General features: G+C 40.3%; 1 protein-coding gene across 3 annotated transcripts; it reads right to left on the bottom strand.

The window, feature by feature from the left end:
• Positions 1–7,127: 7,127 nt before the first annotated feature.
• On the bottom strand, positions 7,128–103,123 carry Filip1 (filamin A interacting protein 1). Of its 3 annotated transcripts, none has more exons than XM_051173188.1 (6): positions 102,847–103,123; positions 58,980–59,153; positions 50,968–51,146; positions 23,364–26,169; positions 20,381–20,604; positions 7,128–7,553 (listed from the first exon to the last, which is right to left on the bottom strand). In XM_051173188.1, exons 1-5 carry the CDS (start codon positions 103,117–103,119, stop codon positions 20,398–20,400), a joined length of 3,639 nt encoding a protein of 1,212 aa, XP_051029145.1. In that variant the 5' UTR covers positions 103,120–103,123; the 3' UTR covers positions 7,128–7,553; positions 20,381–20,397. The 3 variants fall into 3 exon arrangements, with proteins under 3 accessions (XP_051029145.1, XP_051029152.1, XP_051029137.1); XM_051173195.1 differs by having other exon boundaries at positions 20,547–20,604; XM_051173180.1 differs by lacking the exon at positions 7,128–7,553 and having other exon boundaries at positions 19,750–20,604.
• Between the last annotated feature and the right edge of the window lie 22,217 nt (positions 103,124–125,340).

Raw genomic sequence — 125,340 nt, 5'->3', positions numbered from 1 at the left:
GAGCTCTTTGTTCTGTGAGTCTACAAGGGGTTGTAGGAGGTTCCTTTATGATGTCAAATACTAAGCTGTAGGGAAGGAAGACCTCATTCAAGAGAAAATAGAATAATAACTAAAGGAGCCTCATGCTATATGCTTTGTTAATACTCTGTATTACCCTGGGTGATGGAGTTGTTCTCAAGCAAGGGTTTATATCATCGTGGAAACAGATGTCTCTAGTCTCTGAGTGAGAATGACTCCCATGGGCTCATATGTTTGACTGCCTGGTCACGAGGAAATGAACTGCTGGGAAGGATTAGGAGGTGTGGCCTTTCTGAGTAACTGGTTTGAAGGAGAAGGTATTTTACTGAGAGTGGTGGGCTTTTAAAATCCCATAGCAGGCCCAGTGTCTCTGTGGATCAGGATGAAGCTCTTGGCTACTTCTCCAGCACCATGCCTGCCTGTGTGCTGCCATGTAAATGCCTTCATTTTTTGTATCAGTATCTCTTCATAGCAATAGAACAATAAGATGTTAACAATTCATTTGTCCCACTCTTTGCTGGAACCAGTGTTCCTGCCTCTTTGATGTGAAAATGAACGAGCACATTTCCTTTGTCAAAGCATCCAAGACTGTCTGGTAGCCTTTGTGGACCCCTGGTCCTTAAAGGCAGCACATCCTCCTTTGGAGTCAGTGAATCTGGATCTAAAACTTTCTGAGGGCACAAAGGTCTCTGAGAAGGAATTACTGGTGACCAGTTCTTCAGTGAAAAAGACACAGGACATGTGAAAGTACTGACCCTCAAAGCATATCATTGGGTGCCATACAATATGGAACTTGAATTAACATATGGCTTCCTGAAGCAGATGTGAAAACTATGCATGAAGAGCAAAAAGGGGGGTGGGTGGGGGTGGGATGGGGTAAAGGGAACAGAAAAAGAGCAGGAAGAGAGAGGAAAGAGAGTGAATGTGGTTGTGATCAGGGTTCTCAAGAAGACTAGGAACTTGAGGGATGGGTAGGCAAGGCCTCATTCTAGTAGGGATTGCCATTTTAAAACATTTGTCCAAAGAGTTGGGTGTAGCTCAGTGGTAGAGCACATATTAAACATGTAAGAGACCCAGGTTCAATCTCTAACACATTTAAAAAAAAATGTATCCAGTGTTATGTTATAACTAATCAGACACTAGTCAATTGGGCTGCTGGAGCTCTGTCCAGTTTCTTGAATTCACTGTGGGGAATATGCAAGGCATAGATTTGTTCAATACCAGTTGCTATAGCTTCAATCTGTAATGTTTCCCAAAGTACAGTTTACTGAAGACTTGATCCCAGTTTATGGTGTCACTAGGACAGAGGTAGTAAGATTAAAAGGTGGAGTCTGGGGAGCAAATTGTAGCAATGAGGGTATCTTAGGAGTGTCATTGCCATGAGGAAACACTATGACCAAGGCAACTTAGAAAAGGAAGCACCTAGTTGGGGGCTTGCTTACAGTTTCAGAGGGTAAGTCCATGATCGTCAGGCAGGCAGGCATGGCTCTGAAACAGTACCTGAGAGCCCACATCAGAACTGCAAGCTGCAGGCAGAGCACAAGATTGGGACCAGTGTGCTCTTTTGCAACCTCAAAGCCTCAAAACCAGTGGCATACCTCCTCCAAGACCACACCTCTTAATCCTTAACAGTCCCCTGGGAACCAAGCATTCAAATGAGCCTATGGGGACCATTCTTATTCAAACCACAACAGGGGGCATGCAGTTGAAGGGGGATACAGAGATTCTGTTCCCTTCTGGGTGTTTCTGTTTGCTACCAGGCTATTGTGAAGTGACTAGGTCTCTTCTACTACAGACTCTCACCATGCTGCCCTGTATGCAACAGAGGCATGCATCATGAACTGACCTTTGAGACTGAGTCAATGTAAACTCTGACCTTATCAGTTGACTGTGGGCATTTTATTGCAGAAGCAAGGAACTGACACACCATTCAATATTAGGAAGATTTTAAAAAATAGGGTCCTGAAGAGAAGAAAACAGTTTTTTTTTTTTTTCCTCCTTAGAGATTAAGACTCTAAAAGAAATACCATGACTGCCAGAAAAATCAAGGGAAAAGTGACTGACTTTAAAGAGAAGGGATCCAGGGTTGGAGAGCTGGCTCAGTGGTTAAGAGCACTGACTGCTCTTTTGGAGGATCTGGGCTCAATTCCCAGCACCCACATGGCAGCTCATGCCTGGGGACCTGAAACCCATGGCATAACACAAATGCACATTAAAAAAGAGAGAGAGAGAGAAGAGGGGAGAACAAACCATCTGTGAAATGCAGTTTTTAGATTTCCGTTCTTTCCCAGTGGATTTGGTCACTATACCTGGAACTAGAAGTTGCCTTGGCTAAGTTTTCAGGTCCAAAGTAGACAATGTACCCTGTTGCCAAAGAACCCTGGGATGAAGGGGCTGTTCTGTTTTCCATCCACATGGTCACTAGCCTGGAGCTCTGAGGTTAACAAATTTATTTAAATGTGGTTTAGACCCTGGGACATTTTCTCTTGTAAAATCCAAATTAATAATGAGTTTTCAGCCAGTGTTCTGAAACCACAGTGCACGCAGGTCTTCTTCATTTTCTTGATCGCCCAAGATCACCCCTGGTAGTAGTACAGACTAGCATCTGCAACTTGTGTGCAAGAAGCATTTTAGCTTAAATATCCTTCCTGTCTGCGTTTTGGTTTTTTTTTTTTTTAAGGTTCTTTTTTACATTTGTGTGTGTGTGTGTGTGTGTGTGTGTGTGTGTGTATGTGTATGGGGACACCTGTCCCACAGTGTACATTTTAAGATCAGAAAACAAATTCAACTGTGTGTGGGGTTCCAGAGATTGAACTCAGGCTGTCAAGTTTGGCAGCAATATCCTTTCAGGTCTTGCTGGCCCTTTGCTACTTTGATGGGTATATCTCTAACTAATAAACAAGAAAAACTCATTTGTTTATTCAAGCAAGGGCAAAGGTAAGTAAGGACTGCCTTTAGTTTTAGGCCACCATTTCTGGCACCAAGCCAATAAGAAGTTAAGCAATAACCCACTTCACCTCTTTTTACAGGAATCATTCCCCAAACTGCCATTACCCCAGCAGGCCTGTCAGCAGGCCCTTGGATGTATTTGTTCTACTGAGGATTCTGCCTTTAGAATAGCAGTAGAAAGCAGTAGAATAGTGCATGGACACTGATGACACTGCCTTTATTGATAGTAAAGGAGCAAGAGGACCTTCTTAGCCAGTTCCCTGTCTTAGAAACCTTACATTTTTATTTTACTAAAGAATCCAAACTACAGTGTAACTGGAAAGAGCATCTTGCATTCTGAAGCCCTGCTCTACTACATCTACACAGCCATAGTGAACTATACTAAGAAAGTATGAAATGTGGAGCTAAGATAACTATATTAAAGCAAATGATTTTGAATAAAAGGGACTTCTAGAGGAAAAATGGCTCAGTGGTTAGGAGCACTTGATGCTCTTGCAGAGAACCCAGGTTTGGTACCCAGAACCCATGTCAGGTTGTTCAAGACTATCAGTAACTCCAGTCCCATTCAGAGGACCCAATGCCCTCTTCTGGCCTCCTTGGTTACTGCATGTACATGATGCATATATACACACTTGGGCACATACACATAAAATAAGTAAATTGTTAAAAAGTAGTACATTTATTTCAAATTGTTTTGATTTTATGAATATTCTTATGTAAAAAGAATATTGCATAGTACTGTCATATTTCATTGTCATCTTTTCATACTCTGGTGAGATTTCCATAAATATATTTGATTTAAAAAGTAACACAGAGAATGTCTTAATTGTAATTTCAGTCACTTATGAAGAGCTGAAAATGGCATTGCTTTCATATAAAAGACAGGTACATAAAATCCTATGGCTTCAGTGTAAAATAATAAATTTATGTACTAAAAGAATGATAGGAAAATAGAATGTATTTCTAAAAGTCTTCCAAAACATACTCTTGCTTTTGAAAACTCTGTTAAAACTTGAAGAATTATAAGACTGACTGATAACATTATACATTTATTATATTGGAGAAACAAATACCTTATATTTTAAAAAATTAGATGAGAAATTCAAATTTGCACTGGTAAAGTAACAAAATATATTGGATGATAAGGTGAAATTCCCACAAATAATGTGAAACAAAAACAAAAGCAGAAAATGCCTGACAACCATAAACATACCTGTCCAAAATTTGTGAAACTATTATATTTTCCATAAATCACAGTTATTATGTACTTGTGAAATAAATATTAAAAATTTAAGGAACAAGTACTGATGGTCAGAAAACTCCTAATTTTTGTGAGTTTATTACAGTTATTTTCATTTATTTTCCTCTTTTCCTTCTAGTTGATCTTTTTAGCATCGATTTAGCAGCAGAGGTAAGCGGGTGTGAGTCTCAGGTATCAAATATGATTTTAAGTTTCATTTTATACTTCTATTATTTTTAGATGTATTGCTCAAACTATTCACAAACATCCTCAGTTTCCACTATGTTTTTTTTTCTATATTTCCAGAAAAGTTCAGCCATGGCATTGGCTAAAAATATCACACACCTAATACAGCTTTTACTCTTGCTTTGCTTCTGACTTTTATAAGCTCTACATTCTTTCAGTAGTGTCTGTGTTGCTGTTAGTGCTTAAATCCTACATCATGATTTCTTGTGGTTGTTTTTAGACTCAACAAATTCATATTTTATATAGGCACCAGCATCCTGTATGTATAATCTATCCTCTCTATCTTCACCAAGCTGAACACTATGTGAATGCTTGAAAAACTGCAGAAGTATAATGAAAACCAAATCAAAATCAAATACACACAAATAATTATCAAGAGGAAAAGCATAGCCCAGCATTGTGACTTATCCTTGTAATCCTAACACTCAGGTGACTGAGGCAGGAGGATCACAAGTTCAAACCTAACTTTAGCTACATAGTGTGTTTTCAGACAGCCTGGGCTAAATAGTGAAACCCTGTCTCAAAAAGCAAATATAAAGGCTGGGCATTGTATTGCACACCTTTATTCCCATCACTCAGGAAACAGAGAGGCAGGATTTCTGTGAGGTCTACATAACAAGTTCCAGGCCAACAGGGCCTGTCTACAAAACAAAACAAAAACAGCAAATCAAGCATCAAACAAATTTGTGAGTTCAGTTGTGCCTTGAACTAGACATACTAGTTGCACTTAGGGAAACATCCAAATTATCCCAACAAAACTTAGTCTCATTCAAATTGATAAAGACATATTTACAGTACAAGAAATTGAAGTTTTGTGACGTAATAAGGTTAGTACCAGGATTGCTCATGAAGGCAACTTTTACAACTAGACAAGGTTGCTAAGATGTGATTGTGACCTTGTTAATACTCTCTTGTTTATTTTTTCAAGTTTAATGTATTCATTCTATTTATCTGTTACTCCTGTTTAGCCAAAGACGTTCATGATAAGATAGACAGAAAAGTCTCAGCATCTATCCAGATGACTGGTTGCAACACAATCTTCACTATCTTTGCCAATACCAAAATTCATTACAACTCTGGTGGAAAGAAACCCATCAGATCCAAATACATCTTAGAATGTTTTAATTCAAAGCAAATAATTAAGCTTCAGGCAACTGTGGCGCCTAAAAATTTACCTCCCTGCCAACATAAAAATACTAAATAAACTGTGCAGTGGTGACATGCACCTTTAATCCCAGCACTCAGGAAGCAAAGGCAGGTGGATCTCTGAGTTTGGCCAGCCTGGTCTACAGAGTGAATTCCAGGATAGCCAGAGGTACATAGAGAAACCCTATCTCAAAAACCAAAAAAAAAAAAAAAAAAAACAAACAAAAAATAAAATGTTTTTTTTTATAATTGAAAATGTCATTTCATCTTACCATTTTAAGAAAACAAAACTGAACACTTTTAGTAACCTTCACACACACATACTCCAGGCTTCTGTGTTAGTAATTAAAACCACAGAAGTCTATGTGAAACCTCCACAGTCATTCAAGCTTGGGTAAGCCTAACATAACATTTATTTTTTTAAAAAGCAAGAATAATTTTTAGAAGATATAGTTATTTAATTTACAGTATATATTGCCTATGATTTGTCAGCTCCGCAGATTACATTAAAGCCTTCAAGGTTATACGAGGGAGGAAATTTAGCTCTGTGTTTCCCATTCCAGAGACACTGTGGCTGGCATGGGCATAGCTTGTGGACTGTAGTGGTGAGCCTACAGTACTTAACTTGAGTGACTTTGCTTACCTCTAACATTCAGAAAAAGCGTTGGCTCTTCGTTCACACTAAACCAGCATGACAAATGATTTCTGCATTTAGGAACTCAAATGTCAGCTCTTAACTTATCTTTAAAGTTATTTTAAAGGTTTTATTGGAAATATTCCCACCCCATCAACAGTATTTTTTTAAACTAGAGTTTCAAGTAGACTTCACACTTTCACATAAGCCTAAATTCAACAGCAGCTCTGACATTGAGACTTGAGTAATACAGTTTGGGCTTTTAATTCTTTAAAATTATATTCTTAGTTGGGTATGATGGCATATGTCTTTAGTCCCAGCACTTGTGAGAGGCACAGACAGGTAGAGCCCTTGAGTTCAAGACCAGCCTGATCTACACAGCCAGTTTTAGGAAGCCAGGGATTCATAGCAAAAACCTGTACCAAAAAGAAGAATAGCAGGAGTAGGAGTTGTTTCCCGACCTACACAGAGTTATGAAAGGCAGTCAAAATCAAAGGGAAACAATTATCGACATTTGGGTCTCCCTATTAAAAAAAAAAAAGTTGACATTTTCTAAACAAGTTTTTATTTGCAAGCTTACACGGAGTAGAGTAATATGTGGGAAACTCCCAGACATCACAGTCACCATTAAGTTGTCTACACATAAATATTGCAGATAGAAATAAAACTGAACTGCCAAAGCTGTTTGTTTCCCATACAGAACACCAGCAGGAGACAAGTTGGTTTTAAGTACTTAAACTCCTAAGTCAGCACACTGATTTCAGTGTTGAACCACTATAAGAACCATAGCATCATATGAGTAATTAAACCTCAGGAATCTACCCGTTTTAGGTTTTTACCTCTTAAAGTTGCCCAAGGAAATAGTGTTGTTTTCCTTAAAAAGAACACGTTAATAAAAAAAGAAAATGATATGTTAACCTTTTGAATATCAATACTTTGAAGAACTGACAGTGTAATCTACAGATATATGTGCCACTGACTATGAGAAAAGAAACAATTTAGGGAAAGAAATCACATTATAAAATATATTATAAAAATAAATTATATAGCATGTGCCCACAGACCTGAAAGCTTTGCAAAGAGAAGAAAACTTTCTTTGGCACAAAGATGCAATAGCCTTTGCTACATATGTTTGTATCATCCACAATATGGTTTTTAACTGTTAAGTTGTATCCTCAAAAAAAAAAAAAAAAAAGGCACTGGAAGTCATAAGGTGTTTCCAGTCAACATCAGTAGCATGGAGGACCTTAGTGATGACTGAGGGCTGTGCTTGGCAATCTCATCGGGAGCTCATTCGCAACTGGTGAATGATGATGCTTTCTATAAAGAGAAGAAAGATACGGCATTTTCAATTAAACTCAAGTCAGGAGTTGATGTGAAAACCAGTACCACACCATCTCAACAAAAGACTGTAAATGTTAAACAACAAAACAAAAACACATACATGAGGTCAGTACCAACAGCTCTGTAGACTTTGCTATTTGGGATAACTTCTTTATATTTATATTTACATGCATCTGTTGCTTCCAACATAATTAAAGCCTTTTAGAAACCATGTATAATAGTCTAATAATAGTAGGTTGACCTTACTCAATGAAAAAAACTAAACATATAGTAATTACTATATACAAGTCACAAAATGGGAAAATACTTTTCCTGCAACTGTTTTCACAGCCGAACACTACCTATCATGAACAGTGCCCACACACCTTTAACTTTTTTTTTTACAATGCATGTGTTCATTTTTTTTCAATGGACTGGATTGTTAATGAGGACATAATCCTTCATGTTCCCAAGAAGTCAAGGAAAAAAAATTGTTCTCTGACTACTGCTTTTGCATAACTGGCTAATGGATTTTTTTTATATCTAAATGTATTCTTTTTAGCTAATTGCATTACTTATTTGAGTAAGTGTGTGTTGTGCAAGTGTGTGTGCCCTGAAACACACTTGTGAAGTTCACAACTTTTGGTACTTGGCTACCTCCCTTCACTGTATGGGTTCCAGGATCTAAACCCAGGTTGTCAGGTTTGCCAGCAAACCTCCCTCCTCACTGAGCCACCTCACTGGCCCCAAAAACTCATTCATGTTTTTTAAAACACATTTTTATATGTATTTATTTTGTGTATGTAGGTGGAGGTCAGCTGATGACTTGTGGGCATTGATTCTGTCCTTAACACTGTGGATCCCAGGGATGGAACTCAAAATTTTCAACATGTGCCTTTACAAACTGAGCCAACCCTAATTGAGTCTTAAAATAAATTTCAAAGATGACTCGGTATTTTGCAAAACCCAATATCACATTGTTTGATTGGTCTTCCTTTTATGTTAGCCTCTATGCCCTCACAAACTTGTAGCATCACATTTTTTCAGTCATTTTTGAAACTATGCAGTGAGGTGGTACATGGTAGTGTGCATGGAGCTAGCTAGCTTGGTGAGAAGACATGGTTCTGTAATCTGTGGAGTTTAGGCAAAACATAAGAAAGAAAAGCAAGAAAATTTTGCGACCTCAAACCTTCACCTCTCTGTCAACCTATGGCTATGACATAAGTGCAGAAACTTACATCAGGATTTTCCAGTAACATTAACAGCAGCTGTGGTGTTGCTTAACTGTAGCATGTTTGCCTAGCACACATGAAAGACTCTGAGTTCCTTTCTCAACAACATATCCCCCCACCCAAAGAAAAAAATAGCATTTCCACCTATTGTTTCACTTCAATTATAAATGTACACTATTATAACTTTATTTTACTTGGGTAGTTAATATTTAAGTAAACATTAAGTAAATCGAATTCCATCATAAACCTATAGGTTCACAATAACTGCTTGGTGGATGATCCTCTCTCTAGAACATGCTTTTGAATTTTGGTTTCATTAACTACCCCCATGGAGGCCACTAGGTGGGGATATTTCCACTCCCTTTCCCAGCCTTTTGGCTTGCATTTGGGTTTAAACAAAACAAAGTTTAGATGAAGAACATACATATATAATATGCATATATAATATATATGAAAACACTTTTGAAAACTCTAAAATTGGATACATCTTCAAAACAGAAAAGTAAAAGCACTTATTAAGATATTATGTAGAAATTATCATCTAAGATTAAAATACTGTTTCCTACTCAATACTTTTTTTTAAAAAAATCATATAGTATGCATTAAGAAATCTTCAAGAGACCTACATCACAAATCCCCCTCCCAGAATGTAAGCATCTTCCCACATCCTTCCTTAAGGGAACACAGAAACATGTAAGAAAGGAAACCAGAATCAGTCTTAGTGTGGATGATGCAACTCAGTCCTTGTTCTCATCCAGAATAAACAATAAAGGTTCAAGAAATCCCCTTAAGGTCTCCTGCAGGGCTAACATTTTCAGCTTTGACACCTTTCTGAGTGTGCAAGCCTCTTCATTCCTTCTCTTAATTCTATCATTGTACAATCCACACAACAAAGACTTAGAATTCATATTTGGTGAAGGATTGGCCAAGGTTTTACACAGGAGATACAATATCATGGTCTCACTATTTGGCTTCATTAGTACATTTAAATTAGCAAGCTGACAACCAATATGTAAATATGTATATTTATTATAGACTGTCAGAATATTAGATATTCCCAACTATAAGTGTTGCCTTCATAATAAAAGATCACTAACATCTGTAATTGCTTATGATATGTTTTCCCTAAATCTGAAATGAACTTAAATAAGAATCACTCATCTGACACCTGAACTTGTGAGAAATGTTGTACAGCATAAGGTTTTGAAATTGATCATTAGTTTAAAAAAAATATTGAGAGGCCAGAAAGATTTCTCAGTGAGATGATTCATGTTAAATAACTTGAATTTGATCCTCAGGACCCACATGGGATAGAGAATGGACTCTTGAAGTTCTCCTCTGACCAAGTTATATGTTCTGTCACACACACACACACACACACACACACACACACACACAGAGAGAGAGAGAGAGAGAGAGAGAGAGAGAGAGAGAGAGAGAGAGAGAGAGAGGGAGGTAGGGGGGGAGTGTTGAGGAGAGTAATAAATCCATAAATCTTGTTTAAATTTTTGTTGTTGATGATGGACACATATTTGGCAAATATTTTTTGGCACCTCTTAAAAAGCTTTTTATTGTGTCCCCTGGGTTTCTAAGGAGAGGTTATTTTGATCAGGAGCACTTGTGTAACAATTTCCTCTTCCTGTAACTACACGTTTGTGACACTTGTAATTTGTAAAGTATTTAATAAATAGCAAAGACCAATAATCTTAGTTAATTACCACTTCTTGGCAAGCTCAAAATAACAAAAATACTTGGACTTGGGAATTTCTCATATCCAGCCACTTATCAACATAATTCATAATTTTCTTTTTTTCTAATTAAAAAAATCTTGAAGTTGTGACTAACATATATATGGAGGACACTGGATTTTTATAATCTTTGGATAACAATTTAGCAAAATCTAAGCATTTTTTCATTTCTTTCACTTATTATCATGCTGGTTTCTCTTAAATTTTGGGCAAGATAGCAAACACATTATTTGTTATTTTGACATTGTTGTGAGAAGGTACTAATCCATTATCTTGTTATACTAGCTGTGAGATAAGTTCCATGCAAAGCAAATTAAATGTCATCAATTCCTAATTTTGCTCGATTTCTGACCTTACTAAGCACCTATCTATCCTCTTGTGAGTGGTATCACAGAACTTTTAGCCAAACAGATGACTTGGATTCCAAAGCCACACGAATGGGGTGGGATTTGGGGGAGAATTTCAGGGAGCATTCCCTTGAGTGCCAGAGTGGGACATAACAGCAAGTTGGAATTCTTTTTCTCAGGAGAGTTCTTTGGCTACAAAGTGGAAAAGATGTCCTCCTTCACAAGGCATGCAATGTGTGTATTTTTACACTGCCAAAATATCTACAAAGAACTCTTGAGCTCTGCAAATATAACCCTCTAGTAAATTCAACCAAACTAGTCTCATAGCTAAACTCTTAAATTCACACAGTGAAGATAAAGCATGGTGGCACCTCTCCTTGTGGCAGGGCTTTGCTTCTAGGGAGGAGGATAGCTTTGATCATAGACAATTCTACATCAACTTAAAGAGAACATTTCATCATGACTGTTGCCCATCTGGCTGCCCTAGAGCTGCCTCCCTGTACCACATCCCCCTCCCTAGCAGGGACTCTGTGGAGGACCCTCACCAGCTTACTTAATCTTCCCCTTTGCAAGCTTCCATACTTCAGCTTTGAGCTTTCTGCTTTCCATGTAACTTATCCACCTGTATCCCATAAGCCATCTGGAAGGGAGAATACCTAAGCATTGTTTTTGTACATTTCCAAGTCCCGTAAACTACATTGGGATACAATCCTATTATCTATCACATTCAGAAATCCTGATAAAACATCTGTTTTAAATGGGAAGTTCAATAAACTTCCTCTGTTGGCTTAGGCTTGTACTCCTTTTGGATTGAGCTCAGCTAATTAAATATACTTCCAATAATCGGTTCTGTCATTTGTTCCAGAAAACTTTTGAACCAGATGATATAATCTCTCTCGGGGTTTCATAATCATCGAACCCTGTATTCCAAAACCAGCTCTCCCTCCACCATTAGCCCAAATAAGCCCACCATCTCTCAACATTCTAGGAGTCACCAAGAATTACCACTAATAATGTGTTTTTCAGGCAAGCCAATTCTTAACTTCTAGCATAGAACATTATTCCCAGAACAAGAAAATTTGAACTACTTCCCTCAAATGCAACATTATCTATAAATAAAAGCTAAATTATGTGAAAATATGTAAATTTTGAACCCATGATGCTCAGGTTCTACTTATTCAGGCACATAGGCTAAATGTTTGAATCTATCTTTAAATTTAAAACTGTTAGGGTAGGGATGCTGGAGAGATAGCTCATCAGTTAAGAGTGCTTACAGCCCTTGTAGAAGACCTGGATTTAATTCCCAGCATCCACATGGTGGCTCTTAACTACCTGTTACTCTATCTAGTCTTAAGGAAACTGACGCCCTCTTCCAATACTGAAGTAATCATATTATGACTGCAGAATGATTCCAGAATCGTCTACCAAATGCTAAACCACAAGCTGTGGTGATTTGCCAAAGGACACAGCATTTTGGTGACAGAAAAAGGGTGCTACTCCAATCTTCTGGTTTTTAGCCTCCTCAGTATCTTGTCCACTGTTCATCAATGCCCTCTTTCTAGAGTCTTATTACTATTTATCCTAAATCTAAACCCTGCTTGAGGGTGGTGGCTTTGGGTTTATAAAATGAGAACTGTCCTTCATGAACTGGAAGAGCATGCCTGCCCTCTGAGGCATCTGTCCTTTGGGGAAGTCCTTTGGGCAAATGGGAAAAAAGTATTCATAAATCTGAAAACATCTTTTTGCTTCCCATAAAGACACCTTGATTTCCTCCAAGTCCACCAACATTCCCCCACCACCATGTTCTCACTTGTGACTTGTTAATTCCTCCAATGACATTTTCATGGGTCTGTAACATGAACAAAGGAAAGAAAGGAGAACACCTTTATTAGGCCCACTTCTTGCCATTTCATGGGTTTGCTTCATTTCTCTACTATCAGTGCCAAGTCTTTACAGTGATTGGCAAGCCTTTGAAATCCTAAGATAGACTCTAAGATTATAGTTCATCTTTCTAGAGACAGTGTTTGTATAAAAGACTTAGAACAGGGAAGGAAACAACTGCCAGAAAACAGAAGTGAGGCCAGCACAGGAAGGAGAAAACAAGTTGAGCAATTCCTTGAGCCCAGAGTGTAGCATGACTCTGAACAAGGGAAAGGTGCTCAGGTCTGAGAGCTACAGAGTCCAGTCATGGAAATGCCACTGTGTCCTGTTTGTGATGAGAAGTCTTTGGAAGCTAAACTAGAGGAAGATGATGATCAAAGTGCACACTGGAAAGCACAACAACAAACTGATCAGGGTTTTGAGAGATGATGACAGCAGGGGGATATGAAAGCTGAGAACATTACAAATGAGAAACAATAACAGGCTCAATTTAGACACTGATGATGTAAATGGAATGGTGTGGTTGTATGCTATAGAAATGAGGGGGTTAGAAGAAACAGAACTTGCTGGAGAAGCCTACTTGGACATAGAGCAGGATCCTACACAGGTGACTGAGCTCCTAGCTCTGGTGACTGGAGGATCAGTTTATCACTGCTGAGCTAGATAGTCATAGAAATGCCTTGGAGGAAAGATGGGGAGATGCTGAGAAGTAGACTTGGTAGAGACACAGTACAAAGCTGGATACACAGTTGGGATAGAGGTTGGGGAGTCATCAGCCAAGGAAGTCTGTAAGAACAAGAGCAGGCTTGGGGGAGTGGCAACCAAGCTCTTGACAGATGAGTGAGAAACGGTGATTTAACAAGTATGAATCTAAAATAGGAAGGCACAGAACCTGATGTTTTGATCATGGGAAAAGAGCCTAAAACAATTGTCACCAAAGACCAGAGATTTATTTTCGGGGTGGGGGGGGGCTGATTTAAGAAGTCTTGGCCAATTCTTAGGCATACACCTAAAAGATGCACATTCATACAACAAGGACGTCCATTCAACTATGTTCACAGCAGCATTATTTGTAATAGCCAGAACCTGGGAGCAACTTAGATGTCCCTCAACTGAAGAATGGATGGAGAAAATGTGGCACATTAACACAATGAAGTACTACTCAGAGGAAATAAACAATGGAATCTTGAAATTCACAGGCAAATGGATGGAACTGGAAAAATCATCCTGAGTGAGGTAACCCAGTCACAAAAAGAAGAACATGGTATGTACTCACTCATATATGAATATATTAATTTTAGAGCAAAGGATCACAAGACTACAATTCACACTGCCAGAAAAGCTAGGAAGCAAGGAGGACTGTAATAGAGACATGCCTGGTCCCCCACAGAAGGATAAAGGGACAAGATCTCCTGAGCAGATTGGGAGCATGCGGGAGGGAGGAGGGAGTTGGGAGAAAGAGAAGGGAAGAAGAGGAGGGGAGAGGAGGACTTGAGGGAACAGGAAGATTGAGTCAGGGGAAGAATAGAGGAGAGCAAGAAAAGAGATGAAATACCATAATAGAGGAAGCCATTATAGCTTTAAAGAGAAATCTGGCACTAGGGAAATATCCAGAAATCTACAAGGATGATCCCAACGAACAATCTAAGTGATAGTGGAGAGGCTACCCTAAATGCCCTTCTCCTATAATGAGATTGATGACTACCTTATATGCCAGCCTAGATCCTTCATCCAGTAGCTGATGGAAGCAGAAGCAGACACCCACAGCTAAACACTGGGCCAAACTCCTGGAATCTAGTTGCAGAGAAGGAGGAGTGTTGAGCAAAGGGGGTCAAGGCCAGGCTAGAGAAACCCACAGAAACAGCTGACCTGAACAAGGGTGAGTTCATGGACCCCAGTCTGATAGCTGGGAAACCAGCTTAGGCCCGATCCAGATTCCCTTAACATGGGTGTCAGTTAGGAGGATTGGGCAGTATATGGGGCCTCTGATGGATCAGTATTTATCCCTAGTATACAAATGGACTTTGGGAGCCCATTCCACATAGATGGAATGTGTCTTTCAGCCTAGACATATGGGGGAGGGCCTAGGCTCTGCTCCAATTGATATGACAGATTTTGAAGATCCCCAATGGAAGACCTTACCCTCCCTGGGGAGCAGAAAGGGGATGGGATAGGGGTTGGGTGAGGACAGGGGAGGAGGGGAGGGTGAGGGAACTGAGATTGACATGTAAAACAAGCTTGTCTTAAATTTAAATAAAAAATATTATCATTAAAAAAAGAACTTTAGAAAAAAAGAAGTCTTGGCTATAGGTACAAAAATGAACAGCACAGTCTGAATGAGGTTATGGAAAGCTGACACATGAGAACAGTGACACATCCCACCTCCTCTGACCTAGTTCTAGAATCATGGGACCTACTTCAGAGAGATTAGTACAGGTGTTATTTCTATAGAAACTGCAGGAAAAAATGCAGTTTTGAAACAGAACATGGGTGTTTAGACATGAAAGACAGGAATAGAAGAAAACAGGGTCCAAGGCTTGGAAGATAAAAGCAAGTTAAAGCACTTGGTTTACAAGCCTGGCACCAGAGTTAGGTCCCTGGAACCTGCCATAGAAAGAGAACCAACTCCTGGAAATTGTGCTCTGACCTCTTCATGTGGGGTAAGAGAGGAAGGGAGGGGAGGGCAGAGGAGGGGAAGGGAGAAGAGCCTGGATTCAGTTCATGCAACAGGACAACAGCTGAGCGGCAGTCTTGGAGGAAAACAAGTGGGGCTTGAGGAGAGCAGAGGCTGCACTAGGAAGGCCTGTTGGGGGAAATAGAAAACTGCTGTGTTTAAGTGTTGGAAAAATTACTGATCAGTGTTTGGCAGGCAAAATGGAGTGTTTGGGAAAACTAAAATAGACACAGAGGAAACCAAACAGTTGAAAGAGTAAAGTAATTCTTCCTTGGAAGAAGTGTCCAGAGGAAGAGAGCACACTCCTAATATACAATTTGGCTCATCAGGGAGCCATATTCAAATTTCCACTGTGCATATTTTATAAACATATAATTGCTATATCAAAAATATGTGGCACGAAACAGGAGGTGGTGTGACACACACCTTTAATCCCAGCATGTGAGAGGCAGAGACAGGTGGATCTTGGTGAGTTCAAAGCCAGCCTGGTCTATAGAACTAGTTCCAGGATAGCCAGAGCTTCACAGAAACCTTGTCTTAAAAAATAAAATAAATGTGACATGATCATGTTGAGATGACAGGTAAAAGAGAAAAGTTACAAGCTTAAATGTTCACCACCAAAACAACAATACGAAGGAGATGCCCCCAAGGAAAACCTTGGGTCAAATGGAAAAAGTAAAGAGTGGCTATTTTTATTATCTTCTGCCATGGGCTGATAACTTAAGATGTGCATGGATTATTTCTTTAAAAGAAATTGTTGGGGCTAGCTTAGTGGTTAAGAGTGTGCACCGCTCTTGCAAAGGGCTGAAAGTCAATATACAGCTGGTAGCTCACAACTGCTGGTAACTGAGATGCAGCGTCTCTGGCCTATGAAGAGCACCTGCACTTCCATGCATTTACCCATATGTATGCACATGATTAAAAACATCTTAGCCAGGCAGTTGTGGTACACGCCTTTAATTCCAGCACTCAGGAGTCAGAGACAGGTGGATCTCTGTGAGTTCAAGGCCAGCCTGGGTCTACAAAGCTACACAGAGAAACCTTGTCTCAAAAAACAAACAAAATAATAATAATAATAGTAATAATAATAATAACATCTTAAAAATATAAAAATAAAATATTAAGGATAAATTCTCAGTGTGAAAGTGTAGGCAGGACATGTTAACTGTCCTGTCAATAGCTTGGGTGGGCATGGATGGAGACGGGAGCTGGAGATGCCTACAAAGATGAGGGGAAAGGTTTGCTACACTGGAAGATACGGAGGGGGGAGGGTGTTTTATAGACTGTATAGAAATGACAGATAAAAACAAAAATCTAAGGGTAGGAAGGTAGCACAGTGGTAGAGCACTTATGGAGAGGGGGAGTGGAAGGGAGAATCTCTCTCTCTCTCTCTTGCTCTCTCATCCCCTCTCTGTTATGAGTAGGTCCCCTGCCCCCAACCGCTGCTGGTCCCAGTGCAGTGCCAGCCCCAAATAACATACTGAGACTTTGAACTCTATTGTCAACTCCGTTATGCCTTCACCCTAGGACTAGATATGTAGGTCGTTTTGTTCTCAATTTTCCTTTTCTTAGAACACACTTGTTATTCACTGTTTTGTATATAGTTTTGTATCAAGCCTAAATCTTTTCTTTAGACTAAAAGGGGAATTGTAGTGGGATATTCACTTTGTCTCCTTCTGTGGCACCGACCATGCCCATTGGGGTGGAGCCAGGGGAGGAAGTAACCTGTGGAACTAGGTCTGAGGAGGAGCCAGGGAAAGCTCTCTTGCTGGCAGCTGGGTCGAGGAGAGGAGAGCATCTGGTGGAACTTGCTGGTGTTCGTCTGTCTAGGCTGTAAGTTATTTCTCCCTGAATAAACATCTATTCGGCCTATTTATTTATCCTGATCCTTATTAAACCGCAATACCTCTCCCTCTGTTCTTCAGCCTCTGACACATGAATCCCCCTTCTTTTATTGCTTCAGATAAAAACTGGGATGTTACAATGTTAGACAACTGCCCAACACAGAACATCTCAGCAGCCCCCATGCACTCCTCTCCTGTGTTCCTATGCTTTGCTCAGCACAGTACTCTGAATTTATGAGAAACCCAAGTCCTCTTTACATTTTGCACTCATGGATATGTTTTGTCACTGAAATTATGCTTTCCTTAGGCTACACCTTGATGCTGGGTCTTCATTTCATTCTTGAAAACAGCCAAATAAGGGGTCAGCTGACATTCTTGATGAATAGACTAACAACTCAAGAGAGACCTAACTGCTATCCATCAACCTATCCTCCTGAAAATATGATAGGAAGCTAGTGGTCCTGTTTAAGAAAATGACTTAGATATGAAGCACACAGCATTGATGTGACAGATACCCTGTAGCAATAGTCCATATCAGAGCATTCCTGGGACCACGTGTGGCAGTTAGACACCATCATGGTGTCCTCAATGTGTTCAGTGGATTCACAGGTGTGGAAAACCAGGGTCTCCTCTTTAGCTGTGTGGATTGTACCAGCACATCCTAGAAAGCATTATCACAGTGAAACTGTGGAAATGAGATGTGTCCTACCTCTTAGACTTTCTCACCACCAGATCCGAACAGTAGTTATACATGTCAGTCATTGTGAGACTGTTTTTATTTTAGCATACAGTAGGATTCACAACAGAGAAAAGACTAAACATTTAGTCCATTCACTCCTACAAAAGCACATTAAGTAGCATCTTAGAAATATTTTCCAGTGAGAGATAGAGATGGCTGTAATTATTCCTCCACTTCCTATCCCCTGACTATTCCACTTCTAATGTGTGCTTTAAAACAAAGCTATCCAATAAATGTACAGTTGGTTCTAAATTTCCAAGGAGCAACTTCCCGGCAGTTACTTTTGTCATTTCTGAATGACTATGGTATTGTTCTGCCAAGTTTTCTTAGTAGTTGTGCTTTGTACATGGCTCTAGGCCAGATCTGCATATACAAACATCCTGTACATTCATTGTTAAGCCTTTCTGAGCATGTCCCCAGGGGTGATGTGACCAGGGCAGGTAAAAGCTGGATGATCAGCAAGTGACACTGAGATAGGAAGCCAATTAAAGAAGGTCAGGCAGAGTCAGAAGGAGCACAACAGTGACACTGTCATTGCTCAGGCGAACGATGTCATGGAACAGTATCGCCTCATACCTCACAAACACAAAGCAGGCGCTAGTCAAACAAAGAATGTCCTTGTCTTCGAAAGGGTTGGATGACCATTGATTAGAGACAGAAAACCCCTTATGAAACATGTCAGTATTCTAACTGGTAAAGTATCTTGTTTAAACTTGTCTAAAGATCATATATCTTAGCTAATCTCTATTTCTCCTTAACCTTCCTGACCCAATATTCTGGATTGTTATGGTTGCTAAATATATTTTCATATATTCACTGAGAACCAATGAGTAGCTGTTGACAGATCTGCCTAAAATGTGTGTAGATAACCGGAGGTAGCCACAACTCCCCATCATATATCTGATTCAATCCCTGGTATAAGGTGTTTTGTTCAGAAAGGAATGCGAGGAGGTGCTTCACCATGAAACAGCTCACAAAAGCACACTATTTTTCCTCATTACCTTTCTCTAATAACAAAAGTGTGTGCTATCCTGTGTAATTTCAGGATTTTGAGAATTCAGAAATTTAAGAAAATATACAAATCTATATGTCTGTAGTTATTGTATTTTATAAATTCACCTCAGACATTCTGGCAAAGACATGGCCTGCATGAGATGACTGTATGCTAAGCTGTAGTTTACCAGTCTGGAGCTCATTTGTGGTTATAGGACCATGAAACACAAAATCTACTTTTTCAAGGTTAATCTTACAGACACATGGCATTCTGCATTTACACTCTGTCCCATGCTTATTAGAGCATGCTCCAAAATTAAAGACAATTATTCAAACATGAATAAAACTGACAGTAATAATAAATTATGTCACCACAGCACACATACCAACAGACACACACACGAACACGCCCCAAATCATGATCTGTTCTACATCTGCAAATAGAGTCCACACTTAACTAAAGAAAAATATTGAATTCAATTAAGCTATGGATGATGTCACTTTTTCCTTGGCATTAATGTGTCTGAATTTGCTTTCTGCTGTTTTCTATTCATCTCTATTTCTGTGGAGCTTTTAAAGGGACATTTGGCAGCTCTATTCTACTGCTCTGAAATTGCAACCAACTGCACATTTGAATAGAGCATAACTCTGAGCCTAATGGTTCAAAGTTATTGTCTATGAAATGCTTGGAGTAATCTGAGATGGCCATAACTTCTAGAATACACACAAACACACACAAATAAATCAAACTCTCTTTTTCAGATTCCACAGTTCATCTCCATTTTATTTCATGTTCAAATTGTTTCCTGATGTCATATTAGGAACTTATGTTTTTCCAAATTTTAAAGGCCCTGTGATAGCTTTGAAATTTGTTTCCTTAATCATATATCAAACTCAAGATCTGATAATGACAATTGTTCAACTCTGTCTTATTCCAAAATAGTTTTTTTGGGGAGAAAAAAAAAATGTAGAACTGTCTCTTCAACTTGGCCTACAATTAGAAAATCTGGGAGCCAGCCATCAGGAGCATGTAACGTGGCTCCCAAATCTCACTGGTGAAGACACTGATGGCTTTCTAACTAGTGGTCTAAATTTGATGGGACCACATGCTAGAAGTAAAACTAAACTCAGGCCAGACCCTGTCTCAGGACCAGCATCTTCAACAAAACATTCAGCAAACAGCAATTTTGGTAATCAGTTCAGTTTCCCTGTGTTGAAACAAATGCACAAAATAGGAAAACCACATGACTATTAGATGGTTATTTTATAAACAAGATACTTAAAACTTAAATTAGTAGTACATGTGAAAGGTTGGCACAAACAGAAGGTCTGTTTCCACGACAACAGTAGCATCCTTGCAACATACCCCCTTAGCCACTGCCCTCAGCCCTTCCCCCCTCCAAGAGAGGTAGTGCTGCTGGCTGCAGATTTCTTCAGCTCTATTTTCATAGACTGAGTCTCAGCTCGAGGCTGGAATTTGGTCAGATTTCCTGCTCCTGGGGCTGCCACTACTGGCTTTCCAGCTTTCATACCTTTTGACATAGGAATGCGGGTGGGTGTAGGCCGCTGAGATGACCCATCTTGTCCTGACTGTAAGAGAAAAACACAGACAAAAGGATAGGTTGGCAAGTTTTTACAGTTATGTCCTAGACCTGTGCATTAGTTAATTAGCATAATTCCTGCCACAAAGGAGCTTCTGTCCCAGGGAAAAGGACTAAGAAAGCTGAAGTTGACATCTAATTTACTCTGAATCCTTCCTGTTTTTCTTTCTTGAAGCATCTATGCTGAATTTCCCTCTCAAACCTTATCTCACCTTCTCTACCCCTACACAAGATGACCTCAACACCTAGTTCTGAGAGGTATACCACTGTCTGTCCTTTCTGCAATTTCAGAGGAAGGTGGCTCTTTTCACCCATTTATGACCTCAGACTTTTTACATTGGTGCTCTGACCACACCCACCTTCTCACAATGTTCCTCACAGTACTTTGCTTTGGTGTCTGTATGTGAGTCAACAAAGCTTCCAAGCTCTGATGACTCCTTTCTTCTCTTGATGGCTCATTCGACCCTCCTAGTCTCAGTCCTTTTATTAAGGGTTCCACTTTTACCTTGAGAATCCCCTTGCTTGTAATTCCATGCATCTAAGCCCTAGAACCCTCTAGCCTCCAGTCCCTTCTGAAGTGCAGATCTAGTTTCCAACTACTCACTGCCCATGAACAGTATCATGCATGCATCTCAGAAAGTATCACACATCCCCAGCAACTCTCCTTATATTTCTCACCCTACTTCCACAGCAAAGACAGGAACCCCTGAGCCACCCTCTGCATGTACTGTGTTGTGAAATCTTAAATTCTTGTTCTTTCTCTTCTTTTTGAGACAGGTTCTTCCTATGCAGTCCAGGATGGTCTAAACCTGCAGCCTTCTTACCCATTTCCTGAGTGCTAGAATTACTAGCTTGTACCACCATACCTGGTTCTCACTTCTATTTTCAGTAAGTCCCTATTTACATTGTCACTACCACCATTTAGTCCTCTACTATCTCTAGCCTAGAGAATTGGAATGGTACTTGTCTTTAACCTGTGTTCTCTCCTATTTGTCCCTTCAGATGTTTGATAGAAGTATCTTTCATCCATGTACCAGAATGGCCAAGTGGTTAAGGTGTTAGACTTAAGTATCTTTCATAAATAATGTAAAAATATTTTCAGGATCATTTATTAACTTTTCAGTGATTTCCTTTATCAATTCAGAGAAACTAAATGTAAGTTTAATAAGCCAGTGCCTAATCCCTGAGTGTGTTTGCATATTCTGTACCCCCCTCCACACACACACACACACTACACCCTAACTCACCAGGTCCCTTCATGTGACTATGCCTTCATACATTCTGCTTGTCTGTACACTCCTTCCCATGCCTTCTGACCTGTGACACCTCTGCTGGTAGTTCCTTTGTGCACACCTTTATCACTGACTAGGGAACATCTACAGATCTCTATACACAGCACCCAACAACAGGGTGGAAGTGTGGCTGAGGCTCAATAAAAAGTAAATAAACTAGCTTCACTGATTACATTCTAAACCTTTTTGTTGCTCTAAATTTTATTTTGTTGACTTTACTAAAATAAATGGACTGTGATCATTAGGCTGAGAAATCATACATAATTGTTTGTAAATCTTGTTTGTATAGGGCTTAAGTGGTAGTCAGAGGGTAAGACTTTCAATCTGAACTTCCAAATGGGGAGAAGATGAAACTGCAGAAAAGTCTACTCTAAAATACAGTGATTGACCCCTCCACTGTCTGTTTACAGAGACACAAGAGCTTGCCCAGTGGAGCTATGCTTTGTCCTGCTGAGAAGCAGTTCAGCATCATTTGAGAGGGCTAGCAATGCTGAATGCTGTTGGACACCAGGGAACCAATAACTCAAAGCTTTACTGCCAAAGCAATGAGCATTCACACCTAAAAGTCTGCCTTGTATCTGTGTGCAGAGAACTGATGTAAATGATACTAAGGATGCGGGAAGACAGGCCATAGCTCATGCATTTAAATGAGTTTGCTCTTAAGAGATTCCAGCATAAACTGCAGAATGTGTTCTGTAGAATCACAATTTCTAACCTCTTATTTTGAATTAATATTTAAGAGGTATGTGCTACTGTATAAGAAATTTTTCTCCCCAACTTACAGATCCCAAACTGTAGAATCTCCATGATAGCAGAAGCCAGAGGGCTGACCAATGGCTCTTACTTACAGTGAACACTTGTAAGTAAAGATGAATGGACTAAAGGGTAGACACTACAGCTTCCATGACAAGATTTTCGTTCTCTCTCTCTCTCTCTCTCTCTCTCTCTCTCTCTCTCTCTCTCTCTCATTCATTTGGTTTGCTGGTTTGGGTCTCATGTTATTCTTTCAGATTTGGTTTTGTTTTTTGGGGGGGAGGTTGCAAGGGCAGAGGCAGAAGTGAGAGGACAGAGAAATAGTGGGATCAGAATGCATGATGTGAAATGCACAAAAGATCAATAAAAGTTAAAAAAACAAAAACAAATAAACAAACAAAAAATCTCTTACATTACATTCTAAGAAATGAGAACTTTTGTTGGACCTTACAGCCAGAGTTAATAATCCACCTTAAGGTCACTTAGTCTACTGTGTAGTCAGCCTGTGTGTTTAATGCACTTTCAAGAGAACAATGTAACAATCAATTTTACTTGCTTCAGATTTCCTATGCACTCAATATTTACCACCTAAACTAATGCACAGCTGTAATCTTAAATTATGTACTCTTCCTCCCCTACACACACACACACACACACACACACACCAGCCCCAAGCCCCCCCACCTCCCCCTGGTGTGCTCACCACTGACTGGGTTCCTCGGGTGGATGATGTTGTTACTGGGGTTATGGTTATAGTGCTGGTCACTTTGCTAGCACCAGGTCGTGAAGAGAGGTGGTTCCTGGGAGAGCGAAGGACTGTGCCTGTAGAGACCTCCTTCTCAGCTGTCACATTGACGGGCCTGACAGTGATGACTGGACTCACGCCTTCAGTGGCAGGCCCAGGGGATCGCTTAAACTGAGAACCCAGGTGAATGTGAATTTTATTGTCTTCCGTGGTGATGATATTGGCATTGGAGTTGTACTTCCGCACTGGGGTGGGAACAGTTTGTTTTTCCGGGGTGACTTTGAGGATAGTCCTACCCATTGGTACTTCCTGGGGTTCAGGAGAGACAGTGATTTCAGGGGGAGCTGCAGAGGTTGATACTGTCATAATCTGGATGGGAGACGCGGGCCTGTCTGCAAACACGCCCCTTCCACTGTCCGGGCTCTTCTCTCTGGAAATAGTAGTAATCGTGACAGGGGACATGGCTCGTTCTGGGCCAAGAGTAGGATCTGCACTTTTGGGCTTTTGCGACATGACATTGGGTGATGGAATAATGGTTATCCTTGGTTTCTGATTGCCTAAGGTAGGAATGACAGTGGTACTAGAGAAAAACTCTTCAGACGTGGGGCTTGTGATCTCCAAGGTTGCAGTGCTGTTCTCGTGGTCTGGTGTCACACGGATGTGCAGGGGCTGGCCCTGCTTTGGTGCTAGGACCAGCTCCCCAGGATGTCCTGCATCTGGGTTCGGTCGAGGCCCTCTCTCCAGTGGGGTAGAGGAGCCATTTTCTCTTTTTCTCATCCAAGGAATCCAAGACTTCCTCATGGTGAGCTCGTTTGCTGCTGGGGGATACCTGTCGAGAACCGAGGACCGTTCCATGGGTTTCTTCAGGCCCACCTGTCGAAGATTACTCATGATATGATTTTCTTCCTGGAAGGATTTGCGAATGAACACAGCCGGGGTCTCCTCTTCTGCAGCATCCCCACACACTGCCTCAGTCTGCACTCCGGTGGAGGCCACTGGCACGTCCATCATCCTTCTGCCGTTGCCGCTAGGCCTGAGAGCGCGGCTGTAGCGCTTGGAGAGCTCCAGCTCTTTGGTCAGATTGAGAACCTCCCGCCCCATGTTCTTGTTCTTATTTTCTTCTTCCATAAATCTTTGCTGAAGGACCGAATAGTCGACTTGGAGCTGAGACAGCTGGTCTTCCTTGTTCATGAGTTCGTGGATCTTCTCCTTGAGAGCCTGCACCTCAGCCTGTAAATCACGACTTTTAGCCTCCTCCAGCCGAAACCTGTGTCGCAGCTCGGCTTCCTGGCTCACAGCCTCTCCTTTCTCTATGGCTTTGTTCCTGGCCATTTGGTGCTTGATTTCCTCTAGCTGCTGGGAGAGGAAGTTTGCCTTATCCTGCTCGGTTCTGAACTTCTGCTCCAACTGGTCATACTCGTCTTCGGTCTTCATCAAGTCCCCTTCTACCACCTCCAACTGCTGGAGACGTTTCTTCAGGCTCTCGATTTCAAGCGTCAGTTCTCTGATCTTATTGTCCTCTGGACAGGTGAACTCGGGCACCTTGCCTGACCTACCTCTGTGCATTTCCCTTTCCACTTCCTCTATGCCATCAAGTCTCTTCTTCAGCAAGTCGACACTAGAACTTAATTCACAGGACCGTTCTTCCTCATTTCGCAGTTTGCTTATCAATTCGTCTCTCTCCTTTGTCAAACTATACACTTTTTCCTCCATTTCCGACTTGAGCTTCAAAAGCTTCTTGCTTTCCTCAATTAGTTTTTCAGTGACATCCATAACCTTTCCCTGTTCTACCTTAAAGTTTTTATTCAATCCATCCACTTTTCTCTCTTCTTGCTTTATTTTCTCCATCATGTTTTTCCTTTCATCCACCAGCATCACAGTGAAGGACTTCAGCTTCGTGAGGTCATCTTTGAGGCTTAATTCAGCCTTCTCCAGTCTGCTTTCAGAGCACTCGAGTTCTTTAACGCGACTCTTGACCACCTCCAGCTCGTTCAGCAGGTCTTTGGTAAGGTTCTTCTCTTTCTCTAGGTTCAAATGGAGCTGGGTACATTCCGACTTACTCCTGCTGAAGGCTTCCTCCAGATTCTCCAGTTCAGACATCCTCTTCTGGAGCTTCTCCACTTCTAGTCGGAGCTCCTTGCTGTGATGCTCCTCCTCTTGGAGCTTCTTTTTCAACTCCCTGCACTGGGCCTCAGTCTTCGTGATTTCCTCGTCCTTGCCCTCCATCTCCAGCACACGCTTACGCAGATTTTCCACTTCTGCCATGAGGCTGGAGTTCCCACATTCCCCTTTGGCAATTTTATCCCTCAGCTCCTGAAGTTCTTCCTCTGCCTTCTGAAGATTTTTATTGGTCTCTTCCAATTCTTCAATCCTTTGAGATAAACCAACCAGCTTGAGTCGAAGCTGCCTGTTGTGAGACTCTTGGTTAGCCAGTTTGGCATTCATCTCTTCATGCTCCTGAGAAAACCTTGAGGCCTTGTGTTCAAAATCCACTTCTAACTTGAGCAGTTTCTGGCGGTCTTCTTTGGATTTGTAGGTGATGGCTTTGAGCTTCTCTTCCTCGTCCCTCAATTTCTGAGTGAGGTCCTGAACTTTCTGGCTCTGCAGGCCCAACTGTTCAATGTGCATTTGCCTCTCATCCACCAGCATGAGTGCGAAGGACTTGAGTTTCACAAGCTCATCTCGAAGTTTATTGAGCCGCTTAGCATTTTCTTTTTCCTTGCGAGCCTGGTAAGCCTTTTCTTGCTCCAGGAGCTTTTTCAACCTAGAAACCAAAAACATAAGCTCTGGTTAAGATAGTCATTGGCAAATAGATAAATTCTTAGATAAAAAAAAAAAAACAACAACAAAATGGTGCATCATGGTCGCCTATTATTTCAGACTACCAATGGCACTCAGTACAACTTATGAGGCCAGGATAGTGGTTCCCATAGAGAGGGGCAGTGACTACTAGGAGACATGAGAAGGGCTCAGAGGGCAGTAATTTCCATTTTATGATTTACTTGCTGGATTGTTTAATTTATGACATTTCATAAGCTGCACACACATAATGTGAGTACCTTAGGTTGGGCAACAATAATGACTTTATATAGTACTTTCTGTATTTCAGGAACTAGAGTGTGCTTTATCCTAACAGGAACCCTACAAGAAAAGTACTGCTACTTCACCTTAGTGTGGTGAGTGGTGAGTGGCCCATGAGAGCACAAGTAGTCTGCCACATAGATACAAAGTGAGTGGCAATGCTGGAATTCAACTCAGCCACGAGGCCTCCTTCCTTACCTCTTCTACACTATCTAACTTCAATGGAGAAATCTACTTTAAAAAGAGATCAGAAAGAACTTACAGGTCTTTTGATTTTAACCTTTGAATAAAACTACACAAGCCAGGCATGGTGGCACAAGTCTTTAATCCCAGCACTCAGGAGGCAGAGGCCGGCTGATCTCTGAGTTCAAGGCTAGCCTGGACAGAGTTCCAGGATAGCCAAGACTACACAGAGAGACCCTGTCTCAAGAAACAAAATGCAACACAACAAAACAATCCCTCCAAAAGACTACATAATTATCATCTTACAGGGAGAATGCAAAGTATGCTTTCTGATACAAAAGCCACTCTACTCAAGCATTTCCATTGACTCTAGAATTGGCAAAGATTTAATCAGTTTTGTGATTTAAATATGTTTTAAAAAATTTGATGATTAAGTAGAGAAGAAATCTAAATGATGGCCAAAGCAAAAATGTGGCAGTCACAGAGATTACATTTTGTAGGTATAAAATATGCTTTCTCCATGTTGCTTATGGAAGAGATATTTTTCATTCTTGGGTTGGTCAGTTGACATAGTCTTAAAATTTTGTGTGTCCATATGAGTGTGTGTGTATGTGTAAACACATGTACAGAGACATCAGCCTCCTTGGAGCTGTAGTTATAGAAAGGTATTTGTTGGGCACCCAGCTTGTTGTGCTGGTGCTAGGATCTGTACCCCAATCTTCATGGCTGCACAAAAAAAGCTCGAAATTGCTGAACCATTTCTCTAGGCCTTAACATACTGTTAACACTTATCATTAAATTCCCATATGTTTTTAACTTTGTTTTGAGTTAAAATTAAATTCACTAGCCATAAGTCAATGTATGAATACTCTTCAATAATTATTATGTTTATAATAGATCCAAATTATAAACTACTAGCACTTATTTAGGTATTCTTTCAATGTATTTTGTAGTTTTATAATGGTTTATTTCATGCTTATGGCGAGGTCAGCTGTTAGCCAAGTACATAAAAATAATGTCTCACATTGCCTTGCACAATAAATGTTTGGGCATATTATAAAACTACTTAAAATCAGTTGGTGCATTATTACTATAGAAATTATTATGGTACTCTCTAAGAGATTTTTATGGAATTTTTAGAGCATTTTGTTCTATTAAAAACAAACAGAAACGTTTACATTTAAATCCCACAGATTACTATGAGTGACACCATAGCAGCTTCACTGAGTGTCTCTTGGCATGAGTAAAAGGGCATTTTGTTGGCCATTTACTCTTACTACTTAGGGAAACAGAGCCACTTAACTTTGATCAAAAACATACTCTTGTTAACCTAAGGCATATGTGGGTGAACACAGAATGGAGAAAGATGAAGAGAGGGGAACTGACTTTTCTGGGTGTTGGGGAGTAGTGCTGGCAAGAAAACTTCTAGGTGAGTAAGGTTTGAGGTCCTAGGGAATTGCTAAGTCTTCACACATTTCAAGAGGTTCACGAATGGCACTGCAATCTTTACCTTTCAATAGTTATCTCAATATGGAAAGGAGGATGGATGGATGATAGATGATAGATGGGTGGATGGGTAGATAGATAGATAGATAAGATAGATAGATGATTGATAGATAGATAGATAGATAGATAGATAGATAGATAGATAGATAGATATGGATGGGTGAATGGATCTGATAAAAGTGCTTACTGCTTACCCTGATGATCTCAGTTCAATTCCCAGAATTTTCAAGGTAGAAGAAAACAAAAGTTTTCTTGAAAATTGCCATTTGGCTTGTACATACATGCTGAGGTACACAAGATGTGCAAGTGCACATACATAAAGAATATAATAAAATATGTAAAAGGTAGATGACATAATTAAATATATGATAGGGTGTGGATAGACAGCATAGAAAGAGGTTTCTTATGCAATGTGTTGAATTATTTCATTTAGTTTTCATTTTGAACATAACCATATTTTTTTAATAAATAAGAGACATTGTTGGGCTTAATCAAAACTACATAATGAGGAAAGTCAGATGGAGATCTGAACTAGATCTGTTGGAGCAAACATCATATTTTAATAACAATACTAAAGAGACACTGCCTGGACAGATCACATTGACAAGACATTGTGTGGGTTAACTTTACCCTGAATGGTTCAATCTATCCTGTAATTGTCCAGAGTCCTTTTGGATTGTTTTCTTCACCCCAATCATTAACAGAAAATCAAGTCAATGCACAAGGTCTGCCAAATGCTCTCACTATCTTCCTCCTGCTGTCATCAATCCATTCATTAGCATGTACACTGTCATTCAATTAGCTATTGTATCCACTGGAGTGTTCATTCTTTGTCTCCTGAGTTCACAGTCTTCCCCTAGGAATACTTCTCATGTCAGTCTTTCCAGATGTTTGGAACCAAAGTTTAAAGGCAGTTTTTATTCTTCTCTTTCTCTTATGTCCCCTCGTTCATTTTCTCAGCAAGTCTTATCATCTCCATCTTTAAAACAGGTCCTGAATCCAATTACTTTCCATATCTGCTATTCCTTTCTCCCTCAATCAAGCCACTCTTAGCTGGATTGTCATAAAGTCCTCTAATCTGACTCTGAGTTCTCATTCTTACCCACCTTTGATCTCTATTGTTTTCAGAAGCCTGGGTGATTTCTAAGGGCTGGAGAGAGAGAGAGAGAGAGAGAGAGAGAGAGAGAGAGAGAGAGAGAGAGAGAGAGAGAGAGAGAGAGACAGACAGACAGAGAGACAGAGAGACAGAGACAGAGAGAGAAAAAACCAGATTGTACCACTCTGCTTGGGAAAATAAGGAAAAAAAGAAGTGGAAACATGCAACGAGATCAGCTTTTTAATGTTTTATATAGATATAAATATAAATGTATATATATATGTGTGTGTGTGTGTGAGAGAGAGAGAGAGAGTATTCTCACTTAACAGTGTCCTTTTATTTATTTAAAGCTTTATGTTTTCCTTCATAGCAATAGTCAAGTTGATAAAAGAATTAATGATAGCATAATATTCCTAATAAATAATTATATGTCACATATCTGCAATCCTGTTGAAATAATGGATGCAGGTAACACTTAACAACATCTCTCAGAAAGGAAACTTACAGATATGGTATAAATATATGCATATAAAATATGAAATATTCTTACTGAAAAAGTAGACTCCTATAATTAACTAGTAGGTTACCAGAAATATTAGAACAAGAAACTGATAAATAACAACATGATGATGAATCTTAAACATGGGCAATTTATGGAATAAGGAACCTAGTTTCTTCAATAAATTTCAATATAAAAATCACATGAGGGTCATCTACAGATTAAAATAAAATTAAAATCATTTCAATCAATGATTATCTATAGATTCAAATAAATTTAGAAGATATACTAATATAATCTTTCAGATTCATATTTAAACTTCATTTTGAACAAGACAATGGAAAAATTTATGTTGTTGAGGAACTAGCAAATTTGAGATTTTATTGTAGATTTAAATAATATCTTTCAAAACCTTTATCTTTTGGAAATATTTATGAATGAAGACATAAATGAATGGGACATTTGTATCAAAACATTGTAAAAGTGGAGAAAGGGATAGAAGCAAGCTGGGGGTGAATTCATTAATGAAGCTAAACAGTGGGTACACAAGGGTTCATTACACTAGCCACTTTATCTCTGAAAATGTTTGAAACTGTCCATATGGAAATTTTTAATTATCTTTGAATTTTTGACTTCTCCCTATTTCCCCAAGTCTCAGTTCCATTCATCTCTGATGTTTTGACCTCCCTTATAGCATCATGGTACTCTGTGGTTATGATTCTTCCATTCTTCCCCACATTTACAAAATTAAATTTGTTTAATATTAAAAAAATTATTTGATAGTCTAACTTGTGCTTTAAAATAGAAGTATTCTTTCTATTTTGATCCATGTGTTTGTAAATTTATCTTTCTTTTTACAGTCTAAGTATATACTCTTTTATTTATTTTTTTATTTTACATATCAATCCCAGTTCCCTCTTCTTCCCTCCTTTCCTCCCTCTTTCTCCCACCCTCTCATGCCCCCACCACCACCCTCCCTTCCCATGCTCCCCCACATGTAGGGTGATGCCTTCCAGAAGGGGTCATCTAAATCTGTCAAGTCATTTGGAGTAGGGACTAGGCCCTCCCTCCTCCCTCTAGGTTAAGGGAGTATCCCTCCATGGGAAATGTGCTCCCAAAGCTCTTATAAGGATTAATAGAAGGGTGAGACCAACTCTGTGATCGAGTCTTTTAATCAACACCAGTTTTGAAGCAGTTACTAGTCTGTGTTTCTTCCCATGCAGGGGCCTATATATACCCTCACTTTTCCCTGGAAATAAGTGATGTAAGATTTCATGGATTTTTTCCCCCTCTACTTCCTTGATACTTCTCCTTTTCAACCATTTTCCCTAATACTATCGGTATGAGTCCCAAGCAGCAACTGTCTCCTTGCATCCTTAAGAAGGTGTCTTTGGACAGCATCCCTATTGTGTTGCTGTTGCTGTCACTAAAATCATGCTGGGCTCAGCCATATCATTCATGCTTATTCCCACTCTGTTCAGCATACTGTTTTTGCTCCTCCCCAACCCCAACTCTTTTGTTATCTCTCTCTCTTCAAGAGAGAAGGCAGGTTCAAACTAGCAAGGGCAATGATAGTGATTAAAGATAAATGAACCCCAGAAGAGTCAAGCTTGCATGCAATTTGAAGTCTTTAATCACAATGCATATTTTTCCCAACTAGGTAATAGTCCAAAGCTAAGCAGCTTGCTCACATGATGGGGCATGGCTTTATGAAATGACTGAGGAACAAGAGCCTCTTTTTAATAAACCACCCTGGCTCTTCAAGTCAGTGACTACTATAATTATCCAGAAATAATCTAATATCTTCAATGTGCTACATGGTGGTGGGACGAGGGAGAGGTGGGCTGAGGCAGGGTTATGCAGCTTCAGAGTTAAGATTCCACCTTCATTTGCAATGTCAACATTTTCTTCATGGATTTGTGTTACTAAAATATAGTATATTTTGATTAATGATATTCTGGCAACTTCTAAAATTTTTATACTAATGTGAGAATCTCATTTGCCTCACCCTAGACCTAGGTCTGATAACTTGAAACTGGAGAGCCATTTTGTATATATAAATAAATGGTAGATCCTTCATAATAGGACACAGCTTTTGACCTTTCTGAGTATATTGAACTTTCATCTTTTGATTTATTGTATATGTATGTGCGTGGGAAACAAGAGTATGTGTGTAGTATGTAAATGGAGGTCAGAGGACAATGTGGGGGTTGGTTCTCTCTTGCCACTTGTAGGTCATAGGTATTGAACTCAAGTCATCAGGCATGGTAACAAGTAACTTTACCAGCTACGTTTGCTTTGTCTTTCTTAGTAGTGAGAATGTATTTATAACACTATTATACACCTTTCATCTTCCCTTGTTGTGAAGACCACCACAACTATAAACCATCTTCTCTAAACCTTTGACCCTAGTCAACTGTAAAGAGACAAAGAATTTAGTGATGCAAATACAAGAGAGGAAAATTTTAAAGTCAACTTGTTGCTTTTCTGAGTTGCTCTCACTTCACTATGGGCAGCCCTGTAGTCACAGTCATCATTTTATATTGTTACACTACAGCTTCTGAACTTGAGAATAATGAGCAGTTATTACATATACTTTGGTATTACAATCCAAATAATTTAAATAACATACTACTCATAGGCAGAGCACCATGAAGTTCGACTCAATATGATTTCAAAGAGTTATGTGTAATTCTGCTCTAGAATAGACATAAATAATGTGTCTTAAGGCTTAGCTAATGGAAATAATAAAAGAAGGATAGTTGTCAACTTGACTACATCTGAAATTAACTAAAACACAAAAATGGAGGGCATTTTTGTGACGGACTTCTGCTTAATTTGAAGTAGAAAGATCCAAGGCTAATCCAGACAGATCTTGAGCAGGAAGGCACACTTTGATACAGATCATTTGATCTGGGAAAACCCACCTCTAATCTGGGTCACACCTTCTATTGCTAGCCTTTATAAGGATATGGGAGAAGGAAGCTTTTGGTCTTTGCCTGCTTGTTCTCACCTTTCTAGCAAGTCCATTCTATCACTGATATTAAAGCCTACTTTTTTTGGGATTCCATCATATATGGAAGACCAGCTGAAACATCCAGCCTCATGGACTGAGCAATTACTGGATTCTTGGACTTTCTGTTCACAACAAGCCAATTTTGGATTAGCTGGACCATAGCCTATTAAGTCATTCTAAAAAAAAAAAAAACAAAAAAAACCCAACTCCATTCTGTAGATAGATAGATGATAGATTCATTGATAGATGATAGATTCATTGATATATATATATATCATTGATATATATATCATTGATATATATATATATATATATATATATATATATATATGAGAGAGAGAGAGAGATTCATTCTATAAGTTCTGTTACTCTGGAGAATCTTGATTAGTACAAAGGATATGCTAACAACAAACTAAACTGATTAGGAATTAAAGCCCATCATAATTTCTCTTTAAAATTTACAGATGGCAGCAACTTAAACATACACACACCCCTACACAGATAATAACAAATTATCCTTCATGAAGATTATAGGATTTTTTACTTGCCACTAAGCATATGGTCTGTATTTATACATCAGTGTAAAACATCAATTTATTAATTTATTCTAAATCTAGTAACATTTTAATTCACAATGATAAATCTTATAGTTTTTAAAATAATTTAGTATATTAGTAGTAAATAATTGTCATAGCAAAATTAAGCTCTAGGTAATTGCTAGTCATTTGTGTATAGAACCCTTGGCATTTTCTGACAGTTTGCTGACTACTAAGAGGCCTATATTTGAAAGTCATCAAGAGGGAAATTTTGATCACATATACTAGTATGAAGTTCCTTAGTGTGTATGTTAATATTACCACCATGACTCATTACCTCACTGACCAATTTAATAGAGATAGGCTGAATGTTCTCTACCTAACATCAGACAGTGAACTATATATTACTAATAATTTTTCAAGTCATTATAAGGCAATAAGAAAAGTGCCATTTACACTTTAAATATAGGCTACTAAGCCAAGGATGGTAAAATGGAGGCCTTATCTTTTATGGTCAATTACTCTGGCAAACTAAAACCTATAAAAATGAAATGGATTACTCCTTTGTAGTCTTGGAAACCCTAATGTCTGATTCACTGGTTTTTAGGAGGTGATTAGGTCATGATGTCAGCTCTTAAGAATGAGATTAATGTTCTTGGAAAGAGGACCCCAGAGAAGTCTTTCTTGCTATCTTTCCGCAATGAGAAGTATACAAAAAATGCTTGTAGTCTCAAGCCACGAAGAGGGCTTACACCAAAATTTAGCCATGCATCACCGTAGCCCACCACAAGGGAATATTTCTGTTGTCTTGTTACAACATCCTGAATGAAGTAGACACAAGTACACAATACTCCTATAGAGTCTCCTTTCTCAGCTCTCAGGCTCCAGTTCACATGTCTTCTCCCAGGAAAAGTGTTTTCATGTGTTTCTCATTTCCTAACTGGTTCAATGGACTTTGCAGCCACTCTGGGACTGGTAAAATGAAGAAATGGATGGGATAAAGAAAGCAGCACTCATCTCTGTTTTTGAGGAGTTTTTCTAAAGAACTTAGGGAATAGATTTATTTAACAGTTTTCACAAGAAACAGAAAAGGCCATGAACCATAACACATTTGCCACCCAAATCCATCACCTTGGGCTCCCTCCCTCCCACAGAGACGGTTTCCACATTCCACCCCCCAAAATGTGTTGCCCAAGTTCATCACACCTAATTATGAGATGCTCCATCTAGGGTACATGTGTGTCACAGTCACAGTACACTCTCCCTCTGAATGTAAGTTCTATAAGAGCTTTACTTAGGGATGCCAGCACCAAGACAGACTACACAGAGGCACTGTCTAGCTTCTGATATCACAGCAGAGGGCATCTTTTCACATGTTAATGTAGGCCTTTTCTCTGTGATGTTTGCTTATGGTCACACAGAACGTGAGGGAGATTCCCTAGAAATATTCAGGTAAATGAAGGCAATTCTCAAAGGTGTCTATTGTCTCATTTTACTGGGCACATTCATGCAAAACAGTTTTTAAACATATTCATCTGGGGTATTCCCAAAATAAAAAAAAAAATACCCTATTGTAAAACTTTTCTTTTTCTTCTTTTTTTTTTTAAGATTTATTTATTTATTATGTATATACAGTGTTCTGTCTGCATATATGCCAGCCTGCCAGAAGAGGGCACCAGATCTCATTACAGATGATTGTGAGCTACCATGTGGTTGCTGGGAATTGAACTCAAGACCTTTGGAAGAATAGCCAGTGCTCTTAACCTCTGAGCCATCTCTCCAGCCTCCTGTGAAACTTTTCATTAAGGTATGTTAATCAAAAATTTTGTGGGTAAATTCATTTTCACAAGACTTGTTTAAAATAAAACAGACATAAATTACGTAGCAAATTCAGTTAAGTGAATAAAATCATTCATAGTAGTGCATGGTTGTGCATTTATTATCTCAGAAGAGCAACCTCCCCCCACTCTTCAGAATGTGTTGCCATTGTTAAATATATGCTAATATGTAGGTTTATTAAATATATTCATAATTAAGTTAAGATTTATCTAATTATTATTTTAACCAATCTTGGGACAACTTTAAGGCTAATGGGGAGGGGTGGAAATCAAAAGTCAAAATGACAAAACTCTAAAACATCATCCTTAACTTTACATTGATTTTTGACTATTCTTAATCCAGACAAGAAAGACGGCTGAACCCATTTCATCTTTCAGAAAGGGTAGTCAGTTTCACAAGTTAAGGGGCAAGATCCAGGCAAGCAGGTCAGTGGTGAGTCTAGCCTTTCCAACACTGTTGAACTCAGGATTTTTGATACTTTCAGCACAGAGGCAAAATGTTACTAACAATGGGGCTAAACAGATGAACTCTGACAGCAGAGAACATGCCATTCCCCTTACATTCAAACTTCTTCAAAACAAGTCATGTGAATCTGAAACAACACTGTGAAAAACTAGATTCCTTTTTGAAACACAGCAACCTCCAGCCCCACTGAGCATTAACTATAAACTGTTTGTTTTTATATGCCATGCTGAAATCAATGTTCCTCAACATTCTGAAAAACCACTAAAGCTGAACTTTTTTCACCATTGTTTAATACAAACTGAACTTTACTCCCATGCTGTCTCTGAAATCAAACCTGTTAGTTACCACTGCAGCTTTGTTTCAGGACACCACTTTCTTTAGAGCCCTGCTTTCTAATCATTGCCAACTTTGAGAAGACTCAACACTGCAGAGGTAAAAGACCAGCAGCACATGCACAGAACCAGAACAACAAAAATACTGAAAGCAGCAGTTAACCTTAAATTAGCATCATTTGTTTAGCTTTGTTTTTGCTCATCAAGAATTATAAATCAGAAACTACACTCTCAGCAAGACTTCTTGTTCAAAACGTTCAGAACATATCAGTTGAACTGATGGTTAGAGATAAGGGATTTTTCAGTTCTGACACAAATTCCCCATTGTTCCTGCAGAATGAGATGTCCCCTCCATCAGAAAAATCAGTGTTCATCATACCACAACAAGAGGTATCCTAGCCAGTTTCAAAAGTTCTGAAGCATCAGGAAAAGTCATAATAAATGTGAATTTCGAGGGTTATCACCATCCACATTTAGTACAACCTGTAGCACAAGCTTAAAGCCTGTTGTCCCTACAGCTCTTGTCAGTTAGTCAAGTAAGGGTGAAGAAAAGTTCACTGCCAAGGAAGCCTCTCAGCAAGTGGACTGAAGTGCCAGCGGTGCTTGAATCACAGCAGAACTTGACTTCCTTACATTCTTACTAGAAAGCATGTAGCTTTTGGGTTTTTTTTGTTATTGTTGTTTTGTTGTTTGTTTGTTTTTGTTTTGTTTTTTGCTTATTTGTTTGTTTTTAATATAAGGAGGCACTGAAGTTTGTTCAGCAAATTCCCTTACTGCACAGGGAATTAAACATCACATTCCAGCCCTGTCATCAGAACAAAGCAAGGTGGACCACTAAGCTATGATGCCATTCTTCCCTTATGTGGTTTATTATTGTGCAGATTTACTTTGGGGCTGTGAGAAAAAGGGGTGGAGCTGCCCTGGGTTGAAAAGACTGGCCTCCTTTAAGCAGGAATTGTGCTCAAGCCAGAGAAAAAATGCACTAGGGAGAAAGCTGAAGTTGAAGAGGAAGAATGTGAGATAGAGAAGAGATATGTATGAAATGCCTCATTTTTTTCTCAACTGCTAAACCAGGCTGGAATTAAAATGGGTTCCCAGCAGTGTCCCATCTTTGCAATAGGAGAGAACTCATCCAAACTGCTGGATAGTTAAAGTACAACACCTTAGTAGCATGAGCTACAGAGTGACAAGTAGTCTTTAGTTTAAGGATGATTTCTGTCTTCAGAAAAAAAAAAATGTGTGTACTTAAAGTGGCTTCCTTAATTGTTCTCCAACTGATATATTGAGGGTCTTTAACTGAATATGGAGCTCAACCCCTAGGCTAGACTATCTTACTGTGGTCTTACTGTGGGATTGATCACCTGTAAAGTCACATCCTGTGCACAGTCTGGCTACCATACCCACCTGTTTTATTGTTTTGTTTTGTTTTCCTGTGGATTCTGAGGATTCCAACTCTGGTCCATGTTTGGTCTCAAACCTGTGACAAAAGGCTAACTCAGGAGCCTATTAAGGTATCAAAGCAGACTCCGGCCATCAGTTTCTCCTAGCATCCCTCAGTCCCCACCCATTAGGGCTCCTCCAGGGTGGTATACCCTGCCCACTACCTTGAACTCTCCTTGGGCTGGCCTTCCTGACCTGCCTTTCCTATGTAACTTAGCCAGCTTGGCTACAGTGGTCCCTTCTGCCCATTTTGGCCTCTAGCCTTCCTGGCCTTTTGGCCCTTGTTTCTCCCTTCTCCCGCTCCCAACATGGCCTGGTTCAGTCTGCCAGTATTGTCCATTCTAGACTCCCGGATTCTCTGCCTCTACTTATATGTTTGCCCTTATATTTATAATAAAAACCTCAACCTCTTATGAGCAGTCATGTCCTTTTATTTCTGTTTTTCACTTAGTCCTCAGAGTTGCTGTGCAAACATTTTACTTGCTGAGCCATCTCCCTAGCTTTGTCTCCAGTTTTTTTTGTTTGTTTCGTTTTTTTTACCTGATATTTTTCTTCCTTAAAAGTAATTTTAAGTGAAACAAAAGATTTGGTTTGGTTTGGTTTGGTTTTTTTAAGACAGGGTTTTTCTGTGTAGCCTTGGCTGTCCTGGAACTCACTCTGTAGACCAGGCTAGCCTCAAACTCACAGAGGCCTGCCTGCTTCTGCCTCCTGAGTACTGAGATTACAGGTGTGTACCCACGCCCACGATCTATGTCTAATTTCTTGGTAGTACAGACTGAGTATAATTCTTAGTGCATGTTTTAAGGTTACAGTACTAAATAAATAAATGTGTTCGGATTATAGAGTTACTTTTGTAAAAGTTACACAAAGCAACATTCATTGCTAAAGTAAAATAACAGACATTAATTTACCAAATTTACCAATGTTAATATGAATGGGAAACTGAAATTAAAGAAGAAAATCTAAAGCTAACACTGAGCATGGTACACACTTGTCACCCCAGCACTTTCACAGAGATGTGTCTCAGGAGAACTGTGACGCTGGGCAGCCATTAGTATATGGGACCCTACTGTACAGAGAGGGGAAAGTGCAGGCAAGGACATAAAGAGAAATACCAATGTCAAAACTGGAGTCTTTGGAGACAGGCAAGGCCAACTCTGGTGTTCCAGTTACAGAGGCAGGATGAATAGGAAAGAGTCTGGGGTCATTTTTGCCTATTGAGTTCAAGGCCAGTTTGAGCTACACAGGACCCTGTCTCACAAATCAGAAAAATAGTAGTTGGGCATGGTGGAGTATGCTTGCAATCGTAGCACTTGGGAGGGAGAAGCAAGGGAATCATCAGAATTTCAAGGCCGTCCTCAGCTATATAACAACTTTAAGACCAGGCTGGGCTATGTGAGATCTTGTCTCAAAACAACCAATCAAGTAAACAATAAAACAAAACAAAAAACCAATCTTTTAGTAAACTCTTACTCTTCAGGAGCTATATAGAAATATGATGTAAATCCTTATGGCACAGTATTTCTGAACTTGGGAGGAACCAGGAAAGACTAAGTTGACTTCTTGTTTGGTTGCAGCTAGAGCTAAAACACACCCTCTGAATATTATTTAACTAGTTTCCTGGCTAAGAGTGCACATCCAAGAACTAAACATGTTGTGCATTGAGCATGAAAGACCCAACCTTTGAATAATCTTTCCTGTTCAAACTTTTCACCACCACGAAGCACTTTCCAAACACAAGTATTCCTGGAAAAAAAGACTCCACACTTGGTTAAGGAGCCAGAGAGGAGCAAACTACAAATACTTGAAATACCTGCTGTCCAAGTTCCAGCTCCAATGCTGATCTGAGGACCTTCTCCCTCCTTGAACAACAAGCAGAAACCAAAACCTGATGCAGTCACTTGCTGTAATGCTAACACACAGCAGTTTTTCCAGTACTTTCCTTAATTCTTTCTTGGTGTCTGTAAAAACACTGACCTGATGTTTCAATGGTAACAGTTACCTGTCAATTCAGAGCAGCACTCCAGAGTTTGAGGTTCAACAGAGTGATGCAACTTACCACGTTCTGCTATCTGAGTTTATCCACAGTGCTGAAAGACAGCATCCACCCAAAATGATGTCTGTGGTCAGAGGCTGCAATTGCTCGCCTTTAAATCAGTTGTTTTTGCCTTTTGAGTCTGTAGTGAGGTATCCACCCTGCCCGCAAGTCCTTTTTTTCTGTATAGAACTTAGACATCTTGCCAACACTTCAGTTAATTTTTTAAAAAATGTGTATTGAACACTGGTTTTACATGCTCTGACATAAAACTTATCAGTCAGACAGACTATTACATCCAACTTTACAACTGCCTGTAGTATAGACAATAGCATCAATGTATCTCAGTAGATCAGAGCATCAAAACACAAGTAGGTAGGGAGTGGTATTGGAGGTTGGCATTTCCTGCTGATCTCCTTTTTAAAATTTTTATTTATTTATTTATTTATTTAATGTATATGAATGCTCTGTTTCCATGTATGCTTTTATTCCAGAAGGGGGCAGCAGATCCCACTATAGATGGTTGTGAGCCACCACGTGGGTGCTCAGGACTTTGGAAGAGCAGTCAGTGCTTTTAACCACTGAGCCATCTCTCTAGTCCTCCTGGTGGCTTTCACTGAATGACTGTAAAACCTCATTTGCTCCAGCTCCCAAGGCCTCTATGGTTAACTAGAAAATAGACTTATGTTTTTATATGCATATTTTTACTGTAATATTGAAATCAACTTTTGAAGCTAGACATTATAAAGTGAGCCCATACCAGACTTTGTAAGTAAGTAAATTTGTATCTGGATTCCAGAAAGTCATACACAAATCTGTGGAAAATATGCACATTATTGATACAGCTCCTAATATCAGGTTTTCTTTTTTTCACATTTTTTCACCATTTAAAGCAGCTTGTTTTCATGCAGCTGTTGGGAAAATAATTTACTCTCTACATTATTGTAATAGTCAAGCCAAGTGTGTTTATCTGTAAGTCTTTTCAAGATTTAAAGTATCTCCTTACCATTTCTTTTTGATGTATTAATTCTTTTATGTATAAGAAATTAGAGAAATATAATGAAAATTTACAAAATTTATAGCCTCAGCAACATTATTGTAGCAGTTTTTCTTCCAACTGATAAAGTTACCACATATTTTACTTTTCATAAAACTTTGTGGCTAAAAATCAAAATGCATCCTTCTTTTGCTCTCCAGCTATATATTTTACAATTATGTTTTATTCCTCTAATATAATCTTTTTATTACATAGGATTTATCTGACTTTTGGAAAGTTACAAAGTAAATGCTACATTTTCCATGGACATTAACTAAAACTGTGCTGTGGTGATTTTCTTATAAGAAGAAAAGGCAGGCTAGTCCCGAGGGAAATAACACTGACTACAACATGGTCAGCTGTTCCCTGCGTTCATAATGGAACAGTTTATACAACACACATAAAAGGGCTGGGGCAACAGCCATTAATCCCTAAGGGACTCAACTTTGTCAACTAATTATGAACAACATGTTTTAAAAACACAGATTTCCATGACTTTTCTAATATTTTGCATTACCTTCAAAGTATCTAAGTTTGATAAAATGTAATTTGTGGCTTCTGCAACTGTTGGTAGTAAGTTTTCCATTTTCTTGAGTCCATCTATGATTAAATTCAAAACATCCCATTCAAACAAGAGTTTATTTTCTAAAAAACTTAAAATTAGATTTAGGTCTTTTGTTTTATGTGCAAATGGTCTGCTTACATCTAATGTATGTCTATGTATCATATTCATGCTTGGTGCCAAAGGAGGTAAGAAGAAGGCATTGTATCCCCCGGAGCCACCTTGCTGGTGCTAGGAATCAAACCTGGGTGGTTGGCAAAGTAACAAGTGCTCTTTACCACCGAGCCATCGCTACAGCCCAAGACTTCACTCTTTCTTTCTTTTCTTTTTCTTTTTTTTTTTTCTTTTTTGGTAATCAGCATTGTCTTCAAAATTTCTAAGTATCAAGAAACTTACATAGTTTTCCTCCAAGCGTTTACCATACAAGGGGGGTAGAAGAAATGGTGACTTGAGGATGTTTTTCAACCACTTGATAGAGCACACAGCATGTTATCCCATCTCCCCACCCTTGGAGGGAAAACCACATGCCATCATGTCCTCTTTATATTGAATTGTGGAATTCAGTCTTTTTCCTCCTTCTGAATTTATGTCAGTGCTCTAATCCCTGATGTGACTGTTTTTAGAGATACACATTTCTCTTCCCCTTCTTTCCCCATCTTTCTCATTCAACTGAAGATTCTAAGTCTCTCTTAGCCAGGTTAAGTCCTATAATCTAGAAAACATCTTCATCACTCTTCTTGATAATAAAACACAACCACAACTGAAATTTAGACTTAGTTATAATCTTAACAGACAGTGGTTGTAAGGTTTATCTAGACATGAATATTGAAAGATTCTGAATTATTAAACAGATTAACTGGATTTTGTGACTTTTTTTTTAATTGAAGAAAAGGGTAATGCATTTGAGAAAATCTCCCTCTAGTACTAAACTAATTTATAATCTAACCCTTGGATAATCAGAAAATTTTGTTGATCATGACTAGGCTTTTCCAGGCTTCTCTGTTGTAATCTTAGATCCCAGTATTCAGGCTATCAACCACGATAACTAGAGTATTACAAAGAGAAAACATAATATTCATGAGTACTTCCCTTGACAAGTAGTATCATAGTTCAATACATTTTGCTAAACATTGAATATTAAACATTATGTAATACAATGTAAGTGGACTGAACAGAAGTGAATACAATTGTGTATTCTTCAGATTTCTAAGGGTCTAAGAATACACCATTAACAATATAAGGAAAAATGTTTGGACTTCTTTTTAAAACTAAACTCCTCCTGTTTGTTCTTTTACCAAAGGGTCTTAGAGTTGGAAAGGCAATGATGCTATCACCCAAGAAGTTTCTGGCACAATGATTTTAGTATCTGCTGGCTATATAATGGTGAATATCACTGCAGTTTCAGCCAGGTGAATCAGAAGGCAGCTGTTAGAGGTGAGATTTGATCTGATAACTGACTGGGAAGTTTTAGCTTCTTATGAGACATTGTTTTGTGAAGGGACATTTTTCTCAGGACTACTCAATCAAACCCCCATGACTGAAAAATGTATTTCCATTCCTTCAATATCTGAAACTGCTTCCTTTTGGTTAGTGTTACTATCCCCCACTCCACCCACCTATGCCAACACCAGCCAGAGTAGGCAAACACATTATTTCACTGGGTCAACAACACATCTTGAAATCTTTCTCATTTGTTTCATGGCTTATGTCAATTAAACCATGCAATACATGACACCAAGTGCCTTTGACTCTGATGTAACTGCCACCAGGAATTTTTGAAAACAGTGTCTTATGTACACATTTACTTTTCTGTTTTCACTCTGAGGACCAGCATTCTCCAGTGGCATTCTTTGTCTTATAAGGTCCTTTTATCCCTGCTCTCAGACACAACTTTGCTGGAAGACATGGGAGCCCCCAATCTTTCAAAATGACATTCAGAAGAAACTGCTGAAAAAGACTTAAGGAGGGTCTCAGCTCTGAAAAATTCCTGCAGCAAACATTTTGTTGTTGTTGTTGAGGCCCTTCTGTATTTCCACAGCCACTGCCTGGGGTTTTCTTCCTGCTCAAGCCCTCCTTCGTAGCATTTCTAGTCTTCTAGCTGCAGTCCTCACATTACCATCCTTTCCTTTTTTAAAAACTGCTCTTCCTAAGCCAAGAATGTGGCCCAATCCATTAATCCCAGCACACAGGAGCCAGAGGCAGGCATTTGGCTATGAGTTCAAAGCCAGCCTACTCTACATTGTGACTTCCAAACTAGCCTTCTAGGTGACAATGAAACTCTGTCTCAAAAACAAACAAGCAACAACAACAACACACATACTACCACCACCACCAAACCAAATCAAACAAAAATCCTACCCTAAAACTGTATTCCCAGCAATTTCTTGGTCAGGACACTAATAGTAAGTGGCGAGTCTCCTGATCAAGATTAAACTCTACAAAGTCAATGTCTTGACCAACTTTCCAAGTCACCTCTTTCTCCTTCCTCCATATATTTGGAGGAATAAAGTGTTCTTTTATTCAGAAGGTAAGAAATTGGAAGCAGAAAAAAATTATTTTTCAAACCTGACTCTGGCAGTTAATCTGCTGAAAAAGGAACTTAGTGTCGGGAAGTTACTTGAGTTCTCCATTTGTCACTGGAGACAAGAATCAATAGCACAGTTTTGCAAGATGTAAACAAGGTGGTCTATGTGTCTATCTTATTAGGAAGGTTGATAACACTAGTCTGTAGTCAAGTGCTAAACTAAGGGAAGAGGGCTCTGATAGTTTCTAATTTAAAACATTGCCAGTGATTCCAGCCCGCTAGAGCAAGTTCTCAGAAACAGTAGGTCTTGGTTATGGCTGGAGAGATGGCTCATCAGTTTAGGGTCCTTGTTGCTCTTGCACAGGATCCTGGTTAGATTCACAGCACCCTCATGGGGGCTTTTGATCACCTGTATCTCCAATTTCATGGAATCAGATGCCCTCTTCTGGCCTCTGTGGGCATTATATGCATGTAATGTACACACACACACACACACACACACACACACACAGAGGCAAACATACATTCATACACATAAAATAAAATAAATCTTTTTTAAGTAGTAAAGAAACAATAGGTTTTGGGAGGTCATTTCCTACTTGAGCAACTAGAATAGCACAAACTACCCCACAGATCAGCAGGGAAGTGTCCACCCTCACGCTGATTTAAAGGGGATTCTCCTCCACTCAAGGTATCTACTCTGGACACTTTACTGTGCAGGTTAAAGAGTTTGTCTTGAGATGCTGACTTGTATAGTTCTTCAAAACAATGAACACGAACTTGGAAGCCTTGCTGCAATACTATAAGATGATGTCATTATTTATGTTGTTTCCAGCTGAGCCTGTAAAATCCAAAAGTTTTACAACCTGTATTTACAATGGTAGATTTAGACAGAACACACACTTTCTTTCTGATGTAACTGTATTCTAGTCTTCTATTTGTGGAGCAGCCCCAGTGAACCTTAGGATTACAATCCCAAGACACGCAGCTCAGAGAGAAGATAAAGGGCAAACTCTGGAGGTGATCTCATCTGTTCAGAGTTATGCCTTCAAAGATCAAGGCCAATAGAAACATGGGCCAACTGAATATAGTATACTATTTAAGCAAGGAGGCCTTCTTTATCTACAATTAATGCAACAAGATACTTTCATCTTCATTACTAAAATTCCAAATTAAGCTAATACCTTTTTCATGCTGTTTTCTCTTTCCAACTTGGGAGTCTATGTATAGAGGTAAATATGCAGTATATGGTTGTAGTGAGATATCCACCCCGCCCACACCTGTTGCACTGACCACGCCCATTGGGACAGGTACAGGCATGACCTGGGGGGACTAGGTCGGAGTCCTGGACCCCAGCTCGATCTCTTACTTCCCGGTCAGAGACAGAGAGCATCTGGAGGCATCCTTGGGAGGGGAACCTGTGGCGGTCATCTGTTTCTGGTGTAAGTGATTTCTCCCCAAATAAACATCGATCAGTCTATTGTTTCCCAGAATCTTCCACCTCTCCTAGTCCCACCTATCTTGCTAAAGGCCAACAGTGTTTTATTCATTAACCAAAAAGAAAAATGTATTACAGAATGACATCTCCCATCAAATGATGGTAATAAATTATGATCAATATGTTAACATAATAAAGACAGCACAGAACATGTCCCTTTGTGGTACGTAATTTATAGGACTATTATACCATATGACTAGAACAATCCTTGAAAAGTGAAAAATTTCTGCATATGTTGTCTTTATACTTGTCCCTTTGTAGTAATTAATTTATAGGACTATTGTACCATATGACTTCAACAATCCTTGAAAGATAAAAAATAATTTCTGCATATATTGTATGCAGGATAATAGCAAGGGGATGGTTTAGGGAACTTTATTTAGCTCTCCATAAACATCATCAGCTTCACTACATAGTTCCGCTCCAGCAAAAGGCACCCTAAGTAAAACTGTATATGCGGTTCCAAATCAGTTTCAAAACTACTTCTGGGGCTAGGCCAGCAGTAGACAGCTCCAGAGAAGGTGCTGCCTTGACAGTCCTAAGATACCACTGATAATATCTCTCTCGATATTTTCTTAATCCTCAATTCTGCCTTTTAAGATTCTTCAATAGAATTCAAACACAAGAACATGAAGGGCAAGTGAAACTCCCTTCCTCAAGAGACGAAGGCATTTTTAATGTACTGATTTACAAGAATCCAGCCTAGGACCATTAGGTGCTGATCTTGGAAACTGCTGGCAGTCCCCAAAGCCTATGGTTTCTGTCTTCACTAAATGTTTGGATGTGGACTGTTATTACCTGCTACTGACCCCATGTTCCTGGTTCCCTTTTTATTAACTTAAACTACCTTCCAGAAAAAGGGTGGAGAAAGACAAGTATAGAGAGTGGAATTTAAATGATGCGGGTGGCAGGAGAGTCCCTGCTTCTGTGTGTGTGTGTGTGTGTGTGTGTGTGTGTGTGTGTGTGTGTGTGTCTCGCAGGGGGGGAGCTGGCACCTTACCCTTCTGTAGCCTTCAAAGTCCTACACCCAGTGGAACAAGCTAAGTGAACTGGGACCTGAAGTACCTCTTTCCTCCTTGCATGTGCTCAGCGTAGGCATAGGGAGGCACCAGAAGGATGCCTCTCTTGGCTGATTGTTTATTCCCAACAAAAAGGCTTCGGGGGAGGAAAAGAAGGAAAAGCAAGCAAAGATGCAAACACAAGACTTGGCATGATCCATTAGGACTCCAGTTTATGGTCAGAAATGTGGCTTTCCAGGAAGGAGAGAGAGACAAGGGTACCATGAGAGGGGAGAGGAAGAATGAGGAGAGGGAGGCTGGTGAGCCAGGGAGTCAGGAGCAGGGGGATGAAATTTCATAGAGAAGGGCTGATGAACAAGGAGAGGGCCACTGATGGGAGAGAAAGGCTGGGGAGCCAGAGAGGCCAGAGAGTCCAGAGAGGCAGAGCTACAGCATGGGCAACCCAATGCCCTGCCAGCTCCCAGAAGATCAAAACACAGATGGTCACTTCAAAAGGACTGACCCGGAGCATTTTAGCCATGTGGTTTCCAAACATCCTCAAGTCTCCATTGCCAGAGAGCCACCACACTTCAAATGTGAGAGGAATTCAGAGTGCCAGTCTAAGTTAGCAGGAACCTACTGGGGTGTTTAATAAGGTACAAGTGTTCTGTGGCTTAGTCAGTAAAGAATATAGACAAAAGCAAACTAAAATCCCCAGCGAATTCTTCCCTACCATGTGAAAGCCGGGTGACATGCCCCAGTGCTGTCAGCTGACGACAGTGTGGAAGGCTAGTTATGATTCTAAAGTTACCTGATTCCCTCACAGTACCTTGTTCAGGACAGCCGGCCCCTCACTAAACATCCCAGAAAGACGGGGAGGATAGAACTGTCCTTCTGGGGCTGACCAACTTGAAGGTGTTGAGTGAACAAATCAGATGCTGCAGACTGAACATGAAAGGGCTTCCATCACATGTTAGTTTCCCAGTTACTCTGACAGCAGAGAAGAAACAGCAGAGGCATTCCTTCCATCCACATGGCCAGCTCAAAGCAACTCTAAATGAATGGGTGCCACGTCAGGCAGTCAGCTTTAGCGGAGAAATCACAGGAAGGACAGACAGACAGTTGGTTCTCAACAATGTACAAAGTGTTCAAAAATAATTCTTATCAGTGCTTTAAAATTATTTGAACTGCTTCATTTCAGATATTTTATGCTGTAAGTATTTCTGTAGTTTTGTATTTTGTTAGGTCAGTGTTCTCCCCCAGAGCCCCCACCCACCTACTACTCCTACCATTATGTCACATGCACACCCCATCAATTTCAGCTATTTTAAAAAGTTAGCAGCGAACAAGTTGTTCTTTATTTTCCTGACTACTTCCATAGGATATATCTAACCTGATGACTGCAATAGGTACATGGATTTATATTGTGCTCAGAACCTGGTTTGTGATACCCTGTTTGTTCTGGTTTGGATTGGGGGGGAATTTATTTGCTTATTCTGTATAGTGTTCTGTCTGCATGTATGCCTGAAAGCCAGAAGAGGGCACCAGATCACATTACAGATGGTTGTGGATCACTATATGGTTGCTGGGAATTGAACTCAGGACCTCTGAAAGAGCCAGTGCTCTTAACTGCTGAGCCATCTCCTCCAGCCCCTGGTTTGGATTTTTGAACCATGTATATGAGTGTTTTGTTTGTGTGTATATATGTGCACCTGTGGAGTACATACTGTGTTCAGTGCCTTCAGAGGCTAGAAGACAGCATAGAAAGCCTGGGGAATGGAGTTTCAGACGGTTCTGAGCCACCATGTGGGTGCTGGGAACCGAACTAGGGTCCCTTGCAAAAGTAGTAAGTGCTTCTAACCTTTAAGCCATCTTTCCCACCACTGGGTAGTATCTCAGGTAGCCCAGGGTGTCCTCTAATTCACTAAGTAGCCAAGGCCACTTTGCATTCCTGATCCTCCTGCCTCTGCCTTCCAAATGCTGGAAGGCCAGGGAGCTGGGAGACAGAGGCCTGATTGCCCTAGTAGGGCTTCCCATCTGTCATGCTCTGGACATACAGGATTTTATTCACTGTATCTATAGTGTAAGACTGGATAGTTCTCAGAGACCAGAAATGCCAAACCAGCTCATCTGTTCAAACATGAAGCCAGTCAGCCTTGGCTTGCTACAGTTTAAAAGAAATACAAAGACATCATAAATGAGGAATGTAGGACACAAAACGGCATTGTTTTCTTTCATTTCTCCCTCCCCAAGGAAGGAGTACATTCAGTAAGAGGTAACATTACCAATTACATATTTTAAAAATCTTTATGAATGCAACCTATTCTGTATCATTTATTTGTTTCATTTGTTTTTTGAGGCAAGGTTTCATGTAGCACAGCCTGATCTTGACTTGTTGTATTGCTGAGACTGGCACTGATTCATCTGCCTCTACAGCCCAAAGGCTAAGGTTGTGGGCAGTTCAATGTCAGTAGTTTCAAATACTGTGGATGGCAAAGAAGTAACCATTTGGATGAAGGACAGGAGAAGAATAATTTAAAAGAGGGAGTCCAACAGCTAAATAGCCTCAGAAACTGGAGGGAGCGGTCCTCTGCTTCCTGTTTGGCAGTCTATGGTTTGAGGAAACAGTGCTATAAGAATGGATGCATAGAATAGTGGAGAGACTACTTTAAATGTCCATCCCTGATAATGAGATTGATGACCTTATATGCCATCCTAGAACCTTCATCCAGTAGCTGATGGAAACAGAAGTAGTCGCCCACAGCTAAACATTGAGCCAAATTCCAGGAATCCAGTTGTAGAAAAGGAGGAGTGATGAGCTGGAGAAACCCACAGAAACAGCTGACCTGAACAAGGGGGAGCTCATGGACCCCAGACTGAAAGATGGGAAACCATCATAGGACCTACCAACCCAGATCTCCTGAACATGGGTGTCAGTTAGAAGGCCTGAGCACCATGGGGCCTCTGGTAGTGGATCAGTATTTATTCCAAGTATACAAATGGACTCTGAGAGCGCATTCCACATAGAGGAATACTTTTAGCCTAGACACATGGGAGAGAGCCTGGGCCCTGATCCAAATGATATGACAGACTTTGAAGACTCCCCATAGAAGGCCTCACCCTCCCTGGGGAACAGAAAGAGGATGGGATAGGGGCTTGTGGGGACAGGGATGGTGCACAAAATGGGATTGGCATGTAAAACAAGCTTGTTCCAAATTTAAATAAAAAATACTATCATTAAAAAAAATGGCTTCATAGAGTGATCACTGGTAGGCAGAGGAAGCCATGAGTTAGTGGAGTCTGCAGGGAAGATGCATTGTTGACATGAGGAGAGCCATTATTGAGGACTCCAATGTCTCAGCCCCAAAGAAGTGTTAAAACCTTCCCCAGGTGGAGTTCAGAGGGGTGACTCCCGGGCAGTGTGGACCATTGACCAGTTTATGCAAAAACTGGCAAGTGCAGCTTCCTCCTCCTGAATGTTTACGCTGTGAAACTGGCTGCCCACAGAGAAGTCCTACAGAGCCTAGCTGACCCTACCCTGTGCTGTACATAATGAACATGCTAAGGTTCCAGGTTGTGACAGTAATAGGTACTAGGCCATCAGAGTGTGCATACCCCACCTAATCAGGTTTTCTATACATGTGTCCTTCCTTCAGTACCTCTCTTCCCCTAATCAGGGCCCCAGGATGCAAGTCTGGTGGATCACAATAGGACACACTTAGTTTTTGTTTGGTTTCTTGAAGTTATGAAGTACGCAACCTAGGGTTGGAGAGATGGCTCAACAGCTAAGAGAATGAGGGTTTGGTTTCCAGAACCCACATGGCAGCTCACAATCCTCTGCAACTCCAGGTCCAAGGGATCTGAGGCCCTCTTCTGACTTCCTGGGGCTCCAGGCATGCATGTGCTTCACATATATACATGTAGGTAAAACACACATACACCCACAGTAAAAAACAAAGAAAAAAAACAAACAACAACAACAAAAAAACATGCACCCATTTTAAGAGTTAAAACAGTAGTAACTTATATGCATCCAATATTAAGATTTTCTACACTGGCACTTATAATTAATGGTAAGAATTTACCTTTCTGAAAAATTGGATTTCAACCCCAAAGAAAAAACTTATAGTATTTCAATAATGTAAATTGTTTCAATTTACATAATGGTCAATGTGTAAGGAGCTTCACTGATCATATGCAAACCCTTAGGGTTCCTTCCAGCTTCATGGTTTCCAGGCTCTGAACATCCTGGTGAGAATATTGTACCATATTTATGCACGCCCCAAACACACCCATGTAATAATCTCAGATGTCTCCCCTACCTCTCTATCTCCCTTCCCCCACAGCAAAACTTATGTCATGTGATCATCTCAATAAATATAGACAAAATCCAACATGTCTGCATGATAAAAGTCCTAGAGCACTGGTTCTCAGCCTTCTAATGATGTGAACCCTTTAATGTGGTGGCCTCCAACCATGAAAGTGTTTTATTGCTACTTTATCACTGTGATTTTGCTACTGTTATGAGTTGTAGTGTAAATATCTGAGATGCAGGATATCTGATGCATGACCTCTGTGGGGCTGTGATCCACAGGTTGAGAACTGCTATCCTAGAGAATGGCAAGCTAAAGTGAACATACCTCAACACAATAAAAGCTGTTTATGAGAAACCCACAGCCAACATCATCATAAATGGAGAAATTCTTGAAGCAATCCCTCTGAAGTCAGTAATGAGACAGGGCTTTCCACTTTGCCCTCATTTTCTATATTGTGATGAATTCTTTTCCTATGTGGATCCCTTTAATTCCCTTCTCTAGTCTTAATGCTCCAGCTACTGCTTTGAGCCTGGCCTCCCCTGTGGGCCAGTCCGGAAATGGCAGGGGCCCAGATGTGGCCAGTGTCTGTGTGCAAGTTACCTCTCCCGCTCCTGCTCCAGCAGGTTGGTGAAGTCATCACTCTTGTTCATGTAGTCAGTGTGCTTGTGTTTCTCATTCTCCAACTCGTACACGGTACGCCGGTGACACTTCTCTGCCAGGAGCAGCTGTTCCAACATGCGGCGGTATGTTTCCCTCTGCTTTTCCTCCAGTCTGTCCAGCTGAGTGAGCAAAGCCAGGAAAAAATTCAATGCCTGACTTCATCTGTAGTGACTTTAAATTGTGACACTGTCCTAGGGGCCTATCACCTGAAGCAGAACGTTGAAAGAGAAACAGTGTGCCACCACCTTTCTCAAAGCCAATGGACTCTATTAACTAGCCATAATGACCTTAATGCTTTTGGTTTGCTGTTTGAGACTCAGTCTTGTTATGCAGCCCAGGCTGGCCTCAAACTCACAATCCCCCTGCCTCAGCCTCTTTTGTGCTGGAATTACAGGCTTGTGCTGTCATACCCAGTTCACAGTGCTACAATTCACCTGCTGTCCTTCTGGGGTGTGCTCCTTAAATTTTAGGAGATTACATTATTTCACAGAAAGTGGATAATATCTTCCTGACCTCAGGAAAGTTAAGATCCCATCACGTCCATGTACCAGATTTCTCTTCTGGGCAATAATTATCACTGACATAATATAGGGCTTGTAACTACCTGAATATCTAGGGAAAATATAGGAAGGACCCACAATCCCAATTTTTTCAAGACATGGTAAATGTAGGGAGGCTTTTTAAAGAACATTTGAAGGGTACGTTTCTCTAAACGAGGTCTTACAAATTACACAGGGCTACTGTGGCCAGAGTATCCAATCTTCATGAAACCATGGCTTCATCAGCTCTTAGTTCAAACTATGTAGTATACAGTTGGCACAAGGTATGCATTTACTAAATGCCTATTCAAGGGGACTGGATCTTACAATATCACCACTTCCTCTCCTACTCACTACTCTTTCTCTCCATCTCCACCACCTCCAGGACTGCTGAAGTAAGATGGCTCACTGTGGGGCTGTGTGTGGCATTGGTCAGCAGAAGTTCTGCCACTCATGGTCCTGTGCAGTAAGGGATGTCAGCAGCATCCTTCTGACCATATGCCAAGAGCACCATATCCATCTGTGATGAACAAATGATTTGACAATGTGCCATGCTTTCTAGAAAAAGAAATGCTCTACTTCTCCCCCATCTCATCTGAACCCAGTGTTCCATGTGGAACAGATGCATTAAAATCCATTCTCAATGCCACTAACAACTCCCTAACCCTGCAAGGGAGCAGGGATGAACACAGTATCAGCATTGGAACTGCTCTCTGAAGACTACAATTCTCTTTGCAAATATATGATGCATTCATTATAAATGGACCATTTCTGTCTCCTCTTTGCTTTGGAGCATGTGTCAGATAAACTGGTAACCCATAGCACTTAGATCTTTGCAGTTTGGCAGTTAAACTCTTGGGCCTTTTGACACATCTAGAGGAATATTTGAAGAACAGCTCTGCCTGTGTCTTCCTCTTCCTCAGCTAAGGAAAGGGCAGTGACTCATTTGTAAGCTCTCTTTAGAATGAAGAGCCAAGTATGTATGGGTCAGGCTTTTAATTTATTTTGTATCCTGCATACAATAGCATAAAGCACTGTGCTTTAAGGGCCCAGTCTCCCCTAAGATCTCAGTCTAGCCAAGAAATTGTACATGGGAATATAATGGTATTATTAATTAGATGGAGAGATTCTGAATATCTGGAGAGAAAAGTAGCACATGGAAACATCAAATATTTTGGTGCAGCCTTGGCACAGAACAAGGTTGTAGCCTTGACCAAGTAGGTTTTTAAGGCAACAATAGTCTTGGGCTGGGTCACTGGAGTAAGTTACTGGAATTGCTGTGGATAACATTCACCTCATACATCTCATATAGTTTGCTGTAATCATGGTTATATTATGAAGAAGATAGTCTTCCGGCCTCCATGTACAAGTTGTTGAGGCATTCTTGCATAGTGTTTCTGAGGTACTAAGTTCTGCTTGAAAGTGTTAAGTGTGGGGTCTAGCTTCCAATCCTAAATTCTACGTGTAAAAACATACATGGGTAGCAACAAACCAGCTCTGTCAGATGTTATTTCTTGTTTCTTGTTTGTTTGTTTGATGACATCATGCTCCTAACAGAAAAGTGAAGTGTCTGTCTTCTCGGCTCCATGTAACTTGTACTATGTCTGAAGATTAACTCCCTAAGCAGCATCCCTAAGATTCACTGGGTACTGACTTTGGGCTTTTGAATTTTAAGAGGTGGTTTACCACAGAAGAATGGCTGTTAAAGAACAGTACAACTGTAATGTGCATCTGTTATTTTGAACACACAACTCCCATTTGAATAGGAAGAAAAATGGAAAGGCCAAGAATTTGTTAGAAAGAAAAAAAATGCACCTAGACATCTTTTTGCTCAGTTTTTTTCTATCTTCCTTCCTTCCTCCCTCCCTCCCCCCACCTCTTTCTTTCTTTGTCATTTTGTTTTTCAAGATAGTTTCTCTGCATAACCCTGGCTGGCCTGGAACTCAAGAAATCCACTTACCTCTGTCTCCTGAGTGCTGGGATTAAAGGTGAGGGCCACCAAGGTCAGCTTCCTAGAAGTCTTTTAAATTATAGAAACCCACAGAGACAGCTGACCTGAACAAGAAGGAGCTAATGGACCCCCAGACTGATAGCTGGGAAACCAACTTTGGACCAACTCAGACCCCCTGAACATGAGTCTCAGTAAGAAGGCCTGGGCCCATCTAAGGGACCTCTGACAGTGGAACCAGGAATATCTTTGGTGCACAAAAGGACTTTGGGAGCACATTCCCCATGGAGGGATACTCCCTTAGCTTAGAGGCAGGAGGGAGGGCCTAGTCCCTACTCCAAATGACTTGATAGATTTTGATGATCCCTCCTGGAAGGCTTCACCCTCCCTGTGGAGTGTTTGTAGAGGAATGGGATGAGAGGGGTATCAGGGGCATGGGAGGGAGAGAGTGAGAGGGAACTAGGGTTGATATGTAAACTAATAAAAAATTTATATATATATATATATACATATATACATATATATACATATATATAACATTTTCAATCAATTCTCTCTCTCTCTCTCTCTCTCGCTCTCTCTCTCTCTCTCTCTGTGTGTGTGTGTGTGTGTGCATGCATATGAGGCTCCCTATCATAAGGCACTATTGTAGAAGTCAGAAGACAACTTGTACACATCAGTCTTCTCCTTTCACCCTGTGGGTTCAGGGATTGGACTCAACTTGTCTATCTTGGTAGCAAGCACCTTTAACTGCTGAGCCACCTTGCAGGGCCCCAGAAGTGGACAAACCTGAGAAAGGGAATTTCATCATGTTTTATGTTAAAGGACCATAGCAGGAAGACAGTTCTAGCTCTGTTGTTTGCAGAGGTATAACTCCAAAGCATGAAGAAATGGAGGAAAAGAGAAATCAACTGAAGGGAACATACGAGGTTTTAGCAAACAAATTGCCTTACACAGAGGGAGCATGGGTTTGAGGGCACTTAAGATAAAGCTATTTTTAGTCATTGCTGAATCATAGTGCAGAACAGTGGAGACAGGAGGGCCCCAGAGTGGGGAAGTGTGATGCTTACACAGTGGGTATTAAGACCCAGGACACAACTGAAGAATGTGTTATAACTCTTCAAGTGGTTTCATGAGATTACACATAGCCCTTCCCTTGAAGATGCAACAGATTTTCAAGAAGATTTAATAATGTCCGTAGAAATGAGAGAATTGGATTTGGGGAGAGCAATAAGATATCAGAAGCACCATTTGGTGACAGACTGAATTGCTAAACATGTCACACACTTTGTGACATTGGGCTTACATCAAAAGAAAAAGGAAGCAAACTAAAGGAGATTCAGCTCAGCTCAAACATGGCTCATGAGTGTTGGGGAAGACACCCTACTGAGGATTATCCAACTCAACAACAAGAAGCACTAAACGATTCCTGCCCAATGCACAATTCTGCAGACTCTGAAGCAAAATGTGTCTCTTCCTGGAGGTGAACACACAGAATGCAAAAGGCCATATAAAAGTAGCCCAGGCTGGTCCTGAACCAGCCTTCTAGTGTAGTGGCATCTTGTCCTGCCAGTGAACTTGTGGTGATAGCCACACCCTTTGGCTTCAAGTGCAGATGTGACTCATTATAAAGTAGAGGAGGGGCTCTCTTGGGTTGCAGAGAGCACCGGAAGGACAGAGACTGCATCTCCTCAAATGGGAAGACCACAGCAGTTATTTACTCTTATTTGTGTAAGTGCTTCCCTAATAAAATACTATTTATCATTTATCTTGGGTCTGGTGGACTCATTTAAACCCTTCCTTCACTCTAGGACTACAATCACAGGCTTGTGCTACCTTATCCAGACAGAAAAACAAATACTAGTGTAGATATGTAGCCAGCCTGAGATAGATGGCAAGACCCTGTCTCTAAAGACAGAGTGAGGAAAAAGGAGGAGGAGGCGTAAAACAAGCCCTAAGCACTTGGGTTTCAAAGCATAGTGAAAACAAAAGCAATAAGATAAATTTCAAAATATCATTGAAACCCATAAAATAATGGAGAAAAAAGGAGCCACTTGAAGAAAGAAACTGAAATACTAAAAATAAAGAAAACTAACTCAGCTGAGTTTTCCTAAGCATAAAACTCACTAGGACTTCACTAGGACAAGTTACCCTTTGGCAGCTGAAATGTGAAAGAAGGCTTAGTTCTGAGAATAAATAGTACACACAGGCCTCAGGAGGGATGAAGGCCAGAGACTGAGATCTGAGAAAAGAATAAGAGCTGGGCTGTAGCTCAGTTATAGATCTTTTCCCCAGCATGTGTGAGGACAGAGGTTTGATCCTCTGTAATGCAAAATAAGTAAATATGCACCAAGTATTCTGGGAAGAAATTAAACAGTAAATATTTAAATCCCTGGAAATCACCTATAAAAAATTCAATAATATCAGAATTTAAACTTCTTAAGCAAAATTTCAAGAAAATGTAAGTGTTTGGTTTCTTTTAGTTTCTTACTCTGCTCAGCCTCAGCCAGAGGATTGCAACTGATTACTCTATGAGATTCAGTAAAATGACCTAACTGTATTAGCATTTTCAGTCTTGCTAATACATCCTGAAGTCCATGCTCTATTTTTTCAACAACTTCAAGGGTTTATTGGGATATACACAATTATCCTAATACCAGTTTCATACTTAGAAATGTAAAGACTATTTTTAGGGGCTGGAGAGGTATCGTAGAGGTTAAGAGCATATACTGCTCTTGCAGGGGACCTGATTTCTGCTCCCAGCACTTATGCTGGGCACTTCACAAATGCTTGAACTCCAGCTTCAGGGAAGCCCAAGAGGATCAAATACCTCTGGTCTCTATATAAGGTATATAAGGGCACATACTCACACAGACAAAGACACACACACAGACAGACAGACAGACAGACACACATACACACACACACACACACACACACATTTAGAAGTCCTAGCTCTGTTTTTGTGTTAGTGAGAATTGAACCCATACAAAGGAGGGCTGGAGTAAGGGGCCAAAAATCTACAGTGGTGACAAATATTCTATTTCTTTCACAGAGCTGGACTGCATTTGATACTGTAGGGAAAAGTCGATTCCTCTTCCTTTCTTATGTCTCCCCTGGGGAGATTATAAGAGGAGAGAGAATGAGAAAGCAGGCCTAGAACCTTGATCCAGGCCAGCTCACAGCTGAGCCTTTCTGCATGGCCTCACTCCTGTGCCCAGGTGCATCTATCTCCTGGTGCTAATTAGCACCCCCTCTCTGTGTACTGTTTTCAGAGTTCTGTGGATTAGGGGTACTAATTCTGATAAATGAGTCTGCTCTGATGGCCTACCTGTCCCTTGGGGTTGGGGAAGTCACCTCAAGCCCTATCTGAGGGAGAAAAGAATTAGGAAGTCTAAACTGAGCTTTGTAACACTAGTTATCACTGTCATCAGAAGCAGCAGTATTGTAAAACTGGAGTTTTCTCTTTTGTATCTGTTTTACTCCTCACGCCCCATCCTGCCTATGCAGAAGAAACTGAGGGTGTAGTGACTGACAAACTGCCATGAAGACAGTTTAAAGTTTCCTGCTTTGCTGAAGAGTCTGCCAGACACACTATGGCCTATGGGCTGAAGATGGAAGATTACAAAAGAACTTCGGGTGACCAGGCAGTGAGTTGTCTCTGTCATTTCTAGAGTTTATATATTATCCTTCTGTGGTCTTTGAAGGAGCTGAAGACAGATAGTTATGGTTATAGTTTTCCTTAGTTAGGCTTACAGATAAGTTACATATAGGACTTTGGACTCACAAATATAGGATAGATGATATAATAGTTTCTTAAATCTTGATAAATGTTAATGGACTAAATATTGTTAACTGTGATTCTTATTTGATAACTGTTGTGTTATATATTTTGCTATGCTAAGGTTAAAACCCTTCTTTTTATTTAGACAGAAACGAGGAGATGATGGGAGATGCCATTCTGTATATGTTTCTCATACTGGTTAATAAATAAAGCACTGTTGGCCAATAGGAGAGGAAGATAGGAGGGACTAGGAGACAAGGAGGAAATAGGAAGTAGTAAGGAGGAGTCAAGATGGAGAGTCTGAAGAAAGCAGTATGCCGCCGGCTCCCCGGTAAGAGAAGGCCATGTGAAAATACATAGATCAGCAGAAATGGGTTACTACTTAACACAGAGCTAGCCAATAAGAAACTAGTACCTGGCCAACAGTATAATATCAAATACAGAGTCTCTGTGCATTATTTGGGGCTGGCGCGGCAGCAGGACAAGACCAGCGGCGGCGGGCGGAGAAACCGTACTCGTTACAGGGTGTGAATAATTATCATCTTCTAACCCAAGCCAATACTAATGGTTAGTAGCACCTGAGTATCTAGCATATGCCAGATGATATGTTAAAAGCTGTATAGGCGTTGTTTCACTTAGTCTTCACAACGCCACTGTGAGGTGTATGTCACTCACCCCACAGATAAGGAACCAAGTTTTAGTGATTTAAAGTGGGCTCTGCAAAACCACAGCTGGATCCCAGACAGCCTTTTGTCTGAATCCTGCCACACCAACTTTTTTTTTTTTCCTTGCATTTTAGGGAAAGCCGATAGTTCAGACCTGCATTAATCAGAAAACTATGGAGCTGTCAATCTGTTTTGTATACCATCTAAATCAGATCATCTTGCCACTGATTTATGTTAAAGGTTAAATTCAGAATTAGTTTCTTTTGACTTTTAGTTTCTACTTTTTAGTTTATTCTACTAACTGCAAAGCTATGAATCGCTCACCTGAACTTTGAAGTATGAGTGTAGCTACACCCATTAAATGAGTACCCCAATTTGACACTGAACTTCCACTATAGCATGGAGAAAATTTTTAAATGTCATGTCATAGGTAATAATAATAGCCCATAATTCCTAATATAAGTTTGCATAGAATGACTCATTATAGCCCAACTGATATTATTTCATGTTAACAATTACCATAAGTATTTCATTGAAATTTTTGTCTTCATCACTGGAATTCACACAAGGCCTTTTAAATCAGGACATTTTAAGATACCCCCAACATAGTGGCATTAAACCATAACTATCAATACTGAATTCAATCTAAAGTTAGGCTATCATTTTTATAGCAATCCTGAAAACTTGATGTGAGAACTAGTCAGAACCTCAAATTTTAAATGTGCTGTTTCTTAGAGGAGTAAAACAATAATGCATCTCAAGAGCATATAACTTTCCTTATCATATGGGAAAATATGTTTCAAACCTGAAGAATATTAAGTAAAAGCTGGAAACTCCCATCAGAACTTGTCTATTACAGCCCACATATTACTTAATTTAGAATTACCATACTTAATTCTACATTAGGGCATCATAACAATATTGCATTTGGGAGAAAGCATCAAAGCATATAAAAGGAAGAGGGGCAGTCTCTCTGCAGTCTCTTTCTAGGGAGGCTCGCTGATACCCTGCTTTACCTCTAAGATGGGTTTCTCATAGACATCTTCCCCTATGGACTTCTCTTGAGCGAGGATGGCATCTCGGTGCAGTACCCGGAGCACTTTCTCTGGCTCTGCAGATCCGTAATGTGCCTCCAGAACCTCAGGCTTGGTCTTCTCTGTCTTCAGCATGTGGATCACATCTTCTCTAGCCTGTGGTGGAAAGTACAGCAAGGTCAGATGGTTGACACTACAGCTCGAACATTGCACTCATGAAATCAACACAGAGCTTACTGGACTTACCCCCACTGCTTCAGATCTAATGCAGATTCACTGGGGACCCAGCTCTGTTTGCCCCCACCAACAACAACTGTAGATTGGCAAGCAGATACTTTGCTTTGGTTGCTAGGAAGCAGGGGAGCAGAAAAAAGAATTTGTGCTAATATTAACTATGCAAAAATTGACTTACTTAAGTAGCACTGATAGGAGAGAGGAGACAGGTAGACCTGATCCAGGAAAACCTGTTTCAGCAACCATCAATCCTCGAGTTTTCTATTTGTGCTCTCAATATAGTATTCAAATCTGTTTTATAGGAAACCCCACTCCCTTTATTCTATAACCATGTTCATAGTAGTTATAACTCTATGTGCACAGAAGCACATGGTTGAGAACTCACACTGTTCTGGGCTAGGCTTTTAACTAAATCACATCAAGCTTTATCCTTTTACCATCCAGACTATCACCAGACAAGTCAGGTTGGTAGATCAGGGTTAGTTTTTCAGTGGTTTAGCTCAACATCTTACTGAAGCTCTCAAGAACACCACAGCTGTAGGTCTACATGGCATTATCTTTGGTCCTGTCATACAATGCACACACTTCTTGGTGCTTTGTGTGTGTGTGTGTGTGTGTGTGTGTGTGTGAGAGAGAGAGAGAGAGAGAGAGAGAGAGAGAGAGAGAGAGAGAGAGAGAGATTTGTTGTGATGTTGTGATGCAGATGATATTTGGTATGTATTCCCCTCTACACTTGGAGTTGCCTTGCTCTTTTCTACCTAGAAACTTGGTCCTGAGAAAGTTGCCTTCATTCTGGCTATACATGACTGTATTAACAGTGTCCCTAGGATCTAAAACAAAGACATAAACCCAAAGTCATAAAGATTGTGCTACACCCACTTGTTGGTGTTGTCAGGATTCCTTTTAGATTACTCAAAGTCAGCAGGGGATCTGAGGATAGAGCAGTTACTGAGGTAGGTAGATGTGAGGCACACAAGCAGTAACAGATTATCATTGTGTTTGTTCAGATTTAGTTGCATTCCTGTCTGACAGAAGAATCTACCACAGAGCTATTCATGCATTAGCTCCCATGAACCACATTCTGAAGAAGACTTATCCCTCACTGTGGATGAAAGTGTTCAGGAAAGTGGCTTGCAAGCATAAACTGAAGTCAACACCCCTGATGGCATGGATTGCACTATTAATTCACACTAATCTATGTGACAGAAGCATAAAGGAAATCAAGTAAATTCTAAAACAATGACAGAAATGTAATTAAGACATGGAATACAATCTGAATTGTTGATAACAGAATGAGTACATCTTTAAAGGACCTCAGAATTATTTTCTGATCCTAGACCTGGGTGATTTACATGTTGCTGTAAGCCAATTTTATTACCTCTGGAATAAAACCATGACAGTTTCATCACATGAATGTTGCCAGGAGGATGGAATTAGATATACATTCGTATAGTGACTAATGTAGAACTTGGCACAGAGTAGGTCCTAAGTCAATGGAGACATTTACTATAATTTTTTCTCTAGATGGCCTTCACTTTTACTGGAGTGTATTTATTGTGCTTAATGGGATCTGTCATAGATATTTTTGTGCAGTGATATCATGGACTTTGATCATATTCACTGCTTCATCCCTTCTCCTTTATTCTCTTTCCAGTTATTCTCATTCCCATAGTCCTCACATCTTCTTTCATATATATGGTTTATGTATCTGTACAGAGTCTAGGATTCACAGAAAAGGGAACATGCAGTATTTATCTACCTGAGATTGATTTATTTAGCTTAATATGATGGCCCCCATTTCCATCCATTTTCCTGTCTGCTACATATTTTGTTCAACTCTATGATGCGATAAAAATCCATTATGCATATAACATTCTTCTTTCCACATATGTCAACAGGCACCTCACCTGACTCATGACTTGGTGGTGTGAATAGCCCTGCAGTAAACATACAAGTGCAAGTATAGGATTTGGAGTGATGGCTCAGTGACATGGGCTGCTTTGACAGGGGATCTGGTTCCCAGCACCCAGGTCAGGCAGCTCAGAACTGCCTGTAACTTCAGCTCCATCAGATCCAACACCTTCTTTTAGCCTCTGCTTCCACATGGTATGCATAAACTTATGCAGGTAAACACAAATAAATCTTCTTTGGAAGTTCTAGCAGGAGAGTGCAGCTACTCATATGCCCTTGACCAAAGACCTACTCTGGGGAAGGGGATGCCCACCTAGCCAGCCAGATCCAATCAACCCTGGTGATCAATGCGGTGACAGATGTCACAGCCAGATCACCCTCACATCCAAAAATAAATCTTTAATGTAAAAAAAAGTACACTAATCTCTATGATGTATTGACTTAGAGTCCTTTTGTTTTTTTGTTTGTTTTGTTTTGTTTCCCTGTAGCTTTAGATCCTGTCCTGAAACTTGCTCTCGAACTCACAGAGATCTGCCTATCTTTATCTTTTGAGTGCTGGAATTAAATGCATGTGCCAACACTGCCTGGCTTCCTTTCCCTCTTTCTTTCTTCCTTCCCTCCTTCCCTTCCTTTCTTTCTCCCTCCCTCCCTCCCTTCCTTCCTTCCTCCCTCACTCCCTCCTTTCTTCCCTTCCTTCCTTTCTTTTTACTTAGAGTCATTTGAGTTTATACCCAAGAGTGGTATAGTTGAGTCATACAGTACAGATAAACTTTCAGTTTACTAAGAAACTTCTATAGTGATTTCCTTAGTGTTGAACTAATTTACAGTCCACTGACAGACAGTGTGTAAAGTCTCCCTCCCCAAGTCCTTGCCAGAATGTTTTCTTTATAATAGCCATTATGACTGGGGCGAGAAGGGATCTCAATATTGTTTCCTCTGATGGATAGTGTGGAACATTTTTTTAAACATATTTATTGGCCATTTGCACTTCATCTTTTTGTAACCTCCTGTTCACTGCTTTAGCCCATTTTCTAATTAGTTTGTTACTTTGATATTTAGCTTTTTATTTTTTTTTAAAATAAACTCTAGATTTTAACCCTCTTTTAGATGTGTGGCTGCAAAGAGTTTTATCTTCTTCTGTAGGCTTCTCTTCACTTATTTTCTTTGGTGGGTAGAAGCCTTTGGATTTTATGCAATCCCATTTGTAAATTCTTGATATTATGCCTGAGCTACCAGAATCCTTCTCAGATAGGCTTGGCCTATTCCTATACCCGTGTCTTGAAGTGTTTTCCTCAAATAGTCTCAGGGTTTGGGATCATACATTAAGGTTTTTAATTAAAGTTGAATTGATTTTTGTACAGAATGAGTGATTTGAACTAGTTTTATTCTTCCACATTGTGATATCCAGTTTTTTCAACAGCTTTTGTTAGAGAGTTTGTCTTTTCTCCAATGTGTGTACTTGGCATTGTCAAATATTAGTTAGCTATAGTTACATGGATTTATTTATATGTCTTCTTTTCTTTCCATCTATCTATCTATCTATCTATCTATCTATCTATCTATCTATCTATCTATGTATTTGTGCCAGTACTATGATGTTTTTGTTACTATGGCTCTACAATATATATTGAAGTTGGGTGTGGTGATACTTCCAGCATTGTTTTTGTTGTTGTTCAAGAAGCCTTTGGCTGGTTAGTTTTGTTTTGTTTTGTTTGCTTGTTTGCTTGTTTTGTGCAATAGGAAACACCTATTTCTTTTACTAAAACAAACCATAACACTTATTCTTGAACTTAGCAATAATGTGATACCACATGTTAAACACTTCATCTTAGTTTAATTATTCTAGACACTAATTAGCAAATAAAAGAGCTATAATGTATCACATACTTAGAGCAACTCCAGCCATCATGAACTTACTAGGGGACTCTGTAAATGGCTGTAGAGATAACACTGGAAAAAATAGCAATGCCATTCCTGTGATATTGCTACCTAAAAATAATTTAACAGAATAAATCAACAACTTTTTATTACAGTTGTTGTATTTACTTATTTATTTGTTGCTTGTGTGTGAATGCAAACTGCTGCAGCATGAATGTGGAAGTCAGAGGACAATTTGCAGGAGTTGGTTCCTTCTTTCTGCCATGAGTGTTCTAAGGATAAAATTCAGGTCATCAAGCTTGGCCCCAAGTACCTTTATATACTGAACCAACTCACCTGCCCTTGTGGTGTGTGTGTGTGGGGGGGGTATGTGTGTGTATTTTGAAACAGTGATGCTCTATGGCTGGCCTGGTACTCACTACTGATCTCAAACTCATAGAGATCCACCTGTCTCTGCCTCTAGAATGCTACAATTAAAGTTGCATACCACCTGTGTGTAACAACTTTTGAATCAGTGGATTAGTGATGGTGACTATGTGACCACAATAAATTTGTTCACTATTTCAAATAAATGAGTCAGTATATGGAAAAAGATCCTGCACTTTGGGGATAAAAACCACTTTACAGCTCCATTTTTAGAATGTGTTAATTTGCTTTGTGGTGGTGGTACATGCCTATAATCCCAGTACTCTGGATGCAGAGGCAACCTTTACACATAGAAACCCTGTCTCAACAAACAAAAAAAATAGAAAAAGGCAAAAGAAATGTGTTGATTACCATTAAACAGAATAAAACCCACATGTCAGGAAGCTGTTGCCCTTGAACATTATTTTCACAAAGAACTTAAGCCAGAAATGAGTGGTTACGGTCCCAGGACTCTGGGAGCTCCCAATAGACCTGAAGAATGTGCTGTACCAGAGAGAATGCTTTGAAAAGGGCTCTCAAAATGAGCTGCCTTCTGTTTGAGAGGAGGAAGGAGATTGGAGAAGAAACAGACAACACAATGTTCAATCTACTTACTGACAATAAACAAATGAGGTTCAGTCCCATGTTTCTGCCATCACCTCCTTTTGTGCCCGAAGTCACACTGGAGAACAAAGGGACTGGCCTCAGTTGGCTGCAGCAGGAGCTGATTCAAAACATGTGGGGGCAGCAAAGAGCCTCAGGTGAGCAGGTGAGTCATGAGGTCAAAACAGGGCATTTGGGCTCTGCCTGGCAACCAGAGCCAGGCATAATAAAATGAAACAGGCTCAAAAGCAGAGCAGAATTCATCAGTCATTAAGTAACTTAAACACCTTCAGCTCGTACAACGCACTGTATTCAGTATTATAGAAACAGTTGTAGCCTCAGAAATTCTAGTGTGAAGGGTTACTGACAATAGGAAATAACTTATAATATGGTACAGTAATCATGTCCTAGAGAAAACACAGGGAGTAACAATGTTTATCCGGAATGCTTGACTTGAATCTGAGCTAACAGAGAAGGCTTTCCAGGAGAATGTGATCTGAACACTCACAACAAGTAAGATGGAGACTGGCTTAGTTAGGTGAGAGTGTTCCAGGAACAAAACTGTTCAATTCCCAGCAGCCACATGTTGGTTAGCTAACAGCAGTCTGTAATTCCAATCCCAAGTGATCTGATACCATCTTCTTGGAGGGTACCAGGCACATTTGTGGTTAATACACATACATGCAGGAGAAACTCTCATACTCATTAAAGAAATAATAAAAATCTTAAGAAAAAGACTACTAACTATCCAAAAAGATGATACAGCACAATAGTAATGGTGTCTTCCCATTAAACCCTGTGAGTCACACACTGAGTCATGGAGCAGCAGGAAGCTTTGGGCTTTTAATCCACAGGACAGTGACATGGTCAGATATGTATGTTATAAAGACCCAGAAGGGACTCATTACGATGACACTTAGTGGGCAAGCCTGGTGACATGAGGTTGAGTCTCAGAACACATGTCAAGTAGAGGGAGAGAACCAACAGTACAAAGCAGTTCTGTGACCTCTCCTCCCCATACCAGGGCTGTATGTGAGCTCTGCTTGCTTACTTTCTCTTAAACTCTCTGATAATAGAACCCCTGTCTAAACTCACTCTTTCATTGTCTGAGAAAGACATTCTTTGAGTTCATCAGACAAAACACCTGGACATTGCTGGCCTATGGTATTTGATGACAACTGATTGCCTGATCCTAGGCCCTTGAGTCATGCTCACCTGAGGCAAGAAAACCACTATGTGATTGCTTTCCCCCATGTCACTGTTTAAAATATCTGTACAAGTGATTCTGCAACATAGCTGCCACTGGAAGCCACTACTCTGGGATGGTCAAGGCAACTCAGCACCACAGACAGATGGCTTGGTCCAAAGCCCCTCCTACCAGCCACTCTTTATAATCCACGTGATTTGGTGATTTGTTCTAGGGCTATCTGGTTACTCTCTCCCCTGCTTTCACGTGCTGTCTGGAGAGCCAAGCTCTCTTGGCCTCTGCTAAACTCTATCTTTTTCTATCTCCACTATTCTCTCCAGCTTTCCTGTTTTCTTATAGCCCTGGCCATGCCTAGTTTGCTTTATTTTCTCTGCTCTGAACACTTCTAGAGGTTCTGGGATCTTTTCTCTCTCTTACCTACAATAAAAAACTTCCCCCTAATAGAATGGTCATGTTGGCATTTTCTTTCTGTGCCTTCTTGTCTACACTGTGATGTTAACTAAAGGTTCTCAGAGGTTCACTCATTTTGAGGGACTTGCTGCCTCCTAGATTTCCTCCTTGATCTCCTGGAGTTATCAGTTCCACTGACTTTCCTTCACTGAAAGATCATGGTCTCTTCAGACCAACAGAGTCCCTGGAAATTGAGATGTATTTACCAGCTCTAGACAATGAGGCTCACCAATTACCCCAATTTGACTGCAAGTAAACCTTAGTCACTAAGGGGACAGAATCCTGGGAAGATGGACCGTGAAAATCCAGGCCAGACCCAGGCAAAAGGTACAAGTGTCTACACTTATGGAAGATGCCAGTAAGGACATTAGATAGTCCATAACATCAGATATGTAGCAGAGCATCCCTAGCTTACCTAATGGTGCTCAGAAGCTGAACCTCAAAACACATTCATTGAAAGGAAAAAGGCTGTTATTGATTATTTGCCTGTTATTAATTTTTGCTGTGTTTAAACTTGCTGGATTATGAAGTCTTTGAAAAAAGGAACGTTACAGTAAACAGCATGCAGGGAACAAAACTTTGCTCTTGAGCCTTCCTTCTGTATTTCTAAAATGGGAACACATGTCACCTTAAGAGCACAAAGGGAATGACATAAGGGAATGTCACCTTGGGAGCACAATGGGAGTGACAATGACCCTCTGACCCTCACATAAACAGTGCAGTCTCCTGTGTCGGTACTCACAGGAAGACTTAAATTGACAGTTTATAACTTTTCACAAGATTCGTATCATTTATTTGATTTGACACATAGAAACTGTACATCCTTACAAGGAGCCAAGTCATGTTTCAATATATATTAATATGTAAATTCAAGACAGTTTGAACATTTACCTCCCAGATACCTTATTCCTACATACGAGCAATGGAACAACAGGCCTGCTTATTCCTGCCCTCGCTATGACTTAAAACTGTTGACAGCCCTTTCACCTCCCAAAATAGTAACAGGTAAATAATATTTAACTGGGTGTTTATGACAAAACACAGACTTCAAAAAACACTGAGCTAAGGTAGGAGCCCCTCTGGTTCCTGTCTTCCCCTGACTTGGCTGGGAGGAAGCATACCCAGTGGGGAGGGTAAGATGCCCCCTAGAAGATGATCTGGTTTGCTTTAAACATGGCATTTCTGCCAAGAGCTGTTGGCTTTCAACAAAGAATATATTTAAGAAAACACAAATCTGCCTTTGCTTATGGAAGACCCAGAATGATGCTATTCCCAAACACTACCACTCCTTTGCATGGTTTAGTTAACTGCTTAAATATAGCCCCATCTCTGCCGCAGGAAGGTCGGAACATGGTTATTCTGTGAGTGCTTCCACATTCTGCGAACTCGAGTGCTCCTGTATCTATTTACATAAGGTAATTTATTAGTTTACTTGTCTATTTCCTCCTGGAGTGGTGAGCCACTGTGAGAACAGAGGCTGTGTCTACCATCCCTCACAGAGTGCCTGCCACATGATAGGCACTCAGTAAATATTTGTTGAAATCAAGAAGAGCAAATTTAAGTTATGTGAAGTGAGAAGGTCAGCTGAACTGGTCCCGAACCCTTCAGGACAACCTTGACTACTAATCCTTGTTCAAAAGATCTAAACAGTTAACATTTTGTCAACTTCCTTAGTCTTTCATCTGACAGCTTTGTATATAATTCAGGAGTCACTTTGTCCTCTATAGTTTATTCCAAAAGAAAATATGTAAACTGAATAAGGAAAAACAGTACATTCCACCAGAATGTTGCAAGAGGGAATGGGTTACAGGGAATGGGTTATCTTTAAATCTCATACAAATTAAATTACATGTTTATCCAACTTAGGTAAATAGTAATAGTATAAGTGGATTAAGAGCTAGAACATTGTAATTTATAATGTTATTAGCTATTATTATAGAAATTAAATCCAGTTTTTCCTGGATTTTAAAAAGCAAAACTAATGTGATTAGTAATACAACATACCAGAACATTCAGACATGGTTGGTTTAAAAGGCCATTTTGTGCTTAAAATGTTACTTTTTGCATTCTATGAAATAATTTTCCTCTACAACTATATGGTACAAAACAGCCTAAAGTTCTTTACAGAGCTTACCCACAAGAGACTAACATTCACACCCCAACCAAGAGAAATCTTTCATTACAATATTGGAAAGAGATGCAACTTACCATGTTAAAATTTGCACTTATATTCAAATATTGGTATTTTAAAAATAAAATATTCAAAATTTAAATTATTTTTTGTATAAATGGAAGAATTCAGGTTAATATTCATATAGAATCTTAAGAGCGCTATAATAACCAAATCAGTTTTGTGAAAGAAAATGATAGAGGTCAGATGCTTTCTGATTTCAAAACTAATTGTAAGACTATGCTAATCAAGACTGTGGCACTGCCATTAAGACAAAGATGTAGACCAATAGGATGGAAAACCTTTGAATAAAGCTATTCAAAAGAGTTCCCAAAAAGATGGCAAGATTGTTCAGTGTGGAAGGATGAGAGCTTTCAATAGCATTGGGAAAATGGATATCCACATATTTAGCAAAATTTGACCCTTTGAGCATTTACTAAAATTGGCTCAAAATCAATCAAAATATAAAAGTCTCATAGAAAACACAAGGAACGTATTTTATGATACTGAATTTGGCAGAAGGAAAACTGTAGATTACCTGGACTATGTCAGACTTAGAAGCTCCTAAGCATTGAAGAATATAACCAGCAGAGTGAAAAGCAACTGATTGGGAATAAGTACATGGGGCCAATGAAGTTAACTTGAAGAATAATAAAAACTTCTACAAGTCCAAAAACTGTTCATGATCAATGGGCTTATACAGATGCTTCTCCAAAGGGGGCTGGGACAATACAAGCTGTAAAAAGACATGTGATAAGATGCCTAATATCACAAACCATTAGAGAAATACAAACCAAAACCACAAATAAATTATAGATATTTACATCATTAGAATGGGTGCTACCAAAACAAAACAGAAAATATTAAGTGGTAGTGAGGCTGCCAACACATCAGAACTTGTAAGGTACCTGTGGGTAAGTTAAATGTGCAGCCAAGTGCAGATGACTACAGAAGTCCCTCAAAAACTTGGAAACACTTTGCTATATTATCATGCAGTTTCATAGTTGGGTATGTACTCAAAGGAACTGAGAGCAGTGATTATAATAGATATTTGTAGAAGTTTTTCATAGCAGCTATGCTCAGTGTCAAACTGGAAGGGACTCAAGTGTCCACCCCCAGATGATAGATAAACTGAATGCAATAGACCCATCCAATGGAATGCTGTTCAGTTTTAAAAGCAGGGAAATTCTGATGCATACTACAGTATCAACCAAACATAACATTATGCTAAGGGTTATACATCAGTTACAAAAAGGCAAATGCTTTGTGTCACTTATATGAGGTGCTTAGAGTCATGCAATTCATGGAGACAAAGCAGACAGTGGCTGCCAGGGATGTGGTCTAGGAGGAAAGCAAGTACTGTGCAGAGTTTCCAGTTTACAAGAAAAAATACTTCTTGAGCTCTTTGGTGGTAACAGTTGCCCAACAAGGTCAACACAGTTAATGCTACTTACTTATACATTTGGAAATAGTCAGGGTGTAGCAGCACACATCTTAATCCCAGTACTCAGTCTGAGGTGGGCTACTGTATGTTTGAGGCCAGCCTAGTCTATAGGAATTCTAGGCTAACCAGGGCTACAGAGAGAGATCTTGTCAAAATGAGAAGAAAGAAAGGAAGGAAGGAAGGAAGGAAGGATGGAAGGAAAGAAGGAAAGAAGGAAGGAAGTGAAAGAGAGAAGAGAAAGGAAGAAAGGAAAAGAGAAAGGTTACAGTGATTTTTTATAGAATTGTCTATTTTGCCAAATTTAAAAATTCAAATAAAGAAAATAAAAATCACCCTCAATCCACTACCTAGAGACTACCAATTTTTAAGAAAAACTAAAATTCTATGCAACACATGTTAAAAAGCATAGTCAACTTTCCTTATGGTTAGTCATTAAAATATCACCATCATCCTTGTATTTTAATACATTAAAAAAAAACTTAAGCAGTCTCTCTCTCTTTCTCTTTCTCTCTCTCTCTCTGTACACATTGGGATATTAATAGTTCGGCAGCTGCTATGTCCTGGATTAGAAATTAGATAAGGTCACAGGTTCCCTCATGCAGTGCTGTGACAATTCCTTAAATTCCAAAGACTTCAGGGCCTGTCCTTAAACTGCTCACCTCTGTGTAGACAACTCTGTGACTCCAGTGAGAAGCTGAAGTTAAGTCGTTGAAATATGGGAAGTTCACACAGGTATTTTATAGTGATTTCTCTAGCTTAGAAAATGTAATGCTGTCAACATAAACTAGCTAGACAGGGCATAGAGCAGACAAGCCATCTCTGCCATCATTGTGCTCATAGGTGGACATTTCTTCTCTCCCTTACATTTCTCTAGGGTGCCTCCCATCCAGTTAGTTTTAACAGGCATGAGTTTAGCCCTGGTGAAATACATTAATGCAATTTCCTGTGGGGAACTGACTGGCAGGCTAGTCTTGCCACAGAGCTGTTTGCACGACCAAAGCTTTTCATGGGAAAGGACTCATCCCAGGGGAGGAAAGACACCATTTTAGTTGTAGAACAATGGAGCAGGTCAGAGGGTAAATGTAGGTCCGAGTGCAGCCTGGGGCCAGTCACTTAGACTTCTGTCCAGCCCAACCCCTTCTATTCCTTCCTGAGATCCACAATAAGGAATGGGCAACAAAAGACACAAATGAAAATTAGAAGAATTGGTAAATTAGAATTCAGGGCATTGCATCTTCAGCAAGAAGGAGGGTGGGGAGGAAGGGCTTACTATTTCAACTGGAGCTCAGAGTGGGTTTCATAGAGCACTCTCCAAGTAGAAGCCAGCTGACACCTGCAGGGAAGTAAGCCTTGGGCCATGCACAGCACACTGGCTGTCCTGTAGCAAGCACCAACCCAGGCATCCACATGATCGCTGTGGGTCAAGGGCAGGAAACAGAGGCAAACACCAGTGGTAACCTAGCGGAGTATAGGGCGTGTGTGAATGCCATTCTCTGGAGAACTCTAAAACTGGAATTTCTATTAAGTAGGAGTGGGGCAGAGGCAGGGGAGGGAAAAGATAACTATATAAGCCTTCTATTTTACTTTTATTCTGTTGTGCATAGTACTGAGAAATACAGACAATTGGTTTTTCAAAAGAGAAAGCATTAAAATAAAAAAAAAGTTAAGACTAGATTGCTGAGATATAATTTATACATGAGGTTCATTTGAATCACACAGCATTGTGTTCCCCTAGGGTGACTGTGTTTCTATTCATTTCAGTTCCTACCTAAGTAAAATTCTATATTTGTACCATACAAGTGACCAGCTGGCAAAACTATAATGTATTTTAAACAAAACAAAACAAAACAAAAAACCTCAGCCATCCTGACCCAGCAGAAAAATGTTACACTAGGTATTTGTCAGAATAAGAGGGGAGGAGAGGGAAAGGAAGAGAGGAAGAATGGAAGGGGAGGGGAGGGCAGGGCGGGGCGTGGAGGGGAAGGGAGGGGCAGGGAGGGGAAGAAAAATAAGCAAGACTTGTCCCTTCAAGAGATGCAATGAGGGAGAAAGGGCAAGCACACACCCGGGAGTCTGTGCTAGAAATATGCACAACAGTTGTGTGACCTTGAGGGAGTGAGTCAGCTTGTGAACTCTTCATCTGTAAGATGGACACAGCAACAGCAACCTCACAAATTGTACTTGACCTAAAGTGTGAAAAGTACCTGGTAAATGAATGTTATTATTCCCACCCTTTGGGAATCACACCCTGTGGCTCTGCTGTTCACTGTAGCTATGTGACTTGGGATAGTTGACTTTGAAATGAAATGTGTGTGAGGTTGCTAGCAAAGCTCCTGGCATGCAATGGATGTCCATTGAAAGCAATTTCCTCCTTTCATTCCTTCATCACAGTGAATTGGCTGATGTAGAACAGCTGGGCAACACTACAAAAGCCTTTCCACAGACTATCTCAATAGGTCAAAACCATGGTATTTTTTTCTCATTCCTGTTGCTTTCAATATGCTGTGACTGCCAACACACTCATAGCCATACCTTCGACTCCTGCACCATGAGCCTAGGATTGATGACAGCCAGGCCAGTGTATCACCTTTTCTGAACCACTCTTTATTTTTAAAACATATTTTATATGTAAGAGTGTTTTGCCTGCACACATATGTATATCACGCATGTGACTGGGGCCCAAGGAGGTCTGAAGAGGGAGTTGGTTCCCATGGAGATGGAATTAGAGATGATTATGAGCTTCCATCCGGGTGCTGGGAACTGAACCTGGGTCTTCTGCAAGAGCAACAAGTGCTCTGAACTCCTAAGCCACCTCTCCTGTCCCGTGAACCACTTTTTAAAATGTGATTCAAGAAGTCAGACTGCACTGTCCGAATCTGCAGGTCACTCCCTGTCGAGAGGACACATCACAGCAGAAGCAGAGTTTCTTTCCCAAACCCTTCTCAGCATTATTGAAAGTAGCATCCACAAGAAGCACATTTTGTACGGGCCCTTGTGCCAACAGCAGGCTACCCACAGGTGAAGATGTAATCAAAGCCGAGTTCTTTGGCATAGGAAAAGAAAAATATAATAAAAGTACAAACAGGAAATATTAACTTTCAATTTTTAAAAACAAATTCACAGTGTGCCTGTAAAGTCCCCACTTGACTGGAAATGTCACCCTATAAATACAGGCGATGCACTGTATGATGCACTGATGTTTTTCATAGACAAAAAAAAAAATGTATGTGTATATACAACAGATTTTATTGCCCTTACCCCTTATTACCTTCCCTCATCTGCCCTCTGTCTCCTACAGAAATCCCTTGACTTCCCAGCAAGTGCCTTTCTTTTTTCATGTCTTCCTGTGACCTGCAGTTTAAAACAGGAGTGTTAGGATGGGCAACTCACTTGTGGTTACACCACTGAAGAAAAGTGGTGTGCCTTCATCTGGAGACATTTTAACAAAAACAAAAGCAAAATAAAATAGGAAACGTGTATTAGTGCTAAGATTAAAAAGGTGGAACCATTCCTGCCTGGGAGTATGAGTATCAGAAACTCGGGATTCTTGCCTTCCTTTGTGTGGCTGAGAACGGCAGCAGACATGTTGCAGTTTTGGGTTAGGGATTATCAATACGTGTTACTAAGAATCCCAGAATCTGAGGATAAGTTGGGTCATCTCCATTGCAAAGTGACCAAGATCACTGGACAGAAGTGGGGAAGGTCAGTGCCACTAATTTTTCTTGAACATCTCATTGCCGGTGCCTAGCTTCCAGATTGGAAGAGGCTCTGGACATAAATTCTCAGTAAACAAACTCAGAGTCTTTACAAGTAGTAAATTAAAAATGTAAACCTACATCTTAAAAAAAAAAAAAAAAAAGATAAAGTCTTTCTCTGTGCAGCCCAGACTGGCCTCAGATCTGCAGCAACCTCCAGGGCTTCTGCCTCCCAAATTCTGGGATTATGCACTACCTTGCCTGGTTCCCATTCACATCTTCAAATTATGTTACTTGAGGGGTAAGGGAATGGTCAGTTGATAAGCTATGTTAGAGGAAAAGAAAAAACTGGCAAGATGATGTACACTTGTAATCTCAGATCTGGAAAGGAAGCAATATGCAGACTTCTGGGGGTCACTGGCCAGTCACCCTAACCTGTTGGAGAGCTGAAGTCACTGAGAGACCACATCTCAAAAATCAAGGTGGATGACCTCTGAGGAATGACACCCACCCACACATGGCACCCACAAAAATATGCATTATATGTGGCACCAAAATATGTCATTTAAACAAGAGATGAATGTTGTTAAACAAACATGATGCCATTTGTAACATAAAATTTAGAAAACCTTTTCTATTGAGAAGCATTTGTGTTCACAGAGGGTTCATAAAAGAAGAAATCACACGAGGTTTTAAAATTATGTATTGAGTCTGAGACACTTCTTTCTGCAGTGGACAGTGATTCTTGCAGAGACTCATAATGGTCAAAGTGCTGAGCATATGTAACTGCTGGGTGTCCCGTTTTATGGTCATCTATATCACACACACACACACACACACACACACACACACACACACACACACACATCTCTGGAGAGGTGGAATGGCATGGACATTGCCTTCACGAACTCACTGAAGCCATAATTAGTTACCTGCACCAGACTTCTGTAAGCTCAAGGCAACACTGTCAGTCAACATTCTAACAGGCAGAGCTAACTGGACTCAATGGATTTAAAAAAAAAAAAAAGAAAGAAAGAAAGAAAAAGAGGAGAGGGCGTGAAGGTAGGAGGGGAAGCCTACTGGGGTTCGGGAGGCATAGGAAAAGAAAATGGGGGATAGATAGCAAATATTGCATACACATACAAAATTGTCAAGGAATAAATAGAAGATATTATAAAAAATTGAACTTTCTAAGATTCAAATGATAACAACTGTATTTGAAATTGAATGCTACAACTAAGTGGAAAAATGCCACAACATTGATAATATTTTCTCAGGTTTTCAAAGTTATAGATTATTTACATTTTTCTTTATAGCTTTTAATCAGTACTGTCTTCTCAAGGAGACTCTTTTAGATATTTTGCTCCTTAGGCCCACTGTGAAATTTAGTACCACAGACATATCACATACATATCTATGTACTAAGGTACTTTTTTAAAAATTAGGAACAATCTTATTTTATATATCAATCCCAGTTCCCTCTCCTTCCCATTCTCCCATGCCTCGCACTGACCCCCAGCCCATCCCTCTTCTGCTCCATAGAAAAGGTGAGGCTTTCTATGGGGTATCATCAAAGTCTATCATATCATTTGGAGCAGGGCCTAGGCCCTCCCCGTTTGTCTAGGCTGAGAGAGTATCCCTCTATGTGGAATGGGCTTCCAATGCCCATTTGTACACTAGGGGTAAATGCTGTTTCACTACCAGAGGCCCCATAGACTGCCCAGACTTCCTAACTGTACACCCCCATGCAGGGGACCTGGCTCTGTCCTATGCTAGTTTCTAAGCTGTCAGTCTGGGGTCAATGAGCTCCCCCTTGTTCAGCTCAGCTCTTTCTGTGGGTTTCTCCAGCATGGACTTAACCCCTGTGCTCATCACTCCTCCCTCTCTACAATTGTATTCCAGAAATTCAGCTCAGTGCTTAACTGTGGGTCTCTGCTTCTGTTTCCATCAGCTACTGGATGAAGCATCTAGGATGGCATATAAGGTAATCATCAAACTCATTATAGGGGAAGGGCATTTAAGATAGCCTCCACTTTATTGCTTAGATTCTTAGTTGCGGTCACCCTGTACTAAGGTATTTTAAGGGCCACAACTCATCTAAAGTTCTTCACATCTCCTCTCCAAGGTCCAATTTTAACCCTTTTGGGAACTATGGTGATCTCACTAAGAATACACATTCTAAACAATATAAATATAGCTGGTTTTACTTACATAATTATATAAAACACTTTAAAGATAGATTTGGATCAAAGGAATATGTATGGGATGGGATATGTGGCATCTGACAATTTGAAGCTGATTTTCTGTTAATATGCTTTAAACTGGTTATGTCAGTAAAACTGTTTCAGTCAATAAAAGCCTCGCTCTAGACACCTAACGTGAAACTACTGTATTTTGCAGGGAAGGGACAGACTTGAATTTAACAATGATCTGTACTTCATTGCACATGGACAAAAGTCTTATCAGGAACATGAATGGGTTTCTCTTAACTCCACTATCACAAAAGACTAAAGCTCTGAGAGATCCTATCATGTGTGCAGGGTTGCTTTAGTAAGAAATGAGGGTCACATTCTGAGCTATGTGCTTTTGTTGTGCCATGATGTAGTGCCGGTTGGTGTGGGAGTGAATATGATGCGAGCACAAAGCAAAGGAAGTCTGAAGGAGAGGCCAGGCAGCTTCCTGGGTTGACCTCATCCACAGCTGAAGCCTCAGCATCTGCTGCAATTTCCTCACACTACATCACTTGATTGGCTTGCGGATCTAGCCAAAACTTTTGAGCTTTGTCATCTTTTTAGTATCTTCTCTGAGAACAGCGCATTCAGATCAGGCCACAGCTTGAGTCCAGGAGCCCAGCCCTTTCTGATGCCCAGGGAGCCCTGGGCAAGCCATGGTGGCAGGGAGGTAGCCCCACAGAGTGACTTCTCACAGTACACTTTGAAGTTGATAAAATATGCACTCGTGGACATTCGCCTGTTGTTTCCTGTGCTCACAGCTTTGTTCTTCTTTATTGCCAGAGAATTCTACGGGTGATGTCACTTTTCTCTGAAAAGAACAGACCATCAGAGCCTTTTACTGACATAATTAATTATCTGGAACTTGATTCTGGGCCAGAAAGTTCTCAAGGCATATTCCCTGAAGAATTAACTCTGCTGTGCTCCCTATCCTTCAGCTTTTAAAGAGACAGGGTACCATGTCTTGTTCCTTCTTAGACACTGATAATGGTATTTTTGTTTGGTGATATCAAATAGCAGAGGGTGACTGGGACACTATTCTATGATTTCACAAGGAAGGCCTTCCATTCAATAGGCAGCAAACGCCAAAGGTCACTGCAGATCAAGTACACAAAAGCACAGTTTTTAGGGCTCAGTCTCAAGTATTACAGGAATGCATCTCAATTATTGAATAGATTCTGGGGTAACTCATGAATCTAACGCAGAAGAATGAGATCCAGACCAAAGTTAATGAAGTTAATCATTGGTAAGGTAGAAAGCTTGGTAGGCTTATCCACCACAAAAGCATAAAGCTTTAGCATGTTTAAACCTTACACCAAATAAGAAAGTGCCAGAACAATGCTGGTATGTTACATGAGTTTTCACATATGTTTTTATATAGATCTCAAATAAACAAGTCAGGTCACCAGAAGATTCTTTGTTATGCTGCTGGTTTTATGAGATTATGTAAATGAGTTGTCATTTCTCTACAGCTGAGGTTCTGTGGGAAGCAGAGGGCACTAAAAATGGCAGGAAGTAGGTGAGTAGGCTCTGATGGCTGAGTTCCAGCTCTCTCTTCATAGAGAAGTGATGGGAGTCTCAGTTTTCTCAACTTTAATAGAAATAATGATACTAAAGGTCTGTGCAACTCAAAGAGCTGACTTAGACCATAGTGTTTTTTGTTTGTTTGGTTTGGTTTGATTTTTGGTTTTTGGTTTTTTCAATATAGGGTTTCTCTGTATAATTTTGGAGCCTGTCCAGGCTGGCTTCAAACTGAGCGATCTACCTCCCAAGTACTGAGATTAAAGGCACGTGCTAAAGCTGCCTGACTATTGCATTTTAATACATTTAATACATTTAATACCAAAAAACATTGGCATCAGTTTGAATTGTGCTTTAGACATTTAGACCTATGACTAATATTTTTAAAGATTTAAAATTATGATGAAATAGATGTAACCAAAATTAACCTGATAGATGTATCTAAAGAGAAAGTATGTATATATAAACTACATCCTCCAAATTCACACACAAATAGACAATTCTATCAACAACTTGAGGTAGATTGTTTCAGAAATTGTTTGTTTCTATAGATACATAATTAAACTAGCAACACACACATTTTATCCCCAACACTTCCTAATATTATTTGACAAAAAGTGTGCACAGTGTTTTACAAATGTGATCTCACTTAAGTCTCACAACAATATATCAGATAAACACCACTATAATTATCACTATGTAAATAAAGGGTCTGAGGCAGGTACGGAAAAGGTTGATAATTTGACCAAAGTCATACAACTAATAAATACAAATGTAGGCAATCTAACTTCAGAGCTTAATATTAGATCATATTAATTCTCTATATGCATATGTCCACTAGACCTTCTCAAATTATTTATCTATCTATCATCTATCCATCCATCCATCCATCCACCCATGTATCTACCTACAGTACTGGGGATTGAACTTAGAGCTCCAAGAATGTTAGGCAAACTACTGCCCAAGATCTACAATTTAATTGTTTTTAAAGGTGTGTGTGTGTGTGTGTGTGTGTCCATGGAGTTATAGGTGATTTGAGCTACCTCACTTGAGTACTAGGAAACAAACTCTGGTCTTCTGTAAAAGCAGCAAAGCTCTCTTAATCACAGAAACATCTCTTCATCCCCTTGTTTTACTTTTTTTATTCAACAATATATAGAGGGGCTAAGAAGACTGAAATTTCATCAACACTAATACTCATTTTTTCCATACTTACTTCTTTTTAACACTCTATTTTTACATACCTCTTTCTAAACTCAGTCTCTTTTCAGTTTTCTCAACTTACTTTCTTTCTTGAATCTATAAACCAAAATTTAGATAAAATTCTAGTACAATTTTTCCCTAAAAGAAGATTCAAATATGTGGCGATGTTGCTATTGAATTCCACATATTAGATATATTTGAAATAAAGATCTTCACTGTAATTTGAGTAGAGTAATTAAATCTTTTCCAACATTTATGTAATTTGTTCAAATTTCCTCTCTGGATAAAAGTTGGCAGACAAGCTGGTCATGGGAGGCAGAGGCAGGCAGATGTCTATGAGTTCAATGCCAGCCTGGGCTACATAGCAAGTTCCAGGACAACCAGACTATGTAGATGTTTCAAACAAGCAAACATCACTACCAAAAACAATAACAGTTTGGGGACCAAGCTACTTTTAACCTTTCCCTTATCACCTGCCCACCATTGGGAGAGCAGTTAGCTATCTCCTCCTTCTATCACTTCTTCTCCCCACCTTCTTCCTTCATCCTATGTGCCGTTTTACTCATTTAGCAGCTGTGTGCCAGACATCCTGCTAACTGCTATGGTGACTCCACAAAAGCAGAACAGATACCCCATGCTCATATGACTTTACAGACTACTGGGGGGAGAGATGTGGGAAGGCAACTGCTACAGCTAATTATCACCAAAGTACCTTTCAGAAGTAAGAGAGGAAGGAAAGTTCTGGAGCATATAATAGTAGATAAGTCACCAGGAATGCTAGATATGAATTCCAGTTTTTGTTGTTGATGTTGTTTTCTAACTCAAGTTACTTCTTAGTAAGCAACAGACTCTGGAAATTTAAAATAAGAAAGAACAATAATTTCTTTTAAAATATATTTTAACTGTGTGTGTGTCTGTCTGTTTGTCTGTTTGTCTGTGTATGGATATGTGCATGTGAGTGATAATGTTCTTAGAGTCCAGAGACATCAGATCCCTGGAGGTAAAGATACAGGTAGTTGTGAGCCATCCAAAGTGGGTATTGGGACTTGGACCAGGGTCCTTGCAAAAAAAATAGAAGTTCTTTTAACCACTCATCCATCTCCCCGGCCCCCAAGTACAGAATTATGTTTCTTAAAATTAAGGGCACAAAGGTCCAGAGAAGTCAATGATTTTTCCCAAGTAATACAACTAATTGATTTTTAATATTATAGATCATAACTTAAGCCTCATTCTTAGGCCAGAGGTCTCCATTATCTTAAATTGATAGTAAGTACACAGCAATAATCTCAAGTCGTAATTAATTTATATGCTAAACAATTAATACTTAAAATGTAAAGTGAGCAGTTTTTCTGAAATCAGTATTTTATGTATTTGAATGCTATTAGGAATACCTAATAGCACTGTATATATATATATGCCAATGGCAATCTATGACTGTAAAGTCAACACCATCAAACAATTAATTGGATTTCACTAAAATGTCACACAGTGTTCAAGTACATTATTTGCCCATTAGCAATAGGAACATAGTCAAAGTGCTCAAACATTTAATTGATCACTTTAACCTTAATATTCAGGTGAGTACTTATATAAAGTATTATTTATAGCATGCTTTCTTCCTGTCTGCACTTCCCCCAAGAACTGGTTGGTAGGTTTGACAGTCTTCCTAAGAGAAGATGATGGAAAACTTGACCTTGCTACAAGCTCATGAGTAGCTACTTCCAAACATCTGTCATCCAAAATCAGAGCAGTTAGGTTAGGCATGTGGGCCATGGTTTCATGTCTTACGTATTTTGCCATAATAAATTAAACTTAACTATATGGGGCAGCATGACATTGATTCTGATGTTGGAAATATTTGTCACACTAGCTACTCTAATATTGCCAATTCATCTTCTCTTTTCAAGATAAATAATCAAGAGCCACTAGCCAAATTTTAGATTCATATCTGAAAACTTCCAGGAAAAGAACTTTCTAGATTAAAATAGAATTTACAAAATAACCCAGAGTCCCCTTGGTTTATTTCAAGTTCCCTACTGTTTATCTGCACTCACTGAGCTGCCAAACATAGTTGCCTCAGACAATTGATATGCACTGATCTCTGCTGAAGATTTTGTGGTCAGGAGCCTTATCTGAGCTGTCATCAGAACACTTTGTCATCCATAAGTGAATGGTCAGATCAAAGCATGGTGATGATGACTAAATAGAAGAGGCAGGTGGGTGAGGTAAGTCAGCTAGCGCTGCCAGATTTCTCAGCACTGAACTCATCATTTCATGTTTAACAGTGGCCAGTCTGGTTAATAACATTATGAGCATATCCCTGAATGCCTTTCACATTTCTCCATGTCCCATAAAGTCTAACAAGTATGTAGTATAAATTCCCTCTTTCTACTGACACTCTTATAAAGGCTTAATCCCAAAAGCTAATCTACCAAAAGGAACTAAAACAACATGGGCACACCCTATATAGCCAAAGTCCTAATGGCATGATGTCACATTCTCAGAGATCGGTTCTGAAGGTTCCCAGGTGACTACAGAAAACCATTTGAAATCATCTCTTTTTTGGGAATCTGGCATTGCTTTTCTAGCTGGAACTCCAAAGAATTCACCAAAGCCATGAGAAATACTCATGTTCTTCTGGTTCAGCAGCTGCCAAAAGGTTCTTGGTATTTGGGGTATGACTAATAAAACAGAAATCTCACCCCAAACTCAGATCGACCCATGCCTCTCTCTATCATCATCACTTCTGATCATGTGTCTTTCCTATCACCATCAATTTCCCAACCGTGTTCTCTAAAACTCACATTCAACTATAGACAAATTCTCTTAAACTCACTATCTCTCCTGAGAATGTCCCCTTCGCCTCATTGGTTTAAGGTAGTGATTCAAATCTAGCAGCACTTTGGAATCACTGATCTTTAAAAGTATACATGCACAGGCATAAGCACACAAAGGCACATGCATGCACACGTGCACGTGAGTGCAGATGCCTGGCTTTAAACATCATTAAACTGCAAAGCATCAGAACCACTGCTAAACTCATCCAATAGTTGTTAAGAAGGGGATGATTTCTCTCCACTCTCCTTGTTCCAATGTGCTTGGATGTGATAAAGGTTTCCTCCTTGTTCTTGATCACTGCTCCAGAACATTCTTTCATGACTGAAATATCTTATCACTGATTCTCATGAGACCAGCTAATTTTCTTTTGCATTCAATCACCCTTGATTGCTCACTCTCCTTCCTTAAAGGTATTGCCTCTGGATCACTGTCAAGTTTCTGGATGAGTCTGTAATTCCCTAGAGTCAGAGTCTGTGGTCCAGCTGCCCTTACCAAGCCAAGCTTCATCACCCATTCTTGTTGCTGGTCTTTCTTTCTTTCTCCCTTTCTATTTATTTATTGTGTATACAGTGTTCTATCTGCATACATGCATGCACAGGAGAAGAGGGTATCGGATCTCATTATAGGTCATTGTGAGCCACCATGTGGTTGCTGGGAATTGAACTCAGGACCTGGATTAGCAGTTAATGCTCTTCACCTCTGAGCCATCTCTCCAGTCCCTCATCATCCATTCTTAATAAACCGATCAAAAGAGCCAAATTAATGGTTAGAAGCAGGAAAAGGAGATTTATTCAATGTGACCACATTGAAAGGACAAAGAAATTCAGTGGCACCTCTCCCTTCAAGTCCTAGCAAGAGGTTTAGATTGAAGTAGAGGACCAAAGAAACACATAGTTGACAAATATGGACAATACCTGGTCCCACCCTTCACTTTCCCATCATTGTTCAGTTTCCAATCTCTTCTGTCAAGTAACAAATCTCTTTACTGTTCTGGATTTAGCCTTTTTCTTCTTCTCCCAAAATGAGATTCCTAGGAAATTACAATTTCTTTGAGTCTGTTGTTCAAATGAGAGACACAAACAGTGTCTTTTAGAACTCTTATATTCATGGGGCCAGTTGCACTATGACTTTCTAGTGATCTGTCTTTATTTTATACTACCTTGGCTAGTAAGTACTTTTAGTCACAATTTAGTTCTCTGGTATTATAAAAACTGCAACCATCTGTAATTTCAAGTCTGTACCTCCATCTCAGCTATTTGCCATTGATTCTTTCTAGAACCTTAAATCTAAAAGTATTTGTTGATAACAGAGTCATATAAACCATTGACTTTTCCATTCTTTCACTGGCTTTTATTCTCAATGTTCCAATTGTTTTTTTGTCTCGACATCCTTATTCCCTAACCTGCAATGCCCAATCCCCCACTTTTTAAAAATAATAAGAGGTAGGAACGTTAGAAACCAGCAGTCTGCTGACCCTGCCCCCTGAAGATGGGCAAAACATGCATGGCCATGACATCACTAGTCACTCATTAGTTACCTGCTCACTCCTTACCTGGATGAGCAGGGAACTCAGTTACACATGCACAAGTTTCCCTTTTAAAGCAAGCATGCCAAGTGTGTCCCTCTCTTGCTCTCTCTTCCGCTCTTCCTCTTCTCCCTCTCTCTCCCCCCTCTCTTTCTCTCTCTCCTTTCAGTTGGCCACCAGCTACTCCCCCTTTCTTTCCCCTCTCATTTTCCTTCTCATCTAGCCTGTTTCCACCGCAGACATCTTTATTTTCCTGCTCCTTCCCTCACTTGATCATACTGTCTATGTCAAACTACATACAACCTTGTTTAAATCTAAGTCTTCATCTTTAATATTAAAATCCTTGCCTACATGTAGGAGAAACTGCAGCCAGCCTACCCAAGCTGCAGTCACCCTGCCCCTCCCCCCGAGGCCAGCCCACAAGAGCATTCCCATGCACAGCAGGCACTTCCTCCCTGATACAAGCAGCCAAGCCTGCCTCTATGCCCAGAGACTATTGACTAAGAGACACCTGACCCAGAGACATCAATGAGGAAAGGACATGACAGCAGAATCAGCTGCCTGAGTCAATAGGACCTTGGGAGGGGTATAAAGGCAGGTCTAACTTCCTAGTACCTGAGTCTTCCCACCCCCTCCCCCAAAGGGTGTCTGAGTAGGGTAACCAGTAACATCTACAGCAAAAACTCATCACACTAACTGATATCACTTTAAATCATTATTGCAGTTCTCATCCCTAATGCTACCAACAAATCATCTCTATATTCTGTACCCACTCTCACGTTCACATCCCTTATCAAATTATTCACACATATTTCCCCTTACTGACCAGCTTACCAAGAAGATCAAAACAACAGGAACAAATGTCCACAACTTCCCACCACCACAGCTTCTACTTAGCTTATGCCTTAAAGCTCACATCCTGCTTGGAGAATTGGACTGTCAAGGCCACCTTCTCACCATATACACTGAGGCCTGTCACCCCTCAACTGCTCAGCCAGTCACTAGCCTCTGTGCTCTTTCTACACTAGCTCATTTTCATGTGCCTAGATGAATTTCCCATGCTGTGACAGACTCTTGAGAGATGTTTTTGGGTTCAGTGTTTCTGGAACCTCATGTTCTCGGCTCAGTGCCTTTCAGGCCTGTGGTGAGGTTGCACATCCTGACAGAAGCTTATGGTAGCCAAGAAACACAGGAGGATGGCCTAGCTCCTATTGTCTCCTTCAAGGGCTGCATCTCCTAGAAATCTACTTTATTCAACTATGCCCACCCACAGACATACATACAACATATAAATAAAATCAAGAAGCCTGTTTTTATTGTCTGTGTGTAAAAGGTTTCAGGGATGACTACCTTGCAGTAAGGGGGCTCATCCTTAGAAGATGCTAATTCCCCTTCTTCAGCAGTCATTAGTGGCCTGTAGTTTTTTGTTTGTTTGTTTGTTTTGTTTTGTTTGTTTTTTGTCTAGAGGAGGGACCATGCAAAGCTTTCCCACCATTGACTTAATCTGCTTATTGATATTGTCATTGTTTGCATCGTATTTATGCAGTCATTTCTAGAAGAGACAGTCACAATAAACTTCATGCTATTCTGGCTTTTACAATCTTTTTGGCCTCTCTTCCTTGATGTCCTCCTTCCCTAAGCCACAGATGTAGGAACCCTGATGTAAATGTGTCCACTGGGGCTGCATTCCCTGTGACCCAATGATCCCTGCATTGTGTCCAGCTGTGGTTTGGTTTTCTGTGAATCTTTAACCCATGAATCTTTGAACTCCAAGAGCAAACAAGCATGCTGTTATTTTTCCCACCAGAATAAGACTGTCTTGTGATTCTACTTCCCCCACAGACCTCACTTCACCTTTCTCCTTTCCTTTCCAGGAAACTCAATGAAAGAGCAGCTTGTACTCCCCCAGGATTCACTCTGCAAGACAAGTGGGATTTCTTTGAACTTGTTCTCATCAGGATTGGGCTGCAGTGGATCCCCTGAAGCCTCTTATGAAAGTAGACTGTAATGTCCCTGTTGCTAATTGCAATGGTCAATTCTCATTCTCCATTTCTCTTGCTCCAGCATGACACTTTTGACTTTTCTCTTCATAGTGAAAACTTGAACTCTAGGATCATGTGCTAATTTCCTTTAGACCCTTTGAACCACTCATTGCCAGTCTCCTCTCCGGACTCTCCATCATCTCGCCAACATCTTATGCCAGACTTGTCTTCTTACCACCTATATGTACCTAAATGTGTTTCCTTCATGATTTCACCCAGCTTCTCCTAAAGCCACACACCTACAGCCTGATTCCCTCAGTGTTTTCTTTTTTACTCTTTTAGCCTCTAACATCTGTGTGATGAAACGTCTTTATTAACTCCTTTCTATTTCAGTATATGGTGTAATTTCAATTCTCCCAAAAACCCCAACAGCTATAGTATCCATGTACAAAAGAGTAAAGTCATATGGTTTAAACTAAAATGAGTCCTAGATGGATTAAATACTTAAGTAGGAAAAATACAAGGAGGTGTTACTACTAGTAGTAAAATTAGAAAACAATTATTTTCTTAATCTAAGAGAGGGAATCTAATTTTAATCCCTATCAGACAGAAATTGAAAGATTGATGTCTGACAAACAATAGTTATTATAAATTCTACAGAATGAATAAAATGTTCCAAAAACAAAGTAAAAATTACACAGAGAAAATATCTGACTTATTGCCCATGTTATAAAGAATTACTGCTATATAAAGAACACTTATTAACATAAAACTTCAGAATTCCAGAGGATCAAGGAGAGGAGAACAGACTAGTCAGATAAATGGAAAGATGGGATCTCTAAGAACATTTGGAAAGATGATCAACTTCATTCATAAGATAAGAGTAATTTAAAACTATGAGGAAATCCCTATTCCATCTAGCAAGCTGTTAAAGGAAATAAAGTGTCTAACTGACCTAATATCAGGCAGCAGTTTTTGTTGGCAAAAGTGTGAATGCATAGAACTAAGTGAGCAAGTAAGCAAGAGACTATAGTAACACACACCTTGGAGTCATCAGCTCCATGTCTGAGGATTTAACTAACAGAGAATGATTTGCACATATGATAATATAAACATACAATGTATGCATGAAGCAATAAAAGACTCACATATACACACATACACAATAACAATAAAAACTTTAGATAATCCCCATGAGACTATGAACTTGCAAATGTGTCTCTTAATCGCTAATGCTGAAGTTTGGGTGAGAACAGGGTCTGCTATTGTTAGTTCACATTGCTTCATGTTTCCTTTCAGGCCCTTGGTCAGGAAGTATTTAACATCAGAGCAAGCACTTCCCAAAATCAGCAGCTACTATTTGGAGAGGATGATAGAAATTCTGTCCTGCTCCAAGCAGGCAAGCATTGTGTTGTTGGTGTGCAGGACTGGTCTACAGACAGAATTACAGGTGAACTGGAAAGCCCAGAAGACAAGCATTCTTTTTGAAATAAAAAAGTATTTTGGTACTTTATGTGTCCATGTATACCATGAGAATGTGGGTGCCCAAGGGGGGGCAGAAGAAGGCATTGAATCCCCCAAAACTGCAGTTACAGGTGGCAGTGAGCCACTGGATGTGGGTGCTGGGAACCACACACCTGGTCCTCTGTAAGGGCAGCGGAGTCCCTTAACTGCTGAGCATTTCTCTAACCCCCAAATAGAACTTTTAATTCAGAGTTTATGCCCTTCCTTTTTTATTATACATAAATATTATTTCAACAATTCTCATCATGCCCTTCAGTATTCACAAGTTGAGTAAAAATATTTGCTGCTGTCAGTGATGGCATGAGTCACTTTGAGTCGTTCACAGCCTCAAGTCTGGTCTGTTACTGATTGACATGGTACTTGTGAAGTTCAGTTTTAATCTCTGTTGGACTTGTCAGCTCTGCAAAGACAAATACTGTACGAACTTGTCTCCCTCACCCTAGCACACTGAATGATCTCTTACAGACCAATGGGAGGCAAAACAGAGAAGAAAAGAAATCACTGTAAGAGTGAGCCATCCTTTATCAAGTGGTTTCCAAGAAAAGAGATGGGAGTAAAAGAGGTTAAAGACTAATGAGGACATCCATAAACAATGTCAAGGTTTACACATAGGTGATGTCAATGCAATGGTACCATCAGTTTAAATTTGCTGTATTCTGGACACTACGTTCTGTGTTTTATTTGGCTTTATTTGTTTGTTTGTTTGTTTGTTTGTTTTTGGTGGTATTTGAATCAAATGCAGGACCTTACACTTGCTAAGTACCTGGTATACCATTGAGCTATAGTCCTAGTCTGCATTTTATTCTGTTTTTAAAGCCAAAAAATTTCATTAAAAACTTTATTACAATTATAAGACTATAGAATGCTTAGCCCTAAAGGGAACATATATATACTGCAACCCCCTTCCCAGACTTATAGACCCTAGTGGAAAAAGGGGCAGAGAGAATGTACATGACAGATTACAAGGGACACAGCAGGGCAGCTGTATATGTGAACTCACAATAGTGTCACAACATGCATAAAACCTGTGCAAGCCTGAGATAGACCAAATCCCACCAGGGAAATGGGAGTTAGGCACACAATAGGGCATCAAGCATGGTGAGGCAATTGGCAATTATTAGCTTCTGGAAGAGAAAGACAGCTTCCTCTAAGAGTGCAGCCCTTAGTAAGTCAACCACTCTCCAGTGGATGGCCACACATCCACAGATATCTGGAAACCACAAAGTGATCATAAAGGATTGAAAAAATTGGTGGCATATGCCTTTAATCCCAGCACTCAGGACACAGAGACAGACCTATCTCTGTGAGTTCTAGATCAGCTCTGGTCTACAGAGCAAGTCCTAGAATATCCAAGACTACACAGAAACCCTGTCTTGAAAAACAAAACAAAATAATACAAAGTTGAGTGAGCAGAGGATGGGGGTGAATCAGAGAAGGGTTGGGGGGGACTGAGTATGATTAAAGCATATTGTATGAAACTCTCAAATAACTAATAATTTTTAAAAGAAAACAAATTTTAGTACATTTATTTGTGTGTGTGTGTGTGTGTGTGTGTGTGTACACCATGTGGATCTTAGAACTAAAATTCAAACCACTAGGTTTGGTTGCAAAGACTTTCTCTGAACCATCTCCAAGCCCAACAAGATTCATTTTAATATTAAATATTAACACATAGTAATCAAATAAGCTAATGGATTTTACTGTGGCATTTCTGAACATGCACATAGCATACTTTAATCACACCTGCCTTCTTTCCTTTAATGCTTTAAATCACCAACTACACACTGACACTGGTGCAACCTGTTCAGGCAATTAAACTCCGTTGCTAAGAAACAGGATTAAAAAAAAAAAAACAAGATGCTGTTGAGATGTAGCCTCAGTTCAAAATATGAATTAGAGGCCAAAATGTAAACCAGAGCTTGAAATTCAACAAATTAAAAAAAAATGTTTTATATGGAAAAAATCCTGTTGGTCGATGACTTAAACTTCTTCCCCTTATCTACAGAACAGGATTCTTTGCCCAGTGTTTGCTTTCTTAACTTGGATTGCTAATGCAACAGTGATTCGTTGCTTTCTTTGGCATGTGATTTGGTGATTCAGTGTAATTTAAAATCATAAGCAGTCAGAATTCAGTACAAAGTTGATTTTTTAAAAGACAATTTAAAAGAGAGTAAGATGCCTCAGTCTATAGGGAAGGGTTGTGGAGGGAAAGAACATTAAAGAACATTAGATTCAGAGCTGAATGGATGTGATATGTCTTACAAAGACATGCTTTGGGGAAGTCTGATGGGTGGGGGTGTCCTTCTGTATGCTGTGACCATATGTTTCTCTTATTGGTTGATGAAAAAAACAAAAGAAAAAAAAAAGCTGTTTTGGCCAGGACAGACAGAATTTAGCTAAGTAGTCATTCCAAACAAAAAGACAGGGAAAAGGAAGACAGAGACACCATGTAGCCACTGGAGAAGCAAGATGCCAGGGCATCTCCCAGGTAAGCTAAGGCCATGTGGAGATACACAGATGAATAGAAATGAGTTAATAAGAGAGAGCTGGCCAATAAGAAGTTTGAGCCTCAGAGTGGTTATTTCATTAAGCAGCTGAGGAACCCAGTGGGCAGAAAGAAAATCAGACCAGTAGGACCCAGACAAGACAGAAAAACATCTCCCTTTACAGAAGTCCTCTTATACCTCTGAGCCTGTATACTCCTCACCCCACCTAGAAGGGATTGGTGATTACATAGTGAAGATCCTGCCACACTAGGCAGCAAAAGAGGGACAAATGGACACTACGAATAATACATTGTTGTAATATGGAAACACACACACAGTGAGCCACCCTCCCTCATTCCCACCCCCTACTATGTGCTTTCACGTGGAAGAGATGCTTGGCTTCTCAAAGGAAGTTCTGAGTAACCCATTATTGCCACTAAAGGCCAGGGGATTATGATGGAGACATCTGCAGGACAGGAGCCCACCCAGATTCTGGCTAAAAGACAGCTCTGACAGTAATCTAATACATTCAAGAAATACACTAAAATGCTGTGTAGTAGCCACTGTGATAGGCAGAAGGGAAGCTAGTGTACTGACTTGATGACATAACCAGACATTTCTTTGAAATCTCCTCCTGGTCATGGTATTGAATGTTTGCCCAGAGCCAAATTTCTGCATCTAACATGTGATGACATTTAGAAAAAGTAAGAGTCCACTTAAAAAAAATCTTACATTAACTTATGGATATGATGAACTTTATAGACAGGGCCTACCCTTGGGGAGCCTGCAACTTACAATATTCCTTAACATGAACCATAGTCCTGTCAGAAATAAAGCACAGAAAATGATGGAGATGAACTCGCTTAAGTAAGGAAATGGGGACTGGGTACATTGAAGAGACAATAGCATTTAGTCAGGAGAATATTGGGGAAATTATATATTCTGCCTAAATTCACCAGGGACAGAGAACCTGCTCAAAAGTCAATGTCCATATACACGCACAGGCGCTTTCATTTATCTAGCTCCTTCATATGGCAAACAGTCAGTCCCCACTCCCCACATCATGGAGAGCAAGCATGGCCATGGAGAGGATGGTTTGGGGATGGGTGAGAAGTGTAAAGAGACTTAAATGAAGGTGGTAGTATCAAATCAATAGAAACTATACTTCACAAAAAAAAAAAAGAAGGATATTTCACTCTCAGTGAAAGGAAAAGGGGAAGAGAAGGAGACAGTAAGTGATGACTTGAGGTTTGGAAGAAAGTTAAGAAGACCTCATTCTCCTAACTCAGCTTGGAGCTCAAGAGCAGGAGCAGGCATTAGAAGAGGGAACATCTAGACTGTTTCCAGTGTCTTCTTTAAAAAAGAAATAAAGAAAGAAGGAAGGAAGGAAGGAAAGAGAAAGAAAGAAAGAATAAAAGAAAGAAAGAAAGGAAGAAAGAAAGAAAGAAAATTACATCATGAACTTTGTAGGCAAATGGATGGAACTAGAGGGGAAAAAGTCATCCTAAGATGAGACAAAAATGGTATGTACTCACTCATAAGTGGAAATTAGCTATAAAATAAAGGATAACTGTTCTACAATCCACAGACCCAGAGAGACTAGGTAACAAGGAGAGTTCATGGGAGCAGGTGATGGGGATGACACCAGATCTCCTGGGGGGGGAGGGATAGAAGACATTTCATGAGTGGACTGTGAGAAGGTGGGGATGGGATCAGGATGGGGAGAGTACTGAAAGAGACTACTGGAAAGAGGGGGATAGGCATTTCAGAGTCAGAGGGAAATCTGGGGTAAGGGAATCTCCCAGGAATCTATAAGGATGACCAACTAAGACTCCTAGCAATAACAGATGCATAACCTAAACTGGCCATCTCCTGTGATCGGGCAAGACTTCCAGTGGAGGGACCAGCACACCAAAAAAAGCTATATAATCTTTGACCTATGGTTATCCTGCCTATGGGATGTGCTGGGGTAAGGGTAGGCTAAAGATTGAGGGAGTGATCAACCAATTACTGATCCAGCCTAAAACCCATGCCAGGACAGTAATCCCACACCTGATACTGCCAGTAGCATCAGGACCCACAGGATGGATGACCCAGAGATGTAGGACATGACTGAAGAAATAAAATGTCATTGTGATGATGCCTAATGCTATTTTGTTGTACCCACAGATTGGTACCCAGCCCAGTTGTCATCAGAGAGGCTTCATCCAGCAACTGATGGAAACAGATGCAAACCTTAGAAGGAGCTCAGGTAATCTTGCAGAAGAGGAGGAAGGATTGTAGGAGCCAGAGGAGTCAAGGATACCATAAGAAAATCAACTAGCCTGGGCTCACAGGGTCTCACAGAGACTGGGCTGACAACCAGGGAGCCTGCATGGGACTGACCTCTGCTTATATATGACTGTTGTGGGGCTTGGGCTTCTTGGGGGACTCCTAACAGTGGGAGCAGGAGCTGTCCAGCCTTACTACATGGGGAGGTGCTTAGTCTTACTGCAACTTGATATGCCATGTTTAATTGAATTCATGGGAGGTTATCAATTCCTAAACAGAAATGGGGGATAGATTGGGGTGGGGGAGCATATCAGGAGGGACTGAGGAGGGAGAGGAAATTGCAGTCAGGATATAAAATAAGGAAGTAAATAAATAAATAAATAACACACTTGCACCATCTCTGTTGTCACTCAGATACAGCACCGCCATCTTCCTTCTTCTGAAAACATCCCCAAAGAACCACTTTCGCAGGCTCACTAGGACACCAGCCATTTGCTATGAATCGAATCAACCAAACAGCCTACTCAATAATGGACTGCTTTGTTTCCATCCCTTAGTGGTTGATGTTAATTTTCAACTTGAAAGAGTCTACAATCAAAGGGGAGATATGTCTCTGGGAATGCCTCTGGTGGGGTTTAAAATGAGAAGCTCTACCACTGCGGTCTCTGACTGGGACCCTGAGCTGGGTAAACAGAGAGAAGAAGCTGAGCAGAAGGCAGCATGTAGCCCTCTGAGTTCCTGATGGTCAATGTGATGTGATCAGCCACTTCAAGCTCCTGTGCTCTTCAGTTCCCCACCATACTGGAGTATATGCTTACCTGTGAGCCAAAGTAAGTCTTTCCCCTACTTAAGGTACCGTGTATGTTGTTTCTCTTCCTTCCTTCTGTATGCCGTGAATATGTTTCTCTTATTGGTTGATGAATAAAGTTGTTTCAACCAATGGACAGGCAGGATGTAGCCAGGCAGGAAATATAGGTGGGACTACTAGACTAGGAGAATTCTGGGGAGAGGACACAGAGAGGAGCCGCCATGGAGATGCCAAGTAGCTACCGAGAAGATAGGATGCCAGGCACTCTCTTGTAAGATAAGACCATGTAAAAATACATAGATTAGTAGTTATAGGTTAATAATTAAGAGAGAGCTAGTCAGTAAGAAACCTAAGCCATTGGCCAAACAGTTTATAATTAGCATAATCAACTGTGTGTTTATTTGGGGCTAAAGGGCTGTAGGACTAGGTGGGACAGAAACTCTGTCTACATTCCTTCCTTCTTACCTTTCTTTCTTCCTTTCTTTGTTTCTCTTCTTTTGAAACAGGGTTTCATTACCGTGTAAAATTCCTTAAATTGCTTTCTTCAGGGTTGTTTTGTTTTATTTATTTGTTTGAGACAGAGTCTCTCTGTATATCCCTGACAACCCCGGAACTCTTGTAGTTCAGGCTAGCCTTGAACTCTTGCCCTCTGCCTCCCCACAGGCTGAGAATAAAGGCATGTGCCATCACACCTGGCTTTGTCAGGGCATTTTCCTAATCATAGCAACAGAAAAGAAAACCAAGACCCACCCTGTGCTCCGAAGCAGCTCTGGGATCTATAAATATCCTATGAAGTTCTCCCTCCCTTGAATCCATGATACATCACTTCCCGCTCTGTATCCAGGACTCCCTTTCCAACTAGCCAGCTCTTTTCCGTCAGCCCCAGGCTCAGCATGGTCTAAGAACCTGCCAAGGATGGTCACTGTGGCACCCACCCTGTGCTTCTCAGGCATGTCTATGTGTTCTTCTTATATTCATTGTATGTAACACAGGATTCGCTACTCAAATTAATTAGCAAGAGGAGCTGGAGAGATGACTCAGAGCACACTGTTCTACCCAAAGACCTGAATTCAATTCCCACATCAAACCTGGGCAGCTTAGGAGTGAGTGTCTCTAACTCTAGCTCCAGGGCAACCAATGCCCTCTTCTGGCCTCCACAGACACTGCACCCATGTGTACAAACCTACACAGAGACATGTGTATTCACACAATTTTAAAAATAATAAAAAATATATGCTTTTAATTATAACTAAACAAAAGTTAAAATGCAATTTATCAGACTGACTAGCCACATTTTAAGTAGCTACAAGTCATATGTGGTTAGTGGCTACCATACAGTTTGGGACAAGTACAGAACATTCCTTTCTTCATCAGAAGTTCCAGTTGAGTAGCACAGGTCCAGCTCTTGCCTGAGTTACAGTGTAAGAGGGCCCCAGACCTTAGTATAACTGACGCCATGATGGAAGTACCTTTCAAGGTTTAAGACTTAGCATATAGACAGCACCACCAGGCAAAAGAAAGACCTGACCCATGGAATTCATAGTTCTGGGAAACTCTTTAAATGTACTAGCTTCACTTTGGGCTTCGGCAATTCTGCTTCTGGCTAACTGTTCTTGTTAACTGAGGTATGTCAAGCCACAACAAGTTTTTTGATTCTTAAACTGTCACCCTGAGAAAAGTTCGCGGCTACACTGGCTGACTAATAAAGACTTTCTATTGGCTTAAATCTATATCTGAGCAGTCTTTTCAATGGATACCCCGCAACAGAAGATCCGGCTGTCCAGATGTGTGTTTGGTATCTCCCCTGGATCCATTCTAAAATCAGGAGGCCCTTCAGCTCCAAATCCTTTTAATGTGCACAGACTCTGATTTTACTCAATTTTGGCTTCATACAATAAATGTACATGTTCAACAAATAATTGGGACGACATTTACATAGATAATTGGAATATTTGGATAAAGTTGCTTACCTGGAATAACTGAGATCCCTTTCATTGATAGAAAAGCAGGTCACAGGAGAAAGGAGCTATCTCTATCATTAAGTGGAGTCCCCTACAGACTGATTTCTCCTGTCCAGATCCCAGCAAACAACAAAAAATATTTTGTGGGAGGTTTTCTTTATTAATATGTTTTTCCCCCAACACTTCTCAACCAAAGCTCTGCCCTATACTATCAGGGAGTTTATTGTCTTCACTGCAGACTGATTCTATTAGGAATGGCAAACATATTTCACCACAAACAGTGAAAATAAGACAGCAGAGCTTTGTCAAAATACAGACAATACTTCTACTTGAGTCTGTGGCTTTACAGTCAACAAAAGGCCAGATCTGGTCCTGATTTTAATAAGAAAACGGCCTCTCTTTCCACCTCCTGAACTCAGAAAAGAAGTGCCATTCCCAGTACACTGATCATGTTAGGGGTGAGATTTCAGTGGGCACCTTGCTCAAGGTGACCTCAGCCTAATATTCTGAAGATGAAGTGAGTCATTGAGCTAAAAAGCCAGAAAGGGTAACTGTAACCCAGCACTTCCGAAGCACCAAATTTGTATGGGAGGCCACACTCTGTGACAAATGGGACCCATTTAGGAAAAGAAAAGCTATTGTCAAAGGAAAAGATGATGTATTGCACCCCTTCGAGACAAGCCTGTTGTGCTTGGCTGCACTAAGTGATTCCTTCTGAGTTGATTATCCTCGTCTTCAGTTGAGTATGACAGCTCTTTTTAAAAATGACAAGGAAAGCTGGAGAGATGGAGCAACGGTCAAAAGTGCATAATGCTGCAGGGAATCTGAACTAACTTCTCAGCATCCTCCGGGAAGCAGGTGGCTCACAACAGCTGGTAACTCCAGCTCCATGGGATCCAAGGCCTCAGGAACCTGAACTTCCTATGCTCACACACAAACACATACATGTCATTCAAAACTGTTCTGCCCACCCCCAAAGATGATCAAAAACAACCAAACAACCAAACAACCCTGGAATCATTGTATGTGTGGTAGAAATATCATTGAAAATATTTATGACCATTACCAGTAATGCAATAATAACACAGTTTTGTATATTATGCTTATACTTTATAAATTCAAATATTTTTAACACAATAGAACATTATCTCACTAGATGCTGAAAAGGCCTTTGACAAAATCCAATACCCCTTCATGATAAATGTCTTGGAGAGATCAGAGATAACAGGAACATACCTAAACATAATAAAAGCAATATACAGTAAACCAACAGCCAACATCAAAGTAAATGGAGAAAAACTTAGCATGATTTCTCTAAAATCAGGAACAAGACAAAGCTGTCCACTCTCTCCATATCTCTTCAATATTGTACTTGAAGTTCTAGCTAGAACAATAAGACAACAAAAGGAGATCAAGGGGATACAAATTGGAAAGGAAGAAGTCAAATTTTCACTATTTGCACATGGTATGATAGCTTACATAAGAAAAACTCTACCAGGGAACTCCTACAGCTGATAAACACCTTTAGCAAAGTGGCAGGATACAAGATTTACTAAAAAAAAAATCAATAGTCCTACTATATACAGATTATTGAAGGGGCTGAGAAAGAAATCAGAGAAACATCACCCTTTACAATAGCCATTTGGGGTAATGCTAACCAAACAAAGACCTGTGTAGCAAGAACTTTATGTCTTTAAAGAAAGAAATTAAAGAAAATACCAGAAAACAGAAAGTTCTCCCATGCTCTGGGTGGGTAGTATAAACACAGTAAAAATGGCAATCTTTCCAAAAGCAATCTACAGACTCAATGCAATGCCCATCAACATTCCAGCACAATTCTTCACAGACTTTGAAAGGACAGCACTCAACTGTATATGGATAAACAAAAGATCCAGGATAGCCAAAACAACCCTGTACAATAAAGGAACTTGAAGGCGCATCACCATCCCTGACTTTAAGCTCCTCTATAGAGCTGAAAACAGCTTGGTATTGGCACAAAAATAGACAGGTGTACCAATGGATTTGAATAGAAAATCCTGATACTAACTCACCCACCTATGAGCACTTGATTTTTTGACAAAAACAGCTAAAATTATACAATAGAAAAAGGAAATCATCTTCAACAAATCATGCAGGCATAACTGAATGTTGGTATGTAGAAAACTGCAGAAAGATCCATGTCTATTGACATGCAAAACTTAAGTTCAAATAGATTAAAGACCTCAGCATAAACCCAACCACACTGAACCTCTTAGAAGAGAAAGTAGAAGGTGTTCTTGAACGAATTGGTACAGGAGACAGCTTCCTGAACATAACACCAGTAGCACAGACACTGAGACCGACAATTAATAAACTGAGAAGCTTCCTAAAACTGAGAAGCTTCCTGTACGGCAAAAGATACCATCAGCAAGAAAAAAATGGCAGCCCACAGAGTGGGAAAAGATCTTCACCAACTCCACATCTGACAGAGGGCTGATCTCCAAAACACACAAAAAACTCAAGAAGCTAGACACCAAAACACCAATTAATCCAATTAAAAAGAGGGGCACAGAACTGAATAGAGAATTCTCAATAGAGGAATCCAAAATGGCTGAAAGACACTTAAAGTGCTCAACATCCTTAGCCATCAGGGAAATGCAAATCAAGGTAACTCTGAGATACCATCTTACTCCTGTCAGAATGGTTCAAATAGGAAACACCAGTGTCAGTTTATGCTGGAAAGGATGTGGAGAAAGGGGAACACTCCTTCACTGTTGGTGGGAATGCAAACTTGTAGAGCCATTTTGGAGATCAGTCTGGCAGTTCCTCAGGAAAATGAGAATCAGTTTACCACAGGATCCAGCAATTCCACTCTTAGGCATATACCCAAAAGATACACATTCATGCAACAAAGACATCTGTCCAACTATGTTCATAGCAGCATTATTTGTAATAGCTAGAACATGGAAGCAACCTAGATGCCTCTCAACTGAAGAAGAATGGATAAAGAAAATGTGTACATTTATATAATGGAGTACTACTCAGTGAGGGAAAAATTGAATCTTGAAATTCACAGGCAAATGGATGGAACTGGAAGAAACCATCCAGAGACAGGAAAAAGATGAGCATGGTATGTACTCACTCATATATGGATTTTAGACATAGAGCAAAGGATCATCAACCTACAATTTACACCACCAGAAAAGCTAGGAAACAGGAGGGCCCTTAAGAGAGACATACATGATCCCTCAATGAAGGGGAAAGAGACAAGATCTCCTGAGCATATTGGGAGTGCAGTGAGTGGAGAGGGAATTAGAATAAAGAGAAGGGGGAAAGAGGAGGGGAGAGGAGAACATGAGGGAGCAGGAAGATTGAATATGGGGAGGAATAAAGGAGATCAAGAAAAGAGAAGCCATAATAGAGGGAGCCATTATAGATTTGAAGAGAAATCTGGCACTAGGAAAATATCCAGAGATCTACAAGGATGACCCCCAACTAACAATCTAAGCAATAGTGGAGAGGCTACCTTAAATGCCCTTCCCCTATAATGAGAATGATTACTACCTTATATGTCATCCTAGAGCCTTCTCTAGTGGTTGATGGAAACAGAAGCAAACACCCAGGGCTAAACACTGAGCTAAACTCCTGGAGCCCAGTTACAGAGAGAGAGAGAGAGAGAGAGAGAGAGAGAGAGAGAGAGAGAGAGAGAGAGAGAGAGACAGAGAGACAGAGAGAGAGAGACAGAGAGAGAGAGACAGAGAGAGAGAGACAGAGAGAGAGAGACAGAGAGAGAGAGAGGTGATGAGCAAAGGGATCAAACCCAGGCTGCAGAAACCCACAAAGACAGCTCACCTGAACAAGGGAGAGCTTGTGGACCCCAGACTGATAGCTGAGAAACCAGCATAGGACCTACCCAGACTCCCTGAATGTGGATCTCAGTTAGAAGGCCTGGGCAGTCTATGGGACCTCTGACAGTGGAACCAGGATGTACCCCTGGTGCACAAAAGGACTTTGGGAGCACATTTCCCGTGGAGGGATACTCCCTTAGCCTGGAGACATGAGGGAGAGCCTAGGCCCTACCCCAAATGACTTGACAGATTTTGATGATCCCTCCTGGAAGGTCTCACCATCCCTGGGGAGTGGCTGGAGAATGGAATGTGGGGAAGTAGGGGGGCATGGGAGGATGGGAGGATGAGGGAACTGAGATTGATATGTAAAATAAGAAAAAATATAGAATAAAATTTTAAAAAAACATCAGTCTTGGTCTGGAGAAAGAGTTCCATTCAGAAAGTTCTTGCATGAGCACACACATGTGCTCATACAACACACAAGACATTTATCCATTCACAGACATGATCGTACACACACACACACACACACACACACACACACACACACACACAAGTTGATCCTATGAATGCTTCAGGGGATGTGTATATCTTAGAACATTTTAAGATTATCAGTCACTAATAGACTTAACAATGATGATATGTGTCTAGCCCCTTTCTAATTCCTTCCTTAAAGTTTTCTCCGGTTTTATTTTTATTATTTTTTTTTTTGGCAACACAATATAAGTATATGAGACACTTGTAGAACATGTATAGATGGGATGCTCTGATTTGTACATAAGAAATTATGTAGAATTTCTGATCAGAACAAGGGCAAGTATTAGAGGGAAAGAAGTACAAAAGACTTCACAAAGGAAGTATGACTTTAGTGATCTTTAAAGACACTTAAACTGTTTTTTTTTAAACAGTAAGGAATAATACATTACAATTTTCCCAAAGAGACCAAGTTTTGTCTTGCAAGTATTCTGAGTATGAAAGAAATAGAAGATAATTGCCCTTGGAATGGTGGTGGTGTTTGAGTTTGTATTTATGAGTCATAATGGTGGAACAGTGTCCATCCTGTCCATCTGGCCTATCTGGATAGGAATGGTCATTTAAAGGAACACTAAAAATGACTTTTCATAGCTAAGGAGTAGATACTTAACAGAGTTTACCAACTAGCCTGAGCAAGAGCAATTTTAATTTCAATCTAATAAAAGCTAAGGCTGTCACACAAATTCCTAAGCAACAGAATGACATAATCAAGAAGAATACTCTGGCAAAAATTATCTACAAAGTCATCTGCTGACCACTTGATCCCCAGTTCTCATATTTGACCAATGGTTACAGACATGGTCTCCATTCCAAATCTACCTTTGTCCTAGGTTTCAACATTTAATGGGCTATTTAGTCAATACCCTAATTTCACCATTTCTTCACACCACTAACTCAAAGTGCCTTCACTGCTACTTCTAAGACCACACTCAATATCCTGTATTAGTTTAAGTCAGTGTAACATCAAATCCTATGTGCAAAGAGACTCATCTCCAGTCTTTCTGTTGGCCTGGTCACTCAACCCAATAGTTCTTCCTTGCTGGATGGGTGCTCCTCTCCTACACTCTCTACTTTCCTACTCGTCTTATCTTTTCACTGTAGCCATTCTGACAACTTCAGCCTTAATTTCAGCACCATGAACTGTGTCCTCTTTTAAAAGGAGACATATTTAATGTCACTTCCTGTACATCTCTATATTCTACTCATGAGCAACCACATTATCCATAACAACCTTCATCTAACACCTCACCCCCACCTGGGGCAGTGATTCAGCATGCAAAGGATCTTCCTAAGGGCCACTGATTAGCCCACATCACCTCTCAGTGGGACGGACCTCACTTTAGCTGAATGAGAAGACAAGCTTGTCAGGAAGCCCTTAACTGTCTTCTCCTTAGAGTCAAACCTTTCATCCTCTTGTCACACAAGATCAAAATCCAGGTCAGCTCCCAAGTCATGACTATGAGTCCCCTTCTTCTGTCTCCTCCAAGATTCTGACATCAACAATCCTTTTGCTGCCTATGTCCTTGGCGCTGCTCCTTTCTGATCCTGTCAGTTCTTAATACAGTGAAGTTCTTTGGATGTTGAAAACCTTCCCTGATGCCATTCCCCTCTGGCTGCTCTTCTCTCTTTGCTTTCCTTGTTCAAACTTGTCAAGGTAGTATCTGTATTAGCCAGGTTTAGTAACAATCACACTGGAAATCCTTCTTCATACATCAGGGACTGAACAGAGGCCCACAATCAACGTTCAAGAGCCAGGCTTCAAGCCTTTAAAATTCTACCACATTTCTCTGTACGATTTAGCTTTCAATTCACACTGTGTGACTCCTCTTAAAGAAAGCTCAAAGTAAAGTACTGTAGTGGTTTCAAATAAAGAAGTGAACATGTGTGTTCTAAGGGTCTTAGTTATGTGAAACATGTTTTACTGCTCAGCTAAAGAGGGAAGAAATTAGTGGAGACTGCCATGTATGAGTGTGTATTTCAGAGTTAAATAGTCCTTAACCATTTTCTCCTAAATTCCTAGATTTCTGATAGACATGACTCTCTATAACTTCCCTCCTCACCTCTCCCCACTAACAACAGGCTTAGAATTGCAGGATCACTGTGGAAACCATTCCCAGTGAGTCACTCCAGAGATCCAGGAGAGCGCCAGCCCTCCCCAGGCAGAGATCTCTGCCTGCCTGACTGATGGACCTCTCCACTGACACCTCAGGCTGAGATAAGGAAGATTATAAGTTTGAAACATCCTGGGCATTTGGACTTCTCCCATAATAATGTTCTTCAAATATTGTAAGTCAACCACTAGCTATTAAATGATTGTTAATTAAAACTATAAGGATGAATGAACTGCCTCGGTGAGGAAGAATTGCCAAGAACAGGCTTCCTTCCAGTAGATGGGAGAAGTAGACATGAACTAGCTAACAGTCTTAAAGAAAATGGCAGACATTCTGAAGGGGCAGCGCTGAAGTACTTTGTGCATATTAGCCTGTTTTGTAAGCCATGTTTGAAATATATTACCTTCTGCCAGTTGCCTAGGGTTAAAGAATGACTTTTCTGTGCCAGTGACTGTGTGACAGACATGTCTGCAGAGCACCGAAGCCAACAGAAATCTGAAATATTATCTAGTTGTCTTATCTAGTGTTCTCCCTATCTCTGTACATGCAGGGAGAAGAGAACAAAACTTAACAGCAAAGGGAGAAATAATGAGACTCAATTTGGGGGGTTTCCCCTCTAAACTGTATTGAAATAGATAAGCCAAGGGAATTTACAACATGCAATGCTCTTTTTTCTTTTCTTTTCTTTTCTTTCTTTCTTCCTTTCTTTTTCTTTTCTTTTTTTTTTTTTTTCTTTTGAGTCAAGAAGAATTTCCTCATGTGTTGTTCTTGACTTACTTTAAGAATGTACTCTTGCCAAACCTTTTGTACTGTGGTTGTTAAGATGAGAGCACCACTTCCTTTGAAGCTTTGTTTGTTTTACTACAGCCAAGTTGATCAGATTCTTTTAAAATGCTATTTTAGAACAAATACAAGGAGAAAATGAATCATGGTGCCCAAACAATAGTTTGGGTGTACAGTTTCATTACTTTCAGTCCAGTCTGGGAAATATGCAACTAGTTCTTCACCCAGAGAGTAAAAATGTTCCAAATTATTAGAAAGCATGTATTACTGGAAACAGTCAAGGATAGAACTGTAATAACAGAAACCACTTAGCGACTTTGATGCCAGCAACATTGGCTGGCCCTGGTGCTGAGACAAACTTGTATATGCTGAGGTGTGACAATGAAAAGTCTAGAAGATGTTCTCCTCTAACAGATTTCATCTTTGTCTTCTATCCTTGACACTGTAAGCCCATATCACCCTGTGTGTCTGTATACTTTTCTGTTGATTGGCCTGTAGATATGCCCCCATAAGGCTCCTGTGAACACCAGCCATTGAGCAGTGAATGCAAAACCTCCAGACTTGCAAAGTGCCCAGTATGTGGCATCTCTATTGGGCCCACATTTAATATTTGCAACACTCTGTCTCTCTGATGAAACAGAATCCTTCCATTTCTCTTGCTTAAAAATGATTTTTCCACACAATGTCTTTGGTTTGTGAGTTTACATATGAATTTACATGGAGGGAGGTCTGGAGATCAAGGGTTGATATAAAGTTCCTGAAGTCCAACCCCATGTGAACATTCCCAGAATGCAAGTGATAAGTTGGACAGGATGCTGGACTGGATGTAAGACAAAGCCTTTAGATCTGTAGCAACTATGACTAAAGTGCTGACCCTCCTTGGGCCAGGGTTATAACTATTTGTGATATGAAGAGTTGGAGTGAGTAAGGCATCTCCAGTTTGCATTACATTCTACAGAACCTTAGGATATAATCTCTAGGGTAAATGCACTTGAGGCACATACAGCCAGCCCATAGAGAGACTGGTGGCCAACAGAGATCTGAGAAATAGCACACTAATTGCTCCATGAATGTTGAGCCATTCCTACAGTCCTGAGCTGATAGTAACTCACTACCCAATGCACATTCCTGCATCTTCTCCCAGCATCACCCTTTCAGACAGAATTCTTCCCCTTCTCCTGGTCAGCAAGCTTAGCAAACAGCCAGCATACTTTCATCAGCCCACTCAATTTGCTAGTGTGAACAGCTTCCCACGATTAGTTACAGTACCCCCTCCAACGTGATGGTGCTGACAGAGGCTGTCTACTGCATCTCTACAACTCCAAATATAAGCTCACTTTCCTCTTAAATGTAACCTTGCAAAATGTACTACAAATATGTGCATAGGTGCCTTTGTATGCATGTGTCTGATAATTTGTTTTACAATTTAAATCACTTTGGAACTCTTTGAAGTACCCACCCCTTCATTTCTCTTTACCATCACCCTCCTCTGTGATGAATGATACTGAACACATTTTACTGTTTTATAACTGACTAGGAATGCGTATAAAGAAAGCACCCTCTATTAAAAGAGATAAATGAAAACACCTGTCTTTGGGACATCTGTCTGTTTTCTTCAGGCTCCCTGGAGTGTGAGCTTATCTTTTGCATACCAATCCAGAAGGACACATAGCGCCACTATGTCCCTAAAAGCCATGTGAGTGGCCTAAAAGTCTGCCATGATATAATAGCGTTCTACAGAAAGAAGTGCTGCAGGAGCCACAGATCCACAGTAGCTAACAGAGCTGAAATGGGGCGAGGTGTTGCCATGGAAGGGTCTGAAGCAGCATATACACCATCACCAAACTCAGCCATCAGTTGTCACTGGGGCACAGCTTGATAAGCTGGAGTCATCATTTAACTCTACCCAATAAATGTAACAGACAAAACAATAACCATGTTTCTGGGAGTGGTGACATTATTTTTAGTAATGCTTGCGCTCTGGAAAGTTTTTTTTTTTTTTCTTGTGAAATTTCAATGATTTTTTTGTTCGGTTGTATTTGCTTGTGTTTTGCAAACTTTAGCTCTATATGTTTTGTATTTCTCTTTACCCCAGAGGCTTCCTTATCTGAACACACACAGAGATGGGAGTTAGGCACACATGAGGAAGATAAGCCCTCCCCTCTCCCAAAGATGCTCACAGTCCACTGAAGGACAGGTGGATAGGTCAGGAGTGAGAAGGGCATGCCCTGAATACTCTGGCTCTACCTGCAGCTCCCCTTCCATTATACTCAGGAGCTGGATGAGGTCCTCCTTGGATAACTCCAGAGACTTCTTATTCCTTTTTTCACTTTCTCCAGATGGCTTGAGGTGCCGTCTGACAGTTCCCGAAGCCGTGACATCATCTTCCTTCCGATTGGCCTTGTTCTTTTTTGCCTCTTCTGAGGGGCCTTTATCACCAGCGCTGCTGATGGTGGGGGGTTTGGGGCAGGAGACATGCCCGTTAGATGAACTTTCTCCACCTTGGTTTCGTGATCTCATTCCCACCTGCAACACATGAAAAGAGCTCTTCACCACTGCTAAAACTACTTTTGTCTAAATACTTAGAAACTAACAGCAGCTTTACAACTTCACCAATAAAGAGAAACAGAACAGCTCCCATTAGCTCTCTGGTAGCCTCAGTGAATAAGATAGTAAATGCATGGTTAGTCTTCAGAAAAAAGTAAAAACATTTTAAGCCAAGATCAAGACTGGTATCAACTGTTCTCAGTCACACTGATGGTGTCTGATACAATAAGATTTAAGAAGGGCAGTGTACCTTAAGATCTTCCTTCTCAAATCAGTTTATTAATGAAATAAGCACGGATGTGAATTCGCAAAATTCGTAGCCAGGTTTCCTTAAAATTATCAAGGTTATCAAAAGCAATAAAAACTGTTGTAACCCAGACAAATAAATGTGACTGTGGCTTCTAGAATGGTATCCTAGAAGATGAGAAGCATAAGGGAAGGAGGACATGTGAGGGAAGCATGGATGCCAGTCCAGCAATGCAGGAATCCTGAATGCTAGTCACCAGCAATGCAGGCATCCGGGATGCTAGTCACCAGCAATGCAGCAATCCTGAATGCTAGTCACCAGCAATGCATGCTCTAGATGCCAGTCACCAGCAATGCATACATCCTGGCTCACTACTGCAATAGCAAGTCCATACTCACTAAGATATCAGTTATTGGAAAAACAGCATGGGTTATACAGAAACCACATCATGTTTGAAAAACTCCTGAGAATCTACATAAAACCACTTATTGGAAGATTCAAAGTTGAAGTGTCCCCAAGGGTGAGCTGAACATCACAATAGCAGGAAGATTTGAGAAGGGACAGCACACAGTGATAGGCAATTTTATTTTTCCATGGCCTCTTTATTCAAGATGGGTTTTCTTTATCAGTCACTAACAATGATAGGAGTACAAAAATGGGAGAAAATTATTAATTTCAAAATAAAAATTTTAAACACTATTTTCTGGAGAAGAAGGAGAAAGCCACAGGTAAGATATAAACACACTCCATGGGGAGAACATTCCAGTCACTAAATAATGAATGTCTTCAGGCTGTCCCTCTGGCCCAAGAAAGCAGTAGCAACAGAGCCACTGAGATTAAAGGCTGGAACTTAAGTACATGGAAGAGGCTCTACTATACCCTGAGGTCGTGACTCAAAACTTGCTTACAGCACAAATACTGCAGGGAAGCAGGCAGTCTGTGGTTTGAATGAAAATGGCCCCCACAGGTTCATATATTTGAATGTGGCTCCCCAGTTGGTAGAATTGTTTGGAAAGGAATAACAGGTGCGGAAGAGAAGGGGTGTCACTGGGGGTGAACTTGAGGTTTCAAAAGCCCTCACCATTCCCAGTTAGCTCTCTTTGCTTTGCACTTATGGACGAAACTCTAGGCTACTGCTACAGGGTCATGCCTGCCCGCCCACTGCCATGCTCTACACCATGATGTGCTCCAACCCTCTGAAACTATAAGCCACACTTTCTTTTATAAATCATCTCATTTACAGAGTCTTAGTACAACAATAAAAAGTAATGAAAACATGGCATTATTTACAGTAGAAACAGCCCTTCCTCTGAAACAGCTAAACAACAAGATTTTCACATTCATTCCAAACAGAATGACTTTGTTATTGGAACATAAATTCCCTTTACAAACCCAATTATATTTTAGGAACTAAGGAATCCCTTTCAAAACAGATTTTTACAAGCTGGGCGTTGGTGGTGCATGCTTATGATCCCAGCACTCGGGAGGCAGAGGCAGGAGGATCAAGACCAGCCTGAGCTACAAGAGCTAGTTCCAGGACAGGCTCCAAAGCCATGAGAAACCCTGTCTCGAAAAACAAAAACAAGCAAACAAACAAAAAAACAGATTTCACCACAGATAAGTAAACACAGTTCACTATCTCCTTTCAAATGTATATTGAAATCAACATTTAGGTCCTTTTTTGAAATTAACTCTTACAATGGGACAGACCCTTTTATGGGTGAAAGCCTTCTATAAATGGTGAACTAGAAAAGTATTTCTTGACATTGGCATATTCCCCTGACTCCATGATTACTTCTTTTGTGCCTCTCTAGTAAACAAACAAAAAAATGTCATTATTTTATAATGGTAATCAGGGCACTTTGGAGTATGACTACTGTATTTTACCACAGCTTATTTGTGGGCTAGCCTAAATTTCAAGATGACTTTAAAGGAGAAAGGAAGTAGGACTCGAGAGATGGCTCAGCAGTTGCTACTCTTGCAAGAGAACCAGAGTTCTGCTTTCAGCAACCACATAGCAGCTCATAACCATTTGTAATTCCATTTTTAAGGGGTCCCATGCCTCTTCTGTTCTCCACAGGCAAGAGGCACACATATAATACACAGACATATGCAGGCTAAATATATGTATACATAAAATGTAATTGAAAATTAAAAAGAAACAAAGAACTTAAAAGTAAAAGAAGGAAGATGGAGAAAAAACAATGAATGAAAAGTAAAGAAAGGGGGGGTGGAGAAGAGTCAAAGAGATGGTGAATAGAGTTTCAGATTAAATTCATCACCACACTCACCGCACTCAGCCAGCATGGGTTTCCCAAACTGAGCCTTGGCAATTCCACACTCATAAGTTGCTTTTATTTGAAGGAACTCTCTCTGTAAACTCTAAGGCCTTTTGAGATGATGGATCACACATTAATTTAATAACCTTGATTTAGAACACACGTTTGCAGACTGTCTCTAGACAATTGTTTCCAAAGCATGGGAGCAGGACCACCACAACCCTGTAATCAAGACACATTAATGGGCCTGACCCTTTATGTGTGTGTTTATCTGTGTTGTGTGTGCATGCTAATCACAGTTGTATTTACAAAAGCACAGAAAGTAGAGTAGACTTCTTACCTGGTGTCTTCGTATTTGGTTCTTTCTAAACATTTCCACCTGCAGTTAATGCTCTCAGGTAAGTCTTATCAGACTATATAAGTTAATTTTGTAAAAGCAGATACATACATAATTAAAATACACCAACATGAATTTTAGAATTATCTGCTAATTTACATCATTATTGGCTGGAAAGCTTGAGTTCTGGTTCCCTTCCACTTGGATTCACTTTAGCCAATGGAGGACTTCCTGTAGTAGACCCTTGATGTTCATTTTATCTAAGCAAATATTTTTCTTGGTGTTGTTGGATTTTCACATTGATTACTGTCCCTTTGATATGGGAATGTAGATTCTAGTCCCACTTCCTATGCTTTGTGAACAATTTCTTGGTCTTCTATCTTTATTTCTATAACATCCATTGTAGTGAGATAGTCCGTCTGTGGCACTGACCACGCCCATTGGGTGGTGGAGCCATGGGCGGAGTGACCTGTGGAAGGAGGTCGGAGGGGAGCCAGGAAAGGCTCTCTTTCTGGCGTGACTCTGACAGGAGAGGATCGGGTTGAATTTCCTGGTGTTCATCTGTCTAGGTTGTAAGTTATTTCTCCCTAAATAAACATCTGTTCGGCCTATTTGTTTATCCTGATCCTTATTTAACCGCGTTAATCCATGATCATCACCCTTCTATCTCCAAGATATGATAATCATCAGTGATAACACACTAGTCAAGACAGTTCAGGAAGAAATTAGGCATGGCCACAGAGAATTACTTTAAGATATTTTATAGTGTCTTGTACAGACTCATGTCCTAGCAAGGTACCTTCTGCTACCTGCTTAAGAGAGATCCATGCTTGTCTCATTTCCAACACATCTCCACTGCCTCTTATGTACAAAGTCTGATGCACTTTACACACAAGGATGACATCTGACTTGTACACCCACTTCAGAAGCAGGTGCCTCTATTCTGAGACTTGCAGATGAGGCCAGTGAGGCTTAAAGACATGGGCTAGAGCTCCCTTAGTCACTCATATGGGAAGAGCCAAGATGTGAGCATAAGTCTAATGGTCAAAATCAGAGGATGGAGAAAACATGATGAATGCTCACAAGATAATGTTTCCCAGATATGCACAATGGAATCTGAGAAATGCACACATATGTTCTCTTCTGCAGGCACCTGAGAAATTCCTATAGCAATTGAAATTTGGTTACAAAAAAAAGGAAAAGAAAGAAAAAAAACAAAAACAAACAAACAAACAAACAAAAAACATCTATTTCCAAACCAATGAACTGCAGAACTTGTAAAATGGTGAATTTCCTTAGGCCCTTCCTGAGAAACAACCTGATTAGCTCCAAGGTTACACGTTATGGAGGCAGGACACAAAGTCTGAACAGGGATGGCCATTACATATGTAGGTACTGTCTTAAAAACCCCAGAGTCAAATGACAGCAAACATCTAGTAAGAAAATGGTTAAATCGAATCCATTGTGCTTACCAGGAGAACAGGCAGGTGGCAGGGAGTGCAGGTGAAGCCCTACAGGCCTTCAATAGCCCACTGCCAAGCTGCAAGCATGAAAACTGAAGGTAAATTCCCTGAGAGAATTCAGACACCTTTGCAACCCTCCGTGGCATATCCTTGAAAGAGGTTTCCCCAGAAGAAAGGGAGAATACTCTGATGATTCACGGGTTTTGCAGCTCTTTTAGAAAACTGGTATTATTTGGGGCACAGATCCTTCTATTTATTTCCTAAGCAAACCATATCACAACAGTTCATTAAATACACTTTTTTTCCCTTTCACAACAACCTGTCAGCAACACAGTGCATGGAATTTGCTGAGCAGAGTGGAAAGAGAGGAAGGGCTGAATATCATTCTGAAACTCCTTCTTTTATCTATGGTCCTCCCTCTTCCCCATTTCTGCTGCCTTTCACAGAGTTCTATCAGATGGGTGGTATCACATGAATTACACAACATAAATACAAATATGTGGAGTCATTTATGCTGAAATGACAGGCATTTCCAAAGCATTTGAAGAAAAGGCTGGAGAGATAGCTCAGTACTAAGAGCATCAGCTTTTGCAGAGGACAGGTGGGCTCCTAGTACCTGTCTTCTGCAGCTTACAACTGCCTGCAGCTCCAACTCCAGCCTCCAATGGCTTCCAAACTCATCCACCCCTCTCCACACACACACCACGCTGCATCCTCTTTAAAAATACAGAAAAGGGGAAAGGGCTTAGCGTTTAACAATTAAAAGTCTATTCTTGTCCCAAGATTCCGTGGATCTTCCAGACCATAATCTGGACTTTCCCTGGCACACTCACACTTACATTTGGTCCATATCATATACTCCTTTCCCCGTGGTGGTTCAACACTTCTCAAAATACTTCTTATCCTCACTATCAGCAAAAACTTCTTTTCTGTATAAGTCTGGTTCTTTCTTATGCTCATTGGCTTCTCAAGCATCCAACCCCTGTCTGTTTCTGGTTTTGTTTTCTTTATTCATAGCATCAAGAGCCTACCTGGTACACAAAATGAGGAGCTACAATGTCATATGGCTGCATATATTTATATTTGTAATTAATAGAATTATAGCAAAAACCCTAATACCAAGCTGAGCTACTTGGTCTATGCTGACACTGGAGGCCATTGAAGAGAACTCTTAAGAATGGTAATAGGGATGCTAAAGTGTGGCTCTTCACAGTTGATGGCTTCTGGCAGGGGTGTGGGTGGGGAAGGTCTCAGTTTTCTTTAAGGGGCTGGCCATTGGGTGTTAGAGTATGTTCCAGTGAGTATATGGGCAACACAAAGTGGATTTATTTCTGTTCTTTTTTTTCCCAGGAGTTCATAAAGCAGAGATGGGCCTGGGAGGACAGGAAAGCGAGTATAATCATGATGCACTATGTGAAATTCCAAAATAATCAATACCAATATTATATTAGAAAACAAAAAAGAAAAACCAACCAAATCACGTTCTCCTTCTCTGCATAGCCAGGATATTTTCTGTGTGCATCTTGGTTACCCATTTCAACCTGATTAAAAAATCCCAGCCCATGAAATGACTGAGCATCTTTCAGATTTCCAGCATAATAGCTAACACTGTGTAGCAAGCCTCCTGGGCTTACTCCAAATGTTACAATTTTTCCCAGGTTTTCCCTAAACATTAGCATGGTTTTTTTTCTTTTGTTCCTCACACTCCTTGTCACAAGACAAGGAGGAATATGTACAAGACCTCTAAAGTGAATGTTTCACCCCTCATTGTCTACATTCTTTAACTCTTTAAAATAATCAGGTCTTTAAATTTTAAAATGTTTTTCTTTTGCTGGGTCAGATCTAGCCAGACAGGTTGAATATTCCATTAAATAGTCTCATGAAACATTAGAATTTGGGGAAAGAGGATTTTCTGAGCTCCTGCAGCCATGTTTAATCAAAAGACCAAAGAAAACACCACAACTGTGGCAAAACAGAAAATTATTATTATTCCCTAGCATAAAACTGTGCTGAAATGTTTTAGTAAGTTCTGTTTAATGTGACTCAAGGGTGATAGCAGCAGACCTATGAAAGTTTTCCAAGAGAAAAAAAAAAGTCTAAAAACTAGCAAAGGACTAGGTCAAGGAAGTTCTGTGGTGTGAATTGAACACATGGGAACAGAAGAGTGACAATGTGAGTGCACTGAGTGACAATGGAGGGCCACCTTTCCCAAACATCTTAAAGTCTACAAATGTTAATTCTTCATCATAGTGTCTTCTGTGTGCCCCTTTGTCTCCCCCAGCCATTACCCAATGCCCAAGATCCTCCATGAGAAAAATTGAACTTCCAGTCTTGTCTCCCAACAAATGCCTATGTTTATTTTTGTACATGAACTTGTAACTATCTGCATACCATAGCAGGTACATCTTATTTTTATATGTTAATAGTTGCTCAGCAGTGAAGAGCACTGGCTGCTCTTTCAGAGGACCAGAAATTGATTCCCAGTACTCACACAGCAGGTCACCAGCATCTACCTCCAGTTCATGAGAATTCTGATGTCCCCTTTGGCTTCTAAGGGTACCATGGGCACACAATGCACAGACAAACATGCACTGATACACATAATGTAACTTTGTCTAGTCCAAAAGTAGGAGAAAGAGGCCAAAAATGGGGGCATGAAGAGGAATATGTACAGCACAAAATACATAGTCTAAGAAAACTTTAAAAAATAGACAGGTATATATATAAGAAATTATTAATTTACATCATCATCATCATTATTGTTGTTATTGTTGTTTTTGAGACAGGATTCCTCTGTATAGCCCTGGCTGCTCTGGCCCTTATTCTGTAGACCAGGCTGGCCTCAAACTCAGAGATCCACTTGTCTATGTATCTCAAGTTCTGGTATTAAAGGTGTGTGCCACCACTGCCTGGCTTGCAATATTGTTTTAAGTAAAAGCTGATAAATGCAAAAAAGACCACTTCACCCTCATACTTTAAATTGTTTTATACTGATTTCTCTCTCTCTCTCTCTCTCTCTCTCTCTCTCTGTGTGTGTGTGTGTGTGTGTGTGTGTGTGTGTACACATGTAGGTAACACGTGTATACTTGCATGTATGTGTGTGTGTATACACACATGTGGATAACATATGTATATCTGTGTGAGGCTGCACTCATACTATGATGAGGGTGTGGAGGTAAGGACAACTTTGGGAGTTGGTTTTCACCTTCTACCATGTGGATCCCAGGAATTGAACTCAGGTCCAGGCTTGGTGGCAAGTGTCTTTACTCACTGAGCAATTTCACTGACCCCCATCCTTGTGCTTTTTAAATCTCCACTGACTATTGCAACAAATAGTATTTCTTCTCCCTTATCAATTTTGTGTGTGTGCTTGTGTGTGTGTGTGTGTGTGTGCGTGCCTGTGTGCGTGTGTGTGTGTGTGTGTGTGTGTGTGTGTGTGTGTGTGTGTGATATACCTGTTCATGTGGGTGTGTGCATGTGGTAGACAACAAGTGTATGCACATACACATGGAAGCCAGATCTCAACATCAGGAGTCTTCTTTGATCATTCTCCAACTTATTTTTTGAGTCAGGCCCCTCACTGTAGCACTGAAACAGGTCTCTCACTGGAGCTGGGTCATTCAGCTGGACTGGCTGACCAGTGAACCTCAGGGATCTGTCTGTCTGAATGCAGTCCCCCAAACCCCAGTTTTAGAGTATGTATGTGCCATGGTGCTAGAATCTAAATATAGGTCTTCATGTCATGCTTATGCTGCCATTACCCCAGCCACCTTCATTAGAAGTTTTGTACATTTGCTCTTCATATTACTTGGCAAACATATAATCCTTGATAATTAATAAGATTTCTTCATATAATCAAAATATCTATTAATAGACATTGCTATTTGAATTTAAAATACCTTAAATAATAAAATACAGGCTTATAGAAATTATGGCTTCTAATAAATATTACCAGTTGAAAATCTAGTTAGAACTTAGAAAGATTACCTATGTGCAGACTAGCAATTGCCAAAAGCAATTAATATTTGAAGCAGTTCCTGACACTAAAGAAAAATTTATTAAAAGTTAACACAAACATTCTGTTGAAAATACAGAACATTAAATAATTATTTCCAATCTCAGCTGCAACACTAAAATAACAAACAAGTGAAGGAAGACAGTTAAGAACGTAAAACAACTACAGACAAGAGAAGCATTGATTTCAGAGAACAGGAAGTAGACACACTCAGGGCTATAGACTTGAACACTAAAATCCTGGCAGCATAGGAAACAGGCAAGACTTAAACAACTCTCCTTTCCCCGGTGCCTCTGAAGTTGGGAAGTATGAGCTCCCCTGACTAACATGGTAACCAAGATACCCAAGATCTCAGGGTGCAAGTGGCCACAGCAAGAGACAAGGCAAACTCCTCAGAAGTGTAGCCAAAGCTTCTAGTGCCATGCTGCTGTTGCATGTCAACAGTGGCCATTGTCCTTCTTGTCACCTCCAGTCTCCCTACCCACTGCTGCTAGTGTGGCTCCCTCCTCTGCTGCCCTGCTACAGCACATGCCTTCCAACTACCCTTTTCCTTAATCACAGGCTGTTGGGTTGGGTTCCTGATGAGATTCTGGTGTTAGTCTTGTGAATTCATCTAGAATACAAACTGTACCTCATACAAATAGTTTCTGGTTTACCTCCCTAAAATCACGATGTACACTGGCCTCTTAACCTCTCTTCTTTAAAACCCAGGACACTGAGGTCCAGAAAAATGCCACTGGGAAATGAGGCAGTTGGGACCAGGACGTGAGTCTCCTTGGGTGTCCCTATTTCCCATGCACAAATTACACCATAAAGATCTGTGATCCTGCAGCCTCTTCTATTTGTTTATAGAATCTATTGCATGGATTGGGGATTTTTTTTCTCTTCATTAATATAAACAATGTTATTGTTAATGTATAAAAGAGAAAATAACTCATCCATTTATAGTTATAGACTGGTATGTACAATAATGATGACAGAATGGCATCTCTGACACATTTTTTAAAATATATTTCCAATACCAATTACTAATTCTTGACCTTTAAATATATTTGTTATAAGTATATGAGTTTTTTGCAGGGGTTGGGGGTTCCTTCTTCATTTGTTTGAAACAGGGTTTCACCAAGTCAATCTGGCTGGCTTGGAATTTACCATGTAGTCCAGGAGGGCTTCAAACACTAAATAATCCTCCTGGCTTAGTTTCCTGGGTTTCAGGATTACAAGCACAAGCATTATGCCAGTGTATAATATTACATTATTATAAATCTGAAGTCACTGTTACACTAGGCATTGTATATAATCAACAACTACTGATTGGTTACATACAAAGGGTAAGTCTCTCAAATGTATGTGATTGTGTTCTCTGTACTTTTTATACTTGACAAAAAATGTTAAAAATGAAGATAGGCCAAATGAGGTATAGTCATTTGCATATATAATACAGTCAGTACCTGGGAAAGCCTTCACTAGAACACAGGACAATCTGGATTCTTGAGGTGCAAGTCAAAGTCTGAATGGCAGCTTTTATCCCTAGACCAGAAACACTGATATGGAGAAATTCACGAACATCCTCCCATGGGCTGAAATACACTTGCAGAATATACATCCCCCCCCACACACACACAACCTCACACAACAACGACCAAGGCAAAACCTCACGATCTGAGACAGTTGCTCTAATTTCAGTTCACAGGATACCTTGTCCTTCTAAGACCACATTCCCTTACTCTTCTACTCCAAGATTGCCTTTGCATTCCATAGTGCATGAGTCACTCCCCACCCTAGCTGGTGGGTGAGGTGTTCACAGATGTGGAGGTCAGAGGTTAACATCTAGTGCCTTCCTCAATCACTCTCCACCATGTATTGAGACAGAGTCTCTCACTGATCCTGAAGCTCAGTGATAAAGCTGACATGTCTGGCCAGTGAGCCCCAGGGAGCCAACTGTCTCTGTTTCCCTCAGGCAGGGATCACAGACATGCTTCCCCGCCTGGCCTTTAATGTGTATGCTGGAGGCTGAACTCTGGTTCTCATGCTTGCCCCAGAGCTTTACTGAGAGAATCTTCTCTCCAGACCTTGTATGAGACTTTCATTTTCAGTGGACCTAAAGGGTAACTTGGCCCTCAACAGTCTTAACACTCAGTTTTTTCTATTGTAAAAGTCACTGGCACTCCAAAGACATAACTATTATGACAACTAAATATTAGTTGGACTGATCCTCCAGTTAATAAAATGAAGAAAAACTCCAGTTTCTAGATGAGCTAGTTATGCTATTAAAATAACTGCAAAAAAATTCACATTATTAAAATGTTTGTCTTATATGAAAAACATTCTTAAATAATTTCATTAAATTTTTGAGAAACATGAGGCAAATCCCACTTGATAGCCAGCATTAGCCTTGGTTAGTGAAAAGAATGATGATATTGTCTCATGCTGCCAAAGGAAAAAACTGAAACACTGAGCTGACTGCCCCATGTGTTTGTTGACAACGACTCCTTGTGTTCTAACTGCCTGCATGTGCCAAGTATGTCCACTTGTCCTTGCAGATGTCTTGCCTTTCAAATCCTTAGACTAGTTATTGGCATGAAAGGGTAGTTTCAAGTCATTTTTAATGTAAGGAATAAGGGTATGTCTATTTGAAATGCCCAGGCTCTGTGTTTTCTAATTGTCTTCTAACATTCCTTATTATAGATAAAAGTCTGAGGTGTCCAAATTAAAGCCAAATAGAGCTAACTTAGAGACCAAGGAAGCAGAAAAGGAAAGAAAGAAAGGAAGAAAGGAAGAAAGAAAGAAAGAAAGAAAGAAAGAAAGGAAGGAAGGAAGGAAGGAAGGAAGGAAGAAAGGAAAAGGAAAAAATTCACTCCCATCAACATGTGTGCTGTGAGGGTAACCATAGTCACTTGACGTCTTAGATAGTGATGATGTTTTCCACTCTGGCACTAGACCAAAAGACTGTGGCTTCTTTGTCAATCAACCAGTATCATAAACTTAGTTGGCAGCTGAGTGTGAATGCTGGTCATAAGGTTGGAGAACTTTGTGATAAACTAATTAAAGTGCTTGAGAATTCAATATGTGTAAAATACCACACACCAACACAGAAATTTCAGATCCAGCATGTGTTCAGGAAATATGTATATTCCTTCACTGTTGCAACAGTCTTGAGAAAGACATTGTGGCCCCAGAACACCATTCTTCCCTACCTTGCAACCACCCTACCTCAGCTCACCAAACAACCTCATAACCTCATGTATCAGTAGCTGGTGGAGTTTGTGTTCCCAACCATCCTAATCCTTTTTGCCATCAACTCTTTGGAACCAAAAGGGCCATAACCCTGCATAAGTCACCTCTCCAAGTCAAAATTTCCAAATCTGTAATATGGGGATAATAAGGTTCAGATAAATTACTCACTGTGTGGTGTGAAGCACAAGCTTGTTGTAATCTCTGTGTATGTGAAGGTCCCTGCCAGCAGTATTGTGGTAGATTAACTGTTAAGGTTCAGATACCACTGAATATAGTCATGTAGTTACACACTAGGGACAGGGCTACTGTGAGCATCTAGAATCAGCAAGCTGTGTATGGAGACAGTAAATATTTTACACATTCTAGGCTATATGGTACTCATTTCTGCTATAAGCAAGAGGTAATCACAGACAGTACACAAATGACCAGACACGGCTCTTTCTGATCTTTATCCCTTAGTTGCCAACCCTGATCTAAACAGCAACAAACCAACAAACTTGATTGACTGGGGGCATCTAAGCTAGGGAATCTCGATTCTGCCCCCAACTTGCTGTAATTTGAAAATAAGAACAGAATGAGAGAAAAAGATGAAGCAGTCATGACATTCTCCTTCCCTCCCTCCTCCTCTTTCAGATACACTGCTGAAGGAATGAACATAAAAGGAAAGGAATTCCCATGAAGTTTTACGGCTACAACTCAAGAGGATTCCCACTGGCACTAGTCAGTGTTGTGAGATGCTGAAACCTATAATCCAGATTTAGTAATGTGTGCCTCAAGCAACAGTGGGTATGTGTAAGAGACATAGAAATGGCCAACTGACCTGTAAAGCTAGAAGGCAGACTGGAGGGGCAGCTGGCATTCTAACACAGGAGTCATCCGCGTAGGGTGCTTTCAAAGTGGACCACCAAAATTGGAGTTGAAATGGAAAGTGTGGGGTGTCTGTGGCACAGGTGTGAATTGGAGCTCCAGAGATGTTAGGAGAGGCAGAGGCACTTTACCAAGAGTAGTGGGATTATTTCACCAGGTGTCAGAGCGGGAGATGACAGCAGTGAGCACAGCAGCCTTCACCATCATGTGAGCTGAGCAGCCATGAAGGCTTCTTCTTCTGGAGACTGATAAGTATTATTTCCCTTTTTGCTTTGTTTTTGTTTGTTCGTTTGTTTTGTTTTTTGGGTTTTTGTTTTTGTTTTTTGACGTGTATCACATGGCCTCAAAGTCATCATGCAGCCAAGGATCTTTGAACTTCTAATCCTCTTGCCTTTACCATACAGAGGCAAAGATTAGAAGCCTGAGCTACAAGCCCAGCTTGAAATTCTTAATTATCCTTAAACATCTACCTTCCACATTTTCATTTTTCACTAGGCTTTTTAATTATATCAGCAGTCCTGACAGCAGCCAAGAGTCACTCTAACCCAGACAAAACCTGGGCTCCCAGTTACTTCCAACAAACACCACTCTCCTAACACCAAAGTTCAGAGCTTTGTTTACACTCCAAAGTATGAAGCTTGATCAGTGGATAAAGGTAATTCCACAAACCTGGTGATGTGAACTTTCAAACTCTGGAACCCAAAGAGAAGGAGAGAACCTAGTCCTCACAGTTATCATCTGATTTCCATACATGAGCCATGACATTTGCATTTGAGTACACATACACACACACATACAGATATACACACACATACACACACATATACACACATACACAATGCACATGCTTATCATACATATTAATGGCAAAAATATAATTTTAAAAGCAAAGAAAGAAATCAAGTAGCAGAATTGTATCCTGAGGATCTTTTGGGGAGGGGTCTTTGAAATATGAAAATGGTTGTGGTTTTCTAAACTGTAAGTGTAGAAGGATGTTTGGACCATGTGAAGTCTTCCTTTACCTATCATCATGCTCAGGAAGTCTGGGGCAGAGCTGTTCCAGCATCAAGGCCATCAGATCATGGAGGACCTGTGTGCACAGACTGCCATCATTAGTAAATTCATTATAAACAAATGCAATAGGCACTCACACCTAAATGCCCCTTGTGCAACAATGTACCAAACAGTAATTTAGGTTTATCCTTTCTTTTAAATAGAGAAAGTTTTGGGCACACTTCAGTAACAGTCTCACAACCGAGAATTAAATAAATTTGATGAAGACTCATTCCTGAGATGATAAGAAACCAGAAACATGGAAAAAAAAAAAAAAAAAAAAAAAACCAGAAGGCTGCAGACTTGGCCAAGAGTGTAAAATTTGAAGAATGATGTTTGTTTGTTGTTGTTGTTGCAGGTTTTGTTTTGTGGTTTTTTGTTTGTTTGTTTTTGTGTTTTTGATCAGGGTCTTACTTATCCAGGCTAGTCTTGAACTCAGTATGTGGCTTTGTACAATCTAGGCAAGCGCTCTGCCTATGTAGCTACATTAGCTACATCCCTACTCCAGGACATTTTTGAGTGGTGGTATTCAGCTGATCCTTAGGAGATGAATAAGCTCCTTCCAGGTGAGGCAGAGGGACACGGGTACCAGGTGTCTGAGGAGGAGCTATGAGAGGAAGGTTAAAATGGAAGACACAGAAAAATCACAAGCTGTGACATGATCACAGTGGGTTAACTAATTGCACATCCCAAGACTACACTCTGATTTATATTTCCAGCCTTTCTATGGCCCTGCCATCCTGTCATGTCAAGAAAAAAAAGTTTTGTTAGGAACCATGGCAACTAAATACTGGGAGCAAAGGCAGAGGAAGGTCAAAGAATGTTCTATAGTTACACATCAAGAAAGTACAAAACACAGGTTATTTTTAAGTTTGGCTACATGTCAATAGTTTTAAGGTCTAAAATTTAAGATGCACATAAATAGTAAAGCCTGTTTCTCATGTAGTCATGAGAAAAAATACTTTCCCAGTAACTCAATACCACCTCCTTTTCATCAGCTGCCATTCAAGCCAACAAAAATGCCCAAAGTGAGCATTTTCCAAATTTGTCACCAGGGAGGGCATCCTTCCCTTCTTCCCTCACTTTCTGCCACCTCTGTTTTTGGTCCACAGGCATTACTCATCAGCCACAGGACGCAAAGGGGGCTACTCTCCTAGGACTGTAGAGCTATTTGCCTTCAGTGCCCACTTTTCTCTCCTAATGACACTTGTGGCCACCAACGAAGATTTACCTGACAGCTGTCAACCAGAACGAAGGTGTGGCATGCTTGCACACAGAGTCTCCCCCACCGCACAGCCACCCATCCTAGGCAGGCCAATCAGCATACAGATTTGGAATCATAGGCCAACTGAGGTAATGGCCAAAACACTTCTCTGTCCTTTTTCTATCCCAGTGCTGTGGGAATGTGTCCAATGACTGACAGAAGTATGTCCAAGAGGAAATGTAAAAGACAAACTCCCCAAATCAAAACCCAAGAAGAGGGATTCTTTATATATATAAAAAAAATCTCTTAAAGTATTCTAAATGAAAGATTACAGCATACATGAATTGTGTAGAAATAGTAGATACAGAAATTTTTTTGAAATATTATAGATTTTGAGTTGGGGTTTTCCATTTATTGATATATTTTACCTAAAATATAAAGGCATTATGCTTGGTAGATGGTTTAGACATTGGTCCTTATTAGCTTTTTTCCCCCAACTATATATTTAAAAACACCAAACCTTATATATGAATGTATTACTGAAAAGAAAAAATTGTGATAGCTCTTCTTGATACTTTAAACTAAGTTTGAATACAGAATGGGTGGCAATCAGACAGATAGGGTTACTTGTGTGAGAAAATATCAAAGTCCTCTTTACTATGTTCACTTGTGATCCAAGAATACTAGGCATTTGGTAGGAAAAGAAAGTTCTGATGATTATTGTCATCAGGGGTCTCACAGTCTAGGGAAATTATTGCAGATGAGAAGGTAAGTCATGGGCTGAGCTGGAAAAACTGGGAAGATCTTTTGCTTCTGCTAATTCATTGACTCAATGAGTTATAACCAGGTCAACTCTCACTTTGGTTTATTATAAAAATGGGTTTATATTCTTATTACAAGACAATTCTACAAAAAAACAAACAAACCAGAAAACAAAACAAAACAAAACAAAACTTTTTTTTACAGAGTATCTTCCCTAGGTAGGTTTTTCCCACAGGACTTATAGGACTTAATTTTTAGTGTGATCAATTAAAAACTGAAAATATACTCTGTATACTAGCCATTGGATAGTCAAAAAACAAACTTGAATTATAATAATGACAGCTCAAAGACCCTGAAGAAAGCTTCATTCACTATTCTTCCAAGGAAGAATCTCCTCATTTCCATATTGGAATATGAATAAACTAATTAATTAATTGTTGTTGGGGCTTAATTAATAAAGTCATGACTGTCAGGCATGGCCCACACCTGTAATCTCAGCACTCAGGAGGCTGAGGCAGGAGAATCACAAGTCCAAGGATAGCTTCCACTACATAATGCATTCTAAGCTGATTCAACACAAATTCCACAGTTTTTGCCTTCTTGGTTTCACAGATCAACAGATCCTTGAAATATAGTAACCTGGATGTAAAACTTTGACCTCTCAAATGCCAGTTCCACCTATGACTAAGGACCTCCAGGCTTTCCAATCAAGAACCCTTAATAGGCCATTTCTAGAAGTCTTGAGAAAGAAAATGAGGAACTGTGTTCCTAATGCTGTCCTGACAGTGAAAGAGACATGCTTTCATTTCCTGGTCTGTTTCTACCACACAGCCTTCATGTCATCATTGAGGTGGCAAAGATACCAAAAATCTGTGATATCCAGGAAGAAAAGGCTCAGAAGCCCCCACGGTTGAACTTCAATGCACCCAAACTTCCTATGTGCCAAGATTCATGGTAGAGACAAAATCTCAGCATTCAGGTTCATGAGAACAACAAGAATAGTAGAGTTGCCGTAGTTCACCCAAGGGTCTCAGCAGTGGGGACATGGGCCACTTCAGACCTTTTGATGGGAATGGGGACTCCAGCTACAGAAAGTGCCCTTTGCCATATAGTTGGATTTATTTAGTGGAGCTTTAAAGGATATTATGAGGCAGAGTACCTTGTCCCTAAGCTACCTTTCAGTGCTGACACAGGAGGATGTTCCTGACACGTTTAAGTTGTTTTGTGCTGATGACATGAGGACAGTTTAGTGACGCTTATCTGGACACATACTTTGGGTATAGGTTTGGGAAGAATAAAATAAGGAGGGAAGGGAGGGAGGGGAGAAGTGAGAAGGGAGAGAGGGAAGGAAGGTTGGAAAGAGGGAGGGAAAGACAAAAACCACATCCCACACACAACTACCCAGCCTTGATTGGCAGCATTTGCAGATCTGCATGGTGTACAAACTCTACCATTGCCCATTTCTATCTAGCACTGTGCAGAAATGGGAGAGATGAACTCACTCAGCCTGAGGCCATGGCCCTCTGACTATAGTCCTCCACTGAGCAAAGGTCCGGTGGCCCTCAGCATCAACTCACTTCTCTTCTCCATGGATCTCAAATCATAATGGAGGACTGCCCACACATCACCAAGTAAGGCATTATGAAGGCAGCACTAAAAAGACAAGCTTGGCATCTCTCCCTGCCTCCTTCATTTCACCCCCCAGCTAGAATAAAGATGGCTCATACAGACTAGCCAAGCCTTCCAAATATAATCCAAAGTATTACAGTTATTTAAAGTAATATTTCTGTTCCAAAACAATGGAGAAGCAAGGAGAGGGATGGGGTGGGGGAGCCAGAAGGAAATGGCTGTTCCTTTAAAGGTATGTGACAATAAGCCAGGAAGAAAAATGCTTGATTCTGCATGGACAAACTTAAAACAAATGGCCTCCATAAAGAAAACAAGCTGGAGCTTGAACTGAAGTCAAAGATTTGTTCTTGTTTTTCTTTCTTTTATTATAAATAAAGCTCAGTTTGTGAGGATACTGGCTTGCACATTTTTCTCACACCCCTCATTTCAGCGGTCCTCTTGGCCAGAGACTCCTCACATGAGAGCCTGGGCCTGTGATATTTCTGTAACAGTTACTGGTGTGTTGATGTAGTCAGGGATCACTCTGTGCTCTCTATGAGGTAATGGCCTCAAGGAGAGTCCAAAAAGATGATGTCAAAGATTATATATATATAAAAAACAGTGACTTTGAAGCTTCCAGTGTGTCTAACAGAACTGTGCACACTGTCAGGGTTTTTCGTGATTTGTGAAGAACATATCTGAGCTGGCGAAAAACTGTTGTGAAGACCAGGAATTAGTCATCAGTAATGTTGGCTAACAGACTACACAAGCATTCCAAAGAAATTAACTGCAAACTGAACATCTCAGAAATTAACTACTTGGTTTTTCCTCAATTTCTGTAGGAAGCCACTAACTTGTCTTTTCATAGGGCTAACCTACGAGATTCATGAATACATTTATAGAAAGAGAAGATTTTAGAGAGGTGCCCCGTCCTCATCAACACTGCCTTCATCATGTGTGTTGTGACAATTCCTGCTCTGTAACTGTGGCATGGTGCCAGGAGTTACAGTATATTCACTTTTCAGCTGAGTTGGGCTGTATGTCTTCTAGGGGATACTTCTGGGTAGGAGACAGTCGTCAAGGACAGTTAATGCCTCATCAGAGCTTATGGACAGCTATGGAGCTAAAAGACAGACCATAACACCATGTCTGTATCATCTGTCCAGCTGTGGTGGGACTTCATCATCTGCCCTGTGCAGCTTTCAGCACACCCTCTCAACAGAGGGGTGTGTTCAGCTGTGGATTTTGCCTTTTCTCTTTTTTCATCCTCCATTATTGTACAACACAGTGATTAGAAAGCTTAAGATAAATTTAACCAAAGTAAAGTATAAAAATGGAAACAGAAATTATACTAATTCTGTCTGCCTGTGACTGCTTTACATCCCACAAGATCATAAACTGCTTGCAAGCAAAAGCTGTCTGAGTCACTTTTGTGATGACTGCATAGTTAGCATGGGACTTAGAGTGAACAGTCGGTATATCTTTGTGTTCTTGAATTAGGCAAGGGAAAACAAAAGTCAGGGTATGTACACATGGTGTTGCGGACACTTCCATATTACTCAGACTCCTACAAAGGTCTCTTTTGTCAAGGATTAAATAAACTGAGCGTGAAAGTATACAATTTCTCAAAAGTTCCCAGAATCCTAAGGCCCCTATGAGAATGAGAAGCTATGGACTCTCCATTAAGATGAAGAAAAGAGGGGAAAGGTGCTGGTAAAATGGTTCCATGGTGGATAAAGGCACTTGTCCATCGACTATGCAAGCCTGGCGATCTGAATTCGATCCCTGGAACTTATATAAAGGTGTGAAGAGAGAACCAATTCCACAAACTTATCCCCCAGATCTATACCCACCCACACACTCACCCACACACACCCACACATACACAGAGAGAGAGAAAGAGAGAGAGAGAGAGAGAGAGAGAGAGAGAGAGGCACGCATGCACATATGTACACACACAAATAACAAATAAAATGTTTAAATGAAAAAAGATGAATAATGTGGAAGATTTACCAGAAATTATAGAAAAATCAGGAAAACCAAAAGTAATGAAAAGGTTAATAACAAAGTAGATAAACTACAAATTGGGAAAGTTGAAGCTGAGCTGCCTTGGGTTGTGAGCAGGCAGCTGAGCAACTTGATAGGCCAATCTTACCTTCTCCCTCAAATAACCTCTAATAATGCTTCCAGCTCTCTGAATTCTCCCCCACAGAATGGGTACAGAGGGCCTACATGATAACCATCTTTGCAGTCTGTGAGAAGGAGAAAATCTGAGCTACTAAATACTTGGAGAAAAAGAATAAATGGATGACAAGCAAATGTGAGCAGGACAGGAGTGTGTAAGTCCATGTTCTTTCTTAAAAGTACAGAACAATAGTTACAGTATGGAAATATGAGAAACATTGAAAGTAAGAAGGTAGACAGGTGCTGAAGAGCCAAAAGGAAACTATACTTAATAAGAAGGTTTTACTACATTTATTCACTGATCTGTTACATGTGCACGTGTGTAGGCAGGCACACACGTACAGGCAGGCACAGTGTGTAAGCAAGCACATGCATGTAGACAGGCACATGGTGGTGAGGGCAGAGGACAGGCATGGAAGTTGGTGCTCTCCTTTCACCATGTGGCTCCAGAGATCAAACTCAGGTCATCAGTCTTGGTTGCAAGAGCCTTTAAGCATTGGGTCATTTTTGCAAGCCCCAAAGTAAGCTATTCTTAATATACAGAATAAATGAAATATATTTAACCTTTGGGAAGAGTTAAGAGTCTCAGGCTTGAAAGGATTGAAATAAATCAATAGATGATCATTTTACAATAGGGCCTTAAAAGTAGTTAGGAATATTGGGCATAACACTAGCCTTCAAACATAATGACCTTCAAATATAATGTAAAAATTTATTGTTGGAGCTGGGTGTGAAGCTTGGTAGTTCAGGCCATACTGCACATGTGCAATGCCCCTGTGTTCAGTGCCTAGAACTACATTTTTTAAAAAATTAAGTCATTAGGGACTTCTATAAAAGAAAAAAATTCTAGCAGCTATACATTTAAACAAGTGTGTAGTAAATTCTTCCCAGTACCAAAATAGAAATGAAGCTGCTATTTAGAAATATCTCCCTAAACGGTCCCTAAGCCAGCCTGGGCAATACAGTAGAGCTGGCCCTGAAGGGGTAGATGTGGGAGATCCAAGGACCTGAAAGCAGGAGAGCTGACCCCACCCCTTGCTCAATACTGCAAAAGGTAATCTCACCAAAGCAATGCAGGACAGCTGGCAGGCTGACCAAACCTGCCACTACCCATGCACAGAACCAGCATTATGGGTTGGCCCACTCCAATATCCACCCCATCTGTGATCTGCTGGAACTCATGATGGGACCAGTCCTGCAGACCCAAAGCGGCATGATCTCCATGACACACGGCAACAGCAGGATAACCCAGAGGAGTCCCACTGAGGGCCAAGCATGAATAGTGTATCAGAAACCAGAGGCATTGAATCAGATGGATGACTCTCTGCAATGAACATTTGCAAGTAAAGATATATGGACAGACAGACAGAGAGAAAGAGAGAGGGGGAGAGAGATCACTCCAAAGTAACCTAAGTGGGTACAGTGGGTAGGTAGTACTATTCTCAGAAGCCACAGGGTATTGAATGAAAATGACAGTCAGGTGTGGGACATCACCCCATGAGTCATCGTTCAGGGAAATCACGGAGACCACAAAATAATGCAAGCTGCTGCCAATTGCCCATGCTTTCCCACCAGAACTGGATGATAACACTCTGTTGGAAGATACCACATACCACATGTCATGTTGCACAACATGAAGAAAGGACACTGAGAAATCAAGGAAGAACTGGCCTGGAAACTTCTCCCTGACAGCTGGCTTTATAGTGCTGTAAGGTACTGTGAGAGCTGCTGAGGTGGATGGGGGCTATCAATTGTCTCACCTAGCAGTGAATTCTGTGAGCTATAATAGGTGGCATGACTCTTATAGGTGGGTAACCTGCACTTTCTGATTGGACCTGAGGTGCACTCCACAGAAGGGAATTCATGTCAGTTACTGTAAATCTGAACAAAAGTCCATGACTGATGAGCTCAAAGGCCCCAGGAGGGAAGCTACTATTCTGGTTTGCTAAGTACACATGGTATCAAACTGCCTTCTAAGTATTTATATATCACCTGTATTATAATATTATAGTATAGTATAATAAGTGATGTTTGAGGAATACAGATTTTCAAAGTATGACCTGACTTTGCGAACACATCCCCTATGGAGGGATAACTGCCTTAATCTAGAGACAGGAGAGAAGCCCTAGTCCCTACTTCACATGACCTGTCAGACCTATGTGACCCCAACTGGATGGCATTCCCCTACATATGGAATTGGGGTGGGGGGATGGGAGGGGAGGGTGGTTAGAGAGCATGTGAGAGGGCAGAGAGGGTAAAAGGGAGGGAAGGAGGGAGGGAGGGAGAGGGAACTGGGATCGACATGTAAAATAATAAATTAAATTTAAAAAAAAATGCTTTGACTCCAAAATTTAAGTTGAAGGACAAGTTACTGGGGAAAAGGATTTCTATTTTTGTTTCCACAGAAAATGAAAAGATGTGGATTCCTTCCAGGCTAATGTGGTTTGATCAAGCCAGACCACCTGAAACAGAGTACCAGGTGAGCCTACATTCAAAACAGCTGGACAAAGCAGCCTTACAGACTACAGCCAGGATTTCTGAATCTTCTTCGAATCCCCCATGACAGCGCCCCTTACCAGCAGGAAGTAGTTTGGAAAGAACAATGCCCAAATTCCCAAATATTGTCTATAAATGTTTGTTTTCATTTAAATGGACTTTGTTATATAAAATAAATTAAAAAAATAAGTGATGTTTGAGAATCCAACCTTGAACAAGACTTCTGTGTTGTCACCACCCTACCCCGCACCCCAAAGCTAAGGGAACATCAGAGAAGAAGGGGCAGAAAGAATGTAAGAGCTAAAAGTTGATGAGGAATGTAGTGAAGAAATGTTTTCTGGAAATAATATGGCACCCTGTCTTCACAGTAGCAGTTGCACAAGGCTGGGCCCATCAACTGTACATCATGAATAGGAGAAGCACTTATGAGGTCCCCACCTTT

The sequence above is a fragment of the Phodopus roborovskii genome, unplaced genomic scaffold (assembly GCF_943737965.1).
Source record: "Phodopus roborovskii unplaced genomic scaffold, PHOROB, whole genome shotgun sequence".
Lineage (NCBI taxonomy): Eukaryota > Metazoa > Chordata > Mammalia > Rodentia > Cricetidae > Phodopus > Phodopus roborovskii.
Note: the sequence above shows the minus strand (reverse complement) of the source record. Positions and strands in the feature narration are given on the sequence as shown.

Excerpts from the sequence above, each read along its gene's own strand:
- Filip1 (XM_051173188.1), bottom strand. The coding sequence starts at position 103,119 with ATGAGATCACGAAACCAAGGTGGAGAAAGTTCATCTAACGGGCATGTC. Across the intron at positions 59,154-102,846 it reads TAATGGAAGGGGAGCTGCAG|GCTAGAGAAGATGTGATCCA; the intron begins GTAGAGCCAGAG and ends TTTCCACCACAG. Across the intron at positions 51,147-58,979 it reads ATGAGAAACCCATCTTAGAG|CTGGACAGACTGGAGGAAAA; the intron begins GTAAAGCAGGGT and ends TTGCTCACTCAG.